The sequence below is a fragment of the Chlorocebus sabaeus genome, chromosome 20, assembly GCF_047675955.1.
Source record: "Chlorocebus sabaeus isolate Y175 chromosome 20, mChlSab1.0.hap1, whole genome shotgun sequence".
NCBI classification, from domain to species: Eukaryota; Metazoa; Chordata; class Mammalia; order Primates; family Cercopithecidae; genus Chlorocebus; species Chlorocebus sabaeus.
The window spans coordinates 82,051,551-82,170,124 of record NC_132923.1 but is presented as its reverse complement, the minus strand read 5'-3'; the positions used below and the strand labels follow the sequence as shown (position 1 = coordinate 82,170,124).

Genomic DNA, 118,574 nt, shown 5'->3' with positions numbered 1-118,574 from the left:
GGAGGATTGCTTGAGCCCAGGAGTTCGAGACCAGCCTGGGCAATGCAGGGGGATCTCGTCTCTACAAAATAAAAAAATAAATTAGCGAGACATGGTGGTGCATGCCTATAGTCCCAGCTACCCAGGAGGTGGGAGGATGGTGCCACTGTACTCTATCCTGGGCAACAGAGCAAAACCCCATCTCTAAAAAAAAAGAAAAGAAAAGAAAGAAAGAAACCCATTTGCCTATTTTGACACTATCATGTTGTAGGAGAAAAAAAAAAATTCCTTTAAAAATTAATGACCACAAACTGGCCCTCACACAGCTATTTGGTCCTAATTTGTACTACTTAGGTGGTCTCGACACTCTAAATGGTGGAATTTTATTTAAAGTAGTTTCATGTTGGTGGTGTCCCAAGATAACTACTATAAGCAAAAACAAGTTTTCTCCAGAGGAGCATAGAGGCTGGGCGCAGTGGCGCACACCTGTAATCCCAGCACTTGGGGAGGCCGAGGCGGGCAGATGGCTCAAGGTCAGGCATTCAAGACCAGCCTGGGCAATATGACGAAACCCCATCTCTACTAAAAATACAAAATTACCGGGGTGTGGTGGCTCATGCCTGTGATCCCAGCTACTTGGGAGGCTGAGGGAAGAGAATCACTTGAACCCAGGAGGAGAGGTTGCAATGAGCCAACATTGCACCCCTGCACTACAGCCTGGGCAACAGAGCAAGACTGTCTCAAAAAAAAAAAAAAAAAAAAAAAGAGCATAGCTTTAATCCAGGCCTTAAGGAATTCTGAGACAAAGTTTCAGGGAAAATAAGCGGTTCCCAGTCAACAATCCCAAAAGTCATAAGAAAATAAGGCACCATGGGTGAAAACCAAGAGACAATGTAAACAGCAGAATCAGACCCACAATTTTGTTCAGAATACAAAATTATCAAAAGCAAAAGAACATGGTTTTTTTGTTTTTTGTTTTTGAGATGGAGTCTCTCTCTGTTGCCCAGTCTGGAGTGCAGTGGCGTGATCTCAGCTCATTGCAACCTCTGCCTCCCAGGTTCAAGCAATTCTCCTGCCTCAGCCTCCTGAGTAACTGGGACTACAGACACATGCCACCACGTTCACCTAATTTTTTGTATTTTTAGTAGAGATGGAGTTTCATTGTGTTAGCCAGGGTGGCCTCAATCTCCTGACCTCGTGATCCACCTGCCTCAGTCTCCCAAAGGACTGAGATTACAGGCATGAACCCCCGTGCCCAGCCTGTTTTTGATTTTTTTGAGACAGTGTCTTGCTCTGTCATCCAGGCTGGAGTGCAATGATGCGATCATGGCTCATTGCAGCCTTGAACTCCTGGGCTCAAGCGATTCTCCCGCCACAGCCTCCCAAGTAGCTAGGTCTACAGCTGTGCACCACCATGCCTGGCTAATTTGTGTGTGTGTGGAGATAGGGTGTCACTATGTTGCCAGGCTGGTCTTGAACTCATGGACTCAATCCATCCTCCTGCCTAGGCCTCCCCAGAGGGGAGGGATTAAGGGCTGGGATTAAGGCATGAATTACCACACCCAGCCTGTTTAATATGTTTAAAGAAATAAAAAAACAAGCCAGGTGTGGTGGCTCACACCTATAATCTCAGAACTTTGGGAGGCCGAGGCTGGCGGATCATTTGAGTTTAGGAGTTTGAGACCAGCCTGGCCAACATGGTGAAACCCCTTCTCTACTAAAAATATGAAAATTATCCAGGCCTGGTGGCACGACCCTGTGATTTCAGCTACTCAGGAAGCTGAGGCACCAGAATTGCTTGAACATGGGAGGCGGAGGCTGCAGTGAGCTGAGATCATGCCACTGCACTCCAGCCTGGGCAATAGAGTGAGACTCTGTCTCAAAACAAACAAACAAACAAAAACAAACAGCTTTAGGCCAGGTGTGGTGGCTCACGCCTATAATCCCAGCACTTTGGGAGGCCAAGGAGGACAGATCACCTGAGGTCAGGAGTTTGAGACCAGTCTGGCCAACATGGCGAAACTCCATCTCTCTCTACTAAAAATACAAAATTTAGCCAGGTTTGGTGGTAGGTGCCTGTAATCACAGCCGCTTGGGAGGCTGAGGCAGGAGAATTGGTTGAACCCAGGAGGCAGAGGTTGCAGTGAGCAGAGATCGTGCCACTGCATTCCAGCCTGGGCGAGAGAGTGAGACTCTTACCTTAAAAAAAAAAAAAAAAAAAAAGATGGAAGGCTTAGTGTGTAACTCATCAGAGTTACACAGGGCAGAGAAAGAATGGGAAAAAAGAAATTTCTAGAAAATTTTTCAAAATTTCTGATCAATACCAAATATTCCAAATAGGAAAAATAAAAAAAAAATCCATATCTATATGTGGCATAATATGATTGTAGAACACCAAAGTAAAAGATCTTATTTATTTTTTATTAAAATTAAAAAAAATTGAAACAGAATTGGGGTCTCTCCTTGCTGCCCAGGCTGGTCTTGAACTCCTGGCTTCAAGCTATCCTCCCACCATGGCATCCTCAAGTGCTAGGATTACAGGCATGAGCTGCTGCATCTGGCCCAAAGTAAAAGATCTTAGAAGCGGCCAGAAAAAGTAGATTCGGGCTGGGCACGAATAGATTGATCACCAAAAAGGTGGCAGACTAACTTCTCGACAGAATCCACAGAAGCCAGAAGGCAGTGGAACATTAGCTTTGATGTACTAAAATAAGATACCACTCTAGGCTCCTACATACAGTAAAAATGTTTCGAGAATGATAATTATAATTTTTTGGCAAACAAAACTAAAGGAGTTTACTACTAAGAAACTCTTTTTTTTGAGATAGCCTCGCTCTGTTGCCCAGGCTGGGGTGGGCTGCAGTGATGCAATCTCGGCTCACTGCAACCTCGGCCTCCCGGGTTCAAGCGATTCTTGTGTCTCAGCCTCCTAAGTAGCTGGGATTACAGGTGTGTGCCACCAGGCCCAGCTACTTTTTATATTTTTAGTAGAGATAGGGTTCCACCATGTTGGCCAGGCTGGTCTCAAACTCCTGACTTCAAGTGATCTGCCCACCTTGGCCTGCTAAAGTGCTGGGATTACAGGGGTGAGCCACCGTGCCTGGCCAGTCCCTGTGTTTTTCTTTTGTTTTTGGAGGTAAGTGATCCTCCTGCCTTGGATCTCCCAAAGTGCTGGGATTACAGGTGTGAACCGCTGTGCTCAGCCCATTTTTTTATTTGTTTCTTGAAGGAGGGTAGCAGTATTAATTAATTTTGGACTTTGCTAACTAAAATTTGGATGTTAAGAATAGATGTATACAGGCCAGATGCAGTGGTGCATGCTTGTAATTTTAGCACTTTCGGAGGCTGAGGCGGGAGGATTGCCTGGGCTCAAGAGTTTGAGACCAGCCTGGGCAACGTGGTGAAACCTTGTCTCTACAAAAAAATTTTAAAAAATTAGCCAGACATGATGGTGTGCACCTATAATCCCAGCTACTTGGGAGGCTGAGGTGGGAGGAGGTGGAGTTGAGGCTGCACTCCAACCTGGGCGACAGAGTGAGACCCTGTCTCAAAAGAGAAATAAAAAAGAATAGACATGTAATATGTAACTTCCAAACAAACGGAAAAGGAAAGAAAGGAGTATGAGAAGAAAGGCAAATTCAATAATCCAAAACAAAGTGAGAAAAGAGAGAAACAAAACGAAAAAGGAGATGTTCTGCTTGTAATAATGGCAGAGTAGCTCCTAACAGATCAATTTTCATACTGGTAAAAATTATGAGCTCTGAACAAAACAAACAAACAAGCAAACAAAAAACCTCCTGAAGACTCTGGAAAGAGAGCAAAAACAGGGAGAACCTAAAGGGAAACCAACAGTTACAAGAAAAGAAGAAATAGCTACTGGGTGCAAAATGTATTTAAAATCTCACAAACATAATATTGAACCGAAGAAGTCAGAAGAAAATAGTTTGTGCTGTATAATTCCATGTATATGAAGTATGAAAACAGGCAAACCATATTAAAAGTCAGGATAATGGTTCCCCTGATGAGGAGGAGGATAGTGATTGGAAGGGGGACGTGAGGAGGATTTCTGGGGTCCTGGTAACGTTCTATTTCTGGATCTGGGTGCTGGTTTCATGGGTGTGCTCACTCGGTGAAAATTCATGAAAATAGACATGACATATGCAATTTTTTGCTTCAGTACAAACTTAAAAATCAAAAGGGAACAGAGACAAGAGGGACAGGCAGGCAGGGCAGACTGTGAAGGGGCCTCAATGCCAGACTAAGGAGCTGGACGTGACCCTGGCAGCAGTGGAGGACACTGAAGGTGTTAAGAGGGGAAATGAGTTGTCAGGGAAGCGGCCTCTCTGCCTAATGTGGGTGGCTCGGAGAGGGGAATACCTGCCCCATGGGACATTATTTACAGGACTGGCCAGAATCTGGGCTTTCAGTGACGAACACCTGAGCTAGGATGGAGGGTGTGAGGTTGGAGGCCAAGAGTGGATTTGGAGGTAAAATTGGAAAGACTGGCTGGGCGCAGCCGCTCAGGCCTGTAATCCCAGCACTTTGGGAGGCCAAGGCGGGTGGATCAAGAAGTCAGGAGACCAAGACCATCCTGGCTAACACAGTGAAACCCTGTCTCTCCTAAAAAAATACAAAAAAATTAGCCGGGCGTGGTGGTGGGCTCCTGTAGTCCCAGCTACTCGGGAGGCTGAGGCAGGGGAATGGCATGAACCTGGGAGGCGGAGCTTGCAGTGAGCCAAGATCGCGCCATTGTACTCCAGCCTGGGCAACAGAGCGAGACTCAGTCTCAAAAAAAAAAAAAAATATTGGAAGGAGTTGGGAGTTTACATGCAGGAGGCCAGGGAAGAAGAGGGAGGAGTCAAAAACGATCCTTGGGAGAGGCTTGTCACTGGAGCTAAAGAGCGAGGGAGGGGACGCTGGAGGAAGAAGCAAGTTTAAGGGAATAATTTTTTTTTTTTTTTTTAAACAGGGTTTTGCTCTGTTGCCCAGGCTGTAGTGCAGTGGCACCATCACGACTCACAGTAGCCTCGATCTCTCAGGCGCTGGTGATTCCCCCCACCTCAGCCTGCTAAGTAGCTGGGACTACAGGCGCATGCCACCATACCTGGTTGATTTTTAAAAAATATTTATTTTTACTAGAGATGAAGTCTCACTATGTTGCCCAGGCTGGTCTTGAACTCCTGGGCTCAGGTGATCCTCCTGCCTCAGCCTCCCAAATTGCTGAAATTATAGGCATGAGCCACTGCACCCAACCAAAGGAAGGATTTTTGCTGGGGAAGGAGCAAGTGGAGGAGGAATCCTCGGTGACACAAGGCCTCTGAAGCAGCGGAAGGAAACTAGGGGTACAGGGATCCTCCTGTTCAGATGTGGACGGCAGAGGAGAAGAGCAGAAAAGGTGAAATCTGAGGTGGACTGGAGGGAATTCAGGAGAGCCCATCAACTGCTCGCTAATGAGAAGTCTCGGTCAAGTGTGGGGAGTGAGTCTGATGAAGCTGACTTCTAGGTAGCTTGTCTGAGAACAGGTTATGCAATGTATCTAAGGATGTCCTGACCTGGGGGAACAGGAAGACAGGAAGACTCCGTTATCATTTTGTAAATGGTGCCCAGTGAAGTTTCTATTAATATCTATCTAGTCTCCAATCATGTTAATTAGCTGAGCTATTGCTTATCATTAAAAAGATTTTCTTTAGAAAGATAGCCGTAGAGTCCTGCTTTTCTTATCAAAAGATCTAGGTGACACTGCTATGCCCCGGCCCGCCCTGCCCTCATTCCTGCCCTGCTCCACACACTCTTATCGGCACCTGGAACAGGAGCCAGGGTGGGGTAGGAGAAAGATCAAGGATTTGGGTGCACAAGGACAGGCAGGCATCCCAGCTCCTGACCTTGGGCCAATATTTTCTCACTATGGGTCTCAGTTGCCTCGTCACAGGCCACCTGATTTCAAAGCCCTTGTCACCCTGAAATAAACAGAGGTCCAAGGTCATATGGCGAGGGCTTTTATGGGAAGACTTGAATTCTGGATGAGAAACTCAGTGTTTATTAGCAGTGAAGTCCTTTCCGGGAGGCTGAAGAGGGTCTCAGGGCAGGTTATTCTTTGAAAGGACCCCATCCCTTCTCCCAACTGTATAGGTGGTAGCAGGGGTCTCATTGGCTGAGGGACTTCTGGGTCATGGTGACCTCATAAAGCCCATAACACTGGCCTGGGCTGGGGAAGCCTAGGTAAGCTGAGGGGCGGCTCTAGGAAAGCCCTGGGGGTGGCGGCAGCCTCCGCAGCCTCCACAAGGGACTTACCACCTTCCCCCACCTCTGGGTAAAAGTCTCCTGCTCTGGTTGTATTTCCACAGTTAGAACTTCATACCTTTGGCTTAGAGCTGAATTTTCCGTTACCATGTGGATGCTCCAGGTGGAGGTAACACATTGAACTCTACATGAGCAGCTCAAGGCTCACAGAGCAAGTTTAGGCTCTCAGGTCCTGACAGTGTAGTGGCTGGGAGTTGAGGGGAGGGGAAGGGGAGGGAGTGAAAAGATGCAGGGAGGGAATGCCATAGATCTGGGGAAAGAAGAGGCTTGGAGCCAGGAAACCAAACTTTGTCTTTTTTCCAAGCCTCACCAGCCTGCCCTCACCCAGAGGGAGGAAGGGATGGTGGGGATGAACATTTATTGAGGGCTTTCTGTGGGCCAGACCCTGCGATCATCACTTTATGTGGGCTATCCCACCTGGAATATTAAGATAGAGGCTTAGAGTGGTGAGGGCATCTGTCCAGGTTCACACAGCTGGTGTAACAGAAGGTTTTGAATTCAGGTCTGCCTGACTCCAAAGCCTGGGATTTTGGCATTATAGCTGGGTATCAGGAAAGTTGCCTTGTTTTCACTGAATTTGTCCTTTAGGATAGGGACCTAAAAGTGGCAGAGGGAATGGGGAATAAGAAACAGGAAGACACGATTCCACTGAGTGATTCATGTCTTGGGAATCTCTGTGGTATTATAGGGAAAACTGTGGGTTGAAGGAACCTGGATTTGAATCCAGCTTCTACCACTTGCTTGGGACTTAGTAGAAATCAATTTATTTTATTTTTTGAGACAGAGTCTCTCTCTGTCACCCAGACTGTAGTGCAGTGACATGAACACAGCTCACTGCAGCCTCAACCTCCCTGGCTCAAGTGACCCTCCCACCTCAGCCTCCCGAGTAGCTGGGACTACAGGTGCACACACCATGCCTGGCTAATTTTTGTATATTTTGTAGTGACAGGATTTTGCCACGTTGTTCAGGCTGGCCTTGAACTCCTGAGCTTAAGCAATCCTCTTGCCTCAGCTTCCCAAAATGCTGGGATTACAGGTGTGAGCCATTGTACCTGGCCAGAAATGATTTTAGATCCCTGCACAGTCTGAATTAACATGTCAGCAAATGAGATAATGATATCTCTCTTGAAGAGTTGTCATTCATTCATTCATTCATTCATTCATTCATCCTTCCCTCACTCCCTGAATGTCTTTTGAACCTTCCCTGTGTGCCATGTGCTATGTGCTGGGAAAATAGGGGTAACAAGATAGCCAGACACTCACCAAACTCATTTTCAGAGTAGACACATATGAGTAAACAGACTGATCCTCTGATACAGAGTAATCACGTGAGGAGGGTGCCTCACCCACATTTGGGGATTCCAGGAAGACTTCCTGGAGGAAGGGACATCTAATCTAAGCTGGTGTCTAGACTGGATGTTAGCTAGAGGGAGCAATTGAAGTTTAGGTGAGTAGTCTTGGGGAAGTTTATAGGAAGAGGAAAGAGTATTTGCAAAGATCCCAAGGCAAGAGGGAGGCCAAAACATTGAGGATCCTGGGAGAAGTTGAGAGTGGTTCAAACATGTGGTGCAAGGCCAGGGAAGGGAATGAATGTAGCTGGAGAGATGGAGGGGCTAGGCCTGTGGGCTGAGGACTCTGACAGAAGAAACACAGATATCAGACTTCAGATCGGGGTGTCTTCACTCCTGGCCTGTCCACCAGTCATGCAAAAGTCACTTAGGAGAGGTGGGGTAGGGGAATGCTTGATGAAAGGGTGATTCCTGGATCCCTTCAGAACTACAAAGCAGAGTCTCTGAGAGTGAGGCTTGGGAATCTATCTTTTTAAAAATATAAGCTACACCCACACCCCACCATTTGGGAACCTACAAGAAGTCACAGAGGGGTTACAAGAGGGGAATGTCATAGTTAGACTTACATGCATTTTTATTTCATCTGAGAATGTCTTTATTTCCCTTTCATTACTCGAGGATAATTTTGCCTAAAATAGAATGTGTGGTTGAGAGTTCTTTTCTTTCAACTCTTGAAAAATGTGTGCCACCTCCTTTTGGCCTCCGTAGTTTCAGATGAGAAATCTGCTGTCATTCATATTGGTCCCCCTATAGGTAAGGATCTCAGGTTGCTTTTAATGTATATATTTTTAAAGTCTTTATTCTTCAGAAGTTTAATCATGATGTGTTTTGGCATGGATTCCTTTAGATTTATCCCATTTGAAGTTTCAGCAGTTTTCTGAATCTGTATATTTATGTTTTTCACTAAATTTGGGGAGTTTTCAGCCATAACTTGCTTGTAATGCTTTTTCAGCACTCTTTCTTTTCTCCTTCTGGAACTCTGATGATATAAACAGTATTTTCTTATTGTTCCTGAGGTTCTGTGCTTTTTTTTTTTCCGTGGGGGAGGTCTATTTTCTCTTTTTCCCTTCCCTTCCTTCCTTCCTTCCTTCCTTCCTTCCTTCCTTCCTTCCTTCCCTCCCTCCCTCCCTCTCTCCCTCTCTCTTTCTTTCTCTCTCTCTCTTTCCTTCTCTCCTTCTCTTTCTTTCTCTTTCTTTCCTTTCTCTTCCCTTCCTTCCTTCCTTCCTTCCTTCCTTCCTTCCTTCCTTCCTTCCTTCCTTCCTTCCTTCTTTCTTGTTTTGCTCTGTCACCAAGTCTGGAGTACAGTGGCATGATTTTGGCTCACTGCACCCTCTGCCTCCTGGGTTCAAGCGATTCTCCAGCCTCAGCCTCCTGAATAGCTGGGATTACAGGTGCCCCCACCATGCCTGGATAATTTTTGTATTTTTAGTAGAGACGGGGTTTCACCATGCTGGCCAGGCTGGTCGCAAGCTCCTAACCTCAGGTGATCTGCCTGACTCAGCCTCCCAAAGTGCTGGGATTACATGCATGAGCCACTGTGCCTGGCCTATTTTTCTTTCTTCTTTTATCTTTTAATGTAAAAACAACAACAACAAAAAAATAGAGATGAGGTCCCACTATGTTGCCCAGGCTGGTCTAGAACTCCTGGGCTCAGGTGATCCTTGGCCTCTCAAAGTACTGGGATTACAGGCATCAGCCACCATGTCCAGCTAAATAACTTTTTTTTTTTTTTTCTGAGATGGAGTCACATTCTGTCACCCAGGCTGATGTCTGGAGTACAGTGGTGCAATCTCAGCTCAATGCAACCTTTGCCTCCCAGATTCAAGCAATTCTTATGCCTCAGCCTCCCTAGTAGCTGGGACTACAGGCACCTGTCACCATACCTGGCTAATTTTTAAATTTTTAGTAGAGACGGGGTTTCACCATGTCGGTCAAGCTGGTCTTGAACTCCTGGTTTCAAAAGATCTGCCTGCTTCAGGCTCCCAAAGTGCTGAGATTACAGGCATGAGCCACCATGCCCAGCTAAAGAATTTTTATGATGATTGCTTTGAAATCCTTGTCAAAAATTCCAACATCTGATTCATCTCAGTGTTAATGTTGGTTGGTTGTCTTAAGATGAGATTTTCCTAGTTTTTGGTATGATGAGTGATTTTTACTGCATCTTTGACATCTCAGGTATTACAATAAGATTTTTTTTTTTCTTTTTTCTGAGACAAAGTCTTGCTCTGTCACCCAAACTGGAGTGCAGTGGTAGTGGTGCAATCTTGGCTCACTGCAACCTCCACCTCCCAGGTTCAAGCGATTCTCCTGCCTCAGCCTCCTGAGTAGCTGGGATTACAGGTATGCACCACCACGTCCAGCTAATTTTTTGTATTTTTAGTAGAGACAGGGTTTCACCATGTTGGCCAGGCTTGTCTTGAACTCCTGACCTCAAGTGGTCTGCCTGCCTTGGCTTCCCAAAGTACTGGGATTACAGGTGTGAGTCACTGTGTTAAGGTTTAGCTTGTAGGTTCTGGCCTACTTTTGTGGACTGTAGCTCCAATGATTCTTTTCTTTTCTTTTCTCTTCTCTTCTCTTCTCTTTTCTTTTTTTTTGAGACAAGCTCTCTCTCTGTTGCCCAGGCTGGAGTGCAACAGCAAAATCTCGGCTCACTGCAGCTTTGCCTCCTGGGCTCAAGCAATTCTCCTGCCTCAGCTTCCCAAGTAAGCTGGGACTACAGGCACACACCACTGCACCTGGATAATTTTTGTATTTTCTGTAGGGATGGAGTTTTGCTGTGTTGCTCAGCAAAACTTGACCTCCTGAGCTCAAATGATCCACCTGCCTCCGCTTCCCAGAGTGCTGGGATACAGGCATGAGCCACCGCATGCAGCCAAAAGTTATTTTAAAGTAGAGAAGTTCTTGGCACTGTTCTGTACTCTGACAGTCCTGGCACAGGCCTGGTCTCCAGTGATATATTTATGAGTCCTCGTTTGCTTCATTTTTCTGGTAGTGCTGGGGCTCCTGTTTATTCCTGCTGGTGCTGTCTGCAGAGGTAGAAGGCACTTCCCTGGGCCACTTGTTATCACTGGAGCGGGTAGGGGAGGCCAGAGCGGGTGGTGGAGGCCAGAAGACGTAGGGTCTGGTAAAATGTCTGATGCTGGGTGGAGGGCCCAGAGATCCAGGGTTCTGCTGACATTGCCGCTGCGGGTTGGATTGGTCTGTCACTGCTCCAGGTATGGAGAAGGGATTGAGGCTCCCTACTGGGAGACCCTCTCTGTTGAGCTTCTTCTTTCCTGGTCTTTTGGCTGGAGAGAGCAGGTTTTTCTTCTACTTTTGAGTATGTGTTTATGCTGTCGGTAGATCTGTGTGGCAGGCTTCTTCGGGTTACATGAGTGATAAAATGAAAACTCCAGGGAACTCACCATAGTGTCAGCCTTCAAATCCTGAGATGCCTAGTCAGTCACTGCCTTCTTTCCAGCCGTCAGAGTCCTTTTATGGTTGTCTGTTGAACTGTTTCCAGAGTATTTAGTTATTTTTAGAAGGGAAGAACAGAGAAAAGTAAATTGACAACCTTGTCTATTACATGCATTAAAAAACATTGTGGTATAATACACCCACCATAAAGTTGACCATTAGTGGCAATTAGTGTGTTCATAAGGTTGCGCAACCATCATTACCATCAGACATTCTTCTGGTCCAGAAGGAAGCCCTATACCCATTAAATAGTCACTTCCCATTCCCTGCTTTCCCCTTCCCCTGGCAACCTCTCTCTGTCCTGCTTTAATCTACTGTCTCTGTAGATTTGACTATTCTGGATATTTTAGATAAATGGAGTCTATAATATGTGGTCTTTTGTGATGGGCTACTTTCACCTAGCATAATGTTTTCGAAGTTTATCCATATTTAGCATGCATGAGTACTTCGTTCTTTTTAGTGGCTGAATAATCCACTGTATGGACATACCATATATTGTTTATCCATTAATCAGTATGTGGCTATTTGGCTTGTTTCCACCTTTGGCTCTCATAAGCCCTAGCACCTGGCTGGCAGTGTCTTTTGAAGCAAAAAAGTTTTAAATATTGCTGATGTCCAATTTATCTATATTTTTCTTTTGTTGCTTGTGCTTTTGGTGTCATGTCTAAGAAACCATTGCCAAATCCAAGATCATGAAGGTTTACTCCTATGTTTTCTTCCAAGAGTTTTATAGTTTCAGCTCTTCTATGTAGGTCTTTAACGCATTTTGAGTTAATTTTTGTATAGAATGTGGGATAGGAGGCTAGGTGCAGTGGCTCTTGCCTGTAATCTCAGCACTTTGTGGAGGCTGAGGCAGGAGGATCACTTGAGGTCAGGAGTTTGAGATCAGCTTGGTCAACATGGTGAAACCCCGTCTCTACTTAAAAAAAAAGGCCAGGCGTGGTGGTTCATGCCTGTAATCCCAGCACCTTGGCAGGCCAAGGCAGGTGGATCACCTGAGGTCAGGAGTTCGAGACCAACCTGACCAATATGATGAAACCCTGTCGCTTCTAAAAATACAAAAATTAGCTGGGCCTGGTGGCATGCACCTGTAATCCCAGTTACTCGGGAGGCTGAGACAGGAGGATCACTTGAACCCGGGAGGCGGAGGTTGCAGGGAGCCGAGATTGCGCCATTGCACTCCAGCCTAGGCGACAGGGTGAGACTCCCTCTCAAAAAAAAAAAAAAAAAGAGAGAGAATATGGGTTAGGAGTCCAGCTTTATTCTTTTGCATGTCAATATCCAGCTGTTCCACTGTCATTTGTTGAAAAGACTATTCTTTTTAAATATATAATTTATTTAATTATTTTATTATTATTGTTTTTGAGATAGAGTCTCATTATGTTGCCCAGGCTAGTTTTGAACTCCTGGCCTGGGCTCAAGTGATCTTCCCACTTCGGCCTCCCAAAGTGCTGAGATTATAGACATGAGTCGCCTACTGAAGAGACTATTCTTTCCCTATTAGTGGAGGAGTTATCACCCTTGTCAAAAATCATTTGACCATATATGCATGGATTTATTTCTGGACTTGCAATTCTATCCTGTTAGTCTATATATTTATCCTTATGTCAGTACCACACCATTGCATGCAATTTTATTTATTTATTTATTTATTTTTCTATTTATTTATTGCTTGAGGTGGAGTTTCGCTCCTGTTACCCAGACTGGAGTGCAATGGCGCAATCTCGGCTCACTGCAACCTCCGCCTCCCAGCTTCAAGCAACTCTCCTTCCTTAGCCTCCCAAGTAGCTGGGATTACAGATGTGTGCTGCCACCCCTGGCTAATTTTTTGTATTTTAGTAAAGACAGGTTTTACCATGTTGGCCAGGCTGGTCTCGAACTCCTGACCTCAGGTGATCCACCCAGCTCGGCCTCCCAGAGTGCTGGGATTACAGGTGTGAGCCACCGCGCCTGGTCTGCATTCAGTTTTAAAGGAAGATCTCTATGGCTTACTTTGGAAAATGGTTTGTTGGAAGCTGGCCTAGATGCAGGGACCCCTGTTGAGTAAGCAATTCCAAGATCCAGCCCCAAAACAATGGGAACGGGACTAGGGTCTGGTAGTGGTGATGAAGAAATGGGGAGAGATTTCAGAGCTGTTCTGGAGCCAGAATGAGCAGAACTTGGCCAAAATTGGGTGCGGCAAGTGAGAAAGAGAGCACTCGAAGAGGATGTTGTTTCTGGCTTGGATGATGGAAGGTGCCAGCTCCTTGCAATGGAGGAGAATAGAAGAGTCCTATTTGGGGGAAAAATGGAGAGTCTGTTTTGGACGCTCTGGGTCTGAGGTGTCCCAATCTCAGGTGTTCTGTGTGTGCACACGTGTGTGTGTGTATAGGTACTTGTACAAGTGCCTAATACATTCCAGGCCCTTACATCTGATAACAGTGTGTTCTCAATGATGAACTGGACAATCTATTGATAGTTCACCCTTGAAGGCTCTAGCAACCCTTGTCCAGGGCCTGGAAGGGTTAATTGAGGTGGAGAAGGGAGGATGGCAATTGGTCAATGATTCTCTCTGTCTTAGACAACACTAGCTGTTTTATGGCTGTGCTCTGCCCTTTCCATTTGGGGCCCCAGGATTGTAGGGCAAAGGCCAATAGGCAGTTTGTGGCTGTCAGCAGGAAGTAGTGAGCTCCTTTAGCTCCTGTAGATCCCACCCAAGCCCCTCCACAGCCATGGCTCCTTCTAACGCACAGTGTCCGTTTGGTAGAGGGCAAGCCATGGGCTACCCCAGTCACTGCCAGGCAGCTCTGAAGCCTTGCCTGTCTGTTGCAGGATGGAGAAGGAGGATTGAAGGCAGGGCAGCTGGGGTTGAGATCTGTGACCTTCTGCCCAGTGACCTGGTATTGTGCATCTGCTGGGTTGCTGGGGTAGAGATGAAGTCTTTCTTCCTTAGCCCAAACAAGTTAGGTCTTTGAAGATCTTACTCACTGCCTCGTAGGCTGCAACAGCCATATTTTCCAGGTTAAAAATGCCTCCCTTTGGTAACTATGGTCCGTGTGTGTGCATGTGGCACGTTTACATATGGGCGGGAGAGATCATTAAGGGAAGATTCACGCTCCTCAAGTAAAAAGAGACAAAATTATGGACATGAAATTAAGTACAGGGGTTTGGAAAGGGACTGTGAAATCAAGGAACAATCAGAGTTTACATTCAGGGTAAAATTGCCTCTGATGCTGATGGTAAGTGAGCATTTCTTGCTTCTAAGGCAGATGCAAAGCTGTGCAGGAACTGCTTGCTTGGAATGAAGGCGACTTCCACAGGGTGCTGAGTGCCTTTTTCCTCTCTGCCCACAGTGCCTGGCAGAGAGGACTAAAACAAGTAGCTACCATTTAGGTAAGGGCTTTGGTGGGCCATGTACTCCATGCCAGGCACTGTAACTACAATCATGGAAGGCTTTCCAGATGGGGAGGACAAGGACCAGAGGGGAAAAGTCTCTTGCCCAAGTTCACCCAGACTAGCAGAGGTTGAGCTGGGCTTTAAACTCAGGACTACATGAATACAAATCTATGGTCTTTCCAAAGCCACACTATAAAGATACACAGAAAAATTTGTGGAGTGAGTAAATGATTCACTGAATGAGTTAGCACATGAATGAATGATAAATGAAGAAATGATGAAATGAGTTAGTGAAAGAATACATCATCAAATGAAGAAGAGTCTCCCCTCACCACCCATTGCCCTTCTCTTATTTCCTCCTCTCCCTCCCTCTGGCCATCCTCTTCCATCTCCTCTTTACTGCCTCTTGTCTTCTCCCTTATCCCTCCCTTGTCTTCTCTTACCTCTCCTTTGTTCCTTCTTCTCTTCCCTCTTGCATTTCTCTCTCCTCCCTTCCTTCCTTGTTCCTCTCTTGTCTCCCTACTTTCCTTACCACTGTTTAGTATTTCCCCCTACTTTCCTTACCACCGTTTAGTATTTCTCCCTATGCACGTTCATCGCTTTTTTTTTTGAGTCAAGGTGTCACTTTGTCACTCAGGCTGGAATGCAGTGGTGCGATCACAGCTCATTGTAGCCTCAACCTCCTGGGCTCAAGTGATCCTCCCACCTCAGCCTCCTGAGTAGCTGAGACGGCAGGCACATGCCACCACACCTGGTTAATTTTTGTATTTTTTTTTTGTAGAGACAGAGTCTCATTATGTTGTCCAGGCTGGTCTCAAACTCCTGGACTCAAACAATCCTCCCGCCTCGGCCTTCCAAAGTCCTGGGATTACAGGCCTGAGCCCCTGCACCCAGTTGCACTCCCTATTTCTTGCATTTTTTTTTCTCTTCCCCAGCTGTCTCATCTCCCTGGTCCTTCCCCCACCACCGCTGTGTGGTTCTGTCCTCACCCCTTACCAAAAGAAATTAAAAACAAAACAAAAACTACAAACAAGAAGAGAGGAAAATAATGAAATAACACAAGCGGGCACTGGACATTTACTGGTGTCTGGTGCTACACTAGACATTAGAAACTGGCAGAGGACAAGGCACCTGCAGTTCCTGCATCCGTGGACCTCATCGGCTAGTGGGGAAGCCAGATACTGTGAGCCAAGAGGTGGGAAGGAACACGGTGGCCTGAGAACTTTCAGGTGGCCCCCACCTGTCTAGGGGCCCTGGAAGGCTCTTAGCATTTGAACTGAAACCTGAAAGGGTGAAGCAGCAGGCATCAACTGGGGAAGGGGAGTGGAGATGGATGCCCAGCCTGTGGAAGACCCAGACCTAACTGGGAGAGCCTTCCTCTTTGGAGGAAGTCAAAGGAACCCTGCAAGGATGGAACGGAAAAGGAAAGGGACATATGGAAGGGCAAAAAGGGTGGAAAGGGGACTGGGACCAGATACAGAAGGGCCTTTTGGGTCTGCTAACAACTGGAGGACTCTGTCCTAAAGGTAACGGGAAGCCATGGAGGGGTTTACCAGGAGGATGGCTTAGAGATGGTGCTGGCTGCCCAGAGGGCCAGTGGGGTGAGTGGCCTTCCTCTCTTTGACCTTCACTTCCTCATGTATAAACATCTAACTTACTCTGTGTGTGTGTGTGTGTGTGTGTGTGTGTGTGTGTGTGTGTGTAGTGGGGAGCTTGTTAACAGATGTGCATGCCTGGCCTGTGGACTGTGCAGTAAGTGTTGATAAAGGCACTCTTCCCTGACTTGATTTCCTTCTGCATCTTCTCCCAGGGGCCCACTCCTGCTTAAAAACACCATGCATGCAGGTGAGCTGTCCCCATGATTCCCACAGGGAGGGTGGCCCCAGATTGAGGGTGGGGGTGGTGGGAGGACTGGGGAGTTCATCCAGCAGTTAGATTGCTGCGTTGAGGCAGGTGTTTGACAGCTGTCCCATGGTCTCCTCCACATAGCCCACTTCACCCAGAACAGGCAAACTGTTAAGGCTATAGGCAGCTTTACCAGGGTTGCTCTGAGAACCTAGTGCCATGGGTACTGGCAGAGTAGTTCTAGCAACTTACGAGTTTGTCTCTGGCTTGGAGCACCCCAATCTTGCAAGGCTCGGGGCTCCTTGTTGGTGCACTTAGGTTACCCTGTCACATGTGGCCAGCTGGAAGTGGGGTAACTCATAACGAGGCTCTTCCTTCCCTTTTTCTGCCTTAAAGTAGAAGAGATTCTTCATTTGTCTGTATGTAAGCTTCCATTGTATAAATGGCACTGGGCTAGAAGCTAGGGTTGCCCCAGGGGCCAAGGTATACACAGTTTTTGTCATTGCAAAGTTCATCTCTAGCAAGAGCTAGACCACTAAATGAGTCACTGGAATGAAATGTGCTGAGTATTTTGCTAGAAGTAGGATTAAGCAAAGGATAATGAGAATTACCCCCATGCAATTTCACAAGCCGAGGGGATTGAGTTTGTTCAGGATCATGAGCCAGGAGGGAGCAGGTTGTGGTCAAAGAACGGAACTGAGAGACCGCGGAGGCAAGTGGCGAGTGATGGGATGGAAAGGTGAGCTGGGCACAGTCACCAGGGCCTTGTAAGTCACAGCAAGGGGCTTTCATCCTAAGAATAGTGGGAGCCCTGGAAAAGTCTTAACAGGTGTGGTATGGCTGCATTTGTCTTTTCTCTCTCTCGAGACTGCTTCTGGGAGCGTGACAGTTGGCTGCTGGAGAGAAAGGGGCACTGGCATTGAGAGACCTCCAGACTGGACATGGCCCTGAGCCCAGGGGCTAACCTGGTCTTCCATGAAGACCCAAAGATGACACCAAGTCTCCCCTCCTATGGGGCCCCAGGATTAGGGTCTGGTACCATCCCTCGGCCCCACCCAGACACGGCTCATGTGCCTGTGTTGAATCCACTTCCAAGTCCTGGCTTGGCTCTCGTTCCAGATCTTAATCCTTCTCTGAGTCCTGTCTCAGGGGAGGCCTCAGGCCTAGTGCCTGAAAACACCCCCAGACCTGATGACAGCAGGGCCATAACTCTAGCCTCCCTCCAGATCACCAGTTCTTGCTCTGGTGAAGCCCTGGACCTGGATTCCATGGATGTCTCAAGGCCTGAATCACAGGGGCACCTCTGTCCAGCCTCAAACCCCATTCTGAGTCCTAGCTCTACTGAGGCCCCTGGTCTGAGCTCCGGGAACCACCCTCAGTCAAATTCTGAAGATGCCTTCAAGTGCCTCTCAAGTAAGATTTTTGAGTTGGGTCAGAGAAACTCCAACCCTTCTAGGCATGAATTAAACCCATTTATAAGGCACCATTCCAGAGAAGGCCTGGTTCTGGGCCACTGCATCTCTAGGCCAAGCTCAAAAGCACTCCTTATTCCAGCCTCCAACTCTTCTCTCGACCTTGACTCCAATCCACTCAACATGGGCTCAAGAAACACCTCCAAGCTGAACCTCAATGTAGCTCCAGATTCTCGTGGGACCCTAATCCCAGACACAAACGAGACCATCACTTTGGCTTCACATAACATCTCTGGGTCTGTTTCAAAAGGAGCCTTTAGTACCACCTGGAGCACAAGTTCCAAGGGAACCATGAATGTGGCTTCCACCGGCCACCCCAGATCTGATTTGAACATGACCATCACTCAAGCCTCATATGTGACCCTGATTCCTGGCTCCAGTGATGGTATCAGCCTCCACTCCAGCACCCATGGGCCCAACTCCACCATCTCTCCACCCTCATGCATGACTCTAATCCTGGGTTCCAATGAGACTCTGAGCCTGGACTCCAGCCTCGTGTTCAGTGACACCTCCACCTTGACACTGAGCAGTCAGCAGGATGATGCCGAGGACAACAGCATCCACACTGTACCCCTGGAGGAGAATCTGGAGAGTTGGAGTGAGATGGCCAGCATTAAGGTGGGCCAGTTCCCGCTGGGACTCCCTACCTCCAACCCCGCAGGCAAGGATGCCACGACCTTGCAAGGCATCCCTGAGGGTAAGGCCAGGGCCGCAGTCCTAGAAAAAGCACTGTCCTGGGGGAATTCTGTCTTCAGACTCGTAGGGCAGGGAGAGGAGAAGGAAGGAAGGGGACAGCAGGCAGTTGATAACTTATGATCTATTAATTCTATACTAGACATCTAATAATCAGCCTCTGCTAGCAGTGTGACTTGGGACAAGCTACTTAATCTCCCTGAGCTTCAACTTCCTTAACTGTAATATCAGTATACAGCCGGGCGCAGTGGCTCATGCCTGTAATCCCAGCACTTTGGGAGGCTGAGGCAGGTGGATCATCTGAGTTGGGAGTTTGAGAGCAGCCTGGCCAACATGGTGAAACCCCGTCTCTACTAAAAATACAAAGAATTAGCCGGGCATAGTGGCGCATGCCTGTAATCCCAGCTACTCGGGAGGCTGAGGCAGGAGAATTGTTTAAACCTGGGAGGCAGAGGTTGCAGTGAGCTGAGATCTCGCCATTGCACTCCAGCGTGGGCAGTAAGGGCAAAACTCGTCTAAAAAAAAAAAATCACTGTATAATAATACTTCGACTTTGTCCAAATTATAAGTCTATTGTATCAACAGACTATCCCTTCCATTCAAAATGTATGTCTCTTTCTTCCTTGATACATTTCAGACCTGGCTTCTCAGGTCTGAGCAAGGCCTTGGGGTCCTGTCTGGAACCTGTGCCTCCCTTCTGATATGTAGGATTTCTGTAAATTAATCCCCTGTCAGTTTCTGATGCTGTAAATATCTTTTCTTAATCAATTTTTATTTGTCCATTCACCAATACCGATTAAGATTTTTTAAAAAGGACCATGGTGTTGTAAGTAGGTGTTCATATCTAATGAGAATCCCCCCCCTTTTTTTTTTTGAGAGGGAGTCTCATTCTGCAGCCCAGGAATGCAATGGCTCGATCTCGGCTCACTGTAACCTCTGCCTCCTGAGTTCAAGTGATTCTCCTGCCTCAACCTCTTGAGTAGCGGGAATTAGAGGCACCCACCGCTCTACGCAGCTAATTTTTATATTTTTAGCAGAGACAAGGTTTCGCCATGTTGATCAGGCTGGTCTTGTACTCCTGACCTCAGGTTAGCTATTAGTAAATAACATTTTATTTTATTTTTTGAGACAAAAGTCTCACTCTGTTGCCCAGGCTGGAGTTCAATGGTGTGATCATAGCTCCCTGCAGCTTCGAATTCCTGGACTCAGGAGACCCTCCTGCCGCAGCCTCCCAAGTAGCTAGGACTACAGGTGCACAACACACCACTACACCTGAGTAATTTTATTTTTTATGTTTTGTAGACATGGAGCCTTGCTATGTTGCCCAGGCTGGTCTTGAACTCCTGGCCTCAAGCTATCCTCCCAGCTCATCCTCCCAGAACTCTGTGACTATAGGCATATTCCACCATGCCCAGCCTCTGCACATTTTAGAATGCATTTCTAGGGTTTCTTAGGGATTTTTTTAGGGCCTCAAAAAAGTCTTGTTGGCATTTTTTAAAGAATGTTATCAACTTATTTACGGATTCATGTTTTCCTTTACATAGGATATATGCTTTACTAGGATTTAAAAAATTCTTCTTAGAAGTCTAGTGCACCCTGGGATGGGTTAATCGTAGATACTCTACAGTATTTTTTTTTTTTTTTTTGAAGATGGAGTCTTGCTCCATCACCCAGGCTGGAGTGCAATGGCGCAATCTCCACTCTCCACAACCTCCACCCCCTGGGTTCAAGTGATTCTCTTGCCTCAACCTCCCGAGTAGCTGGGATTATAGGTACGTGCCACCACGCCCAGCTAATTTTTTGTATTTTTAGTAGAGATGGGGTTTCACCATGTTGGCCAGGATGGTCTCTAACTCCTGACCTCGTGATCTGCCCACCTTGGCCTCCCAAAGTGCTGGGATTGCAGGCATGAGCCACCGTGCCCAGCCTATAGTATCTTATTTTCTAATAAAATTTTTACTTGGTATTGATGATGCTGGTGATCTAGAGGAACTTTTTTTTTTTTTGCAAGTTTTTCTTTTTTTGAAAAAAACTTTGTGGAAATATAACTGTAAATACAATTTGCTCTTTTTTTTTGTTTTGTTTTTTGTTTTTGTTTTTTTTTTGAGACGGAGTCTTGCTCTGTATCCCGGGCTGGACTGCAGTGGCCGGATCTCAGCTCACTGCAAGCTCCGCCTCCCGGGTTTACGCCATTCTCCTGCCTCAGCCTCCTGAGTAGCTGGGACTACAGGCGCCCACCACCTCGCCCGGCTAGTTTTTTGTATTTTTAGTAGAGACGGGGTTTCACCGTGTTAGCCAGGATGGTCTCGATCTCCTGACCTCGTGATCCGCCCGTCTCGGCCTCCCAAAGTGCTGGGATTACAGGCTTGAGCCACCGCGCCCGGCCACAATTTGCTCTTTTAAAGTATGTAATTTAATGGCTTTTTATATACACAGAATTGTGCAACCATCACTACAATCAATTTTAGAACATTTTCACCATCCCTAAAAGAAACCCTGCACCCCTTAGACATCATCCTCAATCCATGCCAGCTCTCAACCCAGCCCTGGGCAATCACTAGTCTACTTTTTGTCTCTATAGTTCACCTATTTTGGACATTTTATATAAATAGAATCATGTAATATGTCATCCTTTGTGACTGGCTTCTTTCACTTAGCAGAAGGTATTCAAGGTTCATCCTCTTTGTAGCATGTATCAGTACTTCATTCCTTGTTATGGCTAAATAATATTCCATATATAGACACGCCACATTTTGTTTATGTCAGTTGATTGCCATTTGGGTTGTTTCTATCTTTTGGCTATTTTATTTTGTATTTTTATTTTGTATTTTTTTGGGACAGGGTCTCACTCTGTCACCCAGGCTGGAGTGCAGTGGCATGATCTCGGCTCACTGCAACCTCCACCTCCCAGACTGAAGCAATCCTCCCACCACAGCCTCCCAAGTGGCTAGGACCACAGGCATGCACCACCACACCTGGCTAACTTTTGTATATTTTGTAGAGGCAGGGTCTCACTGTGTTGCCCAGGCTGGTCTTGAACTCCTGGGATCAAGCAATCCTGTCTCCTTAGCTTCCCAAAGTGCTGGCATTACAGGCATGAGCCACCATGCCTGGCCAATTTACTAATATTTTTCTTCTATTCTGTTGATTGCCTTTTCATTTTCTTGATGGTGTCCTTTGAAACACAAAGGTTTTAAATTTTGACATTGCCCAATTTGTCTAATTTTTCTTTTATTGTTTGTGCTTTTGGTATCATATTTAAAGAAACCATTGCCTAGTCCAAGATCATGAAGATTTATGCCCATGTTTTCTTCTAAGAGTATAATAATGTTAGCTCTTACCTTTAAGTCTTAGGTACAATTTGTGCTAATTTTTGTTTATGGTGTGAGGTGGGGATTCAGCTTCATTATTTTGCATGTGGATGTTCAGTTATTATTGTCATATAATTCACAAGCCATATAATTCACCCATTTAAAATGTGTCAGCCGGGCATGGTGACCCATGCCTGTAATCCCAGCACTTTGGGAGGCTGAGGCAGGTGGATCACTTGAGGTCAAGGGTTCAAAACCAGCCTGGTCAACATGGTGAAACGCTGTCTCTACTAAAAATACAAAAAATTAGCTGGGGCTGGGTGCAGTGGCTCATGCCTGTAATCCCAATACTTTGAGAGGCTGAGGCAAGCAAATCACGAGGTCAGGAGTTCGAGACCAGCCTGATCAACATGGTGAAATCCCGTCTCTACTAAAAATACAAAAATTAGCCAGGCATGGTGGCACGCACCTGTAATTCCAGCTACTCAGGAGGCTGAGGCAGGAGAATTGTTTGAACCTGGGAGGCAGAGATTGCAACGAGCCGAGATTAAGCTACTGCACTCCAGCCTCGGCGACAGAGCGAGACACCATCTCAAAAAAAAAAAAAAAAAAAAAAAATTAGCCGGGTATGGTGGCACATGCCTATAATCCCAACTATTTGGGAATGGCTTGAGACTTGGAGGCGGAGGTTGCAGTGAGCCAAGATTACGCCACTGCAGCCTGGATGATGGAGTGAGACTTTGTCTCAATAAATAGATAAATAAATAAATTAACTAAATTAAAAATAAATAAAAAATAAAAATAAAATGTGTCATTTGCAGAGTGCAGTGGCTCATGCCTATAATCCCAGCATTTTGGGAGGCTGAGGCAGGAGGATTGCTTGAGCCCAGGAGTTCAAGACCAGCCTGGGCAACATAGGAATACCCTGTCTCTACAAAAAACAAAAATAAATTAGCTAGACATGGTGGTGTGTGCCTGTGGTCCCAGCTACTCAGGATACTGAGCTGGGAGGATTGCTTGAGCCCAGGTACTGGAGGCTACAATGAGCTGTGATTGTACCGCTGCCCTTCAGGTTGGGCAATAGAGTGAGACCTTGTCTTTTCAAAAAACAAAAACAAAAAAAACCAAAGTGTGATTCAATGGTTTAGGTTATATTCCATTTTTTAGTGCCTCTGTTTTTGGTGCCATTTCCAAGAAATTGTTGTGAAATCCAGTGTCATGAAGATTTTCCCCTGTGTTTTATAGTTTTGGCTCTTAAATTCTTTGAGTTAAATTTTGTATATATATATAAGGTAAGAGTCCAAATTTATTCTTATTTTTTATTTATTTTATTTATTTATTTTTTGAGACAGAGTCTTGTTCTGACACCCAGGCTGGAGTGCAATGGCATGGTCTCGACTCACTGCAACCTCCACCTCCCAGGTTCAAGCAATTCTCCTGCCTCAATCTCCCGAGTAGCTGGGACTACCGGCAGCTGCCACCACACCTGGCTAATTTTTGTATTTTTAGTAGAGATGGGGTTTCACTATGTTGGCCAGGCTGGTCTCAAACTCTTGACCTCATGATCTGCCCACCTTGGCCTCCCAAAGTGCTGGGATTACAGGCGTGAGCCACAGTGTCCGGCCCGTTTATTTATTTATTTATTTATTTATTTATTTATTTAGATGGAGTCTTGCTGTCATCCAGGCTGGAGTGCAATGGTGCCATCTTGGCTCACTGCAACCTCTGCCTCCCAGGTTCAAACCATTCTCCTGCCTCGGCTTCCCAAGTAGCTGGGACTACAGGCATGCATCATCATGCCTGGTTAATTTTTGTGTTTTTAGTAGAGATGGGGTTTAGTGGAGACCATGTTGGTCAGACTGGTCTCCAACTCCTGACCTCGTGATCCACCCACCTCGGCCTCCCAAAGTGCCGGGATTACAGGTGTGAGCCACAGTGCCCGGCCTATTTATTTATTTATTTATTTATTTATTGAGACAGAGTCTTGCTTTGTTATCCAGGCTGGAGTGTAATGGCGCGATCTCGGCTCACTGCAACCTCTGTCTCCCAGGTTCAAGCCATTCTCCTGCCTCAGCCTCATGCAGCTGGGACTACAGGCATGCATCATCATGCCTGGCTAATTTTTGTAGTTCTAGTAGAGACGGAGTTTCACCATGTTGACCAGGCTGGTCTTGAACTCCTGACCTCAAGCGATCTGCCTGCCTCGGCCTTCCAGAGTGCTGGGATTACAGGCATGAGCCACCACACCCGTCCCAATGTATTCTTTTTTAATTGGAAAGTTTTTTTTTTTTTTTTTCCTGGCTGAGTGTGGTGGCTCACGCCTGTAATCCCAGCACTTTGGGAGGCTGTGGTGGGCAAATCACCTGAGGTCAGGAGTTTCAGATCAGCCTGGCCAACATGGCAAATCCCCATCTCTACTAAAAATACAAAATCTGCTGGTGATGGCACACTCCTGTAATCTCAGCTACTTGGGAGGCTGAGGCAGGAGAATCGCTTGAACCCTGGAGATGGAGGTTGCAGTGAGCTGAGATTGAGCCACTGCACTCCAGCCGTGGTGACAGAGCAAGACTCCATCTCAAAAAAGAAAAAAAAATGTTTTTTTTTTCAGGTTGGGTGTGGTGGCTCACGCCTGTAATTGCAACACTTTGGGAAGCTGAGGTGGGTGGATCGCCTGAGGTCAGGAGTTTGAGACCAGCCTGGCCAACATGGTGAAACCCTGTCTCTACTAAAAATACAAAAATTAGCTGATGTGGTGGCCAGGGCCTGTAATCCCAGCTACTCGGGAGGCTCCTGCTTGAACCCGGGAGGCAGAGGTTGCAGAAAGCCAAGATCATGCCACTGCATTCCAGCCTGGGTGACAGAGCAGGACTCTGTCTCAAAGTCAATAAATAAATAAAATAAAATTAAAATTAAAAAGTTTTTTTTCTAATTTTTTAATTGTGGTAAAATATACATAACAAAATTTACCATCTAGGCCAGCACAATGACTCATCCCTGTAATATCAGTGCTTTGAGAAGCCAAGGCAGGAAGATTACTTGAAGTCAGCAGTTTGGGACCAGCTCAGGCGACATAGCAAGACTCTGTCTGTACAAAAAACAAAAAAATCCTTACCATCTTTTTTTTTTTTTTTAAGAGATCATCTCACTCTGTTGCCTGGGCTGGAGTCCAGTGTCATGATCTTGCCTCACTGCAACCTCCACTTCTGGGGCTCAAGTGATCCTCCTGCCTTAGCCTCCCGAGCAGCTGGGACTACAAGCACGTGCCACCATACTTAGCTAATTTTTTTGTATTTTTAGTAGATACAGGGTTTCACCATGTTACCCAGGCTGGTCTTGAACTTCTGTGCTCAAGTGATCCACTGCCTCAGCCTTCCAATGTGCTGGGATTACAGGCATGAGCCACCATGTCCAGCCAAACCTTACCATCTCAAACATTTTAAAATTATTATTATTTTTTAGGGTCAGGGTCTCACTCTGTCACCCCAGCTGGAGTGCAGTGGAGCGATGATAGCTCACTGCAGTCTCAAACTCCTGGGATCAAGTGATTCTTTCACCTCAGCCTCCCAAGTAGCTACAACTGTAGGCACACACCACCACATCTAGCTAATTTTAATATTTTGTAGCGACGAGACCTTGCTATGTTGCCCAGGCTGGTCTTGAACTCCTGGCTCAAGTGATCTTCCTGCCTTGGGTTCCCCAAGTGCTGGGATTTCAGGCATGATCCATCACACCTGGCCCTATCTTTTGTTTTTTTTGAGATGGAGTCTCACTCTGCCGCCCAGGCTGGAGTGCAGTGGCCAGATCTCAGCTCACTGCAAGCTCTGTCTCCTGGGTTTACGCCATTCTCCTGCCTCAGCCTCCCGAGTAGCTGAGACTGCAGGCTCCTGCCACCTCGCCCGGCTAGTTTTTTGTATTTTTTAGTAGAGATGGGGTTTCACCATGTTAGCCAGGATGGTCTCGATCTCCTGACCTCGTGATCCGCCCGCCTCGGCCTCCCAAGGTGCTGGGATTACAGGCTTGAGCCACTGCACCCAGCCACCTGGCCCTATCTTAACCTTTTTTTTTTTTTTTTTTTTTGAGATGGAGTCTCACACTGTTGCCCATGTTGGAGTGCAGTGGTATGATCCTAGCTCACTGCAACCTCTGCCTCCCATTTTCAAACAATATTCCTGCTTCAGCCTCCCGAGTAGCTAGGACTACAAGTGTGTGCTACCATGCCTGGCTTATTTTGGTAGTTTTAGTAGAGATGGGGTTTTACCTCATTGGCCAGGCTGGTCTTGAACTCCTGACCTCAGGTGATCCACCTGCCTAAGTCTCCCAAAGTGCTGGGATTACAGGTGTGAGTCACCGTAACTGGCCAGCCATTTTTAAGTGAACAGTTTAATACAGTGGTATTAAATATATTCATAATGTGCAACTATTGGCACCATTTCTTCTCCATAACTATTTTCATCTTATGAACTTCAAACTCCATATGCATTAAACAATAGCCTCCCATTTTCCAGTCCCCCAGCCCCTAGCCACCACCATTCTACTGTTTCTATAATTTTCACTACTCTAGGTACCTCATGTAATAACTTCATTCTTTTGCATGTGGATAGCCAGTTTTTCTTGCTCTATTTGTTGAAAAAACTGTCCTTTCCCCAATGAATGTTCTTAGTATTCTTGTCAAAAATAGACTTACCATAAATGTGTTTATTTCTGGATACTCTGCTTCGTTTCATTGGTCTATATGTCTGTCCTTGTACGAGTACCATGCTGTTTTGATTATCATAGCTTTGTGGTATGTTTTGAAATCAGGAAGTATGAGTCCTTCAGCTTTGTTCTTCTTTCAAGATTGTTTTGGCTATCAGGGCCACTCTTCGCCTTTTTAATAGGAGCATTTTGTCCATCAGCTCAGTTTAAAACAATGTATTTTCAAATTATAGTAGCCTTTTAAAAACTTTTTTGGGGTATAACATGGATCAGTAAAATATGTAAAGAGTGCTAGTCATCTCAAATGTATAGCTTAATGAAAATTTATGTAAGTATACACTGTGGTAGCTACCACTCAGATCAAGTCCCAGAAGCCCAGAAGCTTCCCTTGTGTCCCTTTTCAATCAGTATCCCTTCTTCTGGGGCAAGATTTTTCAGCTTTGGCACTATTGATATTTTGTGTTGGGAAATTCTTTGTCGTGTGTGTGGGTCTATGTTGGTGGTGGGGATGGGGGTGCTGTTCTGTGCATTATCAGATGCACTCATCCCTGGACTCTACTCAGTAGATGCTAGTAGCAAACTCCCATTGCCACCCTCAAGTTGTAAAAACCAAAATGGTTTCCAGACATTGCTGAATGTTCCATGGTGGGGGGGGACAACTGCTCTTGGTTGATAATCACTGCCCTGGAGGTGACAATTCCGATTTGCATCACCATAGACTAGTTTTGCCTATTCTTGAACTTATTGCCAATGGAATACTACTGTATTTACTCTGTGTGTGTGTGTGTGGGTTTTTTTTGTTTTTTTTTTTTTTGAGACAGAAGTTCGCTGTTGTTGTCCAGGCTGGAGTGCAATAGTGCGATCTCGGCTCACTGCAACCTCTGCCTCCCAGGTTCAAGTGATTCTCCTGCCTCAACCTCCTGAGTAACTGGGATTACAGGCATGCACCACCACGCTCAGCTAGTTTTTTGTATTTTAATTTTGATTGATTTATTTATTTTTTGAGATGGAGTCTCACTCTGTTGCCCAGGCTGGAGTGCAATGGCACAATCTCGGCTCACTGCAACCTCCACCTTCGGGGTTCAAGCAATTATCTTGCCTCAGCCTCCTGAGTAACTGGGATTAGAGGTGTCTGCCACCACACCTGGCTAATTTTTGTTGTTGTTGTTGTTTTTTGTTTGTTTGTTTTTGTTTGTTTTTGAGATGGAGTTTCACTCTTGTTGCCCAGGCTGGAGTGCAATGGCGTGATCTAGGCTCACCGCAACCTCTGCCTCTGGGTTCAAGCAATTCTCCTGCCTTAGCCTCCTGAGTAGCTGGAATTACAGGTGTTAGCCACCACATCTGGCTAATTTTGTATTTTTAGTAGAGACAAGATTTCTGCATGTTGGTCAGGCTGGTCTTGAACTCCCGACCTCAGGTGATCCACCTGCCTCGGTCTCCCAAAGTGCCAGGATTACAAGCGTGAGTCACTGTGCCTGGCCATATTTACTGTTTTGACCCTGGCTTCTTTAGCTCAACATTATGTCTGTTGGATTCATCCATATTGTGTATTTCAATAGTAGATTGTTTTTTGTTGTTCTGTAGTATTCCATTGTATGGATATACCACAGTTTGTTTATTTATTCTGCTGCTGATGGACATTAGAATTTTTCCTATTTTTTGGATGTTATTAATAAAGTGGCTGTGAACGTTGTTGATCATGACTTTTGGTGCAGAGATACACTTATTTATCTGAGTAGAATTTCTGGGTCATAGTGCAGGCATATTTATAGCTTTAAGAGATACTGCCAAACAGTTTTTCAAAGTGGTAATCTTAGACTTTTTGTGCTGCCATAACAAAATGCCTGAGACTGAGTAATTTATAAACAACAGGAATTTATTTTCTCACAGTTCTGGAGACTGGAAGTCCAAGATCAAGGCAGCAGCATTTGGTGTCTGGTGAGGGCCTGCTTGCTGTATCCCTACATGGTGGAAGGTGGAAGGACAAAAAGGGGCTGAACTCTGTATGAAGCCTCTTTTATAAAAGCCTTAATCCCATTCTAGATGGTGGAGCCCTCACAATTTGACCACCTCCTAAAGTCTTTGCCTCTTAATACTATTGCATTGGAGATTAAGTTCAACATGAATTTTGAAGGGGACATAAATATTCAAACCACAGCAATGACTGAATTAATTTACGCTTCCACAAACTATGTGAGTTTCAATTGTTCCACATTCTCACCAACATTTGGCATTATCAGTTAAAAAATTTGTCGTCAGGCCGGGTGCAGTGGCTCATGCCTGTAATCCCCGCACTTTGGGAAGCCGAGGCAGGTGGATCACCTGAGGTCGGGAGTTCGAGACCAGCCTGACCAGTGTGGAGAAATCCTGTCTCTACTAAAAATACAAAAAATTAGCCGGGCATGGTGGCACATGCCTGTAGTCCCAGTTACTCAGGAAGATGAGGTAAGAGAATCGCTTGAACCTGGGAGGTGGAGGTTGCGGTGAGCCGAGATTGTACCATTGCACTCCAGCCTGGGCAACAAAAGCGAAACTCCATCTCAAAAAAAAGGAAAAAAAAGAGAAAAATAAAAAATAAAAAAATAAAAAGTTGTAGTCATTCTAGGGGGTTTCTGTCTAGTGATAGTTCATTGTGGTTTTAATTTGCATATCTTGATAACTACTGATATTAAGCACTTTTTTACATGATTATTGCCAATTTGCATATCCTCTTTTGTGCAGTACCAGTTCAAATATTTTGCACTTTTTTTTTTTTTTAATTTCAGAAGGGAACAACATGTACATTTTGCTCATTTAAAAACATTGGAGTGTCTCTTTTTCTTATTGGTTTGTGGGAATTCTTTATGTAATCTAGATATGAGTTCTTTGTTAGATACATGAATTTTGATTTTGACTATTTTTTCCGAGTCTGTGGCTTGATGAAGCCTTTTATTTATCTTTAAATTAAATTAAATTAAATTAAAAATTTTTTAAAGAAATGAGGTCTCATTCTGTTGCCCAGGCTGGAGTGGAGTGGAGTGGCACAATCATAGCTCACTGCAGACTCAAACTCCTGGGCTCAAGTGATCCTCCTGCCTCAGCCTCCCAAGTAGCTGGAATTACAGGCATGTGCCACGCGCCTGTCTAATTTTGTATTTTTAGTAGAGATGAGATTTCTCCGTGTTGATCCGGCTGGTTTTGAACTTCTGTCCTCAGGTGATCTGCCCACCTCGGCCTCCCAAAGTGCTGGTATTACAGGCATGAACCACCACGTCTGGCCTTGTTCACTTTTATCAACTATGCTTAGAACAGTACTGATCATATAGTAGGTACTTAAAAATATTATTTATTTATTTATTTATTTATTTATTTATTTATTTATTTTGAGACAGTGTTTCGCTCTTGTCACCCAGGCTGGAGTGCAGTGGAGCAATCTCAGCTCACTATAACCTCTGCCTCCTGGGTTCAAGTGATTCTCCTGCCTCAGCCTCTTGAGTAGCTGGGATTACAGGCGCCTGCCACTATGCCCAGCTAATTTTTGTATTTTTAGTAGAGACGGAGTTTCACCACATTGGCTAGGTTGGTCTTGAACTCCTGACCTCAGGTGACCCACCTGCCTTGGCCTCCCAAAGTGCTGATATTACAGGTGTGAGCTGCCACCCTCGGCCTTAAAAATATTTTTAAAATGATTTTTAAAAACCAACCTAGGGCTGGGCATGGTGGCTTACATCTGTAATACGTAGCGCTTTGAGAGGTCGAGGCAGGAATATTGCTTGAACCCAGGAGTTCACAACCAGCCCGGGCAACAAAATGAGACCATCATCTCTACAAAAAATTTAACAATTAGCCAAATGTGGTGGCATGGGCCTGTAGCGCCAACTAGTTGGGAGGCTGAGGTAGGGGGATCACTTGAGCCCAGGAGGTCGAGACTGCAGTGAGCCATGATTGCACCACTGCATTCCAGCCTGAATGACAGAGCAAGACTCTGTCTGCAAACAAAACCCAACAAAACTTAGAGAAAAGTTGAGCTGGGTGTGGTGGCTCATGCCTGTAATCCCAGCACTTTGGGAGGCCAAGGTGGGCAGATCACTTGAAGCCAGCAGTTCAAGACCAGCCTGACCAAAAAGGTGAAATCCTGTCTCTACTAAAAATACAAAAATTAGCCAGGCAGGGTGGCACACACCTATAAACCCAGCTTCTCAGCAGGAGGATGTGGGAGAATTACTTGAACCTGGGAGGTGGAGGTTGAAGTGAGCCGAGATCGGCGCCACTATACTCCAGCCTGAGAAACAGAGTGAGACTTCATCTCAAAGAAAAAAAAAAGTTGAAAATGTACTATAAATTTTTTTCCTTGAATCATTTAAGAATAAGTTTCCAAATGATGCTTCATCACCCCTGAATTTCAGAGTGTACTTCTTACAAAAAAGGATAAAATATAACTATCACAATCAAGTAATTAATATTGATACACAGCTACCATGTAATCCTCAGGCCCTATTCAAAAGCCACCAATTTTCCCAGTAATGTTCTCCACAGCAAGAGGATCCAGTTCAGAACCACTCATTGTACTTTTTTTCTAGTCTGATCTGTCTCCTGCAGTCCTCAGCCTTTCTTTGACTTTCCTGTCCTTGATACATTTGAAGATGACAGGCAAGCTATTTTTGTAGGATGTGCCTCAGTTTCAATTTGTCTGATGCTTGCTCATGATTAGATTCAGGGCATGAATTTTTGGCAGGAATAGCACAGAAGTGATGCTGGGTTTTTCTCGTTGCGTCCTGTCTGGTGCCTTATAATTTTGATTTGTTCGTTACTGATGTTGTTTGCTTTCATCACCTGAGTAGGATGGTTGCTGCCAAGGTTTTCCATTGTGAAGTCAATATTTACCCCCTTGTAGTAAATATCATGTGGTCAGGTACTTTGAAACTATGTGAATATCCCATTCCCATCAAACTTTCAATTTATTTATTTATTTATTAGTATAATATGGACTCAATTAGTTTATTTAATGGGCTATAATCCATTTTCTTAGTTTATTTAATGGGCTATAATACATTTTTTTCACAATTTATTGTGATACTCAAATTTTCCTCAATTTGATCAGTGGAATCCCCTTCAAGCAAACTTTTGTAGAGACCAGCCTGGCCAACAGGGCAAGACCCCCAGCTCTTTCTTTTTTTGAGACGAAATATTGCTCTGTTGCCCAGGCTGGAATGCAGTGGCACAATCTTGGCTCACTAAACCTCTGCCTTCTGGGTTCAAGCGATTCTCCTGCCTCAGCCTCCCTAGTAGCTGTGATTATAGGTGTGCACCACTATGCCCAGCTAATTTTTGTATTTTTAGTAGAGGTGGGGTTTCATCATGGGCTGGTCTCAAACTCCTGACCTCAGATGATCCACCTGCTTCAGCCTCCCAAAGTGCTGGGATTACAGGCATGAACCACCGTGCCCGGCCCCCATCAGCTCAAAACAAATAAAACAAAAAAACAACGAAAAAAGCATACTTTTGTATTCCTTTGATATTTGACATGTCTTTATCATTCAGGTGTCTCAGGTTCATCCTGAGCTTTCCCTGTTTGAGTCCTGGAATCAAACATTTCTCCAAGGAGCCTTGTTCCTTTTAGTGGAGAATGGTGTTTAGAAGCTAAGATCTTGGTATTCACTACAATTGGGGTATCTATACTTCTCCATCCTCTAGCATCCTCTGGTGGTCGAGAATCTGAAGTTCCAGGTTTTCATAGGCCCCAGTGACCTTGTCCTCAGAACGAGAAAGATCCTCTCTCCTTTGGTGTTCCCCTCAACCCCCTTAAATAAAGGACTCTATTGGTCCTGCCCAGTCAAGTTTTCATCCCTGGACCAATCGCTGTGGCTGGTGGCATGGGACACTCTTAGGAGTGGAGCTTGGGTCCCAGGCCCACCCCTGCCTGAAGAGTGGGTACTGGGTGTGTCTTGAGGAATCCAGCTTCACCTAGCTACATGGAATAGGGTGCACACAGGAAAGGTGAGGCTCTTTCACCAAAAGAAAGTGAAGAGATGGGGGGCTGACAGAACGGCTGATGCCTCTCATAACAAGTAGGTGTTTAGCTATGAATTATGATAACTGCTGAAAGAAGAGATTCAGACAATGCACGACAAGACCATATTGGCCCTTGCAGAGCCAGAGGGTGGGGGTGGCCTTTCTCAGGACTGGCAGGCAAGCCTAGGCCTGAAGGAGAGCCTTAGCGGGGCAAGGAGGTATGGCGAGCAGTGGCCCGGGTAGAGGGAACCACCATGCAAAGGCCCTGAGGGGAAATGTGCCCAGTTCTGGAAGGAAGCTGGTGTGGCTAGAGCATAGTGAGGCGGGCAAGTGGTGGGAGATAGGGCCGCAGAGGAGGGCAGGGCACAACCAACCAGGCAGGGCATTGAAGGCCTCGGCAAGGATGCTGGCTTTGTGCTCAATGAAATGCAGTGTCACTGAAGGGTTTAGGGAGGGGGTGACATGAGCTGATGTACACTTAAAAGCTAAGTGTAGGCCAGGCGTGGTGGCTCACACCTGTAATTCCAGCACTTTGGGAGGCCGAGACGAGTGGATCACAGGAGGTCAGGAGTTCGAGACTAGCCTGGCCAACATGGTGAAACCCTGTCTCTACTAAAAATACAAAACAATAGCTGGGTGTGGTAGTGGGTGCCTGTAATCCCAGCTACTTGGGAGGCTGAGGCAGGAGAATCACTTGAACCCAGAAGGTGGAGGTTGCAGTGAGCCAAGATAGTGAGCGCCATTGCACTCTAGCCTGGGCAGTAAGAGCGAGACTCCGTCTCAAAAAAAAAAAAAAAAAAAAAAAAAGAAAAAGAAAAAAAAAAAGAAAAAAAAAAAGCTCAGTGTGGCTACTAGGGTGCTGGAGTGGAGCTAGATGGGGAGGAGAGAGATGGCATGATGGCATTCTAGGTACATCACAGCTTTATCCATCTTCTCATTGAAATTGTGCCCTGCAGGAACCTTTGATGAAGTGACCTCATGCCTGGTGAAGGTGCCAGAGAAGACAGAAGGTGGCAAAAACATGGCTCTGGTATGCCTCCTGCCCAACCCCTAGCTGACTGTCCTGGGGTACTTCCGTGCTGCCTCCCCCCTCCCCCCTTCCCCCACCCAGCCCAGCAGCCTCAGCATTCCCCGTGCCTCTGCCCGGCTCTCCTTTTCTCCATAACGTTCATTGCCGTCTGATGTGCCATATGCTTTGTTTATTCATCTTCTTTCTTGTTCATCTGCCCCACAAGGACATATCCTCCATTACTTGGGCATTTTTGTCTGTTATTCACAGCTATAACTTCAGCATCTAGAACAGTGCCTGGCACATAGTAGATGCTCAACAAAATATTTTTAAACAATTGAATGAATTGTGGGAGGGGCTCTGAAAGGGGCAGAAAGTCTAGAAGTGGCCTTTTTTCAGGACAGTCAGGCCCAACCCAGGTCTGGGCCATGCAGCAGGCTCAGGAGGCCCAAGAAGACCAGTCCAGCAGGTGAGGCACACTTGCATTTGCAGGACTTGGCAAGGGCCAGTGGGGAAGACTAGACAAGCTGGTGGACGTGAGTGCGACACAGGGAGTGTGGACAAGGGTGCTTGGTGGACAGAATGTAGAGGAGGTGGGGTATCCATCCAGGCCCAGACACGCAGGAGGCAGGCCCTGCCTCCAGGCTGCTTCAGGGCCAAGCTACAGTCCCTGGGGCAGTGCAGGGTGGGGATGGGGAGAGGTGACTGGACTAAGAGGAAGCCCTGCATTTGGGGAGCATTTATCCTCATCCCATGGCGTCCTTCTAGTTGTCCACTGTGTTCCTGCCACGCTGGCCTTTTTCTGTTTCTCACACACGCCAAACTCATTCCTGCCCCAGGGCCTTTGCACGTGTTTCTGCCAGGAAAGTTCTATAAAATGAGCACAACAAAGCTGAAGTGAGGCCCATGCCAGGTGATATGTACAGCAGCTACCATGGCGCCTGCAAAAAGAAGACTTTTTATTGCTGTCACAGGGGCCAAGGGAAAACGTCCCCTTCATCCTCTGAAGGTTTGCTGAAAAAAAAAATCAACTAACAAAGGCAGATTAATTGGAGAAAATGTACATGCATTTATTAATGAGTACACGGAGAGAAGCACAGAGTGATTACCTGCCCCCAGTGAGAGCTCAGAAGCTTATATACCATTTTGAGGTTACAGAAAAATGGGGGCTTGGATCCTGGCAAAACAGGTTATAGGAGGCAGGAGAAGAGAATTTTTTTTTTTGAGGCAGGGTCTCACTCTGTCACTCGGGCTGGAGTGCAGTGATGCAGTCTTGGCTTGCTGCAGTCTCAACTTCCCAGGCTTAAGCGATCTTCCCATCTCAGCCTCCTGAGTAGCTGGGATTATAGGCATGAGCCACTGTGCCTGGCCCTGGACTATTTTTTTTTTTTTTTGATGTTTTGCCTAGAGGTGAGGTCTTATTATGTTGCTCAGGCTGGTCTTGAGCTCCTGAGCTCAAGCCATCCTCCTGCCTCAGCCTTCCAAAGTGCTGTAATTATAGCTGTGAGCCACCACACCCAGCAAGAGAAGAGGAATTCTGTTGAGGAGCAATAAGGGATTAGTAGCAAGAATTAATGGATCAGGAACAGAGATTATTTTGTGAAAGGGTCTGTTCAGATGTGGTTACATTCTTGGTCTTACAGGGAAGGGAAGGAACAACAGTTGATCTCCTTGGTAGATCTGGATCTTAGGCAGATCAAGGAACTTCAACTTCATCTCGTACTTTGGGAGACATCAGAGAGACCTGGAAGCTTATTCAATTCAGCATGTCCAAACATCATATTGTGGGGTATGGGTTTCTGAGCCTCAATATTGTCATTCAACACATTTCATTGAGCCTCTACTATGTGCTAGGCACTGTTTTAGGCACTAGGGATACAACAGTGATGTGATCTGACATTCTAGTTTGGGGAGACAGACAGGACTTCCCCCTAGTTCTCTGCATAGCTAGTTCTTTCTTGTCATTTAGGACTCAGCCCAGGTGTTAACTCCTCTGAGTGGTCTTCTCTGACCATTTGGATTAAATTAGCCATCCCTCTATCATGACTCTTACAGTTTAAGTTACCTATTGCTGTTTAACAAACCACCCCAGAATTTAGTGGTTTAAAAGTTCACTCTGGGATAGGGATGGTGGCTCACACCAGTAATCCCAGTACTTTGGGAGCCTGAGGTGGGAGGATCACTTGAGGCTGGGAGTTTGAGACCAACCTGGGCAACATCGTGAGACCCAGTGTCTACGATTTTTTTTTTTTTTTTTTTAAGTTGGAGTTTTCGCTCTTGTTGCCCAGGCTGGAGTGCAATGGTATGATCTCGGCTCACTGCAACTTCTGCCTCCTGGGTTCAAGCAATTCTCCTGTCTCAGCCTCCCAAGTAGCTGGGATTACAGGCACATGCCCCCATGCCTGGCTAATTTTTGTATTTTTAGTAGAGACAGAGTTTCGTCATATTGGTCGGGCTGGTCTTGAACTCCTGGACCTCAGGTGATCTGCCCACTTCAGCCTCCCAAATTGCTGTGATTACAGACGTGAGCCACTATGCCCAGCTACAAAAATTTACAAAGTAAAAAAAAAAAAAAAAAATTAGCTAGGCATAGTGGCCCAGTAGTCCTATGTAGTCCATGTAGTCCTAGCTACTCAGAAGGCTAAGACCAAAAAATTGCTTGAGCCCAGGAATTTGAAATTGTAGTGAGCTGTGACTGCATCACTGCATCTCAGCCTGGGTGCTGGGGGCATTAGAATTGGAGAGGCCCGATTTCTCATGATTCTGAAGTTTGACTGGGCTTAGCTAGGTGGTTCTTCTGCTCCACAGTGTAGACTGATATTACTCAGTGGGACTGGAACATTCAAGATGACCCCCTCATTTTCCAGGGCCTCTCTTCACATGATCTGTAATCATTCTATCTTCTAGCTTGGGCTTCCTTGCAGCACAGTGGCTGGGTTCCAGAGGGAAAAAGTGGAAGCTTCCAGTTTCCTTAAGGACTAGTCCAGGAACTGGCCCAGCGTCACTTCCACATTACTCTACTGGTCAAAGCAAGTTGTAAAATGAGCAAAGATTCAAGAGGAATCTGTGTTTTGGATTGGAGGAACAGAAAAGAACTTGCAGCCATTTTCAATGTGCTACACTCCCTATCAAATTAACCTGTCTTTTCTTCTTTACTATATGAAGTTAGTTTTCTTATTTCATGGTCATTGTTTATTTTCCTTCTTCTCCCTTAAGATGATGAGAACGGAGAGATTAGTTGGATATTAGTTAATGTATTCTCTCTCTCAGGTAGCAGAATGCCTCAATCTGACTTGTATGTACTGGAAGACCCATATGAAGCGTTACTAATGGTGCAATTTCAGGTTGAGGGATTGGGGCCCTTTCTGTCCCCTCCTTAGTTGACTGGAGAAGGGGGAGTACTTTGCAGTCCCTCGTATCTGGTCCTCTTCCAAATGCTGGCATTCAGGATTAACTCCTCCAATCCCTCAATATTCTCCAATCTTTACCCCACTCCAAGTTCCCCTTGTGGGAACCTCTCATTTCTCTTGCGCCAATTCTGGCTTGCCTGCAGGTGTCGGGTGGTTAACAGTGCTGTATGGGCAACCCCTGAGGACTGGGCTTGGTGGGGCTCTCACTCCGAGGTTTTGCCCTCTGCTGTCCCCTAGGTTGAGAATGTCACCACCCTTCAGAAGAGCCAGGATCCGTTGGAGGCAGAAAGAGAAAAGAAGACCATGATAAAGAAGATGATGGTGGGGGAGCCACGGGCGGGTCTGCGGCATTGGGGTGGGAGGGGGCAGAATTCCTGAGTCCACCCACTGATGAGACTGCAGGGGTGGGAGGCTGAGGTGGGAAGAGGACAGGATGAGGAGGCAGGACACTGGGAACTGAGTCTCAGCTCCACCTCGAACTGCCTTCCACCTACATGGAGGGAGCTCAGGCAAGTTCTGAGCCTCACTCTTCTCGTCTCACAGATGGGTGTGATAATACCTGTGCCATTGGCTTGTTGGGAAGACAACCCAACAACCCAATGCTTAGTCTACAGTAAAGCCTTGCACACCCAGAAGCAGTTCTTATTACTTAATACATTCTTTTCCCAGCCATTCCTCTGGTAGGCAACTTTAGACAGTTTCCTCATCATTTTGATAAATACAGCCACTCCACCAGAATGGACTGGGCAGGAATAACCACTGAAGCTGTGTACTTCACGGAGACAACCAAAAAAGTCCTTTAACTAACATTAATTGAGCATCTGCTGTGTGTAGGTGCTAGATCAAAATGAGAAGCAATTAGAAGGACATCCTTTATTTTGAGACAGGGTCATGCTCTGCCGCCCAGGCTGGAGTGCAGTGGCGCCATCATGGCTTACTGCAGCATCAACCTCCTGGGCTTACGGGATCCTCCTGCCTTAGCCTCTCGAGATTTGGGACCACAGGTGTGTGCCACCATATCCAACTAATTTTTTATCTTAAAGAAATGGACATTTGGCCAAGTGTGTGGCTCACGTCTGTCATCCCAGCACTTTGGGAGGCCGAGGAAGGCAGATCCCTTGAGGTCAGGAGTTCGAGACCAGTCTGACCAAAATGGTGAAACCCCATCTCTACTAAAAATACAAAAAAAGCTTAGCTGGGGATGGTGGCATGTGTCTGTGGTCCCAGCTACTCAGAAGGCTGAGGCGGGAGAATTGCTTGAGCTAGGGAGGCAGAGGTTGCAGTGAGCCAAGACTGTGCCACTGCACTCCAACCTGGGCAACAAAGCAAGACTTCGTCTCCAAAAAAAGAGAGAGAGTTCGAGATGAAACTGGCCAACATCATAAAACCCCATCTCTAAAAAGAAAAAGCAAAAAAAATTTAAAGGAATGCAACTGGGCGGTTTTCAAGGGCCACGCATGGTGGTTTTTGCTTTGGGCCAGTTCCATGGTTTGAATATGCCTCCTGGAGGCCAGGCATGGTGGCTCATGTCTTTAATTCTAGCATTTTGGGGGGCCAAAGCAGGAGGATGGCTTGAGCTCAGGAGTTTGAGACCAGCCTGGGCAACACAGCAAGACTCTGTCTCTACAAAAAATAAAAATACTTAGCCAAGTGTGGTGGCATGAGCTTATAGTCCCAGTTACTTGGGCAGCTGAGGCGGGAGGAGCACTTGAGGGGCTGCTGTGACCTGCTCCTTGTGAGGGGGGCAGCCTTGGCCCTGGCGGCCTGCAGTAGCCCTGTCCTCATCAGCCCTTCTGTGGCCCCCTGTCCAGAGGCAGATCCAGGAGGAGCCACTGGATTCTCTCTCAAGCTCCGTCCGCAAGCAGGCCATGGAGATCCTGACCCAGCTGAGGTGTCCATGGCCCTCTCCCTGTCCCCACAGCCCCTCTCCTCTCTTCCTCCACTTCTGCCTCCCTCTGTCTCTCCGCTGTACCCTCCGCCAACCCGCCTCCACCTTGCCCAGTCCCTGCTTCTCAGCTCAGCCCCCGTCTTTAGCTGTTGGGCCCCTTTCTCACTCCCTTTGTTTTCTGCCTCTTCTCCAGCCACACCCAGCCCACCCTGGGCGTGCGAGAGAGGTCGGAACTGGTGAACATGTGTGTGCAGAGTGTGTTCTCCCTGCCCTCCGTGCAGGCCATGCAGGAGAAGGATGAGGCCAAGGCTGAGACCATCCAGGTGAGACAGGCCTTCCCAGCAGGGCCTCAGGGCTGGCCCAAGTTCTGGGAGGAGATCTGGAGCTGCATCCTCCAGCTCATTGGTCTGTGGCCTTGGGCAATTCAACTCACTTCTGTTGGTCTGAGTAGGTACTTGATAAATGGTGAATGGATGAATCATTCAAATAAAGACACTCGGCTGGGCGTGGTGGCTCACGCCTGTAATCCCAGCACTTTGGGAGGCTGAAGTGGGTGGATCACGAGGTCAGGAGATGCAGACCATCCTGGCTAACACGGTGAATCCCCCTCTCTATTAAAAAAAAAAAAAAAAAATTAGCCGGGCATGGTGGCGGGCGCCTGTAGGCCCAGCTACTCAGGAGGCTGAGGCAGGAGAATGGCTGGAACCCAGGAGGCAGAGCCTGCAGTGAGCAGAGATCGTGCCACTGCACTCCAGCCTGGATGACAGAGTGAGACTCCATCTCAAAACAAAACAAAACAAAACAACACGCATCCTGTCCACTTCTGGGCCCTGCCCTATGGGAGGGATGTGGGCAGATGATGGCATGGCCAAGGGAAGCGGCCAGGATTGGGAGGGGCAGGGCTGAGGCCTAGGCTATAATGAAGACAGACTGGGGAACTGGGGCTGAGGCCTGGAGAAACAGAACCTCAGGAGGCTCATGCGAGCATCTTCAAACCTCTCCAGGCGTTCCTGGGAGGAGGAGTGGAGGTGACCCTCAGGGTAGGATGAGGGGTAGAGGGTCAGTGGGGAAGGTTAAGGCAAAGGGTTTCAGCCCAGGGTGCAGCACATTCATTCATCACTTCATTTAGCAAATAGTAACTCAGTACCTACTCCATGCTGAACTCAGCACAGGAACCTTACAGCCGAGGTGAGCGTGGGGGAGATGGATGGTATCAAATAAATAAATACGAATAAATGCAAAATTACACCAATCATAAATCCTGCAAGCCGGAAGTACTTGGTGCTATAAAAAGCCTGCAATGGTGGGGTGGGCGGTGGGGAGGGGAAGGCCTAGATGGGGGTCGGGGTTGTGATTGTGAAGCTGCGAGGTTAATAAAGAACTAATTAGCTGCAGAGGGTGGCAGAAGGAAGAGCATTTCAGGCAGAGAATGACAAAGTGGCAGTGTGACTGGAACCCAGAGAGTTAGGCGAGAGTTCTGGGAAGTGAGGCTGGAGAACCAGGGTCCCGAAGGTGGTGCCCTTGTAGAAGACTGGGGTGGAGCGGAGCGGGTGAATGAAAAAAGCAGGCAGCCCTTTTGTAGTACCAGATTTAGCCAGCAGAGGACAATGCTGCATAGTAATCTGCAGAGATGGGCGGGAAGGAGGAGGTAGGTAGGTGGTGAGCCAGGCTTTCTTGGTGGTTATGGCATATGCCGAAGGACCACTGGCTTCACGGTGTGTGCAGACTCAGGAAGTCTGGACAATAACAACCTAGGAGACACACTTAGGGAGCTGGCAGGAGGAGGGGAGGCAAAAAAGAGAGGGTCTTCTCAGAGTAACTCAAACCCACTGCCCAGCCTTGTGTACATGTAATGCCGGTACCCATAAGACAATTCCAGAATGGTGGTGTGGTTAAGGGATGAGAAACCTGGGCAAGGGAGAGATGACTTCCTTAAGAGGCAACTTAGAAAATCTATTTGGGTCTAGGAGAAGCAATTCAAAAAAGAATCAGAGCATTTCCCTAGAGATGATGAAAGTAAGATTGGCTCTTTCATTGATCCAGCTCTTGCAGTTCCAGAGCATTTTCCCATCCATCCTCTCATTTGCTCCTCATGACTTGAAACTTCTTGTTCTGTGATCTTGGACAAGTGTCCCTGTCCCTTCATTTGTAAAATGAGAGAAACAATTTGTGGACAAGGTGATATGGTTGTGCAAATCACCAGGTAGCCACCTGGTCCACGGTAGATTCTCAGTGTATGCTAGATCTCCGCTTCCTCCGTCTTTAAGGTAGAAAGTGTAGAGACAATAATTAGCAATTGTTGATAAGGAAACTGTAATCCATGAGGGGAAGTAATTTGCCCAACATTACACATCAAGTTAGTCTCAGAGGTGGGACCAGAAAGCAGCTCTCCTGGGTCCAAATACCCCCTTCTCCCCTGAGCCACACCAGGGGATGCCTGAGGCTGATGTCTACTCCAGAGGTGCCCTAGTGGCTTGGTCCTCCTGCTGTCCACAGACTCTTTACCATCAGACCCTGGAGGCCCTGCAGACACTGCTCAAAGCCCTCTTTATCGAGGACCCTACTCCTGCTGGGCTGAAGAGCATCTTGGAGGTGCGGAGATGGGAGGGGCAAGGAAGGGAGGGGAGGAAGGGTGGAGGGAAGAGAGAAATTGGCTCAGGAGCAGTGGAGGCCAGACCCAGGAGTGATGTGGCTTTAGGATGTCATCTTGTGTGAGTGTTCTGCCTCTCTGTCTGTCTCACAGGCCCTGTCCCAGACTCCTGCCTCTCCCCACTCTCTCCCCATCATCCCACTCTCTAAATGGCTGCCCATGGTTATAGCTGCTACCATATCTGTGCTCTTTCCATGCTTGTCCCTCATCTCTCTTCTGTCTTCATGACTCTTCACCTTTCATCTCTCTCCTCATTGACTTCCTTCTTCCCTATAGTCTGTCAGTCCTATTCTGAACTCCATCTCTCCCAAAACCCCAAGAAGAGGAGGAGGGCTGTGGTGACCTTTATGCCCTCTCTGGAAGCTTCCTGCTGATGGGTGAAGGCTGGCCTGTCCACCCAGCAGCAGGGGCTGGCATCTAACCTGTAGTTCTGAGTCTTGCTTTTGATCCCACAGGCCCTGGGGCCTTGGATGAACTCTGGGAAGGCCCATGAGCGAGCACGGGCTGTGAACAGCCATGTCTCTGTGTTGAACTACATGCTTCTGACTCTGCCTTTCTTTGTGAGTGGCCCCTGGGAGGGGTAGAGACTCTTAGGGAGAATCTTCCCACTTCTGAAGGAGCCTGTGCCTCTGTTCAGGGATTCCCAGGTGGCTCTTGCCATCTTCAGAGGGCCCTGTTTTCTGGGCTAGACTATCCTCCTGTGTTCGCCATTTAATGTATAGCATTGTTGAATCTATAACACACAATCCCTAAGATTGCAATACAAACAGATGCCCTTGGGGTTCCCGGCGCTGGGGCTTCTGCTGGGGAGACTCATCCTTCGCATTGGGGATCCTGATGAGGAGATTGGCCGGGAGGCTCTGGACGGCATCATCATCCTCTACACTCTCCTGGAGCTCCAAAAACGTAAGCCTTATTGCTTCTGAAGGAAGTCTTCTGAGTTGTTGCTCAGTCTGGATTCAACAAGGAATCAGCTGGAGCCTTGGCATTAAGACACTGGTGGGAGATGGGGGAAACCAGCACAGGGTCAGATGGGGACTTTGGAAACTGGTGTGAAGCCCAAGACCCCATAGAACAAGGGGGCAAAGACTACAAACAAAACTATTTTGATTTAAGCAGTCTTGCTTTTTCTCACCCTTCCAAGCTTAGTTTGTGACTATCATTTTCATATTCCCTTAATACTAGGTATACCTAAGGATAATTCCCCTAACACCTTGTTTTCCTGTCTGTTTTCCCCACTAGAGACTATAATCTTATGAGGGAAGGGCAGGGCTGTGTCTTGGTTAGCCCTGTATTCCCCAGAGCCATCTTTGGGCTTGACACATGGTGGGTGCTCAGTGAATATCTATTGAATAAATGAACAAAGAACAGCTTCTGTCTTAGAATCCAGAGCAGCTAAAGCTTGTAGTTGAGAACTTTCCTTGATTCAGCTTCAGGGAGCAGTTAGTGATGTGGTATGGGCTGATACAGGTATCCAGAGGCACTGTATCTAGAGGTGCAAAGTATCAGCAGTATCAGCTGTCACTTGCCTCCTTCCTTTGTCCATCACCCTAGCTCTGCCCTAAACCAGGGAACCTTGGTATGTGGTTTAAATTCTCCTGGCTCTGAGGGTAGAGTGACCTGTGCATAAGAGCTGCGTCTGTCCCTGCTTAGTGGTATGACCCCAGGCAAGCGCTTTGCATAGGCCTAGATTTCCTCATCTGTGAAAAGGGTGCACTCGGATATAGTTCATAACTCATGCTTTTTTTTTTTGACAGAGTCTAGCTCTGTTACTTAGGCTGGAGTGCAGTGGCACAATCTTGGCTCACTGCAATCTCTGCCTCCTGGGTTCAAATGATTCTCCTGCCTCAGCCTCTCTAGTAGCTGGGATTACAGGCACACATCACCACACCCAGCTAATTTTTGTAGTTTTAGTAGAGACAGGATTTCACCATGCCAGGCCAGTCTTGAACTCCTGACCTCAAGTGACCTGTCTTCCTCGGCCTCCCGAAGTGCTGGAATTATAGGTGGGAGCCACCGCACCTAGCCTAAATTCATGCTTTTTGAAAGATTAAGTGAGATCTTTTGTAAGAGCATATGTAAAGGTACTAGCTCCATGCCACATATTATAGGCACTTGTCATATAGTTCGCCTTTTCCTGTCCCTTCAGGCTTTTGGGCTTTATCTGGTATCCTCACTCTTCTCGATCTCTAGCATTTGGGACAAAGATTTGGTCCCTGGGAGATTTACCCTGTTGACCAGGAGCCACTCACATCTCTGGAGGGTGGGTGAAGGTGGTATACGCCATGTTAATAACCGGCTTTAGGGGAAGGAATAGGAGCCTCTGTGAGTCTATTCTGGCTCGGGAGGCTGCCTTTTTTTTTTTTTTTTTTTTTTTTTTTTTTGAGACAGAGTCTTGTTCTGTTGCCCAGGCTAGAGTGCGGTGGCATGATCTCACTGCAGCCTCAATCTTTCAGGCTCAAGCAATCTTCCCACCTCAGCCTCCTGAGTAACTGGGACTACAGGAGCCCGCTATCGTGCTTGGCTACATTTTTTTTGTATTTTTGGTAGAGATGGGGTTTCGCCATGTTGCCCAGGCTGGTCTCGAACTTCTGGGCTCAAGTGATCCGCTTGCCTTGACCTCTCAAAGCACTGGGATTACAAGCATGCAACACCGCACCCTGCCAAGGCAGCTCATTTGAAAAAGAAAGAAAGACAGAGAAATAAGTAGGAATTATAGACCCAATTAGGGTTGCCAGATTTAGCAAATAAAAAATACAGGATACCCAGTAAAATTTGAATTTCAGGTAAACAATGGATAATTTTTAGTATATTTGAGACGTAATTTCACTAAAAATGATTTGTTTATCTGAAATTCAAATTTAACTTGTTATCCTATATTTTATTTGGCAACCCTAGGCCAAACTTATACTCTTAGATTTTATTTATTTTTTTCTTTTTTTAGCAGGCAAGAACCATACTCTTATATTTGTTTGTTTATTTATTTATTTATTTATTTTTTGAGATAGAGTCTTGCTCTGTTATCCAGGCTGGAGTGCAGTGGCTCAATCATGGCTCATTGCAGCCTCAACCTCTCGGGCTCAGGTGATCCTCCCACCTCAGCCTCCAGAGTAGCTGGGACTATAGGCACACGCCACTACACCCAGCTTATTTATTTATTATTATTATTTTTTGAGATGGAGTCTTGCTTTGTTGCCCAGGTTGGAGTGCAGTGGCACGATCTTGGCTCACTGCAACCTCCGCCTCCCAGGTTCAAGCGATTCTCCTGCCTCAGCCTCCTAAGTAGCTGGGACTACAGGTGCCTGCCACCATGCGCAGCTAATTTTTGTGTTTTTTAGTAGGGTTGGGGTTTTTGCCATTTTGGCTAGGCTGGTCTCGAACTCCTGATCTCAAGTAATCTGCCTGCTTCAGCCTCCCAAAATGCTGGGATTACAGGTGTGAGCCACTGCGCCTGGCCCAGCTAATTTAATCTTTCTTTTCTTTCTTTCTTTTCTTTCTTTCTTTCTTTCTTTCTTTCTTTCTTTCTTTCTTTCTTTCTTTCTTTCTTTCTTTCTTTCTTTCTTTCTTTCTTTCTGTCTCTCTCTTTCTTTCTTTCTATCTATCTCTTTCTTTCTTTCTTTCTTTCTTTCTTTCTTTCTTTCTTTCTTTCTTTCTCTCTCTCTCTCTCTCTCTCTCTCTTTTTCTTTCTTTTTCAGAGTCTCGCTCTGTCGCCCAGCCGGGAGTACAGTGGTGCAATCTCAGCTCACTGCAACCTCCACCTCCCGGGTTCAAGAGATTCTCCTGCCTCAGCCTCCTAAGTAACTGGGATTACAGGCATGCACTTCCATGCCTGGTTTATATATATACATATATATATGTGTGTGTGTGTGTGTGTGTATATATATATATATATTTTTTTTGAGATGGAGTCTTGCTCAGTTGCCCAGGCTGGAGTGCAGTGGCGCTATCTCAGCTCACTGCAAGCTCCGCCTCCCGGGTTCACACCATTCTCCTGCCTCTGCCTCCTGAAGAACTGAGACTACAGGTGCCCGCCACCATGCCTGGCTAATTTTTTGTATTTTTTTGGTAGAGATGACGTTTCACCATGTTAGCCAGGATGTATCGATCTCCTGACCTTGTGATCCACCCGCCTTGGCCTCCCAAAGTGCTGGGATTACAGGCATGAGCCACTGTGCCCAGCCAATTTTTATATTTTTAGTAGAGATGGGGTTTCACCATGTTGGTCAGGTTGGTCTTGAACTCCTGACTTCATGATCTGTCTGCCTCGGCTTCCCAAAGTGTTGGGATTACAGGCATGAGCCACTATGCCCAGCCGCTAATTTATTTTTTGTAGAGACAGGGTTTCTCCATGTTGCCCAGGCTGGTCTGGAACTTCTGGGTGCAAGTGAACCATCTGTCTTAGCCTCCAGAGTGCTGGGATTACAGGCCGGGTGCGGTGGCTCATGCCTGTATTTCCAGCACTTTGCGAGGCCGAGGCGAGTGGATCAGCTGAGGTCAGGAGTTCAAGACCAGCCTGGTCAACAAGGTGATACCCTGTCTCTACTAAAAATACAAAAATAAGCCAGGTGTGATGGCGCACACCTGTAGTCCCCACTACTTTGGAGGCTGAGGCAGGAGAATTGCTTGAACCCGGGAGGCAGAGGTTGCAGTGAGCCAAGATCACACCACTGTACTCCAGCTTGGGCGACAGAGTGAGGCCGTGTCTCAAAACAAACAAACAAAAAACAAAACAAAACAAAAAACCAAAAAAGCAACAACAAAAAACCAAAACCAAAAACAAGCAAACAAACAAAAAACCCCCGAAGTGCTGGGACTATAGGCATGAGCCACTGCACACGGCCACTCTCAGGATCTAATCTCAATGAGCGAAGTGGTCTGTCCAGGTCCCCTGACTGTAGGAAGCAGCACGGCTGGGATTTGAACCTGAGTCTGCCTGACTCCAGGTCTTAAGCTCCTCTCCTTTACAAACAGCACACACACTTGGTCCATGTGATCACTCTGCCTCAGTGGCACTTTCTTGTGCCCAAGTCCTGTATTTCTTGAGGGGATCCAAGCTGGGCTGCAATAAGGGCTCAGGAAGCGCACCTGAAATGTGTTCCCTTCAACTGAAAATATGAAGCCGCTATGTGCCGGGTACTATCATAGGATATGGGGACACAGGAGTGGGGAAAAGAGATTAAATAATCCTTCTTTGGTGAGAATACCTTCTTGTCAGGAGATAGACAGTGAACAAAATAAACAAGGAAAACATATAGCAAGTCAGATGATGATAAAAACTAAAGAAAAGTAGATAAGGATTGGTACTACCAGGGGTAGGGGATTGCAATTTAAAAGAGGTATTGCCGCACGTCCACCAGAATGGCATAAATGAAACAGACAGACAATGACATGTGCTGCCAAGAGGTGGAGCAATGGGAACTCTCGTGCGCTGCTGGTGGGGTACGGTTGATTTCCCATCGTAGAAAACTGTTTGTCAATATCTCCTGTAGCTGAATCTATGCTTAGACTACGACCCAGCAATCCACTCCTAGGTATCCAAGTAACAAATGTGTAGATATACTCACCAAAAGACACACTAGAATGTTCTTAGCAGCACGACGCTTAGTAGCTGGCAATAACCCAAATGTCCATCAAAAATAGAACTGATAACTAATCATAGTCTTTCATACTGTGGGAAATTATACAGCACTGAGAATGAATGAAAGAACTAATGCTGGTGCAACTGTGTGGATGAATCTTATCCGTATAACGTTGAGTGGAAGGAGACAGACATCAAGAATAACACGTGTCCGTTTATATCAAGTTCAAAAGCAAAGACATCTCTCTAGGGGTTGAGAAATTAGAATAGTATTTAGCCAGGGTGAGGAAGAGGGCTAATGATCAAAAGGAGTGCACAAGAGGGGCTTCTGGGGTGCTGATCAGGTTCTGCTTCTTGACCTGGGGGCGGCTACAATGGTGTGTTCACTATGTGAAAATGTATCAAGCTGGTTCCTTATGATGTAGGGACTTCCTACATGTATGTTTAACAAAACTAGGGAGATCTGGCCTCACTGAAAAGGTTCTCTTCTTGCAGGAGCCAGAGATAAGGAAGAGACCAACAAGAAGGAGCTATATGAGAGCAACAAGCATTTCCTGGGGCCCTACAACCCCGTGAGCCCGTGCCAGAACATCCTGCGGGTGATCGCGGTGACTGCCTGGTGCCCATCCAGCAGCAGAGGGTGGGGGGTGAGGAGGGGCAGCACCACCTGGCCCCAAAGCCTTCTTCCCTTCCAGCTTTCCAGGCTTTGTAGGACGCCTTCCCAGCCACCCACATCTGTCCTGAGTGCCCTCCTCCTCCGGTCTGTGCCACAATGCATGGACTTCCTTCTCCCTTACGCATGTCACCCTGTGCTGGGTGCAGGGACGTGTTGCTCCTACATTTGTAGCTCCTTCCCTAAAGATTCAACAATTATCTGTTAACTGAATATTCCTGGCCCTCCCTGCTGACCTCTGCATGTGGGTGTCAGGCAGTGTTTGTGCCTCTGTGCACAAAGCTCGAAGCTCAAAGCTTGGTCTACCCATCAGTGTCATGAACTCAGCACCTTTGTTTCAGGAATTTGGAGACTTCCTGGGACCCCAGCAGATAAAGGACCTGTTGCTGGCTGCCCTGGAAGGGTTGAAAGGCAGCTCAGAGGCTCCAGGGAAGGACTCCAGGGAGATGATGCAGCTGGCCTCGGAGGTCATGCTCAGCTCGGTGCTAGAGTGGTACCGCCACAGGGCACTGGAGGTGGTAAGGCCTCCTGGGGGCAGGGACTGAGCTGTCACTGGGGCTTGGGAGCCCCCTGTCATGGCCTGCTCATCATTGGCCTACCTGACAGTGGGCAGGGTGGGGAATACCTGAGCCCCCTAAGCTATGGGGCAGGGAAGGGGTGCTGGTGGCTGAGTTCTAGGTGCTCCCACCTTGAAGATTTTCTCTTACCAGCCCTGAAGGAGCTCAACTGACTTGGTGGTGGGTGGAGGTGGGTTTGGCGGTGGAAGAGGGTGTAGGGAAGCATAGTAAAGAGAAACTAGCTCACTCCCAGGGAGGGGCAGGCGCTCTGCTTGCCTCTTCCTCTCTCTCTCCTTTGGGCCTTCTCCCCTGTCTTCTAGTCTGTCACCCCCTTCCCTCTCCTCCCACCTTCCTGCTGCCCCCGTGCTTCCCTTGGCTTCTCCATTGGGCTGTCCCCCTGCTCATGGCTGCCCCGGCTGTGCCCCAGATCCCAGAAATCATGCAGGGCATCTACATGCAGCTGAGCCACATCCAGGAGCCTCGGGCCCGCCAGGTGGCCCTGCTGCCCGTCTCCCTCCTGGCCAGCTCCTTCATGACCGAGGTGGTGGTGGCCCTGCTCATGTGCCCCCTCCCACTGAACAGGTACCAAGTGAAGGGGTTCCCAGCCACTGCATCTTACAGGGTTCAAGCAGCCCCCACCCCAGGTTGGGGACCCCCTTCTGCCCAGATAAGCCCCTCGCCCTCCAAGATGGCCCCTCTTCTGTGATCTGGGGTGTTTATGACAACCATTAAGTACTTCCTGAGCACTGCTGCTGTCAGTATCAAGCATTACAATAGTCTCTCATTCTCACAACATCCCATTCTGCAGATGAGGAAACTGAGGCTTAGGGAAGTTTTTTGCCCTAGGTACTTACTGAGCAAGCAATAGAACAGAGGACCTAAACTCAGGTCTAACTAACTACCAGCCCAGAACTCTTTAACAATGCCATTGAAAGGAGGTCTGAGTGCCTGTCCTGGCTCTGCGTCCAGTTGCCATTTGGGTCTTGGGTAGCCCACTTGTCCTGTCTTTCCTCCATATGCAAAAGAAGGAAATGATCCCTGCAATCCCAGGTGGGTGATCATGACAGAGTAATGCAGTCAGCCGTGTTGAGAGCCTGCTCGGGCCTGGGCCCGGCAGAAGGGTGCTCCATGCTCACTGTCTTCAGGGAGCTCATGATCTGATGGGCAGAGGGGACTGTGGTCAGATGGTGAGCTCGTAGGCAGCAGAGGTCAGTCTGGCTGACCTCAGCCTCCCAGCCCAGGAAATGCTCCCATGTCTTCTTTGAATGAGTAAAACAAGGCAGTGAGTGATCCACACCTTCGGGTGGTTGTTTGAGAGCCAAAGAACTGTGCAGAGCTTTACAAATGGGGTGTGCTTCAATAAGGACAGTTGATGTCATTCATAGAAACCAAGAAGGTCAGTCGGGAAGGTTAGGGCCCAGCTGGCACATCCCAGTCTCCTACTTGGAAGAATTAAACCCTTTCTGGCTGTACTCCCCACCAGGGTTTTTTTTTCTTGGGTCCACTAAACAGTCAGACTCACAAGGCTACCAGGGGTCTCACCTGACATCCGTCACTCAGGATATAGGACAGGGCAGGGTCAGGAGCTCCTCTTTGTGGGGGTCCTTGCAGCAGCCCCCACAGCAGGCCAGACAGAGGCATCCAGGGCACAACATTTAAGGAGATAGGCTCAGGTGCCAAGTCTGCACTTGTGTGAGCCGGAGAATGAGGGCTTCCTTAAAGGTGGCACCCTGGATGCCTCACTTTCCTTGCCCTAGTCTTGGCCCTGAGTCTAGGAGCTGGTCTCTTGGGCCTCCCAGGTGAAAGCTCAGGTGTGATGAAAAGAGACCCATAGGGTGGATATGGGAGCTGCCCTGGCTTAAATGGCACAGGCCTCACAGGGACCACTATCTTTTACAATATCTTGGCTTTGCTTCCAGGGTCCCCACAGGGACAAACCCAGTTACAAGGGTAACTGCATCCTGGGAAGCTCAATGCTATAGTGTCCCCATCAGTTTTTATAGTTAATTATTGTTCCTCCCAGTCCAGATGTAATTTACCAGTGGAGTCATTATTACCATAAGTAATGTTGCCTAGCAACATAGTTGATATACTATATCAGGTTTCCAGGGGAACAGAGCTAGAAAGTGAATGGAGGGTTGAAACACTCTCATAGAAGGGGAAAGGTTTTTGTTAACCCTTTAGCACACTGGCCTCCAGTGTTTTCAACACCCCATGATAGGAGTTTGGTTGGGTGCAGATGCTTTTCCTTGCCTGGTGTACTGCCTTTTAAGGGATGGGAGCAGAGGCTTCCCGATATTATATGACAAGTTCACGATCCTAGCCCCAGGCTGCTCAGCTGCCTCCATTCTTGCTCCTTGGTTAGAGGAATGAGCACAGGCTTTGAAGACATCCGACCTGGCCACATCTTGACTCTGCAGCTGTGTAATCTTGGACTGGTAATTTCACCTCTCTGAGCCTCAATTCCTCATTTGTAAAAAGGGAATAACAACACTCACATTAGGGTTATTGTGAGAATTCAGTGATCTTGAGTGTCTTGAATTCTTGTTCATATCTGTATTCCGCAAGATTTGCCTAGGGCCTGGTGCACAGTAAATGCTTAGCAAATGTCTGCTGAAGTAATGCATTGCATGTGAGACATTTGGCATGATACCTGGGAAATAGGGTTTCTTTGTTTTTTGTTTTGAGACGGAGTCTCGCTCTGTTGCCCAGGCTGGAGTGCAGTGGCATGATCTCGGCTCACTGCAAGCTCCGCCTCCCGGGTTCACGGCATTCTCCTGCCTCAGCCTCCCGAGTAGCTGGGACTACAGGCGTCCGCCGCCACACCCAGCTAATTTTTTGTATTTTTAGTAGAGACGGGGTTTCACCATGTTAGCCAGGATGGTCTCGATCTCCTGACCTTGTGATCCGCCCGCCTCGGCCTCCCAAAGTGCTGGGATTACAGGCGTGAGCCACTGCGCCCGGCCTTTTTTTTTTTTTTTTTTTTTTTTTTTAAGACGGAGTTTTGCTCTTGTCTCCCAGGCTGGAGTGCACTGGCGCAATCTCAGTTCACTGCAACCTCTGTCTCCCGAGTCCAAGCTCTTTTACTGCCTTAGCTTCCCGACTAGCTGTGATTACAGGCATGCACCACCATGCTCAGCTAACTTTTTTTGTATTATTAGTAGAGACGGGGTTTCACCATGTTGGCCAGGCTGGTCTCGAACTCCTGACCTCAGGTGATCCACCCACTTTGGCCTCCCAAAGTTCTGGGATTACAGGCCTGAGCCACCGTGCCCGGCCAGGACATAAGGTTTCTCATCCTTCTAGACCCTGACTTTTTGGGAGTGTGTTCTGGACTATTCCTTGCAAGTGTGCCCATGGATGCCATTTCATTGGCATCTTACCTTCCCCCTCCTGAAACCATTTGGAGGCTGGGTGAGCCCCACTGCCTTGGCCACCACTAATTGCCCCCATCCCTGACCTCTCAGCAATGGGGCAGAGATGTGGAGGCAGCTGATACTGCGCAAGCCCAGCTGTGATGTCCGAGACCTCCTGGATCTGCTCCTGGGCAGCCTGAAGGAGAAGCCTGTCACCAAGGAGGGCCAGGCTTCCATCATGCCCCTGGCGGTGAGTGCCCAGTCGGCCAGCCCCTATCACTGCCTGTCCTGCCCTTCCTCTCTCCTTCCCTCCTGCTGAGCTCAGCACACCTGGCCTCCAGTACCGCACTCTGCCAGTAACTAGTTGTGTGGTCTTGGGCAGGTCTCTGGCTCTGGCTCTTGTTTGTGGTTCACTGGGGACAATAACAGTAGTGTTATCTATGGTGACAGCAGCAGCCTGAGATAGGGGAAGAAGAGTGACTTGGAGTCACAGACAGTCTAAATCCTGGTTCTGGCTGGGCATGGTGGCTCATGCCTGTAATCCCAGCACTTTGGGAGATGGAGGCAGAGGATCACTTGAGGCCAGGAGTTTGAGGCCAGCCTGGGCACTATAGCAAGATCCCTTCTCTCTATATATATATTTTTAAATCCTACATTACCATTTTGTGGCCTAGGTAAGTCACTTCAACCTCTGTGAGGCTCAGTTTCTACATATGTGAATAGAAATAATATATTTCTCATTTGGCGGCTGTGAAGATTATGAGATAACACATTAATTCATTTAGGTGACACACAATGTTTAAGCACTTCTTGCTGCCACACTCCAAGCTTGATGCCGGGAACACAGAGGGAAAGGCAACTCTGACTCAGGAAGCCAGCTGGGCTGAAGAGATGGATTTCCCTCTGCCTCTATCACCACCCTGGTCCATGCCAGTTGGGTAACACCCCTGCTCACCTTCCTGATTCTGCTCCTGCCCCTCCAATCTGTACTGCAGCCAAAAAGTCTTTGAGAAATGCACATCTCCTTTTCTCAGCCCCCTTGATGGCTTTTCATTGTCCCCAAGAGTGACACAGTGCTCCTACCTATGGCGAAGGCCCTGCATCCCTGGCCGGCTTCCCCACCCTCCATGGTCCTCTTGTTTGCTTTGCTCCAGCCCCTGGGTCTTTGTCAGAACTTCATCCAACCATGCTATCTGGTCACAGGGCCTTTCACATGCTGTTTCCTCTACCTAGAATGCTCTCCACCAAGCTAGCTTCTGCTCATCCTTCGGCTCTTAACTCCAGCATCACTTCCTCAGGGAAGCCCTCCCCGATCTCCCTGACCTGGTCAAATCTGTACATATTGTATTTTGCTTCACATATTTTGTATGAAAAGAGTTTACACCAGTTGTCATTTGACAACACTGCAGGGGATCCTTTGGTTACTCTGTGAGATGCATGAAGACAGTGCTGTCCCGCTGTGCTCACCACGATATCCCCAGCATCTTGCATACACCTGGCGCATAGTAAGCACTCAGAAATGTTTTTGTTGGGCTGATTTATTTATTCAACAAATGTTTAGTGAATACCTCCTATACTATGTGCCAAGCACACTTGTAGGTTCTGGGGATTCAGCAGCGAGACATTCTGGTGAAGGGAAGCAAATAAAGATACAGTAGATGAAGGAGAGGGTAGTATTATCCCATTACAGAGGAGGATGCTCCTGCTTACAGACATTCCATGTCACCCCCAGGTCACCTAGCTAGCAGTGGTGGTGCTAGGACTCAAACCCAGCAGATCTTCTGCTTCCAAATCCTGTGCTTCACTCCCATATCTATCTGCCTTTGTCCTCCAGCACTGAGTTCTGTGCATCAGGCGCCAGCACTCCTTCCCTTGTAATTTGGGCATTCATCTTCTTCTACAATTGGTATATGTTAGTGTATTCTTTAGTCACTCATTTGTACTTCTTGTCCAGCAAGCATAGTTTAAGCGTGGATACAGCCTGAACTCATTCTTATCTTACGGCCCTGATAAATCATTTGAGCAAGATAGAGCCAAAAACAGAGCCCTATGACACATCACTAGAGACTTTTCCCTTACACCACAGACTGTGTTCTTTGGATGTAATCATTAGCTTTGGGCTGCTGAAAAAGTACAAGGGCTTTGATTTCAAGAGACTTGTCTTAGCTCTGCCACTGCCTCACTATATAACCATGGTCAATCACTTCCCCTCTCTAGCCTTGGTGCTTACATCTGTAAAACGGGCTGTGATAACTCCTGCTTTGTCTATCTTACCTGTTGAGAAAGGGGAGATAGTGTGTGCGGAAGAACTTCTTAAGCTGTAAAGCGCAAATTAACTGCCATTTATTGTTCTCATCCAGCCCATGTTAGGTCACTTTTCTCCAAGGGAACGTGTCAGGGGTTCTTCCACTTTGCAGTTAAATGCTTTCCTCTTGGCCCAGATGCATGGAATCTTTTTTTTTTTTTTTTTTTTTTTTGAGACTGAGTCTTGCTCTATCACCCACGTTGTTGGAGTGCAGTGGCACGATCTTGGCTCACTGCAACCCTTCCACCTCCCAAGTTCAAGTGATTCTCGTGCCTCAGTCGAGACTACAGGCGAGTAGCTGGGACTACAGGCACCTGCCACCACACCTGGCTAATTTTTGTATTTTTAGTAGATATGGGGTTTTCCCATGTTGGCCAGGCTGGTCTCAAACTCCTAACCTCAAGTGATCTGCCCGCCTTGGCCTCCCAAAGTGCTGAGATTACAGGCATGAGCCACTGTGCCTGGCCTGCATGGAGTCCTAATGGCACAGCTCAAACCATTGATGTATAAAGCATGCTTTCCTTCGCCCTCTCATTCAGGCTCTAACACTCCTGTGGGACTGGATGGATGATGATCAGTGACGCCACTTTTCAGAGTTCTGAGGCCCAGAGGTGCCAGGGAGTGGCACAGCCAGAATGAGTCATGAGTCTTGTGATACCAGCCCGTCATCCGCTCCCCACCCCCTAGTATTGCCCTTCTGCCAGTTAGAGAGGACTTGGTGGGCCAAGTATGAGGGTGGGCCCAGGCCAGGTCCAGAGCTGGACTGGCAGGTGGAGAAGTTGCCCCAGGTCACCCGTCCTTGGGGGTAGAGCTGGCACTTGAGCCAGGCTCTTGCTGAAGGCCTGGTGTTGTTTTTCTTGGCTGCTGGCCTCATGGGGATGGGAGTGAGGACAGCCTAGTTTAATAGCCCGGGGTGAAGAGGCCAGCCTGGTGCCCCTTACATTATGTGTGCCTGTGTTGTGAGTGAGGAAGAGGCACAGCATGCTATAGTTGGTATCAGAAAACCTGGGTTCAAGTTCCAGCTCTGCCCCAAGGGGCTGGTGACCTTGAGCTAGCAGCCTCACCCCTCTGAGTCTGTCTCCTCACCTGCAAAGTGGGATCAAGACTCTTTACCTCTCAGGAGGTAGAAGCGATTCTTCCACCATGATTCTTCCAAGGCTGCATAAACATGAAAGCCCTAGACCAAAACTAAGGGGTGAACTGTTGTCCTTGCTCTGGGACAGGGCCTACCCAGAGAGTCAGAGGTCTGGGTCTGTGGGGTGGGGAATCCTAGCTTCCCCAGGCTGGGCCAGAGGACAGCAAAGACCCAGATCCTACCTCCCAGAGAGGCAGTCCAGGCCCCAGCCAGGAGTGCTGGGAAGATGGGCCACAGCATCCCAGCCCCCTCTCCTCTGCCCCATAGGCAGCCAGCGGCCTGTGCGAGCTCCTGTCCGTCAATAGCTGCATGGGCCGTGTGAGGCGCATCTACCCGCAGCTGCTCCTGGCCCTGCTTATTCAGGTCCATTACCACATTGGCCTCAACCTGCCTGGCTACGTGGCTTTTCCCAAGGACACCAAGAAGGGCGCACAGCCCTCTGCCTTCGTACCTGTGCGGTATGCTCTGCCGTCTCTCTTGACCCTGCTGTCCCCGGCGGTGGGAAGGGCCATCCAGCCAGAGCCTCCAAAAGTCTCCAGGCAATCAATCAATAGAAATTAGCTTTGGGACTAGAAGAGAAAACAGAAGCACACTTTTATTAGAGCCAATAATTCATTCAGCAACTGTTTTTGAGCACCTGCTCTGTGCATTACACACTGTGTTTAGTCTAGATCACAGGAAAGAATCAGCCTTCCCCAAGGAGTTCACTCTTTTTCTTCCTTCCCCTCTAGAGATATTACTTGTATTAGGTTTGTATCCAAGGCCCAAATACTTTGTTTTTTATTATTAATTGGAGTAGATAATATAGGCACATGGGTAAAATACTCAAAAGACATTAAAAGGAAGCTTCCTTCCCTGTCCTTACCCCAGTTACATTCCCAAAGACAACCAGGTTCTTCATGCCCCAGAGGAGGATTATGCAGGGATAAACACATTTGCTCATATTCTGTACTTTTACACCAATGGCAGCACGTCACATTTTTTGCCTTCTTTGCATACTATGTCTTGGAGACCATTGTATTGTAGAGCTGTCTCCTTATTTATTTATTTGAGATGGAGTCTCACTCTGTGGCTCAGACTGGAGTGCATTGGCGGGATCTCAGCTCACCTCCGTCTCCTGGGTTCAAGCAATTCTCCTACCTCAGCCTCCCGAGTAGCTGGGATTATCAGTGTCTGCCACCATGCCCAGCTAATTGTTTTCATTTTTAGTAGAGACAGGGTTTCACCACGTTGGCCAGACTGGTCTTGAACTCCTGACCTCAGGTGATCCACCCGCCTTGGCCTCCCAAAGTGTTGGGATTATAGGCGTGAGCCACTGCACCCGGCCAAGCTGTCTACTTATTTTTAACAGCTGCATAGTATCTCTACGTATAGGATCCCAGTGCACCGTAATTTATTTAACCAGGCTTCTCTAGATTTCAGTGATTTCCAGCCTTTGGCAATTACAAGGCTGCAGTGAGTTTGCTTGTTTATATGTCTTTATGTGTACGTGCGATTGCATATGTAGGACAATTCCTGAAAGTAGAATGGGCACATCGAAGGGCTTCTGCATTGCATATTAAGGTGATAGAAAAAGCTCCTGACCATTGCATGATAAAGGATAAAATGGAGTGACTCCTAAAACATCCAGTTTGCCAAATTGCCTCTCACAGAGGACACTGCCACCGGCAGTGCATGAGTATCTATTTCCCCACACCCTCGCCAACACAATGTGTTATAAAACATTTTTATCTTTGCCAATATTAGAGTTAAAAAATGGAATTTTGCTGTAGTTTTAGTATGTGTTTCTCTTATCATGAATGACATTGAGTTTGCTTTTTTCTTTTCTTTTTTTTTTTTTTGAGACAGGGTCTCATCTGTTGCCCAGGCTGGAGTGCAATGGTGCAAACATGGCTCACTGCAGCCTTGACCTCCCAGGCTCAAGCAATCCTCCCACTTGAGCCTGACTTCACTGTTTGAAGTCAGGAGTTCAAGACCAGCCTGGCCAATATGGTGAAATCCCGTCTCTACTAAAAATACAAAAATTAGCTGGGTGTGGTGGTGGGCGCCTATAATCTCAGGTGCTCAGGAGGCTGAGGCAGGAGAATCACTTGAACCTGAGAGGTAGAGGTTGCAGTGAGCCAAGATCGCACCAGTGCACTCCAGCCTGGGCGTCACAGCGAGATTCCGTCACATCGTTTGTAGAGATGGGGGTCTTGCCATATTGCCCAGGCTGGTCTCAAACTCCTAGGCTCAAGTGATCCTCCAACCTTGGCCTCCCGAAGTGCTAGGATTATAGGTGTAAGCCACCATGTCCAGGCCAGAAATGTTTAATTTTCATGTAGCCATTTATCAGTTTTTACTTCTGTGACTCCTATTGTGTGTTATGCACAGAAAGGTGCATTTAGAGAGGCAGAGGGCAAGCAGTTGTATAGTGGACTTGTGTCTGAAGGTCTTGGATTCAAATCCTGGCTTCATCACCTAGAACGTTGTATTTTGGGTAAATGAATTTTATCTCTTGGCAGTTGGTTTCCTTGCCTATGAAATGGATAAATGATTCCTGCCCCACTGGTGTGCTGTGAGGACCAGATAGGGTTGCATCCCAGCAAGACACCATTTGCTAGCAGTGCGGCCAGTTCCCATTCCCCTCCTGCTCATGCTTGTAGATGCTGCCCCGAGAGCATCGCCCAGAAAGCTGACGGGCTCTAGGGAAAAAAGGAGGCTCTGGAGGGGGAGGGGGAACACATATGGGAAACAGTTCTTGACCTTGGAGTGATGAAAGGTGTGACCTGCCAATGTAGAGGCTGTGGCTCAACTGAGGACATCAAGGAGAAGCTGGAGGAGTGCCCGAGTATCACCTTACCTCAGCATCTCAGAAGCAGCCTGAGAGGCAGAAAAAGCAGAGGCAGGCATGTGCCAGGCTGAAGGGGGGCCAGAAAAGCCATGAGATGTAGTGGTCTAAATGGTGGCCCCCAAAAGACATGTCTGTCCAGAACCTATGAAGGTGACCTTATTTGGAAAAAGGGTATTTGCAGATATAATTAAGGATCTCAAGATGAGGTCCTCCTGGATTAACCATGTGGGCACTGCATCCAATGCCAAGTGGCCTTATAAGGAGAAGAGAGGCCCAGACAAAGGGGAGAAGGCTGATGAAGACAGAGAGTGAGTGATGTGGTCACAAGCCAAGGAGTGCTGGGAGCCACCAGAAGCCAGAAGAGGCAAGGAAGGATTCTCCCCTGGGCTCTTCAGAGGACTGTGGCCCTGCTGACACCTTGATTTTGGATATCTGGTCTCTAGAACTGCGAAAGAATTTGTTTCTGTTGTTTTGAGCCACCCAGGTTGTGGTGATTTGTACAGGAAATGAATCCTCTGGGGTATGGCACCGGAGCAAATTGTGGGTGCTCCAGACTGCAGTGATGAGGTGGAATAGCTCCACGGAACGTCAGCACACAAGGTGGTCACATCTTCCCTAGAGGAGAGGCAGGCTCTGGTAATGAGTGCAACAATTACCCCTGCAAACAGCTTGGGTTTGAAGGAGGAGGAGGGAGTGGCCTGAGAGCTTGTCTTGTGAAGCCCAGTTTCTGTGCCTTCCAGGAAGGTGAAACTTTCAGCAGCCCTGGGCTTTAAAGCAGCTCCAGCTGGGTGCAGTGGCCCACGCCTGTAACCCTAGCACTCTGGGAGGCTAAGGTAGGAGAATTGCTTGAGGCCAGGAGTTTGAGACCAGCCTAGGCAACATGGCGAAAACCCATCACTCCAAAAAAATAGAAAATTAGCCAGGTGTGTGGTCCCAGCTACTCGGAAGAATAAAGCAGGAGGTTCGCATGAGTCCAAGAGGTCAAGGCTGCAGTAAACCATGTTCATGCCACTATACTCCAGCCTGGGTGACAGAGCGAGACCCTATCTTAAAAAAAAAAAGCAACTCCATGTCAAATCAATCATTAGCTCTGGTGTCCCAGTGCAGGGACAGAGAGTGAATATTTCAAGGTGTCCCTTGCTCCACTTTGCTGAGAACACCTTTTAGAAGGGTGAAACTTGCAAAGTGAGTGTTTGGGGACACAAAAGCCACCCCATCACCCATAGCACAGCCCTCCTCCCAAGAGTTTCCACTCTATTTTTCCACCAAGCAGCATGGGCGCCCTCTGGGCTGTCGCAGGTATAACTTTGGGAATGGGGTGAGAAGGGAGGGAAGTGAGGCCCGGGACCACCTTGGGGTCAGGGTGGGAGGGAGGGGGAGGGGAAACCCAGGATCATTTTTGTGAAAATATGGAGCCTGATTGGGGGAGTGAGGTGAAGTGACAGAGAGGATCAACTACGAATGATGCAGTTCTGAGTTCAGAAGTTTTGGCCCAAATACATATTCGTCACACAACAAAAGAGGACAGGGAGGGCTGGCCAAGCCATGGCTACCTAGAACCTCTAAGTCAGGTCATTCCCTTCTGAGCTCCGGAGCTCAATCTGTGCCCAAGCCAGTTTGTAAGAAGGTGTCCAAAACGATGACCCTGGAGACAGGGACACACAGGGAGGGGAGGGTGGTCCAGTCACCGGAGGAACATATGCAGGAGGCTCATTCTGTTTTAGGTGAAGGTGCTAGTGCCAGAACTCGAAGAGAACAACCTTTCTTCAGACAAAAACCTGTACATCTCAGCTTAGCCATTCAGCCAGCACTTGCAGAGGGAAGAGAATGGTGATGGGGGAACTGGACAACGCTTGGAGCCTGCCTGTCTTTCTCCCTCCCTTTTGTTTGTGACTCTGAATGCTGAAGGCATTGCCAGTGGGTACTATCATTGAGAGCACACATTTCAAACAATAAGCACAGAAGCTGAATGATTCCAAAATTCTGGCCTCAGGAGAAGCTTTTATTTTCACACTGGATCAATATTCATTACAACAGCAAAAACATGAAAATGAAGGGCAAATTTCTGAGGACTACCTGATTACTTAAGTCCTTTCTTTGGAATCATGAGAGCCATCAGCTCTCAGTATCATCTGAGGTATGTCCACAAAGCGCACCATAAACTCTTTCAGCAAATGTTTAGGTTTCCGGAAAACTTTGTTTAAATGTCAGCGGTGTTCTATACCGTGTCAGTTTTTATTTTAATAAAAGTGTATGTAGGCCAGGCACGGTGGCTCACGCCTCTAATCCTAGCACTTTGGGAGGCCGAGGTGGGCAGATCACTTGAGATCAGGAGTTCAAGACCAGCCTAGCCAACATGGGGAATCCCCATCTCTACTAAAAATACAAAAATTAGCTGAGTGTGGTGGCGCAGGCCTGTAATCCCAGCTACTCAGGAGCCCCAGCCTGGTCAGTTGGCGGGTCATAAAAGCTCCCCAAGGGCTGCTGCTGGGCATCCAGTTTGAGAATCACTCCTTAAGTGTCCTGAGTTGGAGAGGGACTCGGCCCAGTTAGGAGACTGTGAGCGAGCAGAGAAGCTGCCTGCCCAGCGCATGGCTGATGCGGGAAGGGTGAGAGAGAGGCTGGTCCCAGAGGTAAAAGCACAGCCTTCATAGGGAGGTGGACTTTGCTTCTGTTTCCTCTCTTGTTCTAAAAGCTAATGATTATTTGTAAAAAGTCACGCTTTGTGGATACACTGAATAAATACCCCTACCTAACATGGTGAAGAGAAGTTTGTCAGGCCAGATGGCAGGAACGGTCGGGGTGGGGGGAGGCTCGGCCTGCTAGAGCCCGGATAGGCATGAGGTCTCAATTGCCTTGTCTTGGCAGCTGGGTGGTGAAAGTGGTGAAAACCCTGCTGCTGAGGATGGGCTGCTCTTATGAGACCACCTTTCTGGAAGACCAGCGTGGCTGGGAGCTCATGGAGCAGGCGGAGAGCCACCACCGCGGAGTGGCCCTGCTGGCAAGGTGAGTCCCAGGACCACCTTCGGGTTGGGGTGGGAGGGAGAAAGAGGGAGACCTCAGGATCTTCAGGCGGACTTGGGTTTGCATCTCTCTCTGGGCAAGACCCTTTCCTCAGTCTATCACCTCTTCGCCACAGCGGAGAGGGTGCTGTCTTCCTCAGCAGGTGGACAATACAAATGTTAAAGATGGCACTCACTCTTCAGAGGTTGCTGGCCATTGTGGAGCGCTTAGACTATCCACAAAGCACCTTTCCTTCGTGCATTATGAATTTAGTTCCCATGCCAATACAGAAACGGTGGTATAACCGAGTTGTTGAGGTGTGGCCTTGCAGATGGCCTGACTGCATCTGAACCCCAGCTTGCCACTTGCCACCTGTGTGACCCGGGACAAGTTCCTTCCCTCTGAGTCTCCACTCTCCCTCATTAGCATGAAAATAATAGTCAGACCCACCTCTGAGGGTTGGGGAGAGGATTAATTAAAGTACTTTGAACAGCCCCTGGCATATGGTAAGAGCTCCACACAGGCTAATTTTTACTACAGTTATAGTCACTGGTGGGGCAGGGGTGATCAATACATATTTTGCACAGGAACATGCCAAGTCTGGAGAGGAATTGTCATGTGCCCAAAGTCACACAGACAGGAAGTGGCAGAGCTGAGAAGTGACCTGCTGACCAAAGCTCTTCCCTAGGCCACGCACAACTTCCCATGGGGTCAAGAGAGAACACCTTGATTCCAACGCTGTGGCTCCTGTAGGAGAGCCTGCATCTTAGCCCTGCACCCTGAGTGCTCCTGGTGGTGCTTTCCCCAGGATCTCAGGACACAATCACATTTGTTGAGCACTTACTATGCTTTAGGCACCATGCAGAGAGCTGTCACATGGATGATCCCATTTAATCCTCACCATGACCGATGAAGTAGCATATTTATTTATTTATTTTGAGACAGAGTCTTGCACTGTCACCCAGGCTGGAGTGCAGTGGCGCGATCTCTGCTCATTGCAACCTCTGCCTCCTGTGTTCAAGCGATTCTCCTGCCTCAGCCTCCAGAGTAGCTGGGATTACAGGCATGCGCCACCATGCTGGGCTAATTTTTGTATTTTTAGTAGAGATGGGGTTTCACTGTGTTGGCCAGGCTGTTCTCAAACTCCTGAAATCAGGTGGTCTGTCCGCCTTGGCCTCCCAAAATGTTGGGATTAGAGGCGTGAGCCACGGCCCTCAGTGAAAGAGCACTATTATTATCTCAGCATTATACATGAGGAAATGGAAGCCCAGAGAAGTTAAGCATCTTTCCCCAAGTGACACACCTAGTGCTGGGGCCAGGATGTGAACCCAGCTGTCTCATTCCAGACTCCAGGCATGGTTGCCAGACTGCACTACATTCACTGATATGGAGCGTAACGCAGTGCTCCTCAGACTTAAGTGTGCAATGGAATCACCTGCCGGGCCTGTTAAAACACTGGTTGCTGTGCCCCTGCCCTAAGAGTTCCTGCTTAGTGGATCTGGAATGGTGCACTTCTTTTTTGAGATGGAGTCTTACTCTGTTGCCCAGGCCAGAGTGCAGTGGCACGATGTCGGCTCACTGCAACCTCTGCCTCTGGTGTTTTAAGTGATTCTCCTGCCTCAACCTCCCAAGTAGCTAGGATTTCAGGCATGCGCCACCACACCCAGCCAATTTGTTTTGTATTTTTAGTAGAGACGGGGTTTTACCATGTTGACCAGGCTGGTCTTGAACACCTGACCTCAAATGATCTGCCCGTCTCAGCCTCCCAAAGTGGTCAGACCTGAGCCACCGCGCCTGGCCTGGGATGGTTCACTTCTAACAAGCTTCCAGCTGGTGCTGATGCTCTGGTTGGGTGGGAGTGGCACTTAGAGGACCACTGGCTTAGTAGAATGAACCAGGCAGCTGGAACGTGAGCTCTCCGTTGGGGCTCCAGCTCTGCCATTTTCTAGCTCTGTGACCGTGGGCAGTTCACACTTAGAGCCTCTGTTTCCTCACCTATGAAATGGGGATAATAACAGTAACCTGCTTCAAAGGATCAGATGGAGTAACAATGTGAAAGCGTGTGCCTGCTGCCTGGTGCTTGGTGAGTGGGCCTTCACACCCTCTCCTTCCTCTCTCTGCTGCCTCACGTGGTCCTGTGCAGCTGAGGGTCTTCAGCCTGCCTCTCTTATTGATTTGTGCTGTGCCCTCAGGCAAGTCTCTTTCCCCTTCTGGGCTTCAGTTTCTTCATCTGGTAAATGAAGCAGTGAAACCAGATGGCCTCTGAGATCCCACCCAGGTGGAAAATCCTGGGAATGCAGGAATCCAGGTGATCCTGGCTTACCCAGGATTTCCAGTGTCACAAGCAAATTCCCCCCACAGGTCCCCCTGGGGCTGGAGACCTAAGGGGACTGCTCCTCCTCCCCATCCCCAGGGCCATGGTGCACTACTCCTGCCAGGAGCTGTGCCGCATCCTCTACCTGCTCATCCCGCTCCTGGAGCGAGGCGACGAGAAGCACAAGATCACAGCCACCGCCTTCTTCGTGGAGGTACCAACAGGGGCAGCTGGTACACAGCGGGAGCTCCTCCCGGGTCTCGGTTCATGTCACTGGTCATTTCTCCTTTGTAAACAGTACTTTATAGTTTACAAAGCCTTCCCATGGGCGTGATTTCTCTTGACTATGATGACCTTGTTAGTCTCCTTCCCTCCTCTCCCTGTCTCTCCACCCTTTACCCCATTCCACTCTTAACCAGACTCCCCTAGTGCCCAGGAAACCAACAACCTTTGCTGGGCACCTCTGTGTGTCAGGCACCAGACATATAAAGGTGAATTTGACTCTACCCTGCCCTCAAGGAATTTTTGGTGTGGCAGAGGACACAGAGGACACCCCAGTTATAACATGGGAGTGATGCCAGCAAGTGACTTGGGCTATGATGGGGTCATCCAGGCTGTGGTAGGGAAATAAGTGACTTGAGGGAGGGAGGCATCAGGGAAGGAGGGTTTCCTGGAGGAGGTGACATTTAAGCTGAGTGTGTGTTGGAGAGGTGCTGGGGAGAGGTGAGTCAGGAGAAGTTGGTAGGGACAGACCTGGAAGAGAGGGACTTGCTAACAATAATAGCTAATATTTATTGAGCACTTACTGTCTTCCAAGCATGTTCTAAGAGCTTTACACACATTGATTCATTTGGTCTCACACTAATCTTATGACTCAGATACTATTTTATGCCCCATTTTAGAGAAAAAAAAAAACGTGAGGCATCAATTTAAGAAACTTTCCCAAGACCAGACAGCTTGTAAGTGGCAGATCCAGGATTCAAATCCAGACATTCGGGCTCTAAAACCCTCCCCTTTCCTTTTAGTTTTTAAAAAAACGTGGTAAAATATACGTAACATAAAATTTGCCATTTTAACCGTTTTAGGTGTACAGTTCAATAACATTAATATATTCATATTGTTATGCAACCATCACTACTGTTCATCTCCAGAACTTTCGTATCTTTCACTACTGAAACTCGACACCCACTAAATGCAAACTCCCCGTTCCACCTCCCCCAGCCCCTAGTAACCTCTATTCTACTCTCTATCTCTATGACTTTGCCTCTTCTAGGTATCTTATGTAAGTGGAATCATACAATATTTGTCCTTTTGTGCCTAAACATAATGTCTTCAAGATTTATCTATATTGTTGCATGCGTCAGAATTTCCTTACTTTTTTTTTTTTTTTTGAGATGGAGTCTTGCTCTGTTGCCCAAGCTGGAACTTTTTTTTTTTTTTTTTGAGATGGAGTCTTGCTCTGTTGCCCAAGCTGGAGTGCAGTGGCGTGATTTTGACTCACTGCAACTTCTGCCTCCCAGACTCAAGCAATTCTTCTGTCTCAGCCTCCTGAGTAGCTGGGATTACAAGCAAGCGCCACGATGTCCGGCTAATTTTTGTATTTTTAGTAGAGACAGGGTTTCCCCATGTTGGCCAGGCTGGTCTTGAACTCCTGACCTCAAATGATCCGCCTGCCTCAGCCTCCCAAAGTGCTGGGATTACAGGCGTGAGCCACCGCCCCTGGCCAAACTTTCCTTTCTTCTTAAAGCTGAATAATATTTCATTTCATGTACATACTACATTTTGTTTATCCATTTGTCTGTTGACTGACAGTGTAAAACCCACTCTTTTAACCACCATGCTTACCTAGCTCTTGTGACCTGATGGTTGTCATGAGGCAGGTCTGGGCTATCACCAGGGTCTGTATAGTGAGGGTCAGAGGCAGGAGGCTCATTGTCTGCTTGGATAGTGTGAAGGTTAAGGAGGGTTTCCTGGAGGAGATGACATTTAAGCTGAACCTGAAAGTTTGCCAAATGAACAAGAGGCAGCATCGACATCCTAGGTGCTTTTGTCATCTTTTCTGCCACTCCAGGTGGGCTGTGAGTTGGGAGAAGGGACCATGTCACGTTGGCATTGCACCCCCAGGTGCCCCAAGAAGTGGGGATGGGATGGATGAATAAACACTGCCTGGCTCTGCAGGTACTAGCAGAATGTGTCACCTCCAGGGAGAACAACCCTGGCCTTGGGGTTAGGAGTCCTGGGTTCCAGCCCCAGCTCCACCCAGTTCTAACTCCAATTTCCCTGACCATGGTGAGGGAAAGAGAAAGGAAAACTACCATTTCTTACAGGCCTACAATGTGCCAAACACTTGTGTTGACCTCTTTCAAATGTTATCTCACTAATCTGCACAGCAACCCTGCCGAGAAGGATTTGTGACACCCATGCTTAGGGGAGTTAAGGGGAATTTTTCAAGGTCACAGAGCTCAGAGAGTCCAGAGAGATTCAGAGCAGGCCTGCTGGACACAGTCCTCTATTTTGGTCAGCCTCTTGGGAGAGGCACTTCTAAGTCTGTTAGTGGTTACCACATGGGTTCTTGTATGAGAGGAGGGAGGTTGGATCTTACCAGACCTTATGGGGCATTCCTATGTCCACCACAAGGTCAGGGACTCTAGGTTTAACTTGTCCCCAGCATTCCCTGGACTCCTGAGCAGCGGCCCTTCCTCCCTGCAGCAAGGGTCTTCGCCCAGGTTCAGTATTCTCCACCTCCCCAGAAGAGGTGTCTGCTCCTGGCCAGAGTCAGCCCCCCATTAAAGCCGTGGTGCTTTGATGTAGCTCAGACGCTGCCCCCCACCCCCAGCTCATCCCCTCTGCCCTGGCTTCCTGTCACCCTCTCTGCTGTGATGGTGTGTGTGCTCCCTTCTCCCAGTGGCAGTGAACTCCTTAAGGGAGCTGTGCCACCTTGGGCAAGTCACTTAACCTGCCTGTGCCTCAGTTTCCTCACCTGTAGTATGGCGATGATGACCATCTCCTAGAGTTTTGATGAGGATAGTGAGTTCACATAAAGCACTTAGAACAGTGCCTGGCACATAGGAAGTGCTATCTGTGAGTCAGTTAAATTGCTGTTAGGGTTCTCGTGACTCTTTTCCGTGTCTCCAGTGCCCAGCCCAGAAGCTGTGCACAGCAGGCCTGAATATTGGTGGTGTAAATTGGTGGAGGGCGGGGGATAGGTGGAACCCCTCCTTTTCTGCCTCCTCCCCCTGGTGACCTGTCCTGCCCCCTCCTCCAGCTCTGCCTCTCCCCAGCTCTTTCCTCCCACAATGCAGACCCATGGGCCCCACAGTCACAGGAGATGTCAGGCAAGAGCATGGAGGGGAGAAGCGTTTATGAGAGTGATGCAGTGGGCATTGAAGACCTGTTGGCTGCTGTGGGTGCGGAGGCCAGTGAGGGAGAGGAGGGAGATGAGGGTGAGGCTGGTGTGCAGCTTGGACGATGGGGGGCTGGTAGTGCTAACCCTGCCACAGGGAGTGCAAGAGGAGGGCACGCCTAAGGAGGAAAGGAGTCAAGTTTCTTTTCTTTTTTAGATGGAATTTCACTCTTGTCACCCAGGCTGGAGTGTAGTGGGGCCATCTCAGCTCACTGCAACCTCCACCTCCCGGGTTCAAGTGATTCTCATGCCTCAGCCTCCTGAGTGGCTGGGATTACAGGCACCCGCCACCACGCCCAGCTAATTTTTGTATTTTTAGTAGAGACGGGGTTTCCCCAAGTTGGCCAGGCTGGTCTCAAACTCCCGACCTCAGGTGATTTACCTGCCTCAGCCTCTCAAAGTGCTGGGATTACAGGTGTCAGCCACCTCGCCCGGCCGGCCTTCCTTCCTTCCTTCCTTCCTTCCTTCCTTCCTTCCTTCCTTCCCGTTCCTTCCTTCCTTTATTTTCTCCAGGTGGAGTCTTGCTCTTGTTGCCCAGGCTGGAGTGCGGTGGTGTGATCTTGGCTCACTGCAACCTCCGCCTCCTAGGTTCAAGTGATTCTCCTGCCTCAGCCTCCCGAGTAGCTGGGGCGCATGCCACCACACCTGGCTAATTTTTTGTATTTTTAGTAGAGATGGGGGTTTCACCATGTTGCCCAGGCTGGTCTCGAACTCCATACCTCAGGTGACTCACCCACCTTGACCTCCTGAGTTGCTGGGATTACAGGCATGAGCTACCGTGCCCAGCCCGAGCCAAGATTCATGTTGGACCTGAACTCATGCAGCAAGCAGTCCCTAAGCACATATTCCGCACCAGAGTTGATGTCAGTTAACAGGGGCCCATGGAGGAACAACTCAGGTTTTGTCCTCAGAGAAGCGCCCCGTTGGACAGGGGAGGCAGATGGAGGCACTGAAGGTTTCCAGGTGTTGCTTCGGGAGGAAGCCCAGGGCACCTAGGGCCCCAGGGAAGGAGGCACTCAGCCTAAATGAGGCCAGGGGCAATGTCAAGCCTAGCTTCAAGGCTCTGAGTTTTGGTTGGAACCCTGTGAGGTGGCAGGGGTCAGAGTGGAGGTGGCATCCCAGCAGAAGGGCATTTTGCCAGCACAGAAGGGGTGGAACAGCCTGGGTAGTTCAGGGAACAGGGGACAGCTTGGTTGGAAGCTGGCTGGCTGGTGGTGAGGGTGTGGGCTGGGGGGTGGGCATGCTGCTGTTAATGAGGCCACAGGGCAGGCAGAGGCCTGACAGTAAAGGCAACAACGGGCAGTCATAGGGGCTTGGGGCTGGAGAGTGACACACTCAGCTTTGCCGCACGATGCTGATGGACACCAGATGGAGACTTCCAGCAATCTGTTGGTTTCGCAAGTCTGAAGCTCTGGGCAGAGCTGAGCCTGGTATCCAATGTGCAATCCCAGTGCATGGGAGGCCAGGGGGCTGCCCTGCCCGCCTCAGCCTGGGAAGTAATGACCCTTTGCTCCCTCAGCTCCTCCAGATGGAGCAGGTGCGCCGGATCCCCGAGGAATACTCTCTGGGGCGGATGGCAGAAGGCCTGAGCCACCATGACCCCATCATGAAGGTGCTGTCCATTCGAGGCCTGGTCATCCTGGCCCGCAGGACTGACAAGGTGAGTGGGAGGCGGAGCAAAGCCTGGCCCACCCAGGCCCCAGGCTGGAGGAAGGACAGAGCTTGGCCATTATAGTCCCTGAGAAGCCCACAGCTGGAATCAGAGACCATTTCTATCTCAGCCTCAGTTGCTCCATCTCTAAAATAGATATCCTTTAAAAATCTATCTATTTTATTCATTTTGAATAGTTTCTAATCTAGGTTTTTCGCAATAATTCTAAAGGCAGTGTGTATAGGAAGGGCAAAGGGTAGCACAAGTATTCCTATTTTACAGATCACGAAACTGAGCCCAGATTGTTGGTGCATCATTAGCATTTTTAAAAGTGCTTTGTTTTTCTCTACCAGGCATTGTTGCAGTTCATGATGTAGCTGCTATGAAAGGACAGAACATAGACTCAGAAAGCTAACTAATGTCACAGCGTGTCATCTGCCTAGAACCAAGGAAGGGGGTAGACAGCAAAGGGCCTCAGGGGTCCCAGCCAAGGAGTCAGTGAGGCCAAAGAGGGCTTTGAGGAGCAGCAAGAGGTTGGGTGAGGGTATTCCAGGCAGGTGGGACGGCATAGGCCAAGGCCTGGAAGTGGGGATTGGGTCACCAAGTTCATTTCAGTGAATCAGAGGCTGGGTCTCTTCCTACTTGCTAGCTCAGGTAGGAGCCCTCATCCCAAATGCTCCTGCCCCGCAGACTGCCAAGGTGCAGGCCCTCCTGCCCTCCATGGTGAAGGGCCTGAAGAATGTGGATGGGATGCTGGTGGTGGAAGCGGTCCACAACCTCAAGGCCGTCTTCAAGGGGCGGGACCGGAAGCTGATGGACAGTGCGGTCTATGTGGAGATGCTGCAGATCCTGCTACCGCACTTCAGCGACGTGAGGACCCCACAGAGCGAAGGAGCGGGAGGGATCGAGGGGGGGGTTCTTTACTACCTTGGGGGCTGCATTGCCTCCTGTGCCCCCAGTGGGACCTGGGAAGGGATGGGTCAGCCTACTGGGAGAGGAACTTTGTCCCAGCAGGTCCACATCTTTTTGTAAAGGTTCCTTATTCTAACTGGTTCTGACGGAGGAAGCCCTTTCACAATCGAGTCTTCCCAGAGAGGATCATCTTATTGTGACTGGTTCATCTAGAGGGGGTACTTTTTGTTTTAAAGACAGGGTCTTGGTCTGGCACCCAGGCTGGAGTGCAGTGGCAAGATCCCAGCTCGACCTGGCTTAAGCAATTCTCGCACCTCAGCCTCCTGATAGCTGGGACTATGGGCATGCACCACCAATGCCCAGCTAATTTTGCATTTTTTGTAGAGATGGGAGTCTCCCTATCTTGCCCAGGCTGGTCTTGAACTCCTGGACTCACGTGATCCCCCCGCCTCAGCCTCCCAAAGTGCTGGGATTACAGGCATGAGACACAGCACCTGGCCAGATTTTTTTTTTTTCTTTAAACTGCCCCTAGCAGAGGACGGGAGGAAGGCATTTTCCTACTTAGCACTCAGGTGCCTTTTAGGTTAGTGGGGGCCTGGCTGGGAAGAGTCAGGAGAGCTCCAGACCTAGGCTTGAGTGAGGGGAACAATGGCTCTGGATCAGCTGCAGTGAGTGGTGTCCCAGAGGAGGGACCCCCTCTGAGCCTTTGGTCTTCCCCAGTCACGAGAGGACGTGCGCTCTTCCTGCATCAACCTGTATGGGAAGGTGGTCCAGAAGCTTCGGGCACCACGCACCCAGGCCATGGAGGAGCAGCTGGTCAGCACCTTGGTGCCCCTACTGCTGACCATGCAGGAGGGCAACGCCAAGGTGAGCCAGGTGAGTGTGCATGAGCCCTGCACCCTCTACCCCTCCCTCGGGCCCTGTGGGTGCACCTCTTTTTACCTTAACCAAGCCAGAGTCGCAAACAATCCTGGGGGCGGTTATGTATGTCCAGCCATGTCTGTTTTCTAAAGGTGCCCACATCAGGATTCTTTCTCAACATGGCCAGCTTCTGGTCATAGCTGATGCATAAAAAAAGAAAAAGGTCCTAAATCATGTGCAAAATAAAAATAAAATAATAGTAATTTAAAAAATTAAAAATGGTCAGCTTCACTTGTACAATTTCAAAAAGAAACTGAGTTTTCAAAATCCCTTTTTCTGGACCATAGTCTGGCTGTCCACAGTTCTGATATTTTCTTCCTATTGGTTCCCAGAAATGTGTGAAGACCCTGTTACGCTGTTCTTATTTCATGGCTTGGGAGTTGCCAAAAAGAGCTTATAGCCGGAAGCCCTGGGACAACCAGCAGCAGACAGTGGCCAAAATTTGCAAGTGCCTTGTGAGTGCTCCCAGAGAGTAGAGTGGTTCCCTACAAGCGTGTTGGAGGTGCCTAGTTCTGTGTCTCTCTCTTCCTTCTTTTCCCGCCAGCATCCTATTTCCATGACCAATTACAAGAAGTTGTTGGCTCTGGAATGTTCATCTCCACCTCTGGCTTCTCTCCCAACTTCTAGTGTTCTCTGTTCAGTGGCTTCCTGCATACCTCACAGGCACTTCAAGCTCAGTTTGTCTCTTTTGAGCCTGTGCCTTTTCCTTTCAATTCCTCCTTTCCCCTCTATATCCCCCAAGCAGAAACCTAGAATCATCTTGGGCTCCTTCATCTCCCTCACCCTCCACACTTGATCAATCTTGAATATCCCGAGTATCTTGGAATCTGCTTTTCCCTCCCCACCCTGCCGCTGTCATTGCCCTTAATTCAGGGCACCGACATCCCTTGGTTAGGCTAATTGGCCCAGCCACCCAAGGGATCTCCCAGTCTTTAACTTCATCCGCTCCAATCCATTTCCCACCCAGGCCATCAGAATGGTCTTGTTAAAACACAGTCTGCTTGTATGAGATCTCTGCCTCAAGGGCCGCAGTGGCTCCTTTTCTACAACATCAATTCCCAGAGTGTATTACCTGCAACACCAGTCTCATAAAATACGCCCCAGAGGGAGGAAAAGAAGTTTGAAGACAAGTAAGTTTGGGAAATACTGCACTGACATTCTGCTCTTGGAGATTTGCAATGACATCAGGATACTAAAGGCTCTGAGATGTTTTGTGCTGAGGAAATGTGTTCATGGTTATCTATATAATAGTTTCCCAAACTTATTTAACCACAAAGCTTCCTTTCTCGGTGATACCTGTGAACATTATGAGGTAGGAGCAAGCCACGCACACACACACACACACACACACACACACACACACACACAGAAGCACAACTCTGCAGGATACAGCCTAGTCCTCCACGTGTCATTTGGGAAGCTTTGCCTGCGGTCTCAATCTACCTTCCCTGTTGTTGTGGGCAGCAGTGAGCATATGAGGGAGTGCCCCTAGGACCAATACCCGTGGAAGGGAGCGGAAGAAACAGGAATAACAAAGGGAGAAGTCAAGTTGCAATGTAGCTTCAGCAGAGGTCTCAGCCAACACTGCCATGAGATTCCCAAATTTGGTCCGGGGGTCAGGTCTGTACACTCCTGTATTCATCTGTCACTGGATGCCAGTCACCCTGGGAAGGACTTGACCTTGGGCCAGGCAGTTCTCAGTCCAGGTGATGCCCAGAATTGGGGGAATTAATCCCTTCCGTGTGAAGGGACATCTGACTGGGGAGTCCATCACTCTCTACACCAATCTAACATAAATACACAAAGCCACAAATTGTTACTGGACTGAGAAAAGCTCCTCGGCCACCACCGTTATCAGTAATGCTCAAAGCCTCTGCAATTGAGGGTCTAATGATATTACCATCACATTCCAGTGGGAAATAGAGGTCTGGAGGAAGTGCCTGCCAGGGTCACTAATTCAAATGCTTACGGTGGCCAGTGACCAGGCAGATAATCATGAGTGGTGTGGAAGTGGTGGTCCCTGAGCAACCTAGAGAGCCCAGGCCCCACTGAAGGTAGGGGTGAAGAGTTCAAGCTCACCGTGTAGGCCCCTCTCTTGCCAGCTCCTCTGGTTTCATGAGAAAAAGTAGAAACCTTTTTTTTTTTTTTTTTTTTTTGAGACAGAGTCTCACTCTGTCATTCAGGCTGGAGTGCAGTGAGTGGTGTGATCTCGGCTCACTGCAACCTCCACTTTAGGGGGCTCAAGAGATTCTCCTGTGTTGGCTTCCCAAGTAGCTGGAATTACAGGGGTGCGCCTCCACACCCAGCTAATTTTTTTGTGTTTTTAGTAGAGATGGGGTTTCACCATGTTGGCCAGACTGGTGGTCTCGAACTCCTGACCTCAGGTGATCTGCCCACCTCCGCCTCCCAAAGTGCTGGGATTACAGGTGGGAGCCACTGCACCCAGCCTACATTTTTACAGGGCATGAATTAGCATTCAATGTAGCTCCTTTTTTTTTTTTTTTTTTGAGACGGAGTCTCGCTCAGTCACCCAGGCTGGAGTGCAGTGGCGCGATCTCGGCTCACTGCAAGCTCCGCCTCCTGGGTTCACGCCATTCACCCAAGTAGCTGGGACTACAGGCGCCTGCTGCCACGCCTGGCTAATTTTTTGCATTTTTAGTAGAGATGGGGTTTCACCGTGTTAGCCAGGATGGTCTCGATCTCCTGACCTCGTGATCCACCCGCCTCGGCCTCCCAAAGTGCTGGGATTACAGGCGTGAGCCACCGCGCCCGGCCTTTTTTTTTTTTTAATGGAGTTTCACTCTTGTTGCCCAAACTGGAGTGCAATGGTGTGATCTCTGCTCACCGCAACCTCCAACTCCTGGGTTCAAGTGATTCTCCTGCCTCAGCCTCCTGAGTAGCTGGGATTACAGGCATATGCCACCACGCCCTAATTTTGTATTTTTAGACGGGGTTTCTCCATGTTGGTCAGACTGGTCTCGAACTCCTGACCTCAGGTGATCTGCCCGCCTTGGCCTCCCAAAATTCTGGGATTACAAGTATGAGCCACCACACCTGGCCAGATGTAGCACCTTCTAAACACTGTGCTTGTCATTGCTCTGCAGGCTACTGTGGCCCGTGGCTGCCAGCTTGTGACCTCTACAGGTCCTCAGTTTCTTCTTTGAGTCCGCAGTTTCTTCTTTGTTCTTCAGGCCATCAAGAGCTTGCTCATTTGAAGGTCAATCTCCAGGCTTAGCTTTAAGAAGGGGCTGGTAACCAATTCATTCATTTGTTTATTCATTCATCTGACACTTTTTGGGCACCTGTTGCAAGCCAGGCCCTGTCCAGGGTGCTGAGACTCTGAGCTGAGTGAAACAGCCCTTCTCTTGGGGGAGCTCCAGATACAGTGAGGGGAGATAAATATAGATAATTACAGCATGGTGTCATGAAAAAAGATGAGCAAGATCTGCTAGAAACATCAAGGGTGGTGGGATGGAGCTCTGCCTAAGGGCTGTGGAAGGCTTCAGGGAGGAGGTGGCATCTGAGCTGAGGTTTAAAGGGTGAGAGGGAGTTTATGATGTGAAGAAGAGTGGGAAGGGCACTCCAAATAGGAGCAATTTCTTGTAGAGGGTGCAGATCTGGGGATAGCTGGCCATGTCCTCGGAGTGCAGCATGGTGGGCATGACAGGTGGAGTCAGTGGAAAGAACTGAGACTTGGAAGGAAGGTCAGACCCAGAATATGATCATGAAGCTTTGCAGGCCAGGCCTAGGAGTTTAGACCTTGATATACATAGGTCATCAACAGGAGAGTTATCAGATCAGATTTCTCATCTTCTCCCTCAACAGCTCCTTAGCTGGACAAGCTCCTTAGCTGGACAAGCTCCTTAGCTGGACAACTTTCTCCCACTTTCTACCTGTCAAATGCATCCTGACTACCTCTGTCAGACTATTTTACCCAAAACATGGCTTTCTCACTGTCCTATTAAGAATAAATCAATGTTGTCTTCCTATTTCCTAATGTACGAGTAAGCCCTATTTTTGTCTGGCTTTTAAGGGCTTTTAAGATCCCCTAACTCTCCAGTTTATCCCCATTGCTCTATACCTTGAATCCTTCACCCTTGTCAAACTATCTCCTTACCTATGTCCTTCACATGCCATGTCCATTCCCATCTCTGGCTGGATCTGCATTTTAGAACTTTCACTCTGACTGCAGCACGGGGACAAATTGGAAGAGGAGACACCCAAGGCAGGAACATCATCGAAGTGATTGTTCTAATCAGCTAAGAGGAGATAAGCTCTGGCCTCTGGGGGGCTCATGCAGAGGCAGCAGATGTATTTAGGAGGCAGGGGGTGAGGGTCACCATTCCTACCTTCAAGAAGGGTGGATGGGCAATTGGTTCCTCTGAGGGGCTAGCACTTTTGGGGTTTCTTTTTGTCCTAGGTGAACACCCACCAAGACAGCGCCTTCATATTCCTCAGCCAGAGCCTGGAATATGCCAAGAACTCACGGGCCTCCCTCCGGAAGTGCTCAGTCATGTTCATAGGTAACCTGTCCCGGCATAAGTCATCCTGCTGCCAGGGCTCTGCCTGCTCTCTGATTTGTTTCCTCCCAGACAGCTAGCCCTTCCAGCACTTGGGTGGATGCCCCACTTTGGGTGCAAGGCTTGGCCAGCAGACAGTCATGGTGCAAACTAGAATGGTTTTCCCCGCTCTAAGATCATGGCTTAGGAAGTGAGCCACAGGCTGGGTTCAGTCTGAAGTCTTTGTGCAGGTCACAACCTTGGCAACTGTACATGGCAGAACTGCTGCTTTTCTCTGGAGTACAGCATGGGTACAAGCCTAGCAGGAGCCTGGGCAAATCCCCCATTGCCAACAGCAGGAGGAGCCAAGTACCATGGTGAAAAGAGTCAAGTAGAATCTCAGTTCCATGGTTCCCTTCCTGTGTCACCCTAACCGGATCATTTACTCCTATTGAGCCTCAGTTTCCTCATCTGTAAGATAGGAATCACCTCCTGTTTCACAGACTGAATGAGAATATTTTTTAAAAGCGGGAGAGGGATGGCACATACAGGTGCTCAATGTCAGCAGTCTTCCTTCTTCTATTTCCCATATTCCCAAACTCTGCCTTTTTGAAACAAACAAACAAACAAACAAACAAACAAACAAAAGCACGTTCCCCTTGACCAGAGGCCCCACAGGACCCTTCTGATGGCAAGTGGGTGTGTCTCCTCCCATTACTTACCCCTCCCTCCAAATAACCACATGCCCTTCATCAAGGGCCAGGAGACCTTGTTGCAAAGAGGCTTGGAAATGATCCCATTTGTGAAGTGATATTTCTTTTAGTACCTTTCCCAAGTTAATTTGCTGTTTTCATCCATCCAGTCATCCATCCACCCATCTGCGGGTTTATTTAGCAAACGTTGATTCCCTACTCTGTGAGAGGTATGATGCTTAGGCTAGAACGACAAAGAGCCCTTCAGGAGGTGATGCTGATGAAGGTGTGTGGTGATAGGGGGTGGCTGTTAACATGATCATGCTGGGGCAGAAGAAAAATGCCCAGGACTGGAGGCATCCCTTAGAATGTGAGGGCTGCACAGAGACATCTACTTCCTATGTGCTGATTTCTTTAAATCTTGCTCCAAATTAATCACTTCTAAAATGGAGGGTTGAACACCCTGGGAATCATCTCTATGTCAGGGCCTGTGCTGGGGAAACAGAGTTGAGTAGAGCCTGGATCTGCCCATAGATAACTCCCAGAGCAGTACAGTGATTATTAACCTTTTTTGAGTTATGGCTTTTTTGTGAGACTCTGAAGAAGATTATGAATACTCCCCTGAAAAAAGTGCACATATGTATACAATTTTGCCTGCAATTTTAGGATGCTAAGATCCTTGCCCTCGCACTCTCACCCCTCAGTGGATCTAAGATTAAGTAACTTCTGGTCTGGTGAGAGATAAAATTAATAAATCACAAGTAAAATACAATATGGTACGAACAGATAGAGAAAAGCTCACAGATACTCAGGAAACCTAGAGAAGCACCTAACTTATCCGGAGCAAGGAAGGACTTCCTGGAGGAACCACTTATTAAATTGAATATTCAAGGACAAATAGGAATTACCAGGAAACGAAGTGAGGGGCCAGGGAGGGTGGCTCACTCCTGTAATCCCAGTCCTTTGGGGAGTCAAGGTAAGAGGATCATTTAAGGGCAGGAATTTGAGAGTAGCTTAAGCAATATAGCAAGACCCCATCTCTACAAAAAACAAATACTAAAAAAGTTAGCTGGGCATAGTGGCAAATGCTTATAGTCCTAGCTACTCAGGAGACTGAGGCAGGAGGACTGCTTGAGCTCAGGAGTTTGAGGCTGCAGTGCGCTATGATCATGCCACTGCACTCCAGCCTGGGCAACACTGTCTAAAACAAACAAACAAACAAACAAACAAAAAACAATAGTGAAGGAAGGACCTTCTGAGAGGTACAGCCCATTCAAGGACCTGCAAGTACTGCAGGAGCCAGGCTCACAGGCTGGGAGCAAGGGAGGGATGAGCAATGCCTCAGAGGAGTCATCAGAAACATATCCTTGACCTAGTATAGCTGAGTCTCAGCCCTCCAGGGCCCTGCTATAGCCATGCCTGACAAGTATGCAAGGTGCTCAGTGTCTTACATGTTATTACTGCTCAAATTCCCCGTAGAGGTGGACAGCAGAGGCAGCACTTCCCTGTGTCACAGATGAGGAAACTGAGCCCCAGCCTGGGTACTGAGCTAGCCTGAGGCTGCACTGTCAGAGTCAGCTGCAGCCCAGATACTGCCCCTATCCTGGTGCCATCCTGCCCACTGGACCAGCCATCCTTTTCAGGACCCCTCTTGGGGAATCTGTCCCAGGGTTCAAATGAAGTTTTGTGTCCTCATGTGTGGGGTTGGAGGATAATGGGAAAAGCATCTCTGAGGAGCTCTGGTCTGAGTGGGTTAGGGTGGGGTCAAAGTCAGAAGACAAATGCCCTCACTTCTTGGATTACACTCAAGGGTCCCTGGTCCCCTGCATGGAGAGCATAATGACAGAAGATCGTCTGAATGAAGTGAAAGCTGGTAAGTCATGCCCCGTGTTGGTGAGATTTCAGGGGACAGTGAGAGAGGGAGTAGAATCACAGTGGATAATAGGGAAAGGGAAGGGATGTGTCCCAAGACAAGGGTCTTCAACTCAGTTCAGTTGTACTAGTTTTTTGTTTGTTTGTTCGTTTTGAGATGGAGTCTCACTCTGTTGGCCAGGCTGGAGAGAAGTGGCACGATCTTGGCTCACTGCAACCTCCCCCTCCTGGTTCAAGTGATTCTCCTGCTTCAGCCTGGCAAGCAGCTGGGACTACAGGCATATGCCACTGTGCCTGGCTAATTTTTGTATATTCAGTAGAGACAGGGTTTCACCATGTTGGCCAGGCTGGTCTCGAACTCCTGACCTCAAGTGATCCACCTGCTTCTGCCTCCCAAAGTACTGGGATTACAGGCATGAGCCACTGCGCCTGGCCAGTTTTACTCGTTTTTAATCCAGGATGAGTACAGCATTAAGTACCACTGGGTTACCAAGAGACAGAACACAGCCTCACCCTAGGGGAGCTCACAATCTCATTAAGGAAATGAGGCTCAAAAGCGAGACCGAAAGCCGTTTAGTGCAGGGTGACTCTTAAGTGGGGACTGACTCACTTTGTAACCGAGGAATACGATGACAGCATTAAGGTAGGCTGGGACAGTCCAAGAAGGCTTCCTGGAGGAGGCGGATTTTGATTCAGGCTCTGAAAAATGTGAATAATTTGAAGTGCCAGGAGGAAAGGGATATGAGGGGATGCCAAGCAGAGGGTGCTTAAGCCAAGGCATGGAGATGGAAAGAATTAGGTATGAGACCCACATGGGGCCCTGGATCTTAACAGGAGGCTTCTCCCTTCCCCATGATGCAGCTCTGGAAAACTTGAGACATGACCCAGAAGCATCAGTGTGCATCTACGCGGCCCAGGTCCAGGACCACATCCTGGCCAGCTGCTGGCAGAACTCCTGGCTGCCGCATGGGGACTCGTGGGTGTGTTACCCGGCCACCACGCACCACTGGAGCTCCAGCTGTGAGAACCTGCCCACTTCCCACCAGCGGCGCTCCTGGATCATGCAAGCACTGGGCTCCTGGAAGATGTCCTTGAAGCAGTGATGTCCCTGAGCCCCCAACCCTCCTCAGGGTGGTTGAGCTCCAGCCATGCTCCCTATAAATGTCATGTGGCTTACCTCTCTATCTTGATTGTTTCCTTTTGGGACATCCCCCAGGCTCTGGAGCAGTCATCACTTTGAGAGGAGTTTGTGTTGGTTTGTTGGCTCAGTCAATAACTATTGACCTACGTAGTCTGTTTTGCCCATATTGTATAAGTGAGGAAGCAGAGGGATGAAGTCGCTTCCCCAGGGCCACACAGTGAGTCTGCTGGATGTCTCAGTTTCCCCTGCCCCATATTATAAGAACAAAAGGAGATGACGATTTGGGTGGCTGTGGGGGGAAGGGAAAAAAGGGAAAGAAGAGACAGCCCCACCCCCACAACATCATGCATATCCCAAAACCCTGAATTCTGAGTCCCGCCCTTGGGTCTCTGCCCAGTAATTGGCCACCACAGATTCTAGCAGCATTTACTGAGCACCTAATCTGGGCCAGCCCTGCTCTGGGTGCCACGATACACGTATGAATAAGACCCAGTCCCAGGCCCTAGCAGTTCATAGTCTGATACAGTGGTTCTCAGCCAGGGGTGATTTTGATCCCCAGGTAATATTTAACAATGTCTGGACATGTTTCTGGCTGTTACACTTGTGGGGGCTGGGGGGTATGCTATTATCATCTAATGGGTAGCAGCCAAGGATGCTGCTAAACATCCTACTCTGCTCAGGACAGTCCTTCAACAAGGAGTTCCCCGTCCCATTTGTTGAAAGTGCCATGGTTGAGAAACTTTGGTCTCATGAAAGTGTCAGAAACATATACAGACACCAACAGCACAGCAGGTCAGTATGGGGGCTGTGGCGTCCCGAGGAGGTACACAGACCATCTGGTGGTGAAATGTCAGATAAGGCTTCCCAGGCAAGAAACTCCCCTGCAGGGGGTTTGGAAAGAGCATGTATGGAAGGGAGCAGGACACATGGGACCAAGGAACAACTGCAGTCCTGCAGTGCACAGAGCCCAGAGAGAGAGGGGAGAGGAGTTCCAGGCTAGAGCCAGGGAAGCCCTGGAGGCTGTGTTAAGGAGGGAGACTTCATTCAGCTAGGAGTGGGAAGGCACTGTGGGCTGCTAAGCAGGGGAGGGATGTAGGCAGATGCCTGCTTTAGAAGGCGCCTCCTCCTAGGGATACAGGAAACCTCAGGCACTGCTGGTGAGATGGTAAATTGGTGCAGCTCTTCTGCAATCTGTAGACATCTGTCATTATTCGGTCACTTCTGTCTTACTAAGTTCATGCATACCCACGACTGAGCAGTTCCACTCGTAGATACCTAGCTCGGGGGAATCTTCCACAGGTCCATAAAGAGAGATGCACGAGGAAGTTGATCAGTGTTCTTTGTGGTGATGGGGAAAGGAGGCAGCCTGGGAATCTGTCCCTTGGGAGAAGATGTGTGCTGTGGGGCCCTGCACAGCAGTTAGGAGCTGCTAGATGGGACCTAAAACCCAGTGCTGAGGGGAAAAAGTGTATCAAGAATGTATACAAAAAAGTTGACCAGGCACGGTGGCTTACTCCTGTAATCCCAGCACTTTGGGAGGCTGAAGCAGGTGGATCACCTGAGTCAGGAGTTTGAGACCAGTCTGACAAACATGGTTAAACACCATCTCTATTAGAAATACAACATTAGCCAGGCATGGTGGCACATACCTGTAATCCCAGCTACTTGGGAGGCTGAGGCAGGAGAATCGCTTGAACCTGGGAGGCGGAGGTTGCAGTGAGCCAAGATTGTGCCATTGGACTCCAGCCTGGGCAACAAGAGTGAAACTCTGTCTAAAGTATATATATATATATACACACATACACATACACACACACACACACAAGAATTCACATTTTGCAAGAACACTTAGAAACTGAGAAGACACAGTAAACACACTAGAGGCCAGGTGTGGTGGTTCATGCCTATAATTCCAACACTTTGGGAGGCTGAGGCGGGAGGATCGCTTGAGACCAGGAGTTCAAGACCAGCCTGAGGCAACATAGTGAGACCTCCATCTCTATAAAACAAAACAAAACAAATGCTAATAAAACATGCTAGAATGATTGATTAGGGTAAGGAGGAGGGCTTTGTGGTATAAAAGGGAGTAAATAAAAAAGGAAGCAGAAACAGCTCACTATGTCGTGGAGTGAAAGGACTGGATGGCAGTGTGGACAAGAGCACCATCAGGGAGACTTAGCCAGAAACTGCTGAGGGAACAGTGGCCAGACCTTGCAGCATAAAATGGAGAGGATGGCCAGGCCTGCAGGAGACTGAGGAAGGGGACTTTCAGGGCCTAGTAGTTGACAGAATGGAGGAGGGAGGAGGGAGAGGGAGGCGTTGAGTCTGGCACCCAGATTTCAGGGTGGATGACTGAGCCAATGGAGCCCACATCGAGTGGTGAACCCAGGACCAGGAGCAGGCTGTGGGGCAGGGGATGAGTTCAATTTGGACATAGTAAGCTTAAGGGACTGTGCAGCAAGCTAGTGGAGATATCCACAGGGCCGTTGGCTGCTGCTGTGGTCTGAACACTGTGTCCCCCCAAATTCATATGAAATCCGAACCCCCAAGGTCATTATATTAGGAGGTGGGGGCCTTTGAGAGGTGATTAGGGATTAATGAATGGGATTAGTGCCCTTATGAAAGAGCCTTCACAGAGCTCCCTCACCACTCACACCATGGGAGGACACTGAAAAGATGGCATCTGTGAACCAGAAAGCAGGCCCTCACCAGGCACCAAATCTGCCAGGCCTTGATCTTGGACTTCCCAGCCTCCACAACTGGGAGAAATAAATGTTTGCTGTTTACACACCACAGAGTTGATGGTATTCCATTATAGCAGCCTGAACAGACTATGGCGGCCACAAAGGGACACAGATGGAGCTCAGTTGAGGGACCTGAGACAGAAGCAGATTTGGGATTCATCTGTGTGTAGGGGCTGGGGTACAATTTCCCTGAGAGAGTATGTAGAGTGAGACATCAGCCTGTGGAGCACCTAACTTAAGCTCCTCTTGGGGGTTAGGAGCCCATGATGTTGACCACACAATCATCTTCTAATAAATGGTAGCACAGGCCATTGGTATTCTGGGCCTGGGAGAGTGCGTAGGAACTGGGGGAGATTCATTTGCGCAATCCTTCCTATCAGGAAGAATGTTCACAAACATTGCCTCCTTGGAGTCTTACAGTAGCCCTGTGGATTATGGGGAAGGCAGACTGGCTTTATTGCCCACATTCCACAGATGAGGACACAGCTTAAACAGGGATGGGCCTTGCCCAAGGTCCTGCAAGGGAACTAATGGAAGTGTAGGTTCCAAAGATCTCAAGACTCCTATACCTGAATCCTTTCCACCCAGAACCACTTCTGCTTTCATGGGCTAGGACCCAGGCCTAGGGTGGCCCTGACAGATGACAGCTGCTATATTTTGGGTCTGGGTGGCCCCTAAGCACAGCAAAGGCTGATTGACTCAATTATCGGCCAAGACCCCTAATTAGTTTTGAGTTGGAAGGTTCAGAGTGTGCTGGGCAAGTCACTTTGCTTCTCTTAGCTTCCCCTATTGTTACCTGTAAAATGGGTTTATACCTCACAGTGTTCTTACGGGAATCAAATGAAAAAAAAAAATGAAAGCAAAAAGACTCTGTAGGCTCTGGACTCAGTAAAGGAAAATATGATGAAGAGGAGAATAAGGGAGGAAACCAGGGTTAGGGAGCAGGGCTGGAGGAGGAAGTGTGGAAAAGGAGTTTGGATTTGGAGGAAAGGGAGCACTAGGACCAGGTGTTCTGCTGGGTGTGGGAGAATCAGAAGGGAAAAGTTAAAGTCCCGGCACTGGAAGGCTCATGGTCCCCATGCGCCACCCTTAGCCCTGCTGTCTCCATCCCCGTATCAAAGAATAACCACCCTGCCAGCCCCACTGCTGGGCTTCAGATCTCTCCCTTCCCTTGGTCTCTTATCAGCATCCTCCTTGTCAATCTCTTAACCAACCTCCCCCCATCAATGCTTCACCTGGCACCCAGGCCTTCCTAAGACAAATGTGCTCACGGCCCTTGGTCCTTTTAGGTGTTTTCAGCGGCTCATTATCCTCTGCAGGACCAAGGCTAGTAAGGTAGGCAGGCCTTCTGGCCCCTACCCACTTGTCACACCTCTTTTTTTTTTTTTTTGAGGTAGAGTCTTGGTCTGTTGCCCAGACTGGAGTGCAGTGGCGTGATCTTGGCTCACTGCAACCTCTGCCTCCCGGATTCAAGCGATTCTCCTGCCCCAGCCTCCCCGGTAGCTGGGACTACAAGTGCGTGCCACCATGCCCGGCTAATTTTTTGTATTTTTAGTAGAGACAGGGTTTCACTCTGTTAGCTAGGATGGTCTCGATTTCTTGACCTCATGAACTGCCCGCCTCGGCCTCCCAAAGTGCTGGGATTACAGGCATGAGCCACTGGCCACACCTCTTAACACTTACAATACCCAGCATGGCAGCCGGTGCACACCTCCACGCTTCTCTCCACATGTGAGCTCCCACCACCTAAAACGCTGAGTCCTCTATCCATCTGCAGAGACCTTCCTCAGCTCTGATCTCAGCTCTGCATCACCTTGAATCCCACCCCTCTGAGCCTTCACTGAGCAGACCTGTGACCCAAGGCCAGTTTAGATTGGTGTGCTTCCTGTCTGCTTTTCATTTCAGACCAGGCTAGGAGCTCCCCAAGGCTGTAGCCCCGGGGAACTTCAGCCATTTGCTGGCCGGTAGGGCAGCTGCAGGAAGCCACAGGGCCTGCCTAACCAGGCCCGCAGCACCTAGACTGGAGACCCTGTTTCCATCTGAGCTGTGGGAGTTAGGGGTGGCTAAGCTCAGAGACAGAGATCTGATCAGACTCTCCTTTCCTCGAAACTCTCCAAAAGGTCCCATCCCACTCTGAGGAAATGGCCAGATCCTCATAGTTACAGCCCCTTTGTCCTCCCACTTCATCATCTCCTTGTCCCCCTTCCTCACTCTGCTTCAGCCCCACTGGCCTCCTTGCTGTTTCCCAAGCACAGAAGACCCTCCTTCATCAGGGTTCCGGCCTGTTCCCTGTTCCCTCTATGGGAATGCCTTTCCCAGACCCCTCCTGGTCACTCCCAGGCCTCTGGCAGAATGTCTACCCATCCTGTTTAAAACTTTTCCCCAGTAGCTCTTGCTACCCCTGACAAACTCTTACATCTCAACTGTCTATTGTCCTTTCCTCCCCACTGCCTTAGCAACTCCTAGAGGGCAGGGATTTCATCTGCTCTGCCCACCACTATATAGCCAGCCACTAGAACAGGCCGGAAGCGCAGAAAGAGCTAAATAAGTATGTGTTGACTGACGAACAAATGAATGAAGTGAGATGGGGGCTTTGGGGATTCCGGCTTACGCACCACCCCAAAAGCATTCGGGCCAGGAGAGGCCACGCACCGCCGAGGAGGGCGGGCCGGGGGAGGAGCGTATTGGCCACGCCTGGTCACGCTCCCAGGCCGGCGGAACCCAAGGCGCGCGGGCATGCGTCGCCGGGAGGACTGAGGGAAGGGCACTCGCGCCGCCGGAAGGGGTGCTCGCTTCAAGGCGCCGGGACCCAGGCTGGAAGGCAGGGTATCAGCTATGGAGCAACCTGGGCAGGATCCCACCTCGGACGACGTCATGGACTCCTTCCTGGAAAAGTTCCAGAGCCAGCCTTACCGTGGCGGCTTTCATGAGGACCAGTGGGAGGAGGTGGGCTGTCCTGGGGTCTCCGCATATGTGTAGGGGCGTGGGGCACGGACTCGTGGGGCACCCGGGTTTTGGGGCGCCTCCCTCAATTCCAGATCTCTGGCGCTGCCAGCCGATGGCTGGTTTCTAGTTGTGTATTGAAAATCGGCTTAGAGGTTTTGAGTTGCTTCTTAAGCTGTCAGTACATTTGAGAACCTAGGTCTTGGAGTCAGGCCTGTGACTCCGCCACTTACTGGCTCTGATATGGGTCAGTTACTTCTCTGAACCCGTTTCCTCATCTGTAAAACTGCCCGAACTATATCAGCAATAGCAAAGATGAAATGAGACAGTTGGTAAAGTGTCAAGACCATAAGGGCGTTCAATTAATGGTAATTCCTGCCGCTCTTGTAGAATATGAGAACTAAAACAATCATTAGAGACCATTACACCACACTCCCATTTTACAGAAGGGAAGCGGAGGCCTGAATGGATACAGCTAGCTGTGATGATTTGCAAATCATGATGAGTAAAAAAACTTTGATAATGAGTCATGGAATTGGATCTGCTCAGTAGAAAAGCTTATTCATGTAGTTCATTCTTAACCATTTCCAGGAATTTGAAAAGGTCCCCCTATTTATGAAGAGAGCACCATCAGAAATTGATCCCAGGGAGAATCCTGACTTGGCTTGTCTCCAGTCAATTATTTTTGATGAGGAGCGTTCTCCAGAAGGTATCTTAACATGACTAATACTTGTTTTGTGTTTCCACTGAATTAAGTGTGGGTTAGAAGGGTTCTGATTGATAACAAGAAGTTAGCCTGAGCTAACTTGTCATTATTCATTCCAACATACTTCTTTGTGTACCTACTAAGTGGTGGGAATTGGGGATACAGGGATGAGTAAGACACAATTCCACCCTCCAAGGTCAGGCTCAGTGAGAAGCCTGTTGTCTTAAAGAATCAAGACAAACTTGTGTTATAAGTGTCAACATGTAGGTGTATACTACAGCGGTAGCGGGTCCTGTTGGAACACTTTAAGGAGCAGGAGTGGATTCACAATAGGTAGGAAATTTGAGCTGAATCTTTGTAATTTTGTAGGCTTTTGCTAGGGTGAGGAGGGGAATTTGCACTCCACAGAATAAACAACATAAGCAAAAGCAGAAGTATAATCAATCCCCCTGTCCCTCACTGATTTCTTCAGTAATTAAAAAAAAATTCTTTTCTTCAGTAGCTAGGATGAGTATACTTTTTTCCTTTGTGCTTCTTTTTTTGGAAAACAGTAATCTACCTTGTAAGATATTTGGAATTAGCATTAAATTTGTGTGACTTTGTCCATGTTGATACCCACTTTTATCGTAACATTGAGTTTCCTTTCCCTATTGGTTTCTTTCCTTCGGTGTATCATATAGTACATTATTGCGTGATTTAGAATCTATTTTTAATGAGACTTTTAAAAGTAGGCAATAGTGATTATTTTTCCTCTTCTTTGCAGAACAGGCCAAGACCTATAAAGATGAGGGCAATGATTACTTTAAAGAAAAAGACTACAAGAAAGCTGTAATTTCGTACACTGAAGGATTAAAGAAGAAATGTGCAGATCCTGATTTGAATGCTGTCCTTTATACCAACCGGGCAGCAGCACAGTACTATCTGGGTAATTTATAAGTGCTTTCTGAAGAATAAACTTATGATACAAGCCATTATGATGGTTAGTGGAGGTTTGAGAACATCAGAGGATGAGGGGCTGTTATCACAGAAACCTAGACTAAGGATAGTTTATTCTGATTGAACTCTGTTCTTCCAAGTTTACATGATAAAAAGAGAAACAGAATGGATTGTGTAATTCTTACTATCTGAACCCAAAAAGTGACTTGGTCACTCTAGTAAGGTGTTTGATGTATGAGGCAGTATGTTCTGAGATTTTTGAGCCCAAGGGCTTCTACTTTCTCAAAAAATGTGTGTTTCTGCCTTATATCCTCTTTTCAAGGATGCTAGCAGGATTAAGGCAGTAGAGATCTTAGGTGAGAGAAGCCATTTTAATCTAAGGGAGAATATCTCAGAGTGTTCTGTGGGAGGTAAAAATATTTTTTGGTTGGGTGCAGTGGCTCACACCTGTAATCCAAGCACTTTGGGAGGCTGAGGTCAGGAGTTCAAGACCAACCTGGGCAACATAGTGAGATCCTGTCTCTACAAAAAAGTTAACTGGGCATAGTGGTGCCTGCCTGTAGTCCTAGCTACTCAGGAGGCTGAGGCAGGAGGTTTGCTCAAGGTTGCAGGGAGCCATAATCATGCCACTTCACTCCACCCTGGGTGACAAAGCGAGACCCTATTTCTAAAAAGTTGCTTGGATGAGGAATTTTAACTCTTTTATTTATTTATTCATTTTTTTTTTTTTTTTTTTTGAGACGGAGTCTCGCTCTGTCGCCTGGGCTGGAGTGCAGTGGCCGGATCTCAGCTCACTGCAAGCTCCGCCTCCCGGGTTTACGCCATTCTCCTGCCTCAGCCTCCCGAATAGCTGGGACTACAGGCGCCCGCCACCTCGCCCGGCTAGTTTTTTGTATTTTTTAGTAGAGACGGGGTTTCACTGTGTTAGCCAGGATGGTCTCGATCTCCTGACCTCGTGATCCGCTCGTCTCGGCCTCCCAAAGTGCTGGGATTACAGGCTTGAGCCACCACACCCGGCCTATTTATTCATATTTTTTACTTTATTACATTTTTTTGTAGAGACAGGGTTTTTCCATGTTGCCTGGGCTGGTCTCGAACTCAGGCTCAAGTGATCCATCCGCCTCAGTCTCCTAAAGTATTGGAATTACAGATGTGAGCCACCGCACCCAGGAGGATGAGGAAGTTTGGAAAATGCTGCTTCTTAGAGATTTGCAGTACACATTAACATGTTAAAGACACTGAGATAGCCTGCAAGAAAATAAATTTACCCTGGGTTTCTCAAATTTTGTAAGCTTCCTCTTCAGTTAACACCTCATGCAGGTTCTGTGGTGTTAAATTTGGGAAATGATTATTTAAGTAGTATTGCTGGTGACTAGTCTTGGTTATGTTAGACCTGTGGGTTTTTTCTTTTTTTTTTTTTTTAATTATTTTTTAAAATTGAGACAGGGGTCTCGCTATGTTGCTCAGGCTGGCCTTGAACTGCTGAGCTCAAGCGATCCACCTGCCTTGATCTCCCAAAGTGCTGGTAATACAGGCTTGAGCCACTGCACCCAGCCTAGACCTGTGTTTGTTATCACAGAATTTATAGAGGACCTAGGACTCTGGGGCTGGTGTGCTGAAATTTCATAACATTGTGCCTTGTGTTGGGTACTCGGTAGACCTTTTCAGTCTGGAAACTCATGTTTCTAGGAAATTTTCTTGAATTCTTTGATATTTTTCTTTTTCTTTTTTACTCTTTTTTCTCTTTTTGGAAATCCTGGCTGCTGATACTTTGGGAACCAAGTAGGAGAAGAGGACCAAGGGCTCAATCTTTAATATTTCCTTTACTGAATCACCCTTGTGCCTGGGGGTTCCAGTCCAAAGACCCACTGTTTTGTTGTCTGCTAGGGTCTGTTGTCTTCCAGCCTTCCATCTGGTGGAATAGGGGAGGAGTAGGTCACTGGTGCAGCAGAGGGGTAAGGGATATGGGACTCTGATTAAGTAGATTTTCAACCCACCTTCACCCCCACTTCCAGAGGTACCTGGTGCCATCAGTTCCTGAGTCCTGGGTACTTTGTAGTTTCTGCAGGACAGCTTCGTAGCTTTTGGTTTAGAATTCAGTTTCCTTAAGCCTGATACATCAGTTACTTGTCCCTTTGTTTTCCAGCTTTCAGACTGTGTTCTGTGTCCTCCTCATTTTCTTTGTCTTCATGGGCCAGAGAGTGGAGATTGAGTTAAATGTATGTGTTCAGTCTGCCTCCTTTAACTAAAAGTCCTTGGATCACTTTCATGTGCATTTTTTTCCATGGTTGAGATCCTGCTGTTCTTCCAGTTTGATATTCAGTTTTTTCACTTAAATTTATAACAAAACAATTTCACCCGTCATTAAAAATCATTTTTGAATGTTATTTCAATAGCTAAAGTTGCATCATATGGACATGCCACTATTTATACTGTTTGCTTTATTAGTCTACTATTGTTGACTATATAGGCTGCTTTTTGGTTTTTATAAATAATGTAAAAACAAATAAAGTCATAATTTTTTTTAATAGTTCTGATTATTCATTAGGCTAAAGCAGGATTTGGCAAACTGTGACTCAGAGTCCACCTCTGGCCCCTTGGCTTGCCATAAACTGAAAATGTTCCATACATTTTTTTTTTTAATTTTTAAAATTTTTTTTAAAGAGACAGGGTCTTACTCTGTTCAGGCTGGAGTGCAATGGTGTGATCATAGCTTAGTGCAATGTTAGACTCCTGGGCTCAAGCAGTTCTCCCACTTCTACCTCCCGAGTAGCTAGAACTATAGGCGTGTACCACCATGCCCAGCAAATTTTTAAAATTTTTTTTGTAGAGAGAGAGAGTCTTGCTATGTTATCCAGGCTGGTCTTGAACTCCTGGTCTTAAGCAGTCCTCTCACCTCGGTCTCCCATAGTACTGGGATTGCAGGAGTGAGCCACCTCCCCAGATGTTTCTGACATTTTTCAAGAATTGTAATAAAACAAAGAAGAATGTGCAATAGACCACATGTGGCCTGCAAAACCTAAAATATTTATCTGGCCCTTTACAAAATATTTTGCTGACCCCTGGGCTAGAGATTTAGGTAAATACTAAACCATTAAGTAATAATTACAGTATACTCCAGAAAGTTAAAGTATACCTCATGGCTTCCTAGTTTGGATAACTGGTATGTGTGTGATTGCATACCTTTTTTTTTTAATGCACTTACAAATATATACATGTGTGTCTAGATATTTAGTTTGGTTTGTTTTTTTTAAAAATAAGCTTCTTCTGTACTCATAGAACTACCACTTAAAACAATATAGAACAGACATCCTACCATATCTCTTACATGAGGATCTATCTCATTCTTTTTAATGGCTGCATAGTATTCAATAGTATGGATTTACCATAATTCATGTAATCATTACCAAATCGAGTATATTTGGGTTATCTCCAGCTTTTCACAATTAAAGTAATGCTGTAGTTAACATGCTTTTACATTTATCCCTGCACATTTGTTCAAGTATTTTTGATGATTTTCCAGAAGAAAATTGTTGGGTCAAAGTATATGCACAAAGTACATGCTAATTTGCTTTCTAGTTTACCCTGAGAGTGCCCCTTTTCCATATCTTTTCTAATACTAGATATTATTTGTCTAACTTTTAGCAATTTCTTAATTTTAATTTCCTAATCAATAGTGATCTTGAACATCTTTTCATGTGCTTACTAGTCATTTACAGTTCTGTAGATTGCCTGTTACAGACATTTTCTAAGGCTCTTGACCAGTACAACCAAAAAACAGTTGCTGTCATTTGTGTTTCCCCAAGATTGTACAACAGTGTCTTTGTCACTATGTATAAAATTTTGGAAACATTTTGATCTTAAAACTTCTCTCTTTTACTAAATGGTGTTTTGTTAGGCAATTTTCGTTCTGCTCTCAATGATGTGACAGCTGCCAGAAAGCTAAAACCCTGCCACCTCAAAGCAATAATAAGAGGTAAGTCTTGTAGAACTGCAGTATGACATTTAAAGCTTTGATATGGAGGTGCTAGGGTGCTAATAAAGTCATCTTATTTTTGCAGTCTGGGTATTAAGTTCCTGTTCCTTATCAGCAGCAACATGCCACTTTTAAAAGAATTCCTCAGAGAATGACTTAACCCTTTATGTTTTTAAGAATTTATAGAGAAATAGAAACCCGTCATTTTAAATTAATAAATAATAAAATTAATTAAAACAAAGCAGTTGCAAAGCCACATTCTGATATTTTTTTCCCCCCAAATTAGCTGATCGAAAGCAAAGGTCTTCAAATGCCATGTTAATGTTAATTAAAAGATAAGTTGTGGGACCTTTGCTGATGACTCTGGTGCTGAGATGTTCTCAGATTATGTTTTCTCTTGTAGTCTGACCTTTCTATGTAATAATAGTGCTTTTATTACTTTTATACTTCACCTTTTCTTTGAGAAGCTCATAGGTGCTTTGCAAACTTTAATTTATTCATCACATATTAATCTTCCCTGCATCCCCATGGACCAGCTTAGAATGCTTTATCAAAATTATGCCTCTTTAAATGTTCATGGTTAAGGGCAGTAGGCAGATCCATGTCCCTCAGCTGTAGGAAAAGAAGATACTGAACAAAGATTGACTGATAAATTGAATCTAGGTAGTCCTGTGGAATTTACTTCAGGCTGGAAGTGTGTAATCCTTGATTCAGTTGTTGGTTTAATTTACAGTGTGACCTTGGCAAGACACCCACTTTGAATATCAGTTTGCTCATCTCTAGAAGATGGGGTTAGATTCTATTGACATCTAAGCCCTTACAATTCTTATATTTTGAAATTCTGTGGAAAACCTAAAGAGGCTAAATGGAGAAAGATGTACATGATAACATTATTATTATTATTATTATTATTATTATTTTTGATGGGGAAGAGGCAGCTTCAACTGGTAGCTGTAAAGAACAAAATTAGGAGAGACCTAATGTCTTTGGCCTTGCTGCTGCCTTGATGAATAGCTGAAGCAAATTCTGCTTTTTCCTCCTTTAAAAAATCATCTGGGAAGGACTTTATTCTTCCTGTTTGTAGATGAGAAACCTAAAGCTTGGATATGCTTGGTCCTTTGTCTAAGGTCTAGCTGGTAAATGACACAGCCAGATTTCTAGCCTTGATCTATATGATTTGCCACTAAGTTACAGCTTTTCCTACTTTAAGAGCCCTTAATACCAGGGAGACTTACAGGAGTTTTGAACTAAATGGACCTTAGGGATTTTTCTGATTTGGGACACAAAAAATATTCTTCCTTGTCTGGGGACTGCAGTATAAGGGGCATTATCCTCCATTTTGCCTTCAGGGTACTGGCTAGTAGTTGGTAGGGGTGGGAGATCTTGCTCAAAGCAGGCTGTTTCCATGCATGTTGTTCTTGGATCCTAAGGGTTCTGGGTTCTGCAGGTGCCTTATGCCATCTGGAACTGAAACACTTTGCCGAGGCCATGAACTGGTGTGATGAGGGACTGCAAATAGATGGCAAAGAGAAGAAGCTTCTGGAATTGAGGGCTAAAGCAGACAAGCTGAAGGTTGGTGACTGTCAGCAGCCAATTAGCATTTGCTAATTAGCATTAATTAGCATTCCCAAGATTGTGTCTCTCAAGTCATTGTAACTTTTTAAAAACAAAACCCAAAACTAGTCCCTACTCTTGGAACTCTATGGAGAATACAGACAAGTAAACAGTTAGAGTGTGATATAGAGGTAAGCAAGGATAGATGGTGTGTATAGTGGTAGTACAGTCATGTGCCACATAACAGTGTTTCATTCAATGATGGAACTCTGCATATATTACAAGTTGCCTACAGTATTCAGTGTAGTTATGTGCTATATAGGTTTGTAGGCTGGGTGCAATAGGCTGTACCATATAATCTAGGTATGTAGCAGGCTATACCATCTCAGTTTGTGTAAGTACATTCCATGATGCTTGTAAAACAATGAGTGCATTTTTCAGAATGTATCCCCATCAATCTGAATGGAGATATGTCTTGTCCAGGGCAAAATTAGATACCTTTACATAACAATGTCACATGTTCAGGGCCAGCTAAAGACTCCTAGTATATATTATATACTTCCATTCCATAGTATAAGCCGTGAAGAGAGACCGAAACCAGGAATTAAGAGACCTTAAGACTAGTTCTGGCTTTCTATTAACAGGCATGTAAGGCAGTATTGCACAGTGGCTAAGAGCTTAGACTCTGGAGCCACTGCCTGAATTTGAAGACTCCTTTCATGACAGTTGTGTGACTTGGACAACTTGCTGATCTTTTTGTGCTTTAGCTACCTCACTAGTAGGAGGAGGATTAAAATACTTCCTACCTTATAGGGTTATTATATAGTTTAGATGGTTTAACATAAGTAATGTTTTTTAAATAGCACCTGGAACATACACACAGTAATGCTATTTTTATGTTGGATATTATTTTGGGTAGTGATGGTATTCCGTTATTATTACTGTTTTTAATCATTATTGTAGCTATTAAGTGCCAGAAATGTCACATGTCATCAGCAATGACCAGAGGTCATTCTGGTCATATGAAATGGTAGAAAAGGTAGATCTCTATGGACCCACATGGCTCAATAACAGAATTCTGAGCCTAGGTAATTGGGTGTGGCCAGAATTTCTGAAAGTGGTATATACAGGAATGAATGTCTAGAGGGCTACTGGGGACAGTCACAATTAAAGGGAGATTTCAAGGCCCAGAACCCTGATATTAGGTTTAGGTGACATTGCTTGCTGAATAGCTGAATTATTCCTCTATGTCTGAGTACAAGTTGATTCTGGGTTCCTGTGTACTTGGCATATAGCCAACAGACTCGTGGCTATATTAATATCAGACAGAGTAGACTTCAAGGCAGCAAGTATTACCAGAGATGAAGTAAAGCCTTTTTTCTTTTTTTTCTTGAGACAGAGTCTTGCTCTGTTGCCCAGACTGGAGTGCAGTGACATGATCATGGCTTACTGCAGCCTTTACCTCCTGGGCTCAGCTGATCCTCCTGCCTCAATCTCCTGAGTAGCTGGAACTACAGGCGTGCACCACCATGCCAGGCTAATTTTTTTTTTTTAATTGTAAATTTGTAGAGATAGGGTTTCACTATGTTGCCCAGGCTGGTCTCAAACTCCTGGGCTCAAGCAGTCCTCCTGCCTTAGCCTTCCAAAGTGCTAGGATTACAGGTATGAGCCACTGTGCACAGCCATTGAAGCATTTTTTTAAATGATAAAAGGACCAGCTTATAAGAATATTTAACAATTCTAAATGTGTAGGCACCTAATAACAGCTTCAAAATGCGTGACACAAAACTTGACAACTCGAAGAAAGAGACAAATCCACAAATAGGTGGATATATCAACTCTCTCAGTAATTAATAAAACCAGTATTTAAAAAATAGAGAGGGGTAGTGTCAGTCACAGTGGTGGACTAAAGACCTTCAAAAATTTTCTCCAGCTGGGCACAGTGGCTCACGTCTGTAATCCCGCACTTTAGGAGGCCGAGGCGGGTGGATTACGAGGTCAGGAGATTGAGACCATCCTGGCTAACACAGTGAAACCCTGTCTCTACTAAATATACAAAAAAATTAGCTGGGTGTGGTGGTGGGCGCCTGTAGTCCCAGCTATTTGGGAGGCTGAGGCAAGAGAATGGCATGAACTCAGGAGGCGGAGCTTGCAGTGAGCCGAGATCGCGCCACTGCACACCAGCCTGGGCGACAGAGCGAGACTCCGTCTCAAAAAAAAAATTTTTTTTCTCTATAAGATCAATGAGGAAACTGGCAAAAATAGTCAGAATTAACTTTTGTAGGACGCTGGAAATGAACCAGAGGTTTGCAGCAATCTGGGGCATGTTTATTCAAGAAAAATGATGGAACCTCAGTAAGAACAGCAAACTTTGTGACATTTTAACTCGCTCTATTTTCATCTCCCTCCTCCCCAGTTCCACAGTAGCCTTGAAAGCCCATAGCCCACAGTCATGGTGAAAATGAGCAGCCTGCAGCCACCAGAGGGGGCAGAACAGGATTGGAGCTCTTTCAAAGCCTTTCCCCAGAGAATTGTCATGATTTGACCATCTGGATCCCTGGAAGACCCCGCTCACAGGGCTATTTTTATATGACCCGACTTGGAGCTTACCCAGTATAAAAAGCTTTTTTACATAGGGCCAGAAAATAGGGGGAATGAAAAGGTGGGAGAGAATTTGTCAAAAACAATTAGAGGCAATTGTTAAAGACTGTAGAAGCTGAAGCAGTGGATAACACTTGGAGCAAACAATAGGTGTATCATAAAGCTTAAAAGGAAAAACTGGGGAATGAAATTCTGTGGAGGCTCCAAAAAGCTCCAGTATTCCTGGAGATCTAGATGGTCACACATGTGCGTAGGGCTATACACATGCTCAGGAAAGACCTGAGAAGATCCTAAGCTCTCAGAGTCTCTGCAAACAGGAGGTGAAGTCTAAGGTAGAATTGTAAACTGCTTGGGTGAATGATAAAAGTGTGCTTCAACATGTACACAAAGCCTCTTGACAAAGATTGGAAGACTTACTGTCTGGTCATTAGCTAGAGGAAGCCTAGATGTGGGACTTACTAGACAAAGACTTTAAACCAGCTAATTTAAATATCTTCTCAGAATGAAAGGAAATAGTGTCTAAAGAACTAGAAAAAGTATGAGAATGATGTCTTCCAAATAGAGAATATAACAAAGAGAAGTTACTAAAAAGAACTTAACAGAAGTTCTGTAGTTGAAAAGTACAATAACTGAAGCGAAAAATTCACTAGAAGGGCTCAACAGCACATTTGAGCAGGCAGTAATAAGAATCATCACACTTAAGATGTATCAGTTGAGGCTGGGCGCGATAGTTCACGCCTGTAATCCCAACACTTTGGGAGGCCGAGGCAGGTGGATCACGAGGTCAGGAGATCGAGACCGTCCTGGCTAACATGGTGAAACTTCATCTCTACTAAAAATACAAAAAAATTAGCCGGGCGTGGTGGCACATGCCTGTAATCCCAGCTACTCGGGAGGCTGAGGCAGGAGAATGGCGTGAACCTGGGAGGCGGAGCTTGCAGTGAGCCAAGATCGCACCTTTGCACTCCAGCCTGGGCGACAGAGCGAGTCTCCATCTCAAAAAAAAAAAAAAAAGATGTATCAATTGAGATTATCCAATCTGAAGAACAGAATGAGAAAAGAATAAGGATGAAGAGAGACTTGTACTATGCCATCAAGCATACCAACAAAGCATAATGGGGGTCCTAGAAGGAGAGAAGAGAGAGAAATGGGCAAAAGAATACTTGGGGAAATACTGGCCAAAAACTCCCCAAATTTGGTGAAAAACACTAATGTATACATCTAAAAAGTTTTAACAAACTCTAAGTGGGATAAACTTAAAATGATCTATACCTAAACACATTGTAATCAAACTGTTGAAAAACAAAGAAGAGAAACTTAAAGGTAGCAAGAGAAAAAGGACTCTTCATATACAAAAAATCCTAAGGAAAATTAACAGCTTTCTCATCAGAAGCCATGAAGGCCAAAAGGCAGGTAAATGACATATTCAAAGAGCTAAAAGAAAAAGACTGTAAGAATTCTATATCTAGCAAACCTATTCTTCAAAAATGAAAGAGTGGCCGGGCACAGTGGCTCACGCCTGTAATCCCAGCACTTTGGGAGGCCGAGGCAGGTGGATCACGAGGTCAGGAGATCGAGACCATTCTGGCTAACACGGTGAAACTCTATCTCTACTAAAAATACAAAAAATTAGCAGGGCGTGGTGGCAGGCACCTGTAGTCCCGGCTATTTGGGAAGCTGAGGCAGGAGAATGGCGTGAACCCAGGAGGCGGAGCTTGCAGTGAGCCGAGATCACGCCACTGCACTCCAGCCTGGGCGACAGAGCGAGACTCCGTCTCAAAAAAAAAAAAAAAAAAGAGTGGAAGAGAAGTAGTAGTAAAACCATCTATATGCAGACAACATGCCATTATATAGAAAATCCTAAGGGATCCACTAAAAAACTCTTGGAACTAATAAATAAGTTCAGCAAGCTTGTTGGAAACAACATCACCAGTACACAAAAATCGTTTGTATTCTATAGATTTTTAATGAACACTCTGAAAATGAAATTAAGAAAACAATTCCATTTTCAATAGCATCAAAAAATACTTAAGAGTACATTTAACAAAAGTAGCTAACACTTATACTCTAAAAATACAGAAAACATTGTTGAAAGAAATTAAAGAAGACCTAAGTAAGTAGGAAGACATCCCATGTTCATAGATGAGATCTTAATATTGTTAGATGGCAATACTCCCAAAATTAATATATCAATTTAGTGTAATTTTCTTTTTTGAGACATGAACTTGCTCTAATATCCAGGCTGGAGTGCAGTGGCAAGATCATGGCTCACTGCAACCTCAAACTCCTGGGCTCAAGCAGCCCTCCTGCCTCAGTCTCCCAAGTACCTGGGACTATAGGCATGTAATGCCACATCTGGCTAATTTCAGTGCAATCTGTATGAAATGTCCAATTGGCTTCTCTGTAGAAATGGACAGGCTAATCATAATATTCATATAGAAATTCAAGGGACTCTGAATAAGCAACAATCATGAAAGACAAAAACAGAATTGGAAGACTCACACTTCCCAATTTCAAAACATACCACAGAGCTACAGTAATCAAGGCATTGTGATGCTGGCATAAGAATAGACATATAGGTCAATGTAATACAATTGAGAGCTCAGAAATAAACCCTCACATTTATGGGAAATTTATTTTCAACAAGCGTGCCAAGACCATTCAATAGGGAGGTAATCTTTTCAACAAATAACAGTGGGACAACTGGATATTCACATGTGGGAGAATGAAGCTAGAACCTTACCTCATACTATATAAAAAAGTTACCCAAAGTGAATCAAATACCTAAATGTAAGAGCTAAGACTACACAACTCTTAAAAGAAAGCATAGATACAAATCTTCATGAACTTGGATATGACACAAAGCACAAGCAACAAAAGGAAAAGTAGATCGATTGGACTTCATCAAAAGTAAAAACTTTTTGCTTCAAAGGATACCATCAAAAAAATGAAAAGGTTAAGATAAAGGTGAAGAAAAGAGTGAAAAGGGCCCGGGTGCAGTGGCTCACACCTGTAATCCTAGCACTTTGGGAGGCCAGGCCAGGAGGACCACTTGTGGCCAGGAATTCGAGACCAGCCTGGGCAACAAAGTGAGACCTTGTCTCCACAAAAAAAAAAAAAAAGAAAGAAAAAGTCCACAGAATGGAAGATAATATTTGTAAGTCATAAGGGAGTTTTATCTACAATATATAAACAACTCTTATCATCTCAATAAGACAGGTAACTCAGTTTTTTAAATGAGCAAAGGATGTGAATAGACGCTTCTCCAAAGACACAAAAATGACCAAAAAGCACATGAAAAGATGTTCAACATCATTAATTATTAGGAAATGCAAATCAAAACCATAGTAAGATACCATTGCATACCCACTAGGGTGGTTATAATTAAAAAAAAAAAAAAAAAAAATCTATAACATCTATAGAGACAGGGTCTCTATCACCCAGGCTGTGTTTCATAGCACTTGGTTCACACCACCAGAGTAGTACATAATCCACCTCTTACACTTGGCTCTTTACTTGTCTGTACCCCTCAACCCTTCAGTAGACTGTGAGTTCCTTGGGTACATACAGGAAGTAAATTTAAACTTTTGCTGCCACTGGGTCTGACATCTAGGCATGTACTTTGTAAATGTTTATTGAGCTAAAATCTGGCCACTGGTATTCCTTAAACAGGAGCTTGGGTTGGATAGAGATCAGAGATAATAATTTAGGAGCAGGCTGGGGCAATAGAAGAGGAAGCCAGGTCTCTAGAGCTGATGCATCTAAATTTCATTTTTAGCGAATTGAACAGAGGGATGTGAGGAAAGCCAGCTTGAAAGAGAAGAAGGAGAGGAATCAGAATGAGGCTTTACTCCAGGCCATCAAGGTGAGTTCTCAAACCTTAGGTTTTTATGGTCCTGCTAAATCCACTAATCCTGTGAAGCTTGTTGGGAACCTTTCTTGGGATGCTTTACCTGAAGGAATTTGTTCATTTTCTTTCTACTTTGGTAAAGCAGTGTGACAGAGGAGACCAGGCTCTGGAGTCAGGCCACCCCAGTTCAGTCAGCTCTCTCACTCGTGTGCATGTGTTGGTCTCAGTAACATATACAGTTATCTCCACTTATCTGAGGCAGATGTGTTCCAGGATCCACAGCGATGCTTGAAATCTCAAATAGTACCAAACCTGATTGCCATCAGTCAGAACACATTTCTGTTTGTGTCTTCCACCTACAAATATAATGCCTTTTCCATCTTAGCTAAAGCACTTATCACACATTGTGGCCATAATTTTTGCAGTTTGAGGTACATCAGCAACAGCAAAACTAGCATTAATTTCTTTTTCCTTTTTCATAATTTCACAGATAGAAGGTTTCTCTTACCATAGATCTTAGCAACCTCAGCATACAATTTTTCTTTTAATTAAGCTGAGAAGTTTCACCTTTTTACTTAAAGGAGGTAGTTTATAGCTTCTGTTTGGCATATCCAAATTGCCAGCATTGGTACTCTTGTGCTTTGGGGTCCTTATTAAGTAAAATGAGTGTTACTTAATACAGGGACTATGATACCATGACAGTCAATCTCATCATTGAGATGGGTACTAACTCACAGGTGGGTATCATCTACAGCATGGATGTGCTGGACAAAGGAGCAGAGCCTGTGATTTCATCATCTGCTACTCAGAGCAGTGCATAATTTAAAACGTACAGGTTGTTTATTTCTGGTATTTTTCATTTCATATTTTCAGACCATGGTTGACCACTGGCAACTGAAACTGTGAAAAGCAAAACCATGGATAAGGGGATGCTACTGTACTGAATACCTGCTTTGGGTTAAGTGTTATTTAATCTTCACAATGGCCTTCTGAGATAGGTTATCTTGCTTCTGTTTTGCTGGATAATAAAATAGTTTCAGAGAGATAAAGAAACCTCACACAGCTCACATGTGTTAGAGCCAGGTCCTTGCTCTTAACCACTGGGTTATACTGCATCTTGAGAAAGTTTGACATTTTTGGATGTTGCTCCTATAACAACAACAACAACAGTAATAAAATCCTACCTTCCCTTTCTCTTTTCTGTATTTTGAAATGTATGTAGTCTGACCCAAATCTTGCTTTAACCTTGATACCTAGGGAGTCACCTGTTTGAGCTTGTTTGGTCTTCATGAAGGAGAGAGTATCTGCTGGGAGATTATGGGATAGGTTTTTTTGTTGTCATTGTTGTTTTTTTGTTTTTGTTTTTGTTTTTTTTTTTGAGACAGAATGTTGTTCTGTCGCCCAGGCTGAAGTGCAGTGGCGTGATCTTGGCTTACTGCAACCTCTGCTTCCTGGGTTTAAGCAATTCTGCCTCAGTCTCCCGAGTAGCTGGGATTACAGGCATACACCACCATGCCCAGCTAATTTTTGTATTTTTAGTAGAGACGAGGTTTCACCATATTGGTCAGGCTGGTCTCGAACTCTTGACCTCAGGCGATCCACCTGTCTCGGCCTCGCAAGGTGCTGGGATTATAGGCGTGCGCCACCATGCCCGGCTGGGATAGGTTTTTTATTATTTGTTTAAATTATGCACCATTTATATTACTTGTTGACTGTAAGAAACTTAACACTGCTAAAACATACTCCACTATTCCCTCCCCACAACAGTCTGTTTACATATATTAACACATCAAACAGATTAGAATACTCCAGATTTTTCATCTAATTCTCATTCACAGTGAGGGATTTGTTCATTTTCTTAAATGTAGAATATGGGATGCCCAGACACCCAGATATTTGCATACATACTTTTTTTGTTTTTTTGGTTCTCTCCTTTAGTGTAACCCTTCATCTCAAACTTAACATACATAAGAATTACTCTCAACAGTACACAAAGCCATGCATGCTGTATTTACTAATGGTTTAAGGGAGGAGTCAGCAAATTGCAGCCATTGGAACACAGCCCTGCCTATTTGTTTGTGTACTTACTACTTATGGCTGTTTTCACACTACAGTGGCAGAGTTGAGTAGTTTATTTTGACAGAGACCATTGTCCAGAACTCTTAAAATATTTCATATCTAATGCTTTAAGAAAAAGTTTGCTAACCTCCAATTTAGGGAATATCATCAAATCTAATTTTGGTTGCATGTCATTTCCCCTCATGTGCTAACCTTAGGAGCCCCTGCACGCTTACATAAGAGGTGACCCTACTATTTCAGACTCTTGCTTTATGCCTATGTCTAGGAGACAGTCAAGATTAAGTCAGTGCACAGTCTTTCTAATATTCCATGTCCCAGCTAAACTGAAACATTTGACATTTCTGTACAGGCTACCTTCTTGATCTTTTCTGTATTTGTGTATGTGCTTTTGCACAGGCCACTCCTTGGAGTGGAATGCTCTTCCTCCCTTCTAAGTGCCCCTCCCTTCCAACTTCTCTGCTTTTCAAAGTCATTGTTCAAGGCCTAGCATATCTTAGTCACCTCCAGCCCCCAAGGCTGAATTAATTATTACATCATCTGTGGTTCCCCAACTCCACTTCTTACCTTATGTCATCATTATTTTCATAGCTGTCTCACCACTTGATATTGAGCAGAGGCTTGAGGGCAGGTAACCATGTCTAGGTCTCTGTGACACAGGGTCCAGCACAAGGTAGATGCCCAATGAAGGTGAGTTAAGTAAGTGGTACCTACTATGCGCCAGGCCTCAGGGATAATGAAGATGGATTGTGTGTAGCGTTGTCCCTCGGAGCTCCCATTGTTACGGTTTTTTTGTTTTTTGTTTTTTTTTGGTGTGTTAAAGATGCCCATGTTCATTCAGGGTATGGATGGGGAAAATTAAATTAAAAATAAAGTTAATCGTACAGCCTGGACGATATAGTGAAACTCTTGTCTCTTCAAAAAATAAAAATAAATAAAAAATAAAAAAATTAGCCAGGTGTTATGGTTTCTTTACTTCAGTAAAATGGGTTTGCATCTTCCCACACAATAAGATGTGCATTATGTGTGTGTTTCTGTCTTTAACCCAGGCTAGGAATATCAGGCTCTCAGAAGCTGCCTGTGAGGATGAAGATTCACCCTCAGAAGGTCTAGGTGAGCTTTTCCTGGATGGACTCAGCTCTGAGAACCCCCATGGAGCCAGGCTGAGTCTAGATGACCAGGGCAGGCTGAGCTGGCCTGTGCTCTTTCTGTACCCAGAGTATGCCCAGTCGGACTTCATCTCTGCTTTTCATGAGGACTCCAGGTACTGACTTGCCCAGGAGCCCTCTGCTTTCACCTGCATGCTGCCTCTTTTTGTGACAGGAGGGACAAGTGGATTTTTGGTTGAGAAGGGAAGATAATGGTTTAGAGGGTTTCACACAATCTGGTTTGATAATAACCTCTCTATCCTGTAGCTGACTGAACCTTGACTAACTAGGTTTGCAACGACAGACAAAAGTCTCATCATCGTACTGACTGGGCTAGTATGTGTAACACCACAGTATTGTGTTTGCCAAAGAGTGGTATACATCACTGGTGAAATATGAAGTCATTTTAGGTAATACATGCATAGCAACTTAAGTGAATATTAATTAGAAAAAAAATAGAGAGGCGGGGCGCTGTGGCTCATGCCTGTAATCCCAGCACTTTGGGAGACCAAATCAGGCAGATTGCTTAAGGCCAGGAGTTCGAGACCAGCCTGGCCAATATAGTGAAACCCAGTCTCTACTAAAAATACAAAAAATTAGCTGGGCGTCTGTAATCTTAGCTACTCAGGAGGCTGAGGCATGAGAATCACTTGAACCTGGGAGGTGGAGGTTGCAGTGAGCCAAGATCATGCCACTACACTCTAACCTGGGTGATAAAGCAAGACTTTGTCTCAAAAAAAAAAAAAAAATATATATATATATATATATATGTATGTATCTTGTGATTTCATAGGGTTAATGCATAGAATAAGTCTAATTGTAAGACAATTGTTTTTGTAACCTTTTTTTTTTTGGAGACCAGGTCTCACTCTGTTGCCCAGGCTGGAGTCCAGTGGTGTGATTATGGTTCATCACAGCCTCCATCTCCCAGGCTCAGGTGATCCTCCTGCCTCAGCCTCTCAAGTAGCTGGAACCACAGGTGAACACCACCACATCTGGGTAATTTTTTAATTCTTTGGTAGACACAGAGTCTCTCTATGTTGCCCAGGTTTGTCTTGAACTCCTGGGCTCAAATGATCCTCCCACCTCGGCCTCCCAAAGTACTGGGATTACAGGCGTGAGCCACTGCACCCGACCAGAAATGTTTTTAATTCTGAATCTGTTTAAAGAAAATTATGTCAGCTGGGCACGGTGGCTCACGCCTGTAATTCCAGCACTTTGGGAGGCCAAGACAGGAGGATCACTTGAGGCCAGGAGTTCAAGACCAGCCTGGCCAACATGGCAAAATCCCATGCCTACTAAAAATATAAAAAATTAGCTGGGCGTGGTGGCACATGCCTGTAGTCCCAGCTGCCTGGGAGGCTGGGGCACGAGAATCGCTTGAACCTGGGAGGTGGAGGTTGCAGTGAGCAGAGATCGTGCCATTGCACTCCAGCCTGGGTGACAGAGCAAGACATTGTCTCAAAAAAAAAAGAAAAGAAAATCCTGTCAGTCAGGTGCAGGGCTCACACCTGTAATCCCAATACTTTGGGAGGCTGAGGCAGGAGGCTCATTTGAGCCCAGGAGTTTAAGACCAGCCTGGGAATATAGGAGACCCCCGTCTCCACAAGAAAAAGAAAAAAATTAGCCAGGCATAGTGGCATGTACCTGTAGTCCCAGCTATGCAGGCGGCTAAGTTAGAGGAATTGCTTGAGCCTGGAGGTTGAGGCTACAGTGAGCTATTATGCCACTGTAGTCTAGCCAGGGTGACAGAGTGAGACCCTGTCTCAAAAGAAAAAAAAAAATATGTCATAATAGGACAAGTGATACATATGCACATTTTGGGTATTGCTGTCGAATGGGTTAAGCCTGCATTTCATGTTTTATACATGCTAGATAACTTTGAATTAGTGTCTGGGGACTGATGTGGGAAAATTGGTCATGAGTTATTGATACCTAGAAAGTACACATTTTATCCTTAGGTTTATTGATCATCTAATGGTGATGTTTGGTGAAACACCCTCTTGGGACCTAGAGCAAAAATATTGCCCTGATAATTTGGAGGTAAGAGAAGTTTTATTTCGTTCCTCTATGGAATTAATTTTTTTTTTTTTTTTTTTTTTTTTTTTGCAGTGGGGGGAAGGCTGGTAGAGGGGGGAGAAACTGACTGCTTTTTTTTTTTTGAAAATTATAGTAAAATATACATGACATAATATTTACCATTTTAACCATTTTTAGGTATATCGTTCAGTGGCATTAAGAACATTCACATTGTTGTGCAACTATCACCACCAGCCATCTCCAAAACTTTTTCATCATCCCAAATTGAAATTCTGAGTACTTCATATAAGTGGAATCATACAGTATTTGTCCTTTTATGTCTGGCTGATTTCACTTAACGTCATGTCTTCAAGTTTCATACATATTGTAGCATGTGTCAGAATTTCCTTTTTTTTTTAATTTTTGAGACGGAGTCTCACTCTTTCACCCAGGCTGGAGTGCAGTGGTCTGATCTTGGCTCACTGCAACCTCTGCCTCCCAGGTTCAAGCAATTCTCCTGCCTGAGCCTCCTGAGTAGCAGGGATTACAGGCACGTGCCACCACACCCAGCTAAGTTTTGTATTTCTAGGAGAGATGGGGTTTCACCACATTGGCCAGGCTGGTCTCGAACTCCTGACCTCAAGTGATCCGCTCATCTCGACCTTTCAAAGTGCTGGGATTACGGGTGTGAGCCACCACACCCAGCCAGAACTGTCTTCCTTTTTATTTGTTTTTATTTTTTGAGACAGAATCTTGCTCTGTCACCTAGGTTGGAGTGCAGTGGTGCAATCTCAGATATTGCGGCCTTGCCTCTAGGGTTCAAGTGATTTTCATGCCTCAGGCTCCAGGTAGCTGGGATTACAGGCATGCGCCACCATACCTGGCTAATTTTGTTTGTATTTTTAGTAGAGATGGGGTTTTGCTATGTTGGCCAGGCTGGTCTTGAACTCCTGGCCTCAAGTGATCCACCCTCCTTGGCTTCCTAAAGTGCTGGGATTACAGGCGTGAGCCACCATGCCCAGCCAGAATTTCTTTCCTTTTTAAGGCTGAATAACATTCCATTATTGGGATTTTTTAAATAAAAAAATCACAATTTCCAGCATAAAGAATTTTCTTTTTCTAACATTTGAGAGTAGGATGCCAACTGATGTCCCATCACCCCTGAATACTTTAGTGTGCATTTCCTACACAAAAGGACGTTTTTCTTTATAATACCCATATAGCTATCAAAGCAGAAAATTTACTTTAATTCACTGCTACCATCTAACCCTCCATTTGGGTTTCACAAATTCTTTATAGCAAAAGGGTTTTGTTCAGAATCACATACTGTATTTAGTCATCATGTAGCTTTAGTCTCCTTTGGTATGGAAGAGCTCCTCAGTCTTTCCTCCACTTTTTTTTTACTTAAAAAGTTTGCATTCATATTTTTGTGATCATGTGACTCAACTGCAGTACACTTTCTTGATCTTAACACCTTTGAAGATTACAGACCACTTATTTTGTGGAATGTCTGTCAGTATGGGTTTGTCTCATGTTTCCTTCTGACTAGATTTGGATTATACATATTTGTTTGTTCGTTTTGAGACAGAGTTTTGCTCATGTTGCCCAGGCTGAAGTGCAATGGTGCGATCTTGGCTCACTGCAGCCTCCACCTCCAAGGTCCAAGCGATTCTCCTGCCTCAGCCTCCTGAGTAGCTGACATTACAGGCATTTGCCACCATGCCCAGCTAATGTTTTGTATTTTTAATAGAGACAGGGTTTTGCCATGTTGGCCAGGCTGGTCTCAAACTCCTGACCTCAAATGATCTGCCCGATTTGGCCCCCACAAAGTGCTAGGATTACAGGCATGAGCCACCGCCCCTGGCCTGGATTATGCATATTTGGCTGGAATATTACAGAAGTGATGCTGTATTCTCATTGCACCTATCAGGTGGTATGTGATCTCTCTTTGTCCCATTACTCATGATGTTCTCTCTGATCACCTGATTGAGGTGGGGTCTGCCAGCCTTTTACACTGTACAGTTACTTTTTCTTTATGATTAATAAGTGTTTTATAGGGAGATGCTTTGAAATGGTGTAAATATCTCATTGCTTGTCAGACATTCTACATATTTATTTATTTGGTGGATTTATAGTTTCCTGTTTGATTTAATGAATTTTAATCTGTTACTATGATTGTTTCTTTTATGCTCAGAATATCCCAGATATGGCCAGTGGGAATCTCTTCAAATTTGTTTCTGTGTCCTTTTGACTGTAGTCTATTTTTAAAGTGGTTGCTACACAGGATGTTCTAGGTTCAAATTGTGCTTTCCTTGCCCCAGCTCTGGAATCAGCTATTTTTTCCCAAGGAGCCCTGGTTCTTTCTAGTGAAGAATGGTATTTAGAAGCCGAGATCTCTGTGCAATAAGTGTATTGATTAATACAGTGGGGGTAGACAGGCAAGCTTACTGCCTCAATGCTTTCTCAGTGCCTCAACTGAGGAGTGTGTGTGTGTGTGTGTGTGTGTGTGTGTGTGTGTGTATAAAACCATGATGTCTCATTGGTATCTCCAACTCTAATCCAACATCCACAGGATTTTTTCTCCCTTTCTACATATGTAACAATGACTTTCTTCTTCTTTTTTCTTTTTTTTTTTTTTTTTTTTTTATCTTCTGTTACTGGTAGAGATGGGGTTTTACCATGTTGGCCAGGCTGGTCTTGAACTCCTGACCTCAAGTGATCCACTCATCTCGGCCTTTCAAAGTGCTGGGATTACAGGTGTGAGCCACCACACCACAGCCTGGCTGTGTTGCCCAGGCTGGAGTGCGGTGATGAGATCTTGGCTCACTGCAGCCTCAACCTCCTGGACTCAAACGATCCTCCCACCTCAGCCTCCCAAGTAGCTGGGACCATAGGCGTTTGCCACCGTGCCCAACTAATTTTTGTATTTTTAGTAGAGACGGGGTTTCACCATGTTGCTCAGGCTGATCTTGAACTTCTGGACTCAAGTGATCCACCTGCCTCAGCCTCCCAAAGTGCTCAGATTACAGGCATGAGTCACCATGCCTGGCCTGACTTTATTATTTTTAATATAGTTATTTGTTTGATCAGTTCCCCTCCTGTCATCACCGCTGGCCTCTTTCCTGTGTGGAGCCTTCCTCACCCTACTTGGACTCTTGACTCCACATGTTAGGCTACTGCCCCCATGTGGGTGCCTTCCTCACCCTGCACAGACTCTGACATCCTGCACTGCTCAACGACCCTACATGGACACCCTCCTCATCCTGCTTGGGCTCCCCCACAGCAGGCCACCCCCTGCCATGAGTGGTCACCCTCCTTACCCTAGGTGGGCCTGTATACTCCATCCATATTAGTTGTCCCCATGCATGGATACCCTTTTCACCCCACATGGCCTCTGACACCCCACCTTGGACAGCCATCTTACAAGGGAGCACTTCTTCCCCTGCTCAGGCCTGCTGGCCCCCAGCATGGATACCCTTCTCCACTGGTCCTGCTCTGACACCCTCGGCAGCTTCCTGTGCAGACGTCTTCCTCACCCTGTTTCGGCTTTGACACGCTGCACAGACATCCTTTTCACCTTCCTCAGGCTCTTTTCTGCTCTGAGCCACCATAGCTTTCTCCTCCACATACCTGATGGCTTTAGTCTGAATTGTTAGGGAAAGGAGGGCTACATAGGCCTGGCCCTGAGTCTTAACTCTTCTGTCTACTAGCCGGGTAATGTTGGCAAGTTGTTCTCCTTCTCTGAGCCTTGATTCTGTCTTTGGAAGATGGAACTGATAATAGCCTCTCTTACAGTGGCATGGCGGGGACTAAATGCAAAGCACCCAGCTACACAGCCATATAAAGGAGACATTCAACTGCTAACAGTTGCCATCTTTTAAATTTTCCCTGGGCTTAGCCTTAACTAAGGCTGCCAAAGCGCTTTATCTCTGACTCTTGCCCTTCTGTTAATCTTGCAGGTCTACTTTGAAGATGAGGACAGGGCAGAACTATACCGGGTGCCTGCCAAGAGCACCTTGCTGCAGGTTCTGCAGCACCACAGGTGAGTTACCTCATGGCACTGAGTAGACTGGGAAAGATGCTCAGTGTATTAGTCCATTTTCACACTGCTGATAAAGACATACCTGAGACTGGGCAATTTACAAAGAAAAGAGGTTTAACAGAGAACTCACAGTTCCACATGGCTGGGGAAGCCTCACAATCATGGCAGAAGGCAAGGAGGAGCAAGTCACCTCTTACGTGGATGGCGGCAGGCAAAGAGAGAGAGCTTGTGCAGGAAAACTCCCTTTTTTTTTTTGAGACAGAGTTTCGCTCTTGTTGTCCAGGCTGGAGTGCAATGGCGCGATCTCAGCTCGCTGCAACCTCCACCTCCTGGGTTCAAGCGATTCTCCTGCCTCAGGGCCTCCTGAGTAGTTGGGATTACAGGCGCCTGCCACTATGCCTGGCTAATTTTTGTATTTTTAGTAGAGACAGGGTTTCACCATGTTGGCCAGGCTGGTCTCGAACTCCTGACTTCAGGTAATCCACCTGCCTCAGCCTCCTAAAGTGCTGGGATTACAGGCATGAGCCACTGCTCCCGGTCAAGAACTTCCATTTTTAAAAGCATCAGATCTTGTGAGACTTAGTCGCTATCACAAGAACAGCACAGGAAAGACATACCCCCATGATTCAGTCATCTCCCACCGGGTCCCTTCCACAACACATGGGAATCATGGGAGCTACAAGATGAGATTTGGGTGGGGATACAGAGCCAAACCGTATCACTCAGGCACCATCCCAGGAGTACAGCCAGGTTCTGATTCCACTGCTGATTGATTGCCTCATACTCCCCTCCCTTCTGCCCTGAGCACAGAGCTGTGTGAGACAGCAGCCATGGAGTTTAGCCTGGCCCATTAAACTTAGCCATTAGTCAAACATGCTCTAGTGTGATGATAGCCCACTGCACCACAGCCATAACACTCCAGACCAGGGGAGATAAATGGGGCTGGTCTGAGAATGGAAAAGCTGCCTCGCTTTTGTACATGAAGGCTGCTAGGGTGGCCTTCTTTCCTTTTTTTTTTTTTTTTTTTTTTGAGACAGCATCTCGCTCTGTCACCCAGGCTGGAGTGCAGTGGCGCGATCTTGGCTCACTGCAACCTCCGCCTCCCCAGGTTGAAGCGATTCTCCTGCCTTAGCTTCCTGAGTAGCTGAGTTTACAGGGGCCTGCCACCATGCCTGGCTAAGTTTTGTATTTTTAGTAGAGACGGGGTTTCACCATTGTCCAGGCTGGTCTCAAACTCCTGACCTCTGGTGATCCACTCACCTCGGTCTTCCAAAGTGCTGGGATTACAGGCGTGAGCCATCGCACCCGGCCAGCCTTCCGTTTCCTAATTGTACCTATACCTATGTCTCCTGATGCTCTTTCTTTCTTTTGTTTGCTTTTTCTTATTTTTAATTTTTTTTTTTTTTAATAGAGATGGGGTTTTACCATGTTGGCCAGGCTGGTCTTGAACTCCTGGGCTCAAGCAATCCACCTGCCTCAGCTTCCCAAAGTGCTGAGCCACCACACCCAATTTAATTTTTTTTTTTTTTGAGACAGAGCTTCACTCTCTCACCCAGGCTAGAGTGCAGTGGCATGGTCTTAGCTTACTGCAGTCTCTACCTTCTGGGTTCAGGCAGTTCTCCTGCCTCAGCCTCCCGAGTAGCTGGGACTACAGGCACGCACCACCAAGCCCGGCTAATTTTTGTATTTTTAGTAGAGATGAGGTTTCACCATGTTGGCCAGAGTGGTCTCAAACTCCTGACCTCAAGGCATCCATCTGCCTCAGCCTCCCAAAGTGCTGAGATTACAGATGTGAGCCACCACACCCAGCCCCCAAAATTTTTTTTAAATTATTTTTATGATAGAGACGAGGTGTCTTCTCCAGGCTGGTCTTGAACTCCTGGGCTCAAGCAGTCCTCCTGCCTCACTCTCCCAAGTAGCCGGGATATCGAGTGCATGCCACTGTCCCAGCTCCTGATACTGTCATGTGAAGAGAGCATTGGCTCTTGAAGTCAGGCCCGTCATCATTGACTGGCTGTGTGACTCTGAGCACACGCTGCCTCTAGGACTGCCACCTCATCTCTGGAACGGAGTCATACATGCTTACACATTTCTCAGGTATTTGAGAGCCAATGAGAGGATAGGAGTTGAAGTGCTGTTGTGAACTGCACAGGGCAGTCCTGCTGTAGGAGGGCATCTTTGTCATTAGCAGTGGCAGCAAGATGGATTTGGCAGTTGTCTCAGAGAAGCTGTGAGGTGTTCCTGGGCTATAAGGGAGTGCCCTCAGCAGATTTGCAAATTGACTCTTGGACTACTTTTCCTTAAGCTTTGACCAAAGCAAAGAAGAAAAAGCAGATGCTTTTGCACTTAAGCTAAAAGAACCCAATGTATTAGTGTAAAGAGAATGGTTGGATGTGGTAGGAAATGAGGCTAGAAAGCTAAGTTAGGGTCATACATCTGGACGTGGTGGCTCACGCCTGTAATCCCAGCACTTTGGGAGGCCGAGGCAGGTGGATCATGAGGTCAGGAGATTGAGAACATCCTGGCTAACATGGTGAAACCCCGTCTCTACTAAAAAAAAAAAAAAAAAATTAGCCAGGCGTGGTGGTGGGTGCCTGTAGTCCCAGTTCAGGCCATTCTCCTGAATGCAGGAGGGAGAGCTTGCAGTGAGCTGAGATTGCACCACTGCACTCTAGCCTGGGCGACAGAGCGAGACTCTGACTCAAAAAAAAAAAAAAAGGAAAGCTAAGTTAGGGCCATACAGGAAGGCCTGAATGCCCTGCTAAGGAGCGTAAACTTTATCCTGATTGTGGTGTTCACCAGGGTTGATTTTTTAAATTAAAAAGATTTTAAAAGATGTATACAATAGGCTGGGTACAGTGGCTCACACCTATAATTCCAGCATCTTGGGAGGCTAAGGCATGAGGATCACCTGAGTTCAGGAGATCATCCTGAGAAACATAGCGAGATCCTGTCTCCACAAAAAAAATTTTTATGGTGTTGTGCACCTGTAGTCCTAGCTATTTGGGAGGCTGAGGCAGGAAGATTGCTTGAGCCCAGCATTTCAAGGCTGCAGTGAGCTATGATCACACCACTGCACTCCAGCCTGGGTGAGAGTGAGACCCCATCCTCCCATCACACAAAAAAATTACAGAGTAATGTAAAGATTTGAAGTGTACTGTCCAGTGGCGAGGCCTGAAGTAGGAGGAGGTGGATTAGAAAGAGGTTTAGGAGGCAGATTGGATGGGAGCTGGTGTAGTGTTGAGTGATGTGATAGAGGTGTCCAGCTGGTCTTAATGCTTTGGCTTTGGCTTGGTAGGCAGGAAGGAAAGGTTTTTCCAGATCTAATTGATACCTTTGGTGGTGTTTTACTGTGGTCCCAAATCTCTCTTCTTCTAGTTTGTAGACACATTTTTAGCTGCTCATTTTCTCAGTTGTTAGCAAATTACCCAGAATTCTTTAAAGGCCTGAGTTCTGCCCTACCCCAGAGGAGAAATCTAAGTAGAAAGCAGAATGATGCTTGGAGGAAACCAGATTCATGCTTCTCAGAAAATGTAAATGCTGTTGGAAGTTACTACCTTTAAAATTATTACCATAGGCAAGAGCCTACCCAGGACTGGTTTCTGGCAACTTCAGACCCTAAACTGGGTGGAGCTACGAAATAGGCCCTCTGTCCCAAAGCAGGCACACTGAGTAATGCAACACTGCTATCCCCGGGAGCCCAAAGCCCTCCCTGCCTCTCCAGCCTGCCTCACTCCTTTTGCTTTGTGCCCTAGCCACAGCAAATGTTCTGGTTACTTGCGCCTCCTGGCTTTTGCTCCCCAATCCCCATCACCACTCCTTCCCCAAATTAAAGCCAAGTTCAGACATGGCATCTTCCAGGAAGCCTTTTTTGATTCCCTTCCTCATAGAGGGAACCGTGCTTCCTTGGGATAATGCTGTGCCTCACAAATGCTTCTGCGGTTGTATCTTGCTGTCTTTAATTGGTTCCTCATCTCCCTCCCCTCCAGGACTGAATTTGAGAACAAAGATGATGATGTGTGGGTGTTTGTTTTTTAATCTCTGTGTTTTCAGCATAGGGCCTGGCTTACCACTGAATGTTGAATGAATGAATGAATGAATGAATGAATGAATGAAACCATGCTTTATAGTTTTATTTCATATTTAGCCACAGACATGCATGATGCCAGCGGACTGGCCTAAAGGTTCTGGCAAGGTTGTAAGGATGAGAATGTCATGCTAATTTGCCAGATTTATGAACAACCAAATAACTGTGCTAAACTTGCATTTTCATGTTGACTCCCATCCAAAGGCTCACCTTGAATGTTGTTAGGAAGGTGCATGGATGGTTAAGATTGTAATTAAATTAACACCCTCTCTTTTGTTGTGTTCACGGCAGGTACTTCGTAAAAGCCCTGACACCAGCATTTTTGGTCTGTGTAGGATCTTCTCCTTTTTGCAAGAATTATCTCCGGGGGAGAAAGGTATACCAGATACGATGACCAAGCCAGGGCCCCTGGATCTCCTCCCTCACCCTCCTCTGCTGGGAACCTAGCACGCCTGAATCAGCTGGACATACTGCTGGAGTCCAGTGCTTTATTTCTGTCACCCTGGGGATAGTCCTTCCTAGCATCATGGTAGGGGAGGAGCCGCTGGATTCCCCAGACTGCAGCCTCTCTGGCTGGTCTTCACTTTCCTCAGTTGATGTAAAACTCTGTGCCTTGGCCATGATGTCCTTGGACTCCATCTCTCAAGGGACCATCTGCCACAGTTACCACAGCAACTGACCTGAGCAGCACCCTGGTCTGTGGAGATGGACTTAGGATCCAGTGACATGATTCTGAACTTCTGTGGAGTTTGACACCTTAGAGAAGCTACCCCTCAAACTGCACATATACACACAAACAATGCATAGAATTCCAAGGCTTTAAAGCTGAGAGACCCTGGCCTCAAGTTACTTCACGAGCACAGAGGGGAGCCATGTGGGGTTGCTGCAGATGCCTTGAGGCGAAATGAAGGCAGGAAAGCCACATCTTGCTCAGCATTTATAAAGACCATGTAAACTGAGATCCTTGGTACCCTAAAAAGATTGCCCGTTTTCTTCATCTTTGTCATATGGAGGACTGTGACAGACTTGGACAGTGGCCTCTGAGTTCTTCCTGCAGTTTTAACATTTTAGGATTTTGTCTTTTAAACTGGAAAACCTTCTAGCATGTTGGGTGGTGTAGGGTATATTTTTGTCTGCAGCTGTTTGTTGCCCCGTTCCTAAGAGGAGTTTATCCATCCTCACCTGTAGCTGTGTGACTTCCTGCAGTGCCCCCCACCCCATCCCCCCGGGAGAGTGTACTTCCCTGCTTCCGATGCAGAGGGATATTCGCAGGCATGAGCTGTCCTGTGTCTGACAGAAGCCTGAAGAGTCATGTGTGGTTGGCCCATGCTCTTCCCTCTGCCGTGAGAACACGTTTCCCACAGAGGAGCCGTTCCATGGAGCCGAGCTACAGCAGCTGGCCTGCAGCCACTGCGTGTCACTGGAATGAGAGAGCAGTGTTTGCTGTAGTAAGCAGTGAGATTTGGGGGTTGGTTGTTACTATAGCAGAGCTAATGCATCAGTAAACTGAAACCAGCTGCTGTCCTTAAAGTGGACTAATTTGAGGCTGGGTGCGGTGGCTCATGCCTGTAATCCCAACACTTTGGGAGGCGGAGGCAGGTGGATCATCTGAGGTCAGGAGTTAGAGACCAGCCTGGCCAACATAGCAAACCCCATCTCTACTAAAATACAAAAATTAGCCAGGTGTGGTGGCAGGCATCTGTAATCCCAGCTGCTCGGGAGGCTGAAGCAGGAGAATCACTTGAACCCAGGAGGCAGAGGTTGCAGTGAGCTGAGATCGCGCCATTGCACTCCAGCCTGGGCGACAAGAGCAAAACTCTGTCTCAAAAACAAACAAACAAAAAAGTGGACTAATTTGAAGTTTTGCGTAGTGTGCCTCACTGTCTTTGAAAGGAAATTGGCTGTGGAATATTTACAAAGAACCATGCAGCTTCCAGGTGCCGGTCCCTGTCTGTGGCTTGTGGCCAGGAAGCTGAAGTTCAGCCTCCTTCCTATGCCTGGTTTTGGCCACTTAAGTAAGGACCTGGGGACCACTTGAGGGCCTGGTTTTGGTAACTTAAGGGCCTGAAGACCAGGAGGCTGATGGACATGAGGTCCTCTGTGCACTCTCTGCTGTTAGACCTAGGAGAGACTGAGAAAGTAATTTTAGGGATTGTTAGCACATAGGGATGGGAAAAGGAGAGAGCTCTGCCCCTGCTGAGACCTGATCCTGTATTCAAGTGCTATTAGCCACATGGGAACCTGGAATCTTGACCCTGCCCTGACCTATCATGGGGGTCACATGACATTCCTTCTCTCTGAACATCTGTCAAATGGAGAGGGGACATGAAGGACTGAATGTTTGCTGTGTTCTTTCTGCAACCCTTTTTCATCCCCATCCCTGACATGGGAAACAGAGCCTGGCCCCTTATGGCCAAGACCTAGTGGGCAGTCCTTGCAGAAAAGCCAGAGGGGATGGGGCCCGGGACACCACTGTGTTGTGGACATGTAAGGTCCATGGTACGTCTACAGCTAGGGAGAAGCCTTTGTGGTTAAAAATGGGCCTACCATGAACCCTAGGTCAGTTGGGAAAGTGGATGCCAGCCTCCTCACTGACCTCAAGTAGATAAGCAGTTTACATGGCCCAGCTGTGTGGCCTGGAGCAAGCTCTGTCGCATTATGCGCGTCTACTCCCGCTGTGTTACAGAGAAGGTTGGAGAGATCCCTGAGACCCCCTGCAATTCTGCATTCTGGGTTTAGGAACCTTGAATGTGGATTTGAGGCCTTTTCAGCACAGCAGGCTTGCCAAGGGAGCCCCCTCCCCGAGCAGGGCCAGAGGCTCACTTGGGAGACAGCCACGTGGGACCAGAGTGTGGAGAGGTGCATGGCCAGGTAGTACAGGCTCAGGCCATTACAGGTGCAGCCCAGGTTGCAGAGAGGAGAGGCGATGGTAGTGGGATCCAGCTGCAGAGGTCCTGGTAGCAAGGCTTGGTAACGAGTGTAGGACTTCCTGGAGAAGGGGCCAATGTTGTGGCCCAGGCCATAGCTCTATTCATTGAGATGCATATCACCCATGATGTCTGATGTTATCTGCCCAAACCACTGGGCACTCAACATGGCCATGGCCACACACACAAACAAGATGACCGGTGAAAGCATGACAGGAGAGAAAAGGTTAGGGCATGATCCTCCTGCTGTGGTCTCCCACCGTGACAGGCACCTTGGGTGAGTTTTGTAACCTCTCTGAGCCCCAGAATCTTTTGCCAAATGACGTTAATAATAGTAGCTGCACTCAGTATTACTGACAGTGAAATGCTCCTGTCTGTCCTCCATCAGGAAGCACAGGGAGCAGCAACTCAAGACACTGCAAGTGAAAAGGCTTTGCCGCAGGCTGTAGGGCATAATTCCGTAAGATGGCCTCCTTGCCCTGTTTATGACCCCTGAAATCAGGGACAGCTCCAGTCCATCGGGTACCAACGGTACTCTAACTCTTGGGCAGAACTGCCTCCCCACCTGCTGCTGTGGAGGTTGTTGGATATTTCTGGCCACACCGGGCTGGGGAGACCTGTTTGCTTCTGTCATTCGGTCACAAGCCTCACTGAGGCTGGCCCTGGGTCAGCTCCCAACCTGGGCCCTGCCCTTGAGGAGCTCCCAGGCCATCAGGGAGAGTGATTTTGAAACTAACCAATATGAAATGAGGGTGCACAAAGGGGGCCCAAGCAGAATGATTTAGCTGAGCAGAGGTAGGAATGACTGATCCTGATGGGATGTGGGGGAGCTTAGAAAAGGCTTCCCAGAGGTGACCCGAACTGGAGCTCAGGGATGAAGAGGCCCAAGCTGAGCATTCCTGGCAGAGGGCTTAGCACAGGCAAGGACGTGGAAGCCTTTCCTTGACCCTCTGCCCTCCCCAGGTGTGGCTCCCCACATCTACATGCACTCGCAGGACTTCCTACCCCTTTGCCCCACCAGACTGAGCTCCTTGAGGACCAGGGCTGCATCTGGTGCCTGTACTCCCAGTACACCTCAGAGCCGGGCAGAGAGGTGCTCCAAGAATGTGGTGGTGCCTCACTGGCATGTTTGAGGACTAGTGAGTGTGATAATGCTGGAGCAAAGAAGAGATGGGCCAGTGGCAGGAGGTGTAGCCTTCCTTGATCATGGGCCCAGGTGTGTGTTCCATACACCCTGGGCAGCCATGGATGCATTTGGCTCAGGGAGTGGTATGTCCAAAGGGGTTTTCCAAAGCTCTGTCTGGCAGCCAGAGTACAGGGAGGGCCAGGAGGGCGAAGGGCCTGCATACCTGGGTGGCCTCCTCATTGAGCTCCCTTGGCTGGCACATGACAAAACATCAGGTTGCAGAAGGCTCAGGTAGAGCCGATGTAGAAGCAGAAGGGGAAGAGCCTGCTCCAGATGGAGCTGAGTTCGCCAAGGTAAGCTGCTTTCCCAAAAAGGCCGTGGGACATGGTGCATGCAGGATCAGTGGCTAGAAGTGACTGGTGGGCCCAGGGCCCCTCTTTATCCGCCCCCCCCCCCAGGGCCCACTGACATCCAAGATCTGTGGATGCTGACACTCTAAGGCAGTTGGAATATAATAGTTCACAAACTCTCAAACCCAAGGGCCAGGGTTCAAAGCCCAGTTCTGCCACTTAATAGCTGTGTGACTCTGGGCAAGTTTCATAACCACCTTGTGCCTCAGTTTCCTTATATATAAGGAAATTTAATAATATATTTTCAGAGGATTGTTCTGAGGATTAAATGGCTGGCACCTGGCACACAGTAGGTGCTTAGTAAGCATTAGTTGTTACGGGTACCAGGCACTCTATTGCAGGGGTCCCCAACCCCTGGGCCGTGGACTGGTACCAGTTCATGTCCCGTTAGGAACCAGGCCGCACAGCAGTTGAGTGGTGGGCAGAAAAGCATTACCGCCCGAGCTCCACCTCCTTTCAGGTCAGTGGCGTCATTAAATTCTCATAGGAGCGCGAACCCTGTTGTGAAGTGCACACACAAGGGATCTAGGTTGCACGCTGCTTATGAGAATCTAATGCCTGATGATCTGAGGTGAAACAGTTTCATCCCAAAACCATCTTCCTCCCCTGTCCTGTGGAAAAATGGTCTTCCACCAAACTGATCCCTGGTGCCAAAAAGGTTGGGGACCGCTGCTCTATAGGACAACTCTTTGCCTAGGACAATTCTCCCCTGACTTGACCCCAGATGAGGAGCTGCCATGGCTCTAAGGCCCCATGAAGGGGGGGCCTCTCCACAAGTGGACTCAGCCCTCAGAGGCATCTCCCGAAATCCTGGATTCCAGAGGCATAGTCAGACTGAAAAGGATCCTGCCTCTTTTATTTTTATTTTAAAAATTTTTAGAAAGATTTTTTTTATAGTGATGAGGTCTTGCTCTGTTGCCCAGGCTGGTCTCAAACTCCTAGTCTCAAGTGATCCTCCCACCTCAGCCTCCCAAGGCATTGGGGTTACAGGCGTGAGCCACTAACCTGTACTTCCCTGTTTTAGAGTGTCCTGGATAGAAGGCAGGAGCCCTAGGACCTGCTGACAGGGCCAGCGCCCAGCAACTGCCTAATCCTAGCAAGTCCCCGCCCTCCCTGGGTCTTGGTTTTTCTATCTAAAAAATGGGAACAATATACTAGATCCTGTAAGGCTTATTATTCCTTTTAAACAGCATGTAGCATGAGTCCTCACCAGAAAGGTAGTGTTCTATTCCACAGACAGCATGGGGTGTGGTTTTGGTTTTTATTTGTTTTTCTTTCTATTCCTTTGTATGAGAGACAGCATGGTTCTTGATATCCAACAGATGCTGGTTCGAACTCTGGCTCTGCTACCTAAAGGCTGTGTGCATATCACTTAATCACCCTGAGCCTCAATTTGATCATGTGTAAATCTGGACAAAAGTACTGCCGAATATGGGGGTTAAGGAGTGCTGCAATGCCTCCAGGTGTTGCAGTCTATTCAGTACCTTTGCTTAATGCCTGGCATGCGATAAGTAGTGCTCAGCAACCCTAGGAACCCAGCCAAAGTCATGGGCTGGACGAGTCCCTTCCCTGAGACATGCCTGAAAGAAAGATCAACCAGATCTGCATGCCCAGAAGGTGGCAAGGAAAACCAGATGCAAGGTCTTGATGATGTCTGCAGGCTCCCTGTCCAAGGACACGGCACCTGCCACCAGCAGTCTCTCCAAGGTACTCCTGCTGCTTTAAAGGCCCAGAATGAGCCCTACAGCTGAATCCTCAGCGAATGGGGTGAGGGGCTGCCTCTGCCACCTAACAGCAGTCCACCCACATACCCTGGCTCTGCCCAAACCTTGGCCTCCCCAGGCTTTCTTCCAACTGCCCACATCAACCTGATTACAGTTCCTCTAACACACCAGATGCTTCATATGTCCATGCCTTTGCTCCAGTTCCCTCTACTTGCAATGTCCTTCCCCTGCCTGGTCTACCTGCCAAAAACCTACCTATTTTCAGAGAAGTCCAAAGGGCACCTTCACTAGGACGTTTCCCCTGTCAGCAGGGAGCTGGCCCTCCCTGATGTGCATGCACACACTCCCATCCTCACCCTGCATCTGTCCTGCCCCTGTAATACTGCATGGCACCCAGATGTCCAGGTGTCTGCCTCCCCTTCCAGCAGGTGAGTGCTCAGCGGGCAGGGGCCAGATAGGGATTCATCTGAGTGCCCAGTGCCTGACACGTGGTGGAAGCTCCATGCGTGTGAGTTGCTGAGTAGATAGATGGATGAACCAACGAAGGAACTAATGAATGAAAGAGTGAAATAGGCCAGTGCCCTGTTCCCAGGCCCCCACTTGCATACACAAGCATCAGCAACAGCATTCCCAGGCTCAAGTCCAACGTGACCACCTTACATCTCCTCTAAGGAGACTCTCGGCCTCCCAGCCCATGGGTTCTGCCTTTTTTGGCCTCTGCTATCCATCTATTCTGGTTGCCAGGACTTTGGACCCAGCACAGACTGGGGAGCCCTGGGCGGGGAGTTGAGGTTGTGTGGTTGCACCTGGCATTCTGATTCCACCCACGGCACAGGGCTTCCCTCCGCCCTGAGTCCACGGAGGGAAGGACTAGAACTGGGCCAGCTGTGGCTGGCTCGAGCGCAGTGCAGGAGGGTCCCGTTACTTACGGCAGCCGCGAAGCCTAGGCCCTCCTGCGGCGGTGTGTTTCCAGGAGCCAGGGTGAGCCAGGTGAAGGGCCCTGGGGGCTTCCCTTCCTCCGGGGGCTGGCAGGACAAGGAGCAAGGCCAACGCTCCCTGCAGGTGATGTGGGCCTCCCCCACCACCGTACCCATGCCTGGGACTCTGGCAGAGCCAACCTCCCCTGCCTCATCGATGAGGACCAGGCTAAGGCACCTGCGCTCACATCCGCACACCTGACCACAGGGCAGAACCTCTTGTACCCGCCATCCCTGGAGTTGAGTGCTGCCCTTCCTTCTCAGGGCCAGGGGTCTGTGATGGAGGTGGGACCACCTGACTTCTCTCTGGTTACCTCTATGGATTTGGGGTGGCAGCTGAAGAAGTGGGTATGGGCGAAAAGCCCCCTGAAATATACTGCAGGCAGGAAAGGAAAGGCGCTGTTCACATTGAATTCTGGAACCGCGCTAACCGCTGTACCTGGATTATCTTATTTAATCC

At 47.2% G+C, this 118,574-nt stretch overlaps 2 protein-coding genes across 10 annotated transcripts; both read left to right on the top strand.

Moving 5' to 3' along the window:
- Positions 1–16,269: 16,269 nt before the first annotated feature.
- Positions 16,270–78,303, top strand: MROH7 (maestro heat like repeat family member 7). 7 transcript variants are annotated; one of them, XM_007978635.3, is made up of 23 exons: positions 16,270–16,304; positions 17,172–18,473; positions 33,423–33,496; positions 37,123–37,206; positions 38,697–38,776; positions 38,967–39,096; positions 41,270–41,365; positions 41,879–41,983; positions 42,194–42,329; positions 47,497–47,600; positions 48,016–48,192; positions 48,659–48,813; positions 51,699–51,837; positions 55,295–55,485; positions 60,729–60,866; positions 63,277–63,391; positions 68,100–68,240; positions 68,922–69,101; positions 69,864–70,019; positions 70,397–70,519; positions 74,485–74,587; positions 77,066–77,128; positions 77,989–78,303. In XM_007978635.3, exons 2-23 carry the CDS (start codon positions 17,246–17,248, stop codon positions 78,228–78,230), a joined length of 3,960 nt encoding a protein of 1,319 aa, XP_007976826.2. In that variant the 5' UTR covers positions 16,270–16,304; positions 17,172–17,245; the 3' UTR covers positions 78,231–78,303. The 7 variants fall into 7 exon arrangements, with proteins under 7 accessions (XP_007976826.2, XP_007976824.2, XP_007976820.2 ...); XM_007978633.3 differs by having other exon boundaries at positions 47,497–47,609; XM_007978629.3 differs by having other exon boundaries at positions 47,497–47,648.
- Positions 78,304–83,725: 5,422 nt separating this feature from the next.
- Positions 83,726–112,131, top strand: TTC4 (tetratricopeptide repeat domain 4). 3 transcript variants are annotated; one of them, XM_007978628.3, is made up of 10 exons: positions 83,726–83,958; positions 84,547–84,664; positions 85,425–85,586; positions 89,496–89,573; positions 91,021–91,145; positions 97,507–97,593; positions 100,704–100,918; positions 102,764–102,845; positions 106,781–106,863; positions 111,242–112,131. In XM_007978628.3, exons 1-10 carry the CDS (start codon positions 83,848–83,850, stop codon positions 111,342–111,344), a joined length of 1,164 nt encoding a protein of 387 aa, XP_007976819.2. In that variant the 5' UTR covers positions 83,726–83,847; the 3' UTR covers positions 111,345–112,131. The 3 variants fall into 3 exon arrangements, 2 of the variants coding, with proteins under 2 accessions (XP_007976819.2, XP_072863364.1); XR_012089666.1 differs by lacking the exons at positions 106,781–106,863; positions 111,242–112,131 and adding an exon at positions 101,665–101,801 and having other exon boundaries at positions 102,764–102,809; XM_073007263.1 differs by lacking the exons at positions 106,781–106,863; positions 111,242–112,131 and adding an exon at positions 101,665–101,781 and having other exon boundaries at positions 102,764–102,809.
- The last annotated feature ends 6,443 nt before the right edge of the window (positions 112,132–118,574 follow it).

Coding starts and splice junctions, on each gene's coding strand:
- TTC4 (XM_007978628.3), top strand. CDS start 83,848: ATGGAGCAACCTGGGCAGGATCCCACCTCGGACGACGTCATGGACTCC. Junction 89,574..91,020: donor CCTCAAAGCAATAATAAGAG/GTAAGTCTTGTA, acceptor TGGGTTCTGCAG/GTGCCTTATGCCATCTGGAA. Junction 102,846..106,780: donor ATTGCCCTGATAATTTGGAG/GTAAGAGAAGTT, acceptor TTAATCTTGCAG/GTCTACTTTGAAGATGAGGA.
- MROH7 (XM_007978629.3), top strand. CDS start 17,246: ATGGCCCTGAGCCCAGGGGCTAACCTGGTCTTCCATGAAGACCCAAAG. Junction 39,097..41,269: donor CCAAGGCTGAGACCATCCAG/GTGAGACAGGCC, acceptor TGCTGTCCACAG/ACTCTTTACCATCAGACCCT. Junction 60,867..63,276: donor GGAGTGGCCCTGCTGGCAAG/GTGAGTCCCAGG, acceptor CCCCATCCCCAG/GGCCATGGTGCACTACTCCT.